Raw genomic sequence first — 143,818 nt, 5'->3', positions numbered from 1 at the left:
TAAAAATGTTCACATAAAAAATAAAAAATAAAAAAATAAAAATAAATAAAAAAATAAAAATAAAAAACTAAAACAAAGTGCACAAGCATGTTGAAATGTTTGTGAATTACTCATGTCTTTAAGAATGGTATTTTATTTCGCTAGTTATCCAATAAATTAATACTTCCATCCCCAATTTCCTTTTTAATAGTAATGCAAGTTGTATAAGAGCATTTAATATGTTATATAATTTTTTTAGTCAAATTATGATCAATCGTAAACAAAACAAAGAAGTAAACAAACGAGCCAACACTTTATTGTGTTATATTCTCCTAGCCCAAACGGTCCACAAGGCACAAGTCACCACAGAAAGTCGTCTCTCTTGTCCTCTTTGTCCTCCCACGCCATATAAAGATCCAATTGAAGAAGGTAAATTATAGATAGGTAAGAGGACAAGTTTGAAACAATATCATTGTAAAGAATCATGAATATGGTCCTTAATATCCCAATGTTAATTCCAAATAGTATGGAGGTAGTCTCATACTAATTATGTAACACAAGTGGGAATTATTCTATTTCTCTGTCTTCCGTTCTGAAGGATCGTCTAAATTGCGCCATTGAAACGCTCATCTAAGGGAATGAATTTGTGTATGGAAAGTATTATTGAGAGCCACAAATAATGTTGATGACAAGTGCATACAACTTATACTGAAAATGAGAGATTTAACTTTGCTGACCAGGAAAGTTTATGGTGGTCAAATTAGCTCAAGGGTCAATAACAAGTCGAGAATTTGGCCTCTCAATGAAGCTGCAGTCACTCAGACTAAAAAATATAGTGATTTGAGTTTTCTTATAAATTAAAAAATAATCGTAGCAATAAAAAATGGCAACTAATAACCTGAATGATTAAACAAGTCCTCACAAAAACCAAGATTGCTGCCTCATCAGATTGTCGTGAAGCATTACTTCTTACAAGCTGAAGAATTTAAAATACATATGCGCACATCAAGTCCAAACTCTGTGCATAGGCAAATAGCTGTACACTGCTTTCTTCAACTCTATTAAGATAACAATAAGAAAAAGTCAAGCACAATATGAACTTTTTAGAGCAAGAGCCTGAACAAGGTTATACCTCATCAGATTGAGACGGTATAAGTAACTATAAACCTTTGGCCTTTCCGCAGCTTCAAGAGTCTTAATTATATATAGCAAGGAAGCAGACCAAACCTAATACATCAATGTATAGCAATTAGTCTCACAGATTTGTATTGTGTTCTGTAACAATAAAAATTTGAGAAAGGCTAACTAATCTGAATCTAAATTTACCATGACTGCTAAACAGAATCAACTATTAAAAAAGAGATGCTCTGACTGCCAAAGATGTCCACGATTGTACATTAAATAATGCTCTCATACTTGATGGAATCAATACAGGATGACATCAATATATTAGTAACATATATTTCTAAGCTTTATCCTGTAAAGTCTGGCATCTTTTGGCATGGTAGTTCACACATATAACTTAGATCTCACATATAACTGATATCATATATCAGATATCAAGAGTAAACTTGACCCTCGAATGGAAAATAAAGTCTTGGACTCAAGCAAGCTCATCCCCAGTCACCAAAAATTTAAATAAAATAACAATAACAGCAAGGCAAACCATACTCTGCCATCCTATAGTCAGGCCTACTAATAAATTACCACCATCAAACTTGGTCTGTATCACTTGAACTACCTGGGGGTCCTGGACTAAAGTGATACTTTAGAGATTCTGTTACCAGTGGAAAATGCATGTGACAAGCACAACATAACTAACCAACTAAATTAAGCCATACCAAGTTTATCTTTATACATTCAGTTGTACCATCATCTTCCCCTCTCATTATTTGAAAAATAGTATAATACTTTGAGGGAGAGACCTTGGATAGGGGGAGCCACATCTATCATCATCTTTCATGCCATTCCACTACCACCAGGCCAAACATCACCACCTTGAGCAACTTCATGCTACAGCCAAAGAAATCAGATCTACCTCTAGAGTACTTCTGCAATTGAGAGGCCATTTAGTTTGTTGTACGCAGATTTGAATAGTGCATCCATCACAATCACCTCCACTTCCATTATCAACATCCCATCATTGTAGCAAACCACCTCCCACTACAATACACATCCATCATCTCAGTTATGTTGGTGATTTACTAAATGAGTCAAAATAATTTTGGGTTGGTTTGGTTTTTCAACTTAAAGATGGAAGAAAGAAAACTTGAGAAGTGCATTTTTGTTTAGTCCCACATTGAAAAGAATAAAGTATTTATTTTTATTAAGTACATTCTATGATGTATGTATGTTGGGAAGATAACACCTTGGGAAGACTCCAATTGAATAGTTAATATAGCATATAAGGACACTGCTTAACCCAAAAGCATAAACTTATGAGTTTTGGCCTAACTATGCTATATTAACTACTCACTTATCATTATTCATGTGGCACTTTACCCACACGTGTATACACTATACACCATCCATGGGAACCACGAGTCAACCACGCACATTCATCCATGGAAACCAACCCGCAAACTACCACCATTAGCAATACTCCTTTATTGAACCTTTTTCCAAAATCACTTGTGTGGGTTTTGCGGGCTTACCCTATCCCTACTCCAACTACAAAAGGGACCCTTAACACCTTCCCACACATCACCATGGGCTCTAATACCACTTGTTAGGGAGATAACATCTTGGGAAAACTTCAATTGAGTAGTTAATATAATATATAGGAACACCACTTAACCCAAAAGCTTAAGCTTATGAGTTTTGGCCCAATTATATTACTCAGTCTTATTATTATTCCATGTGCGATTTCACTCACACATGTATACCCAACAATGTATAGCATAATTGTAATACACTATGTTAACGAGGGAGTAGGAAAAGATGATGCCCCTGCATTGAGCCTTTTGCTCTTCCTTTCTACCATGTCTCCTTCCTTCAAGTCTCTTCATGCCCTAATTTCAAATTTTAAACTTTTGGTGATGATTTAGGTAACAGAGATGAGGTTGATTTGAAGTGTCATATTTATATGGCTTGCTTCTCAATGCCCTCACAAAGAAAGCATTAAGGATGTTAAAACAATTGAACTTGAAACTAAAAGATGAAAAATGGAAAATCGGTATCCCTCTCAATATGTTCTTAGCGTGGAAACTGAGAAAGATTTGTATAAATTTTCTAAAGGGCTAGAGAATGGTGTGAGCATACAATTTTCAAGGTGAAAATTTTGCAGCTCCAATTAGGTAATGAAGAGAGGAAGAACAGAATCTGTTGGTAAATTACTAGATCAACCCTACATTATGAGATTCCAAGTAAAAAATAGTTTTTTTTTTTTTTTTTGAGAAACAAGTAAAAAATTGTTGGCTTTGGATGATTGAATGATATGTTGTCAGTAAGAAATTAAGAAAACTGGAAATACCCATGCAATTCACAGGTTAATTAATATGAAAGTGTAAGATAGAATAAATGTATGTAACTACAATAAAAACAAATTCTATTAAATTCCTCATGTTGATTAAGTCATGAGGAAAAACATAAGTGAGTATAATGTAATATTGCATCACATGGGGTAACCTCAAATTCTCATGAACTGAAAGATCTGTTTTCATTGTATAGAATTATATATATATATATATATTTTAAAGTGTTGTGGTTAACATGATTGGTTAATGTTATGTCATGTGCCTGTCAAATGTAACTGTATTTCCTTTTAGAGTCTAACATAAATTTGTTAGAACTTAGAACCCGTGTGGCCATGTAATTTTATATATTTATTTATTTGGGGAAAGTAAACTTCACCTTTCTGGATCTTTGATACTCCCCTCAAATTTGGATTGGGTTTTACATTAAAATTGAAACATTAAAGATTCTATGTGGGGTACCCATTGCACAAAGCTCCCACTTTTGCGGGGTCTAGGAAAAGTCATGTCAGACAGCCTATTCCTAGACCAAACAAACAACTATACAAACAATAAATTGATTTTACAGAGTAAATGTCAATTCCAATACATGTATCAATTCCCTAACCATCTCTATTCTTGAAGGTTTGATACAAACAAATATACAAATCAAATTGAGCTCACAGAGAGCTCTTATTGTTAACTTAAAATTATATAAACATACCTTGACAGGACCAAATGATTGTTAAAGTTGTGATTTGTAGCTGTATAGAAGAATCATGCAACCGTAGCATTTTAGAATAATGTGTTTCTTTTTTCCTTTTATGGATGATATAGGAAAACTTCACTCAGATTAGTTGCACGTCGCAGAGCATACTGTACAACAATCCTCACTGTTAATCAAACTCCTACAGGCAACTGACCCCACTTGCCAGAACTAGTTACCGGATAATCCAAGGGCTTTTCACCCCTAACGGGCTAAGTACTTTATCCTCATGCCTAGGAAGCTAGAATAATGTGTTTCTCCATTGTGGAAACACCCAAAAAAAACAAACAAACAAACAAACAAACAAAACAAACAAACAAACAAACAAAACAAACAAAACAAACAAAACAAAAACAAACAAACAAAACAAAACAAAATCATAAAACAAAAGAATTCTACAAGTCAGTCAAGTATGGTTTTCCTAGGAAATTGGAACTAGATGACACAAGTATGGTACTATAATTTAATAATTTTTACTGCATTAAATCATTGCCACAGCACAACATTAATTTTAGTTTTTTCACATCATCCTTTTTATTGAGTCTCATTAACTAACATGGTACAGGTGAAAGAATTTACAGGCAAAGCCAAGAAACTCACTATTCCTTTGAGTCCAGTTGTCTTCCAAGTAAGACAAGTCCCACAGTACTAAAAGCAGACAGAACTGCCGAAGAATAGCAGATTGCAAGTAGAGCTCCCCTCAGAGACTGCATCCAAAAGTTTTACATGTAATGCTGTAATGAGTTAGAAGAGGAAAAAAGGTCAGATAACAATCAAAATACATTTTTTGCAATCACCTTAGCCAATAGCAAAGCATTATCATTTGCATACTGCAATGAACTCTCTGGAATGCTTTGAACACCCTGACCTAGTTGCCATGAAAGAATCCTACATTTTCAATTTTCAAGATAATTAAAAGAAATACTTTTCTGTTAGGCCTCTTTGTTAAAAATGACAGTCGATAAGAAACTCACAGTCAAAAACAGGATAGTTACCCAAAAGCAAAGCCAATTGCAGCACCAATGTAGGCTTTATCTGATGTAAATTCAACCTGAAGTTCCCCAAACTGTGGTTGACATGAACATTGCTTATTTAATATTCCACATCAAGTGCATCTGTTTGCAGAATATTCTACAAGTGCAGAGTAATCATCTACCTTAAACATCCTGGTTTCCTTCTTTGATTGTTCTTCAGCTGCTGTAGATACTGAACTTGCAGAAAGGAGCCTTCCAGTTGTAACCATTACTTTTGCAATCTATAATGGTTGAACAGTATCCAACAATACTGCTACTTTAGAGATACGTAACAGCAAGTTATATACATTTACAAGAGAGAGAGAGAGAGAGATCATTCCTTAAAATTTAAAATCATAACTAGTACACTGGGTGAAGTGAGGAGAAAAGGGATCTATGACTTGCAAAGTTAATATATATCAGGAATTGATTGACTTTGCATAAACTGAAAGCACTTGTGAAACATAGAGACAGTCTTTGATGAAGAAGTAGCCTTAAAGGATCAGAGCATGTCTAACTTCCAGCACTTTCAATTGCATAAAAGCCAGTTAGAATCTGTTAACATGTCTACATAGTTGCAGAATTCAGATTGAAGTTTTAGACCAAGGATCTGGAGATGCAAGGACAAAATTTTACATGATAACTATAATAGCAATAACAAAAACTACTTTAATGTGACATAAGATACCTTCTGTAGTTCACCTTGACCATACTGCCCCATGGACTGGAACCTCCTTCCAGCAGACACCAAACGCTTGCCAAGTGCTAAACCAGCTAAAAGATGGAAATAAGCTTTGGAAATAAACTCTTAAGGATGTATCTCTAGGCATTGATTTTACATATAATCTTGCCTGATTTGGCATTGTCTGTCAAAGACTCCTCCAACCCAGGGAGCTTGCTTGCTAAACTATGGGAAGTTGATGTGTCAGCAAGTTCCCACGCTCGAGAGAGATTTAACAATGTATCTCCCAGAACTTGACCACACTGAAATGAAATGCAGAGGTAATTTCTACAGTAATTTCTAAAAAATGTCTTAAATTTAATTGCTGTCTNCGGAGAGCTATAGGCTGTCAGATCCTGGGGACTCAAATTCAGCCCCGTATACAGGTCAAGATACATCACCTCGGCTGTGCTCCCCTCATCAACCATCACCCTTCTCACATCATATCCCCCGATCCTAAGTGTAACCACCAAAGCGTCATCATGTGGTTGTATGGTTCCTTTCTTGTCTTCATCCGAAAAGCCCAACACCAGTGAGGTGTCCAGCCTAGCTCTCTTCGGCATTGAACTGGAGCCCTCATCCAAACAATGAGACACAGACATTACCCTGGAGGGGCAAGACCCGGTTCTTCCTGGGGCGGCAAATATAACGTTTATCATGCCTAAGGGGGGTCTTGAAGAAGCATCTCCCCGAAATGTCGAACCTGCCTGACTTCCTCGGCCACTAGAATGATGCAGAAGCTAGGTCAATTTCCCTTCTTGGACCAACTGATCCAAATGGTCCCACAAATTTTTGCAATCTTCAGTAGTATGTCCATGATCCTGGTGATATTGGCAGTAAAGGTTTTGATTACGTTTCTCAGGATCCCCTGCCATCCTATTGGGCCATCTGAAAAATGGCTCGTGTTTTATCTTTTCCAGAACTGGTTCTCGGAACACGGCGTTAACCACCTGGGAATTAGCAGATCCTGGTTGGCCCCCAAAGTCCTTCCGAGGTCGGTTATTGTTATATTGGTCCGACCTAAAATCCCTCTTCTCCTGAGGGATTACCTTGGACTTTCCTTTACCCTATATCTGATCCTCCTCTACTTTTCTATATTTGTCAATCCAATTCATAAGCTGATGCACGTTGGTAACAGGTTTACCAGTCAGAGATTTCCTCAGACCATGCTTGTTTGGAAGGCCAACCTTAAAAGTATTAATAGCCACATCATTATAGGCTCCATCTACTTCGTTGAACATTTCTTAGTATCTATTAGAATAGGCCTTCAGGGTTTCTCCCTCCCGCATAGACATGGATAATAATGATCCCAAAGGCTGAGAAACCCTCCTACAGGTGATAAAGCAGGCACCAAAAGCTTGGGTGAGCTTCTCAAAGGAGCCAATGGAATTCGCTCTTAGCCCGTTGAACTATCTCATTGCCACTGGACCCAGGCTAGATGGGAAGACCTTACACATCAAGGCCTCATCCTTAGCATGAACAGCCATTCTCTGACTGAAATGGCTAACATGTTCCACTGGATCTGTTCGACCATTATAAATGGTGAACTCGGGCTAATGGAATCGTCGAGGAAGATCTACATCCTTAATACGTCACGTGAAGGGCGACTTGGAAACTTGACTCAAAGCTTTGTTCAGAGCGTCATTCCCTAAACCTTTGCGAGGCGAACTCTTATACTCCCGTCTACGGTGGTATTCCTCATCATAGGAAAAAGATTCACTGGGCAGAATTCTTGACCTTTGCCTATAACTGGTGTCATCTGACTCCTCAAAAGATTGCCTGGAGTTGTGAGACCTACACCTTCGTCGCTCGTGTTACAATTCCTTTTTCAATTTGTTTATCTCACGTTGCATGTCCCCATCATTCTTTACATGGGAAACATGGCTTTTCCCCTGAGAACGACTTCCATCAGTGTGGGTTGTTCGCACACTTCCTTCATGATCCCCTTCTTGTTCAAGGATTACCAACGGATTACCATGCTGAGACCCCCTGGACTCTACCTGGTGTGGATTAACATCTATTTGCTGTGGGTCCACCACCTGCTGTTGCAGTGCTCCCTCTTCCATCACAACCGTTGCACTTGCCTTTCCCTACAAATAGATCAAGTTCTTCCTACAAACGGTGCCAATTCTAGGAACTCAAATTGGATCAGACCCAGAATAGGAATGGGTTTCCAACCCAACAAGCCCAAACAATAAATTTTTAGAGAGTGGGTAGAAGAACTAGTCCCATTCGATAGAAAAGGTCATGATCATTGTGCAGCAAAGGATGCTTCAAACTCATCCTATGATCAAAACTCTCCTTGGCTAGGTCTTAGAGGATATCTTTTTGGGTTCTATCTTTCTTTCTCCTTTTTTCTTTCCCCCCTCCTTAATGTCATCCATTTTCAAGTTATATACCATGTTCCTCACCCCATTCTCACCGTACACGTGTAGGTTCTATTCTGGAAACTCCTTTCTGTCCCATCCAACATCTCCTAGAACCTTTGCTCAGCAGCCATAAGGCTGCTTGGTTACTATTCAGGTATCACCTCCACATTAATGTGGCCAGAGAGTTAGTTGGGAAGCATTTAATGTGGAGGTATCAACTTTAGAAGATATTTGTTATCTCTCCCGGTTCCTCCTTTGTTCTATATTCACTTTCCAGTTCTAATACAACTTTGCGAAGTACCTTGAATAGTGAGATAGTTACATCCACCTTGGACTATTGTAGCTGAGGTGGATCTTATCCTCAGACGCGTTTTAGGCCACTATATATGACTTCCATCCCTTTTTCTTATACTACTCCCACAATATCTTTCTTTAACCATCCTCGGCCAAGCGAATGTCCTCGAACTGGGCCGTTAGGCCACAAGCCCATTTTCTACGATTTCCACATCATCTTTTTGGATAACCGGCCCCACAATTATAATTAAATGGAATTTATTATATTTATTATAAGGGTTCATTTTGAATAACCTAAATTTATTAGATTTGGACAATCCTTCTAAAGAAACTCCAACGTAAGAGTTTTCTTTTTTTTTGAGAGATAGTTTCAACGACAAGAGATGTTATTAGTTAAGCTAACTAGAACCCACATAATTCGCACGTACGTAAAACAACAAACTTTGAATTATGCTTTGATTGACAGGTATCAGTATGGAATGGATGGATTGTAATTAGCTAAAAATTTATAGATCTAAAACAAAAATATACAAGCCCAAAATAATTAGACCCAACAATACAAATTATTAATAGTAAAGCTAAAATAAATTAACCCAAGTCAACCTCTTTTACCAAAAACAAATAACCCAGCCTTTTAACCACACAAAAAACAGTACTAATCTATCTAGAAAGATTTATTCTATCACTAAACTAAGTTCAAATAATTTATCAAGCACCCAGGTCATAACATTCCCTTCCCCTTTAAGATGAATCTTGTCCTCAAGATTCAAAGACGGAGAAATTGACACTTGCACACATTGATTGGAGAATACTCGACCTCAGATTTTAAAGTGAAAAAGCTTGAGATTTGGACCATGGACACTTGCACCAATTCTTTAATCATTTTTGTAAATAGAAAATCCTTGATTTTTACATCCTTGAACTCATCGGGAATGACAAATTCAATGTGTGAAATTTGTGTAGGTTTATTCGAAATCACAAGTAGATCCCTTTGATCTAATTTTTCTACTTCGTTGATCCTTTAATCTTCAAATGCAATTTTTGTGGCAAGTGCTCCCTCCAACATATTACTTTCTTGAATTGTTGGTGGTTCTTTGATCGCCAACACTTGAATTGTTGGTTCTTGAATATTTGATTCTTGAATGGGGTTGGACAAGATTTTTGAATTATTTTTCCATAGAAGCCTCAACTGGTACTTCATAGATTAGTATTTGAAATCAATCTTGAAGGGTGCATATGAACTCCACCCAATTAGTGCATAATCTCGTTGCCTCTAAGGTCTAAAACCAATCATGTGCCTTTCCTTCCATGTAATAAGAGGAAATGGAAACCATATCATGTGATGGGGTGTTGTTAAAATTGAAGAATTCATAGACCTTAAAAAGCCATGAAAAATGGGTCTTTGTCTTTAAATTTTGGTATCTCCATAAATTTCCTTTGAGTTGTAGACATGATGGCTTGATGAGATAGATTATTATTATTATTATTATTATTATTTGGTGCTGCACGTGGAAACTTGTGTAAATGGCTTGATGGATATTGTGAGTTGGGTTTTGGATTATGGTGGGTAAGATTTTTTTTTTTTTTTTTTTTTTTAGAAGAAGCCATTTTTTTTGAGGTTTTGTTCACTTCCCAGCCACTGATATTGCTATTTTTTGGTTGTTGGTTTTTTTTTGGTTTTTCTTTTTCTCCTTTTTTTTTTCTTTTCTTTTAAGTGGATAAATAATTAATGATTATAAATTTTTTTTTGAAAAAAAAAAAAAATCAACCATAAAGACTACATATTGTTGGATATATTTCATCAAGATTAAGCAAAATGGAACAATATATAAATCCAGTTAAAAACAATAACAAAAAAAGATGTTATACACAAAACAATAAATAAATATTGTACATATAAGAAGAAATCTGCAAAATAATTAAAAATTCACAAACCAAATGCGTGAGAATGAATAATACAGATCAAGTCTTTTGTTTAACATAATCTCCTTAAAATAGATTTTACTCCTCGCACAATCTGTAGCACAGAGAAGAAGCACACAAGGTTCGTGCTCTGCAAAATAATCTATGTCTTTTCTCTCTCTGACTCAAATAATAATGCACAAAATATTTTCTCATTGGGAGAGTTTTTCAAAAATTATTTTTCATGAATGAGGGATTATGATTGTACAGTCAACCCATCAACCCGCCAAAACCGACCCAACCCATCCTAACCCACCAAATTGTGTCAGTTTTTAGGGCTTGGTGGTTAGGTTGGGTTACAAAAAAAAATTTTGATAGAGGGTCGGGTTAGGTTCAGGTCATAAAATTTTAAATCCGCCAAATCCAACCCAACCCACCCATATATTTAAAATATTTTATATAACTAATATTTTTTAAAAAATAACCAGGTCTTCCTATCCTATATAAAAGTCAATTAATTCACACAAACCTAGTAAATTACTTTGTTGTTTAGTCATTAGTGTTGTTTGCTTTTAAGGAGTTACATTGATACTAATCTTTGGGTTTTTTTATATATTTATATTTATATTTTTTTCTCAATTTATTAATAATAGTAATAAAAAATTGTCCAACTCATGGGTTCAACCCAACCCATATGAGTTGGGTTGGGTAGGACTTATGTGATGGTTGAATTGGGTTGAATTTTTTTTAACCCACCATGGTGGGTTAGGTCAAAAAATTTCCTTAACCTGACCCAACCCGACTCATGCATACCCTTAATTATGAATATATACGTTAATGAATAAATATACTATTTTAGAAAATAACAGCTTTTATACAAATTTACTGGCTCAAAAAATAAAATTATAAAAAATATTATTTTGAACAAGAGGGTCCAATTCACACATGCCAAAAGCCTAATTCAATGTCTACATCATGAGCATATAAACTCATATTCTCTATTATTACCACAGCAATATCAAGTTCAAGTGGACACATTAGGAGTTAATTTCTTATTAACTCCATAATATTTTTCTAACACATATTTCACCAAATAGGATCCAAATCCATTAATCCGTAAAAGAAATATATATGTGTGTGTGCGCGTGCGTCTGTTTGTGTGTGATCCATTTTTTACTTGACCTAACCTATTTGTTAAGATTTATATATATAGACTTGAATCCTATTTTTCAAGCTTCTAAAAAAATAAAGATTTTAAGATTTATAATATTTTTCTGCAAAATATTTAAAAATGTATATTGTTTTTAACTAATCCATTTACAATGTATATTTTGATCTTAAAATTGTATTAAATTTTCTACATTATTATAAATGGAAATGCTAATGAAATTAGCTATTAAGTTGACATGCAAATTCCTATAAATAGAAAAAAAAAAAAAAAAAAAAAAAAAAAAAAAAAAACGTTGACATGTAAATCAGTGTTAAATATACTAGTAACATTAGGTAGTTTTCAAAATTTTATTTATAGATCTTCTTCCTTAGTATTTGTTTGTTTTCTTTACCTAATATATTTTATTTTATTTTAAAACACTATATAGTAGTTATTTTTATAGGTGTTTTAATTATATTTAATACACATATAATTTTTTATAAATAATGTCTCATGTATAATAGTTATATGTGTCTTTTTTTAGTATATATATATATATATATAATATTATTTGTTAAGGCTTATTAGTATGAGCTTCACTTTAGTGTGAGCCTTTCTCTGCCCTTTTGTGGGACTTATCTCATTTTGCCATTCTTTGTGGTAGAAAGGATATTATTAGATATAAAATGTAAATTGTCCATATTTATTTATTTATTTATTATTGTGAAGCACTTTTTTTTATACAATTAATTTATTCTAGACTTTTTGGTTTTTGTACTTAATAACTCATTTGGATAAAATTTATGATATGATCCTACATTTGATTATAAAATTAAGAAATAAAACTCTTTAAAAATAAATATTTAAGGCATATGGTGCAAAATTGAAACTCTAATTTGGAATTTTAATTTTAATTTCTCTTAACTTCACCTATTATATATATATATATATATATATATTGTAGGGACAAAATTTGCGGCTCAAGCCCAAGATAAATGGGATGATGGCCTAGTGAGCCTAGTACAATAAATTTATAGAGAGTAGGTTAAAAAACTAGGCCCTAATGAATTTAATAACGGCTAGTATGAGTTTAGAAGATGACCAAGCAAAAACAAGACACATAGGATTGTGTAAATTCACTGTTCGAGGAGACGATTCTGAGTATAAATCAATATAACTATTTATAAATATAACTTTAATTGCCATAGTATTTCTTCTCCTTTTTCCTTCGATTTCCCTCTCATGAGAGGTCTCTTACATTATATAGTTCATTTCAGACCATCTTGATCCTACACTTGTTAATCATTTAAGCCTTCACTTGAGTGCATGTCCATCAGACATTCTCTTTGGCTTTCTACGAGTTGTGGTAGCTGAGACTGCACTACTCCAGGGTCTTCTCCACATAAATGTGGCAAGAAAAGTAGTTGCAGTACATTTAATGTCGTGGTAGTAGCTTTTCCTTTAGATATTTCTGAGCTTTTATCACTCCTATACATGCATGAAACTCATTCTTATCGTGGAAACCTCCTGGAAGGTCATTTAGATTGCGGAATACAGATTTGAACAGTATTCATCACATCCGAGGATCAGTTCCCCCTTGGGCTGGCCTCCATCCGTTCCTTACTTCTGTGACTCTAAACTTGAGATCTCTCTCGATTATTTACCCCTCCTTGGACATGCTCACGTCCTCAAATAAGGCCCAAGGCCCAATATACAATTTAAGCATTTATCCGCACATATATGACTTATAAATTTGAATTGTTTTTAGTTATACAAAAAAAAAAAAAAAAGCTCATAAATATAAAATCATTTAAACTCCCTCTTCTTCTTCTAATAATAATAATAATAATAATAATAATAATAATAATAATAATAAGTGAAGTTAAGAGAAACTCAAATTAGAATTTCAAATTTGCGCCATGTGTTGTGTCCTAAATTATTTATTCTTAAAGAATTTTATTTCTTAATTTTAGAATCAAATATGGGACCACATCATAAATATTTATCAAATTGAGTTATTAAGTACAAAAATCAAAGAGTCTATAATAAATGAATCGTAAAAAAACAAGTTCTTCACAATAATTAAAAAAAAAAAATAGACAATTTATATTTTATACCTAATAATATCTTTACAAAATTTTTTAAAGAGTTAACAAAATATAAAAAATGACTATCAATTATATTTAAATTATATATATAGGAATTATATTATGCGTCTTATTGTATATCTTTAAGTGTATCCATGCATATGCATGGAATTACAAGCTAGTTTTATATATAGTGTTAGATACATGATAATGTTTTTTTTTTTTTTTAATGATTTATTTATATTGGACTCCTCGTTTTCTACACTAAATTAATTCATTTGGCACAAAAATTAAAAAATTTCGATTAGATGGGACATGTGCCGTAAAATCAAACTCTAATTGAAATCCAATTTTTACACTGAATTAACTAATTTGGCACAAAATTTTAAAAATTTTGATTAGATGGGACATATGGCGTAAAATTAGACACTAATTGAATTTCAATTTGAAATCTAATTGGATTTTCTCTCAGCTTTACCTATTAATATATATATATATATGACTTATAAACTTGAATTGTTTTTAGTTTTACAAAAAAAAGGCTCATAAATATAAAATCATTCAAAAATTATGTTTTTTATTTTTTATTTATTTTTTTTAATGATTTACTTATATTGGACTCCTCCTTTTTTATACTAAATTAATTCATTTGGCACAAAAATTAAAAAATTTAGATTAGATGGGACACATGTAGCAAAACTAAACTCTAATTGAAATCTAAATTTTACATTGAATTAACTCACTTGACACAAAAATTTAAAAACTTAGATTAGATGGAATATGTGGCACAAAATTAGACTCTAATTGAATTCCAATTTGAAATCTAATTGGATTTTTTCTCAGTTTTACCTAATATATATATATATATATAAATTCCTACATAGAAGCAAATGAAAGAAAGAGAAATTTGCTTGGACATTCAACTTCTCAAAAAAGAGAATCCTTGGTTCAATTTCCATAAAAATATGGTCCTTGACTTACCCTTGAGATTAAAATCAATTATCTCACCCAAAAACTAAATTAAGTCAATGCTTAATTAAACACCAAGTATTAAACTTAAATGTCCCTCATTTAAATTGGACAAAATCATATTTAGGGATTGTAAATCTAAAATTACTAATTTAAGAACTACGAATTGGCTTGATCCCCGTCAAGGGTACGTAGGCAACCTAAATAAATTATTAGGTGCAGCCACAAATAAATAAAAACACATATCCCCCCAAGCACAAAAAGTAAAAAATAAATAAACTTATGTAGAAAGACAATGTGGTTGAAATAAAAAAGTCTTCCCTTGAAATAAGGGATTGTAATTAAGAGATACATTATATTGAATGAGCATTACTCATATCAATAAAACCATACGCCAAAAGGCCTATGGGTGAAATTATGTTTGATGAATTTTATTAAATAACAATTTTTGGTTAAACACAATTTGACAAACATAATTTAAACAATTCTTGATAAACATAATTTGATAATATTTGTTAAACATAATTTAACGATTTTTGTTAATAATGTGTTAACAATTGTCATCAACATAATGTGAGAGAATTAAAAAATTAAAAAAGAAAAAAAGAAAAGGAAAATCTATTACACACTTCGTATACCTTCTTTTAAAATTGTATTTTAGAACATTATTTCAGTTAAATTTGTGATATCATATTTCAAAAACACAAACTTTCAATTATGTGATAGAGTGTATAGTTGAGTTGACAAATTTTTACGAGTTTTCATCTAAACCTACTACTAACATTACTTTTTTACCAACTAATAACCATCTATCACATACTCACAACAATAGGTGTGAAATTTTTTATCAAATTTATTATGTTTATAAACTTTCTTGTTACTATAGTCTAATTATGATACCAGCTCTCTTTGTGAGGCAGAACTCTCTCCCATTTGAGCCCTACCTGCCATCTCAAATTCTCAATTCCCCCCATCCCCCACAAATTACCTACTATATATATATATATATATAAAGTCTATTATTTTTTCCTTCGAATACTTCTACCATCCGATCTGTATGAAGAACAAAGAATGAATGACCGATATTATGACCCAACTAACTAGAAATTGAAATTCACCAGACTGTGAGAGTACGTTAGTCTATTGGGCTGAGATCCAATCAGTTAAAAGCCCACGCCACCACAAACCAAAAATGAACGGCTGTCCATGTTTGATTGGCTGTTTGAAACAACTAACAACTGTGGGTGAAAGAAATCGCAAAAGATTAAAAAGGTTCTGGAGTGTTCCAAAGTAGGACAACGAGAAAATACAGTCCTCGGATCCAACGGCCCAGATTGAACCGAAGCTTCAAGATAATATATCACTTGCCTAGATCGAGCTTAAGGAACACCCAGTAAAAAAAAAAAAAAACCTTATTTGACTCAACACAAGTAGCGGTGTTTCTTATCCAAATCCGAAACCAAAACCCCCCTCACTAAACCCTAGCACCAACTCACACTTTCACTCACTTCCCTGGTTCAATCTCACACTACCTCTGGTATGGGTTTTTTACTTTTTTTTTCCATTTTATGTTTTTCTTCAATTGTTTGTTCATTCTTTTCTGTCTTGGAATACAAAAATGTTGTGTAATGTATAGTGGGAGTTCTTTGCTATTCCAATTTCCATGTTTGAATTATGATAGGATTTGTCACATACATATGATTCAGATTCTAATTTTTTTTTTTATATAAACAATATATTATATGCTAAAACCCCAAAACCCACCTGTTAAAAAAGTCTCTCATTTCCTCTTTCTGTACTAGCAAGGTAACACCATCTAATTCTTCAATTTTTCTCTCTCTCTCTCTCTCTCTCTCTTTTGAATCTTAGTTTTTTTGTTTCTGTAAATTAAACTTAGAAGCATTCTAAAGCCCATGTTATGAAATTGGTTTGGTTGGTCCGAGTAAAGTTCTTGTCTTTCTCTCTGTAATGGATTCAATTTTTGTTTTTTGGGTTTTTTTTTTTCCTGGAGGACTCTGGCTTATTAATCTGATTTTCGATTTTTGCTCTCTGGGTTTTTGTTTTTTTGTTTGTGGCATCCATTGCATGCTAAAACCCCAAAACCCACATGTTAACAAATTCTCTCATTTCTTCTTTCAATACTAACAGTAACAAGGTAATAACTTTTCAACTCTTCAAATCTCCTTTTCTTTTGAATTTTATGCTTTGGCAGTTTTTGTTTCTGTAAATTAAATATAAAAGCAGTCTAAACCCCAAGTTATGAAATTGGTTTGGTTGGGTCTGGGGTCAAGTACAGCTCTTGTTTTTCTCTCTCTAATGGATTCAATTTTTGTTGTTTGGGTTTTTGTTTAGAGGATTCTGAATTATTAATTTGGTTTTTTGCTTTCTGGATCACTGTTTTCTATAAATTTAAATGTATTATGAGCCCCAAGTGTGTGTGGATTTGGTTGTATGAAGTAAAGTTCTTTTCTTTTGCAATGGAGGACTCAAGACTTATTAATCTGATTTTTTTGTTTCTTTTCCAATTTTGATTTCTGGGTTTTTTTTTTTTTTTTTTTTTTTTTTTTTTTTACAAAATAGTCCTAACTAAATGATCTAACCCAACTTGATATTTACAATTTTACCGGTGATTGAGTTAAATTTTAGAGCTACCATAATAGGGATGGCAAATTAAGACCCATCCCACCCAACTCCATCCAGTTAGGGTTTTTCCCACTTCGCAAAGGTATTGTGGCGAGGACGGGGCAATATTTTTTCCCCACACCCTTGGGTGAGGTGGGGATGAGTTTAGACTTTTCAGCCCCACCCCATCCCACCCCACTCTATTAGTGTTAAAGACTTATTTTGTATTACTTAGTATTTGAATGCATGAACATTAAAACTTTTTGTTTTATTATAATATTGTCTTGTTAAACATTTTGGATAATGTTATTCAATCCTTACTAAAAATTAGTTTGATTTAATGTAATAAATTTAATTGTAATGTCAAGTATATTTATATCAATGAAATAGAGTGTGTGTTGTGTGTAGTATAACTTGTCCCACCTCTCTTAAAAGTTACAATGGCTTCTGAGTAGAGTTGTAGTGTGCCTTTGTGTTAGAACCTCTTTCCCTCTTCCTTTTGTGTGTGTGTGTGTGTGTGTTTGTTTCTCAATACATACATACATACATAAATACATATATATATATATATATATATATATTAATGAAATAGGTTTTATGAAAGAAAAAAAAATCGTAATAAGGGTGGGGTAGAGTGTGACAGATTAACACTAAAAGTTGACTTTGTGGGGTGGGCTACATGAAGCCCTAAAGAGTGAGGATGATATAAGACAAAACCATGTGGGATAGGAGTGAAAACTCTATCATTTGGCATTGTCCCATCCTGTTCATCCTATTGCCATTCCTATTCGATGAGTTGGATTGAAGATTTTTCAATCCTAGAAATTAAGATTGGGTTTAGTTGAAAAAAAAAAAACAAAAAACAAAAAAAAAAACAAAGCCCAATCCAATCTATACACGCCCTTACGGCCTTACCTCCCATCATCAACAAGGTCAATTCATAACTAATTTGTAATATTGAACCCAAATCATTAACAAATTTTTTCATATTAAATTGCATGACATCGATGTCAACTGCCAATTCACTTGACCAATATAGGAGAAAACAACGCAGTTAGATTTTTAAGAACTAGAAGGATTTTTTTTTTTTTTTTTTTNCAAGGATCTCAAGCCCCTGAATGATAGAGTATTAATTAAGGTTTGTATCCTTTTAATGTTCATTATTCTTGTGTGTATATTCATCAAGCGAATTTTGTGGAGTACAGCCAAGCATAAATAAATCATCATGTTCATTTAAAGGTGTTCTGATCCTGGGCTTGTAGTTGGTAAGCTGCCTTACATGTACTCTTGAAAAAAAAAAATCCTGGAAATTGGTATAATTAAGTTTTGGTCATTGCACTCTTTGGTTCTGTTCTGATCCTGGGTTATAGTCAGTAAGTTGTCTTTGGCATACTCTGGAAGAAAAATCCTGGAAATAGGTATAATTAGGCTTCGGCAGTTGCACCCATTTGTTCTCTCATATAAATATGTAGCTGTGTGTGACATATCCTGTCTTTAATCTCAGCAAGATATGATAGTTACTTCCCTTTTTTGTGGTTTGTAATGTGGATCACTGAGAACCTGAAGTTAATCTTTTTATTATACCTTGTACATTTGACTTCTGAGTGCAGGTTGCTGAGGCTGAGCAAAAGACAGCTGGAGGTTTGTTGCTGACAGAGGCAGCAAAGGAGAAGCCTTCAATTGGAACGGTGAGAACTCGAGCATCATCAGCTTCTTCGTTATCCCAAGCACTAACTGAATACTTGTATTAGGATGAGCTTTTGGTGTTGTGGGCCTATGAGATTAATACTTGATGTGTATTCTGCATTGGATGTGACAGGTGATTGCAGTTGGACCAGGTCCTCTGGATGAAGAAGGCAACAGGAAACCATTATCCCTCACCCAAGGGAGCACAGTCATGTTCTCCAAGTATGCTGGGAATGACTTCAAGGGCAAAGACGGTTTTGATTATATTGCTTTGAGGGCTTCAGATGTTATGGCCGTTCTTTCTTAGTTGTTTGGTTTTATGTGCTTAATTTGTATTTTGAGAAATTTTTGGCAAAAGTGCCTCTAGACATATGGATTTTGGAATATATTAGCACTTTGGAGTGTTGATTGCAGCTGTGTCAGATTCCAGTATTTTCAGTCCATACTAATACATTGAAACGTCTCAGGTTCATTTAACATATGAATGGATGCATCCTGTATTGGTCATGCAAAGCCCTTCGTGCGAGTCTATCACCATATTTTGTATGCTTTGTGTTACGCTTAATCAAGTCCCCATCTGGTCAACATTTCTTTGCTCTTAACGTTACACAAGTTACCTCTGTTTAGAGGAGTTTGACCCCATTGTGGTCATGATTTTTCTTTTGATGAAGACAAGAAGTCCAACATAATGATTGGTTTATTTCAAACTTGAGGACAATACTACCATAAGAAAAATGCACTGCCTTTGTGGTTTCGAATCTCTTATTCTAGTTCCTGTCTCTTTGCCAATATGGTTTGAAAGGAGTAGCTAACTAAAGCAGCTCCATGCTTTTTTGTCTAACTCAGCAATTTTTCTGCATCCATATCTGAATGCTAGTACACGTCACTAAACTACACGAAATCTCACTAGGAGACCAATACGGTATTAGTATGAAAACTGTAATTGTATCGTGAATTTCTTGACTTACAGCTTAAACTGTCCAAAGTAATCATCATGATGGGAAAAGAGCAAACAGTACTAGTTACAAAAACTTACAAATGGCACCAAAGAGGTGCATATTATATCTGGTCGGAGGTCTTACATGATACAACTACACATTCTATTGATTCTTCACCACCCCCCCACCCCAAAAAAAAAGAAAAAAAAAAGCCCTACACATTCTATTGCATATTTGTCTCTAATCATATCATATACAAACTTCCATGAAAGTAATTTAATGAATTTCAAATTAGTTACGAAACGGTCAACACGAAACTCAAAACCAAATGAAAATTTTGAAATAAATATGGCAAAACGAAAAAAACTCTAGATTTTAAGGACCAAAATGAACTTAGTCTAAAAAATATGCAATATGTATCTTAAATTTGTTAGTTTGATTTATTTTGAATTTTTTAGTTTGATTTATTTTGAATTTTGAGTTTAAGTTTAAACTTGTTAGTTTAATTTATTTTATATTTTGAGACAAAGATTAAATTTTTTTAGTTTAATTTATTTTAGTACTTAGTTTTGATGAAATTGAAATATTAAACGTCATTGTGTAATTTTTTTTTTTATCATTTATTGAATAATGAGCTGTAAATAGTTGAATAAAAACTTATTTTCTAATTAAACCAAACAAAATAGTCCTAACTAAATGATCTAACCCAACTTGATATTTACAATTTTACCGGTGATTGAGTTAAATTTTAGAGCTACCATAATAGGGATGGCAAATTAAGACCCATCCCACCCAACTCCATCCAGTTAGGGTTTTTCCCACTTCGCAAAGGTATTGTGGCGAGGACGGGGCAATATTTTTTCCCCACACCCTTGGGTGAGGTGGGGATGAGTTTAGACTTTTCAGCCCCACCCCATCCCACCCCACTCTATTAGTGTTAAAGACTTATTTTGTATTACTTAGTATTTGAATGCATGAACATTAAAACTTTTTGTTTTATTATAATATTGTCTTGTTAAACATTTTGGATAATGTTATTCAATCCTTACTAAAAATTAGTTTGATTTAATGTAATAAATTTAATTGTAATGTCAAGTATATTTATATCAATGAAATAGAGTGTGTGTTGTGTGTAGTATAACTTGTCCCACCCTCTCTTAAAAGTTACAATGGCTTCTGAGTAGAGTTGTAGTGTGCCTTTGTGTTAGAACCTCTTTCCCTCTTCCTTTTGTGTGTGTGTGTGTGTGTGTTTGTTTCTCAATACATACATACATACATAAATACATATATATATATATATATATATATATTAATGAAATAGGTTTTATGAAAGAAAAAAAAATCGTAATAAGGGTGGGGTAGAGTGTGACAGATTAACACTAAAAGTTGACTTTGTGGGGTGGGCTACATGAAGCCCTAAAGAGTGAGGATGATATAAGACAAAACCATGTGGGATAGGAGTGAAAACTCTATCATTTGGCATTGTCCCATCCTGTTCATCCTATTGCCATTCCTATTCGATGAGTTGGATTGAAGATTTTTCAATCCTAGAAATTAAGATTGGGTTTAGTTGAAAAAAAAAAAACAAAAAACAAAAAAAAAAACAAAGCCCAATCCAATCTATACACGCCCTTACGGCCTTACCTCCCATCATCAACAAGGTCAATTCATAACTAATTTGTAATATTGAACCCAAATCATTAACAAATTTTTTCATATTAAATTGCATGACATCGATGTCAACTGCCAATTCACTTGACCAATATAGGAGAAAACAACGCAGTTAGATTTTTAAGAACTAGAAGGATTTTTTTTTTTTTTTTTTTAATTTGTAATTTTTTTTTATGTGAGAAGAATTTTATAATTATTATTTTCTTTTGGTCAAAAATATAATTTGAACCCCGATACTTTAGGAGGTTGTGTATGACAACTCTTTTTTTTTTTTTTGAGAGATATGTGTGACAACTCAAAGATTAGTAGATTACAGCATCAAAAAATTTGCAAGATCGTTTTTCATCCTGGCAACATATCAACAAGTTTATTATGGTGTTAGGCAAAACTTAATGACAAATATAAAGAAGAATCACTTAAGAATCTCTCTAAAGAAAAGTCCAAGTTATTTAACCCTTAATTAAGGGATGTCCATATATAAATACTCTCTCTCTATATATATATATATATACACGTACATTCATGATTCACCCTAGGAGCTCTCTCTAAACGCTGTCTCAATCCTCTAACCCTTTTCTTCTTCTTCTTTTTTTCTACGCGTTAAGAGAGTCAGCACGGCAACCATGGACATGGTTATACCGAAGAAGACAAAGAAAACCCAAGGCAGGCAAAAGATCGAGGTGAAGCAACTAGAAGGCACAAAAAGACAGGTCACTTTCTCAAAGCGACGTGCAGGGTTGTTCAAGAAAGCCAGCGAGCTTTGTGTGTTGTGTGGTGCTGAAGTTGCTGTAATGGTTATAACTGAGAAAGAGAAAGACAAAGAGAAAGGGAAAGGGAAGACGTACTGTTTTGGCCACCCAGATGTTGACACTGTCGTCAACCGCTATCTCTCAGAAAATAACAACAACAACAACAACAACAACTATAATGATAATAGCGGGTTTGGAGATTCGTTACCAGTGGATGTGAACGAGTTCAACAGGCAATATGCTGAGGCTGAGAAGGTGTTGGAAAAGGAGAAGCGGCATTTGGGAGAGATCGAGAAGAAGGTGAAGGAAAGAGGAGGAGGGTTGTGGTGGGATGAGGCATTGGATGAGAACATGGGGTTAGAGGAGATGCATCAGTATAAGTGGGCTTTGCAAGAGGTGAGGAAGAAAGTGGTGGATAGAGTGAATGAGATGAGGATGAATAAGAGTATGAGTAAGAGTCCTGTAGTGGTGCCATCAGTGGATTTGAGGTTGGGAGATGTTGGATTGGGGAATGGTTTTGTTCATCCCAGCAATTTGCAGGGTGGTAACAATGGTGGTGGTGGGTTTTTTTATAGTTATGGTCTTGGGTTTGGTCCGTTTGGACAGGGACAGTAGGTGTCTGTTTTCCCTTATTTATTTAATTTATTTAAATGGGATGATTTGAAGATTGATGGATGATGTTTTAAGTTTCTTGCATAAAGATTTGTTTTTTAGTTTTTCAGTTTTTTTTCTTTTTAACCTCTAAAGTGAAGTTGAGATGAAACATAAACCCTACAAAAGGAGCAGAATGGCACTAGATCTAATAAGTATCTTGTGTCAGAATTGAGAAATTCTATAGCTGGAATCTTTATATTCCAAATAATTCTACCTCTTTATGCATGGTTTGGGTGAAGATCTCTTCCTTGATGTAACATTGCTTAAATGTACATCAAATTTAATTTGAATACAACCTTATATATAAAATATGAAAACAAGCAAAATGTGTGTTTAGTGTTTACCTTGGCCATCTTGGTTAGTTGTTCCTTTTTTGATTTCTTGCTAAGAGATTAAGGACCCGTTTGGTACATGTAAACAACATGTGTGTAATGTTGTTTAAAAACTGAAAAATGTTGCTTAAACTACCATATTAAATGGCCCCTTAGAGGCTATATGATAGTTAAGCAACATTTTTCAGTTTTTAAACAACATTACACATATTTTTACATACTTTTTTGTCTACACGTATTTTCAAAAAATACAAAAAAACGTTACTAGAATATTGTTAACAAACGCCCCTAATTCTTCTAAAGTAATGCATTTTATTTGTGAGTGATATACAATATATAATAAAGAAGAGGGAGAGACGTTTCTCAAAAAAAAAAAAAAAAAAGGGAGAGACAGAAAATAGAGTTCTTACCAAACGTGTATTTGTGGTGTTGGAAATATTACCTGAAGCTTAGGCATTCTCTGGCGGGCTGTCCTAGTAGGTGTTAAGGTTGTAGTGCCTTTCCTGTTTTTTATTTATTTATTTTTTTTTATCCATGTTCTTTTTAATAGAGGATTAATAGGATTGTGATTGTTTACTTCCTATTGTTTTTATTTGACAAAAAAAAAACAAAAAAAAACAAAAAAAAAACAAAATCTATATTGATACTATTTGAATGGATAGTGTAATTATAAGTTGTACACCAAATCCTAATAGAATTTTAATTTTGTTGAGTGATTGTTGGTGTTAATTTTATTTCCCCCGTTTTTCTGTACGGGGATACACACAGTCAGATCTGCTTCAATTCAGATCATAATCGGTTTATCGTTTTGAGCGTGTGACTGTCCATTTTCATTCGCATGTGGAGATCAGTGCTGCATTAATTCCTTTGACCTGTGTGAGTAATCTTTGTTTTGCAGATTAAGCAGAGGGTCAGAAATTAATACAAATTCAACATCATTTTATTCAAACTTTTGCTGCAGTCTGTGTGCTGTGTCTTCCTCTCATTTTATTTTTCTTTACTTAAAAAAAAAACCAAAAAAATAAAAAATAAAAGTCAGGTCAGATACTTAGTTCATAGTTTTTTTTTTTTTTCCCTGATTAAAAGATAGATATTTACTTTCATCTTATTATATTAAAAAATAAAAAAAGTTTTATCTTAATTTTCGTTGCAAGTTGTCGTTCTCTCAATTTGATTTTACATTTAAAAAAAAAAAATCATCTTAGTCTTCATTATGAGTTTCCTCAATTTGGTTTTACATTTAAAAAAAAAAAAAAAAAGTCATATACTCAGTACTTCCAACTTTTCATCTTAGTTTTTGTTGTGAGTTATTGTTTTCCTCAGTTTGGTCTTACGTTACTACATTTCTAAAAACACAGAAAAAATATATACTTCCTACTCTTTACCATATAGTTTTTGTTTTACCTTTTGAGATTTCATCCTCAGCTTGGTTTTACTTTTACTACTCCCCCACAAAAATAAATTTTTTTTTTTTAAAAAGGACAAAAAAAAAGTGTGTCAGGCAGTCCCAACATTTCACCTTAAAGTCTGATTCACATTAGCGAGTAGAAAAACAACTTGCAACGTTGTGGCGAGAAGGAGTCTTTATTTTTAAGTGAGTGGTGGACAAAGGGAAAAATGAGTCTTGATATAACGGAAGTGTCTTCTACCAAAAGTGATATGAAATACCTTACAGCAAGGTCGAGCCTTGTGGATGTTATAGCCTTTTCAGCCTTGTGGATGTTATAGCCTTTTCAATTGGGCTCTTTATTTCCTTCACTTTTAGGTCCGTTCGGTTGGAGGAATTTTTTTTTTTTTTTTTTTTTGGATTAAAAGATAGATATTTACTTTCATCTTATTATATTAAAAAATAAAAAAAGTTTTATCTTAATTTTCGTTGCAAGTTGTCGTTCTCTCAATTTGATTTTACATTTAAAAAAAAAAAATCATCTTAGTCTTCATTATGGGTTTCCTCAATTTGGTTTTACATTTAAAAAAAAAAAAAAGTCATATACTTAGTACTTCCAACTTTTCATCTTAGTTTTTGTTGTGAGTTATTGTTTTCCTCAGTTTGGTCTTAGAGCATCCACACTAGATGTGGGATATGTGCCAAATGTTAAATATTTGGCACATATCCCACACCAAACCCAATTTTAGCCTATTTAGTAGATGTGGCATATATTATTTTTTTTGCAACATTGAACAGTACCGTGGCAAATTTGCCACGGTACGGAATGCATGTGGCAAAATTTTTTTTCTTTTAATGTGTAGATTGTGTTGATGAGTTGTAATAAATATTATTTTAATGTGTAGTAAGTATTATTTTAATGTATAGAATTGAATTATAAAACATCTGATAAATGGGATGTTGTAAAATGATGTGGTAAAATAATAAAGTAAGCCTTTGGTGTGGTAAAATGACATAATTTTTAGAACATCTGCTACGGATGCTCTTACGTTACTACATTTCTAAAAACAGAGAAAAAATATATACTTCCTACTCTTTACCATATAGTTTTTGTTTTACCTTTTGAGATTTCATCCTCAGCTTGGTTTTACTTTTACTACTCCCCCACAAAAATAATTTTTTTTTTTTAAAAAAGGACAAAAAAAGTGTGTCAGGCAGTACCAACATTTCACCTTAAAGTCTGATTCGCATTAGCGAGTAGAAAAACAACTTGCAACGTTGTGGCGAGAAGGAGTCTTTATTTTTAAGTGAGTGGTGGACAAAGGGAAAAATGAGTCTTGATATAACGGAAGTGTCTTCTACCAAAAGTGATATGAAATACCTTACAGCAAGGTCGAGCCTTGTGGATGTTATAGCCTTTTCAATTGGGCTCTTTATTTCCTTCACTTTTAAAAGCAAAAAAGCGGAGAGAAAAGATCAATATAATCTGCCCTACACCTTTATTCTCATTCACCAAATTGACTGTCCTTGCTCAGTTGCTCAGCCTTCCGAATGGAGGTATACGCAGCGGAGAGCAACCAGTTCTTGCTTCATTGATAATTTGGTATCCTAAACAAAGGTAAGTAGTTTCTATATTTCCTTCTCGGATTTTTTTTTTTTTTTGATTTAATTCATGTGTACTTTGCTTGTAGCATTGTAATTATTAAAGGCGGAAAGACGTAGTATTGAATTGTATAAAATAAAGCACAAGGTTTGTCTTTTATAATAATAACCAAGGTGTATTATATGAGTCCAAATTTTCTGTTGTATTTTGTCTGCTCCATTTTATACTCCACCAATAAAAGTTTGCCACATATCCCTCTAATTAATTAAATTCTAATTTTATGCCTTTATTAATTGTTACCTAAAACAAACAACATAAATAAATTAAAATAAACAAACCACCTAGGAAGACATCCCACAAGTCACAATCGTACCTTCGTTGGCAACGTTTGTGTTGACCAATCACCGCAACCAGCCACACTGCTACCACCACAGATCGCTGACATCATCAACACCAACCAACCACTACCACCAGTTCACAACCATACCACCACAACCTGAAGTTTATCAAAATAAACATAGAGAGAGACCTTGGACAAGTGGGATAAAAAGCTTCAAAGAAACCACCCTTCTTAAGTTTCAAGCATTGATCCTTGCTTGTGAAAAACCGTATCAAATTCAAATCATTCTCAGTGGCATTTTCACAAACACATACACAACAAACAGAGAGAGAGACGAATCAAAAAAAAAAAAAAAAAAAAAAGTCATTAGTAATACATTTTTTTTTTTTTTTTTCCTTTTTTATATATAATATATATATATANTTAGGAGTATTTCGGTAATTTCCTATGTTCTGGGGGTATTTTGGACATTTTTAGGTTTAGAATTTATTTTGGTAATTTTTAGTTTTGGGGGGTATTTTGGTCATTTTTTAATTTTGGAGGTCTTTTGGTCATTTTTTAGATTTAGGGGGTATTTTGCTAATTTTTAGGTTTTGGGGGTATTTCAATCGTTTTATAGGTTTAGGTTGCATTTCGGCAATTTTAGAGGATTTTAAGAGTATTTTGATCATTTTCAAGTTCTAGGGGCAATTTGGTAGTTTTGATTATTGGGTGGGTTGGGGTTTACCCATAATAATTTGGTTAAGTAGGGTTTGGGTTAGTTTAATTAGTTAAATGGGTAATAATGGGTAAATGACTAATATCCAAACCCTACCTGAAAATTTTGGGTAATATCCAAACCCTACCTAATTTCCTTTTACCTATTAAGAGCTGGTTATTAACCAGAATATTTGGATCGGGTAAAGTTGGATATTCATTACCTAATGGTTATGGCCATCCCTAGAAGGAAGGAAGGAGAGCTGACCTGGCAATGGGATAGGTAGATTAACGCACTATTAATAAGCGTCTAAGGTGGATGAAGTAGATTTTGTGGCTTCAAATGGAAAGGTGGACTCGTGAAAAACTACATGCCGCGAATTGTAAATTTTGGATCCAGACAATGTTATCCATTGGAATGGCTACTATAGGCTATAGCCTAAGAACACGCACGGAATCAATTTTGGGCTTAACTTATCGTGCTTAGAGCATTCACATCAAAAATGTGAAAAATGAGAACTGCACCTTTTATGTTTGAACAAGGGCAAAAATGTGGCCTAGTTTTTATGCAGCCTTCAAAAAATTAAAGCTAAAGAGATCTAGGCCTTAAACATGAAATATCATGCTAAGCTTAAAAAATCATAAAAAGAGAAGAGCTTGCCAGCTTAAAAAAAAAAAAAAAAAAGATCTGAGCAATAAAAAGATCGAGGTATGTGAAAAAATAATGTTGTCATTTAAGGTAATACATTTTTTTCTTTTTTCTTTTTTTTTTCCTTTTTATATATATATATATATATATTCGTCTATGAAATTTACACCTAATAAGGTTTCATGCAAAAATGTATGTACTACTAGATGAATTACAAAAAAGGTAAAACTCTAGGATTACAAGAAAGTAAGAAAAATGCCCAACTAGACCATTGGTAACTAATTATTCATGTATGAATTGTTCAAAAATTCTTATTTAACCAAATTTTGGCAAGCATGTGTACTACTTAATGCAGATAACAAAATGGCCTCAAGAAGGTCCAAAACAACATAGCGTAAGGAATCTTTCTAGAAACAAATCATACAAATTCTCCAAGTGAGAATATAAATCATATGATGAGCAAAATGATACAAACTCCCTAAGTGGGAATATAAATCATACAATGAGCAAAATTATATGAATTCCCCAAGAGGGAACATAAATCATACAATGAGCAAAATGATACAAATTCTCCAAGCAGGAATATAAATCATACGACGAGCAAAATGATACAAATTCTCCAAGCGGGAATATAAATCATACAGCGAGCAAAATGATAAAAATTTCCTAAGTGGGAATATAAATTGATGATGTATGGGATCAGTTAGTTGAACACTTCGGCTTCGGTGGACTACAGCGCTAGCGGAGGCCTACAAAGAGAGAAAGCAGTCAAAGGGTGACCGGGGTGAGCCAGCCAAACACCCTCCGATGATGAAGTTAGTTTCTCTTCTAATGGAGTTCCAACTTTACTCAATGTAAAATCTCAGGAAATTCATACCTTTGCATGGTGAAGACCGGGCCTTATATAGGGTACTCTAGGGCGGTTACCAGTTTAATAACTTCCCCCAGAATCTTGGAATTCGGACATAACCTCCTCAACGGCTACAAAAAATTATAACCGCCGTTGGAAGTTACATGCATTGGAGGGATTGGCGGCGATGAACGCGGGTTGATGAACCGCTACGAAGTTCACCAAGTGTTTGCGTAGTCGTCCATGCGCTCTGCGCATGGACGACTCTTTGTTGTGTCGTTGTGTGGTCGTCCATGCACCTTGTGCATGGACGATTCTCTCGATTTGATTCCCTGGAGTGATCAATTGCCTAACATCCCAAGGACGAGATATTTGGACGAATTGAAGATGGCCTGATGTTTGGCTAACTGCAACTCTCTGGACGACCCGTCTGGACGAACCATAGATGTGATTTTTTGTTATACATCAGTTGCCCCCTTGTCCAGGGCGTCGTCCAGGGAAGGATTTGCCCTTCTCATGTTCTCCTTCATCTCATCCATAACCTTCCTCATCTGATCCATTTCCTTCTCCAGATGTGGCACCCTTCGCGAAGTGGTGCCTCTTGATTGGATCTCGGGCTCAGCATTTCCTCCATCTCCTCGACTCTAGGATTGTCTCTCAGCTTGCCCTTCTCGTCGCTGCCTTTCTATCTCCCTAGTCAACTCTTGGTTTTGGCAGGTTAATTCCGCCATCGTGCCCGCCATGGATTGTATGTGTTGGATGGAAGGCGACTGCGTGACAGGCGCTGATTGGTGATTTCGATGGGGATGGCTAGAAGCATCCCTACTCCCTTGATGGCCTGGGCTAGTAGCCTTCGATCTGGTCCGAACCATCCGACTTTTGTCCCAGGAAAAGCAAATCGCAAATCGTTTCACGAAAGTTTCTTCCCCACAGACGACGCCAACTGATGATGTATGGGATCAGTTAGTTGAACACTTCGGCTTCGGTGGACTACAGCGCTAGCGGAGGCCTACAAAGAGAGAAAGCAGTCAAAGGGTGACCGGGGTGAGCCGGCCAAACACCCTCCGATGATGAAGTTAGTTTCTCTTCTAATGGAGTTCTAACTTTACTCAATGTAAAATCTCAGGAAATTCATACCTTTGCATGGTGAAGACCGGGCCTTATATAGGGTACTCTAGGGCGGTTACCAGTTTAATAACTTCCCCCAGAATCTTGGAATTCGGACATAACCTCCTCAACCGCTACAAAAAATTATAACCGTCGTTGGAAGTTACATGCATTGGAGGGATTGGCGGCGATGAACCCGGGTTGATGAACCGCTACGAAGTTCGCCAAGTGTTTGCGCAGTCGTCCATGCGCTTTGCGCATGGACGACTCTTTGTTGTGTCGTTGTGTGGTTGTCCATGCACCTTGTGCATGGACGATTCTCTCGATTTGATTCCCTGGAGTGATCAATTGCCCAACATCCCAAGGACGAGATATTTGGACGAATTGAAGATGGCCTGATGTTTGGCTAACTGCAACTCTCTGGACGACCCGTCTAGACGAACCATAGATGTGATTTTTTGTTATACATCATAAATAATACGATGAGCAAAATGACACAAATACCCAAATGGGAATATAAATCATACAACAAGCATAATGATAAAAATTCTCCCAACAGGAATATAAATCATGTAAAAGCCCATAAAGCCCATTCAAGGAAAAGGCCCAAAATGGCCCATTAAAAGCAATGGCCTAAAACTGATCCATTGGATTGTTAGTCCACTCAAGAAGTAACAGTCCAAAAACCGATCTAAGAGATCGTCGGTCTACTCAAGAAGTAACCTTTCAAAAAATGATCCATGTGATCCTCAATCTACTCAAGAAGTAACCGTCCAAAAAAAATCTGATCCAAGTGATCGTCATCCAAAGAGGCCACTAAACCTCATCCAAAATCAATCCCAGTGATTGTTGTTTAAAGAGGCCACTAAACCTCGTCTGAAATCGATCCAAGTGATTGTTGTTTAAAGAGCCCACTAATCCTCACTAAAAAAATCCACTTAAAGCAATAGGCACTCAAAAATACTCACATTTTCAGTAGAGGGCATCCAGAATGGTCGTTCAAAAAAAAAAAAAAAATAGCTTGCTCACAAGATTAAGTAATGATCCTCCAAATGTCCATAAGATCCTTGAAAAGGCAGACACTATGAAGTCGTTAAAGATAAAGCACCAACCTTGAAGAATAAATTAATGGAAAGACAAAGAAATCTGAATGGGGGGCAAATGATGAGTCTAGAAAAACCATTAAGGTCATCCACCTTAATGGACGACCTTGCATCATCAAAATCCATCAAAGCAAAAGATGTAACTATTCAAGTACATTCAATGCATTAAAAGACTACCATTACTCATTGCCCTTAAACTCCCATCAATACAATGACTGTTATACTCAGGGTAATAATCATCTACAATTATGTCCAAACAACTACCTAAGTCACCTATAAAAAGGACTATCTGTCTCACTTGCTAAGGTATGTCAAAAACTACTACAAAACTACTATTTATATACAAAAAATATATATATATATATATATATATATATATGGGCTAATTCTGAATTTTAATATCAGGTTATTAGGTCCCCAAAAAAAAAAAAAAAAAAAAAAAACTCAGGTTATTGAACACACAAATAATGCCAACTTGCAACTTCAAAAGTAATTAATGGTTCTAGACACAAAGAATCTCTATGTAGATACTAATTTAAAGTTTAAACTAGATTGTGATATGATGATGCACGAAAATCAGTAGGCTAAAATGCTTCGAGCTACGGTGATGGCTTGGTGACTTGAAGAAAAAGAAAGGATTGTCAGGGGTAACTAGTGTGAACCAACTAAGGACCCTTTGACTGTTAAGTCAGTTTTCTCTCTAAAACACAAGGATGAGAAACGGTGAATAATTGAACTTGCCTTGGTTAAATGTGACTTGATCCTTTTATAGAGAGTTAGGAGTGGGTCTATTTGCTCGGATTCACTATCATTATGGGAATGTGTGGAGTTAATAGAGAATGGAGAAAGTGGAACGAATTTCAGGGAATCCTCCCCACGTTATTGAAATGGTGAATCGTGGTTTGATCATATCAAATCCATTAGAAAGTTTTCTTTAAAATTAACCAAGTGTTATTTGGTCGTCCATGCCCTTGCGACATGGATGACTATTCTTTCTTGGACGAGTGTGCTCTCGCTTCACAGGCTTTACCCATGCTTACAGAGCTTCTCTTCTTTTAAAGGCTTGTGGACGTGGTCTGGCTATGGACGACTATTATGGATGATCTTTACTTGATTTAGACCCCGTCATGATATATTAACAATTGTGCGCACCTCACAATAAGAATCTAATCACTTGTGTCTTATGGAAACGACAACTGGGTTTCTTTATTTTATAACCAGATATTGTATCAAGTTTTACCAGATAATTTGAAGACCTAACTCACTTGTTTAGTTGTTTTGCTTACATAATCACATTTTTCTATGTGTTTTTCTTTAGAATTTATCAGTGGTCCTAAATCATGAATCTCCTATGGCTGCAATTGTTCTCGTAGCCACTGCCAGATTAACAATTTTTTTTTTTTTTTGATTGACAGTTTAACAATTTTTAATTATACTAAAAAGGCATGGGAACGGGAGTTTGACTTTATGTAAGCTCTGGTTTGGGTGGTTTTTAAGTAAACATATTTCATTTTTTTTTTAAATTTCTCAAGAGTTTACTTACATTTAAACTATCATAAACTTTTTCAAAATTATAAGAATGATCATAAATAATTTCAGATTACAGAATCTTTAAGGTTTATCAAAGAATATTAAAATGAAATTAAAAAAAGTCACTCGTAATTAACCATAATTCAAAATTATACATAACGGTTGGTTTAGAATTCCAACTCTCAAGTACAACATGTAGCTAGTAATAAGCCTCTACCTCGCAGAGTCATCTTTGGGCGAGTGCTAGCTTTGTCTAAGTCTCCTTTGGTCCTCTTTAGGGACTCTTATTTGGTCTTTTCCATTTCTCTACTATACTCCCTTCAATACTTGGGCTTTTAACACCGGCATCTACTACTATCCAACAATCATTTTTGATGATCAAAAATCTCAATGATATCGCTAGATCGCTTTTGTGTTCGCCCTCTTGCACCCTCCCATAATTACTCTCCTTTATTTCCTTTCGTTAACCCATATACTTATACCCAAAAGCACTGACAGCCACATGCACACCAAGTGTTTGTGTTTTTGACTTTCAATGCATTCTTCAAACTACCAATAGTTCCCAACAAAAACAACACTCTTCATCGTCCCTATCCTCATCTTCCCTATAATTCCCAGCAAAATCAACCATGCGATGAGATCATTGCCCGTAATTGTTGGGGTGCTGGTAGAGCCCCGAAAGCCAGTGCCATTGAGAAGTTGGGTCGGAAAGAAAATCCTGACATTGTATTCCTCTTTGAAACCAAAGCTCATGCTCCAAGAATAAAAAAAATTCAAGAAAATCTTCGTTTTGGTGGAAGCTTTAGTGTTGATGTGATAGGTAAAGCTGGTGGATTGCCTCTTTTCTAGAAGAGAGGCGTTGAATTAGAGGTAGTTTTCAACAACAAGAATGTGATTGTTTGTCTAATCTACTCAGATCCACCAACTGAGGTATGGATGCTTATTTTGGAATTTGATTACTAGCATCACAACCTCCTTTGCTGGGCCTTGGCTACTAGTGGGAGACTGTAAAAGTATAAGTGCTTGTGATGACAAGTTTGGAGGTTATAGCCACAACAGACCTTATAAAGGTTTTCGTGATTTTGTTGCAAATGCAGGGACAATAGAGTTGGGGTTTATAGGCCCACGCTTCACTTGGTCCAATAGAAGGGGAGGCTCATCTATAATTATGGAACGACTTGACCAAGGCTGCTGCAATCAGGAGTGGCAGAAATTATTTCCAAAGGCAAGAATTTTGCACTTGATAGCCCTATCTTCAGATCACAAACCCATTAGGATGGACACAACTATGGAGTTTAACAACCAAAATAGGCCTTACAGATTTGAGGCAATGTCGATCCAAGAACCCTCCTGTGCTGAAGTGGTGACAACCTGGAGGAAACAATTTGAAGGCTTCTATAGCTAAAGATTAATGAGGAAGATTTATCACACAAGCTCGAAACTTAACAGATGGAACAAATACAGTTTTGGCCATGTGAAAATGAGAATAATTGCAATTGAGAAAAAGATTGAGAAGCTACAACATAGCAGGGTAGTAGCCCATCCCAATAGAATTTGGAGAAGGAAGCCAATTTTTTTTTTAGAAATTGAAGAATGGCAAGCCAAGGAGGACATTAAATGGAAACAGAAATCTAGGGAACTCTGGTTGAACGAAGAGGACTGCAACTCAAATTTCTTTCATGCCTCTACTATAATTAGAAGAAGGAAGAACAACATTGCAGAAATCAAGCTTGAGAATGGGAATCACATTTATGAAAAAGAAGACATAGAGAAATATTTTGAAAGACACTTCAAAGAATTATACAGTTCCTCAAATCCTAACCTCCCTAGAGACCTAGAGAACTTCATTTCCCCTTGCATAGATCTAGAAGAGAATGAGGACCTGATGGTATGCCTAGGCTTTTCTTCAAAAAATTCTGTTTAATTGTTGGAGAGCAAGTTATCAAAGTGGTGAGCAATTTCTTAAGAGATAAAAGAATGCTTAGAGAGCTAAATCACATGTATATAACTCTGATTCCCAAAACTCAAGATGCTAGTAAATTTTCTCAATTCAGACCCTTAAACCTTTGCAACTTTTGCTATAAGGTTATCACAAGGATTTTGGTGGCTAGGTTCAGACCAATACTAAGCACACTGATTGAACCAGCCTAAGTTACTTTTGTCCCTAACAGAAAAATCGCCGAGAAAATTCTATTAGCTTAGGAAGTAGTGCGCACCTTTTCTCAAACAAAGAAAAAACAGGGATATTTGGGGCTGAAATTTGATTTTCAAAAGGCCTATGATAGAATTGAGTGGTCTTTCCTTGCATAAGTACTTAATAATTTTGGGTTTTCGCCAGCAATTCATTGATATAGTCTATCAATGTATACTGTTCTCATTAATGGAGGCATTGGCCCAACAGTGACTCCTATAAGGGAGCTTAGACAGGGCAACCTGCCATCCCCCTATCTATTCATATTGGGTAAAGAAGTGTTAGCTAGACTAATCAATAAAGTTGTTTGCAATGGGGCAATCAATGGAGGTAAACTTGGTCGTACAAGCCCAGCAATCACAAAGCTTGTGTATGCAAATGATGTGATTCTAATTTTCAAAGCTAAACAAGCGGGAGTTAGCGCCATGGTAGAGTGTCTCTCAAAATATTGACGTAGAGAAATCAAGATTAAGTTCCTCTCATGGAGTTCATTCCCGATTCCTAACACAGATCTAGAACCAAAGGGGTTTGAAACTATTACCCAAAGGTGAAAAATATCTTGGAGTCCCCCTATTCTTATCCAGAAGCAAAAAGAAAGATTTTGCTTATCTAAAGGAAAGCATTGAGTCAAAAGTTGGTGGAAGAGTAGGAGATTGTCCTGGATTGGATGTGCAATGCTTATAAATGCAGTAGCATAAGCAATCCCAACCTATGCAGTGGCAAAATTTCAGATTCCAAAAGATCTTTGTGAGGAGATAGATGCATTAATACATAATTTCTGGTGGAACCCAAAAACTAACTCCAGCCATTAATTCACCCCAATGGCTTGGGATCCTATGTCATCCAAAGAATCATGGAGGTCTAGGCTTCAGGCACCTCCATGATTTCAATCATGCTTTGTTGTCAAAAGCAGTATGGTGTTTTTTGGTGGAAAAGATAGCCTTTATGTTCAAGCTATTAAAGCCAAATATAGAGTGGGCGAGAATTGGCTTTAGGAATACCCTCCAAAAAAAAAGTCTTTTAGGCTTAGAAGAGTATCAATAATGCCAAGTCAATTAATTTGAATTGAGCCTGTAAAGTAGTTAGCAATGGGGAAAGGATACATACTTGGGAGGACCCATAGGTCCCTGATCTACCAAACTTCAAACCGGTGCCAAAGACAACTGAATGCACATAGCTGTCTAATTGTTTCGCATCTTTTGGAGCCGAACGGATTGAGTTGGGGTGATGAAAAATTAAACACCCTCTTTGATGAACAGTTTACGGAAGCCATTAGATCTTTGCCATTTAGAGCTAGACCTACAGAGGATCGCTGGATCTAGGTTAAATCCCTAAGTGGAAATTTCTCAGTTAAATCAGCTTATTGGCTCCATAGTGGTTCTTCAATCAATGAAAGAGCTGACGGTATCTGGGAAAAGATGTGGAAGTTAAGTATTCATGAAAGGATGAAAATGACCCTCCAGAGAATTGCTACTAATATCCTCCCCACTAGAGACAAATTGCACCGATTTAATTCCCAGGTCAGTTAGTTGTGCCCTATATGTGAATCGGAAGCTGAATCTCCGATGCATATTTTTATTCTCTGTGATTTTGCAAGAGCTCTATGGTTCACTAGTAATTAGGGTATTAGAGTTGATCGATTGGCATTCTCATCCACAACCCAACTCATTGAGTTCCTAATATTCCCTCCAATGATAGAGATCCAATCCCAGCAAGAGAGATCATCTTTCCTCCTATATGGAACTCTTGTGCTAGAGGCTATTTGGAATATTTGAAATTCAGTGGTCTTTGAATGATCAAAGATAAATGTGGATAGAGAACGCCAAAGTCTCATGAGATGCTATCTAGAACATTTAGCTATTTCTGAGCCTAACCAAACTCTCAAGAAACCTCCCAGGAATGCAAAGTGAACAAGGGCAGAGTATAGAACAATTAAGGACAACTATGACGCAGCAATTGGAGAGAACAATTCCTATATAGTCCTAGTAGCAAGAGATTGGAGAGGAGCATTGCTTTTCGCTCTATCGAAGCGATTGGAAACCAATGTTCCAAGCAGAAGCTGAAGTAATCAACTAGGCCACTCAGCTTGCTGTTGACCAGAGTTTTAATTGTGTGACAATAGAAAGTGACTCAAAGAATTTTGTAGATACTCTCATATCACCAGGCAGCTCAAACACATGGAGGATTTATGTTCTTTCTCGTGATACCCTGACTGCCAACATTAATACCAAACTGCTGATTTGGTTGAATTCCTAGAGAAGCTAATGTTACGGCCCACACCTTAGCAACTTGGTCTCTATGTAACAGACTAGCTAACTCCTTTGGTTTAGTTTTTGCTCCTCAATCCTTTTGTAATGTCATTTTGTTGGAGTAAGCTAATACTTTGTAATTGATCTGTGTTGGGTTAAGATATCTTGATCTTGGTTAATTAATTCAATTTACTCAAGTTGATTAATTAAGTTCAATTGCATACAAATTATAGAGACACCAACAAATCACCAAAAATACTAAATGCAACAAAAAATAAATTAATATGGTGATTTGTTGACAAATGGGGGAACCTCGCAAGGAAAAAACCTCACCGGATGATTTTAAGGTCACTACTCCTAAGAATCCATTAATCAACAATCAAGCGGTTACAAGTATAAAAAATCTTACCAACTACCCTGGCTTATCCCAAAATACCAACTTACAGTTGAACCTTTACTCCGATACCCAATTGGACTTAATCTTGTAGTAGCCCTCTTTCCCTTTGATGCACAAACCTCTAATTTGTGACTAACTCTTTACACAGATCCTAGTAAGTGACTAGCTCTAGCAACTTGAACAGATGTTGTTGGCTGTAAAGTTCTCAACTTCATCAACAATGAAGATTTGGAAGCACTCGGTTACAAAACCCTATGGCGTACAAACCCAGTAGCTTCACACAGGGAAAATAGGTCTCTTGGTCTCTATATCCGTATTTGGCGGCTCTTAAAATAAGTCTTATATATGTCTAACGTTATGAGAAAAGAAACCCTAAACAATTGCATAAGCCTAGGCCGAATTTCAGATCTGAAAAACTAAAAATCGTAAATCTCAATAGATCGAGCTACTGTCGAGCTATCTATCGAGCTTCACATTAAGTCTTGATAGTAGGTATCTGTCGAGCTATCTGTCAAGACTTAATAAACAATTTTTCTTCACTTGTTTCTTAGACCAATCTTCATGTCTTTAATACTTGACTTGAATAACATGTTTCTTGAAGTACTAAACCCATCTTAGATCAACTCAATTACAACTAAAGTGCACTTGTCAAAGGATTAGCCAATTACAATAAAATATGACCCTAACAATCTGTTCCTTTCTCAATAAAATTCCTTTGCAGTTGATCCCAAAAAAAAAAAAAAAAACTCTCATGTACAACAAATTTGGGCTGCCTAGGACTATTGATAGAAGGAAGTAAAGTGTACCAAATCATTGTGGAAATGTGAGAATATTGAATCAAGAAGATGGAACATTAATAAAAAATAAAAAAATTACTAGAAACAATAATACTAGCTCATAATAAATAATGAATATTAACATGCACAATAGGAAAGTATTTACTAAGGATGTGGGGAGGTTTCGGTGATCAAATTCTTACATTATTTTTTGGTAAGTAATAGTACTACAAAGCTGTAGCACAGTTAAGTGTAATGGCATCTGAACTAAAGGATGAAGAACAAAATCGAGGAAAACGATGGTGTTGAAAAGAAACGTGTGCATGAAAATTTATTTTAATTGTTAGTAACGATATCTAATAATCTATAGAAATAATGTTATTTCTAAAAAAAAAAAAAATGTTAGTTTGCATCATTTTACCCAGTTCAAGTACATTTAAGTTTTATAAAAATGTTCGCATTAAAAAAAAAAAAAGTTTATAACAACGTGCGCAGGCACGTTGAAGCTGAACCTTAGGAAATGTTTGTGAATTTGCTCATGTTTTTAAGAATGGCATTTTATTTCGCTATATATCCAATTAATTAATACTTCCATACCCCAATTATTTCCTTTTCTTTTTTTTTTTTTTTTTTTTTTTTAAGAAGATTATTTTCCTTTTTAATAGTAATGCAAGTTGTATAAGAGCATTTGCATATGTTATATAACATTTTTGGTCAAATCAATGTTAATATATATAGTGAGTTCTAGTTAGCTTAAGTGATAAAGTCTCTGATGGTTGAATAAGAGGTTTAGAATTCAATCACCGTCTACATCAAAAACCGATTGGCGTCTATGGACGACTAAATTATTAGTTTGAAATTAATCAAACAAGTAAAATAGTTTCATAAATGCGAATTTGTATTGATGAATGTGTGCTATAATTCTCTATGATTACAAAAGAGTGATCCTCTAATTCGATCTTCTTGAAAGATTTGTTGATTGGAATTGTGGTAATGTGATTTTGACTTAAACACCAAATATCCTTCAATTTGGCTGAAGGATGGATCAAAGACCCTTGAAACAAAATTACAATGAATCTCTGGCTACGAACTTGTTAGAAATTCTTTGTTCTTCACGTTCTTTGTGTTCTTCATGTGTTCTTCGTCTTCGAAGGTTTGTGGTGGAAGTTTTTCGGGGCTTTAGAGGCTTGAATCCATAGAACTTCACTGATTTGTGGTTTGTTAAGGTTTCTGGAGGTTTTTGAGCTTGATTCCAGTGAACTTTGAGATCTAGGAATATGATTTGGATGATTTCTCTTTGAATGTTCTTTGTATTTGAAGGTTTGTGGTGGAAGTTCTTCGGGGCTTTGGGGGCTTGAATTCGTAGAGCTTTGCTGAATTATGGTTTGTTGAGGTTTTCAGAGGCTTTTAAGCTTGATTCCAGTGGCCTTTTAGATCTAGGCAGGTAGTCTAGATGATTCTGCTTTGAATATTCCTTGCATTTGAGGTCGAAATTCTTGAAGTTCCTAGAGGTTTCAGGGCTTGATTCCAGCAGAGTTTTAGTACTTCTGAACCTTCTTTGATGTTGCTTGTGCTCTAGATGGCTTGATCTCCCCTTTAAATGCCTTAGTAAGGCTTCTATTTATAGGAGTTTGCAGGTAGGTGAGCGACACGTGGCGGAGTCTGATTGGTGACACATGTCATAGCCTGATTGGTACGCTTATGTCATCGCTGACACATGCTGGATTGCTCATATCATCGCTTACACGTGCCGAATTGCTCATGTCATCACTTACACGTACTAGACTGCTTATGTCATTGCTTACACGCGTTGATGTGTGATTGGTTTTTGCATGCATTTATGCCTCTATGTCAATGACACTTGGCGAATTTCTGTTGGTTTCTAAGTAGTGATAGCAAAACCTAGTAGCAGTATGTGGCACTTTGTAATTGGCTGTATTTTGTGGACTTGGTAGTATGATGTGTCAGCTTGTGATAGGTCGGGAATTTTCCCTCTCTACAGTGTCTTTGTTTGATGATAAAGAACTATTATCAAGAGTGGATGTCATAAGTTGAAACTCTCTCAAATATATATATATATATATATAAGCAGAGCCCTTATTCGAGAGAGCATAAGCTTTTGTTATGTGGCGGACTTTATGAAAAGAATTGAAATATTATTAAGCCATATTAGAGATAATAGCAAATTTAAAAATAGAGACTCTTTATTTCCTTTGATTCAATATTTCAAGACTACTTTTTGTTACATTTTATTTAATATTTCAAAACTATTATTTGTTTCATTTGGTTCAATGTTTCAAGACTTTTCCTCTCTCTCACACACACAAAACTCTTTGCATTTCTATTCACCATTTTCACTTCTACTCCTTTACATTCATATGCCCACAACCCTTAATGTCATCTCATCTCAAATACACTCAAACAAAAAATGATATTATTTCCCTTCAACCTTTAGTTGTAATGGATACAAAATGAAGTGTCTACAATAGTGATTGTATAAATTTACTCTCATAGCCCTATTACATAAAAAAAATTACTCTCTTCATCCCAAAATGTTGGTCCTTTAAAGAAAATTCAACTTTTTAAGGGAACATCATTTAAAATGTTGTTAAGTTCAAGAGAATGTGCAAATTAAAAAGGTGCTAATTTCCAAAACCACCCTCATTAATTTAAGAGAAGTACTACATCTACAATAAATCATAGGTGATAAGTTTTTATTGGTTCTAATTTGAATTCACCAATGAAATACTTTTTGGCCCACCAATATTAATCAATAATAACCAGCCACTTAAGATTTGTTGTCAAAGTATTGTGAAAATATTGTGGATATAGCATTTCTCTTAATTTAAACTATAAAAAAAAAAAAAAAAAACATTGAATTTTTAAATAAAGTATGGGTAAAATATAAATTTTATTTATTAATTTTGGAAAGAAGATCTCATTCTGGTCCTTACATTTTAGGACTATAGTCAATTTAGTCCCTACAGTTTGGTAGCAATCAATTTGATCCTTATTATTTTTATCAAAGAGTCAATTTGATCTCTACCATTAAATCACTAACGGAAAATGCCTATGTGTTAAACAGTGTGTATTATTGACACACTTAGGGCTGATGTGGCTTGTAAAATAATATTAAAAAATTATAATGAACAAAAAAAAAAAATGCCACCTTGCCTAAAAATATATAAAAATTAGAAAAACACAAACACAAAACAAAATTAATTCCTCAATTAAATCAAAAAAAGAAAAAACAATCCACATGAATTTTTTTTTCTTTTCACTTTCTTGCCAACTGATCACAAAAATACATCCAAAACAAAATCATCTCTAATTCATTTTCTCTTCTTTTCTTCCACTTTCCTTTTAACCAAACAATGAAACCCATCTGGATATCAAATTCCCTAAGAACAGCCTTCGACCATCACTAATCAGCCACACCCACTAAAACCTAGTCACACTGTAGCAACAAAACCCAAATGAACCTATGCTAGAAATCTCAAATCAATCCAACCCATTTGTAGCAACAAAACCAGATCAACTTAAAGAAAAATTTTGAGACCCAAAGCAACCAACTATGCAACAGTGAGAGAGGTTGTGTTTCAAGCTCATCAAATCTCAGTTTGTTTATTACGCAAAATTGGGATGACATTGCCATGACTAGCCATGTTTGTGTGTGTGTGTATATATATATATATATATATATATGAGTTTGGTGGCCTATAGAAGGCTTAATGGATTGATGCTATTGCTAAATCTTAGATTTGATTGTTGATATTTTTTTTGCTTAATTATGTGTTCATAACAGACCCACTTATGTGGTTATGCCCCCCAATCCATTCACTGCTCTACTCCAAGAAACTCCGCCCTTTGCAAATTACCCAAAATGGCATGTCTAACAACTTAGAAACAGTAGATCACTGTGAAAAACTTCAAGAACTCTTCTAGACCCCAATCAACCCTCAAACACCAATAAATTTTGATATTGCGAACAAATTGCAGCGGGTGATGCTGCTGTGTTATGAGACCGTGTTAACGGATTTCTTTTGGGATGTAGTGAATATTTTCAACCTAATTAATTTTGTTTTGTATTTTTCTAATTTTAATATTTTTTTAGGTGATGTGGCATTTTTTTATGTTGGTTAAATTTTTTTAATATTATTTTCTAAGCCACGTCAGCTATAAGTGTGCCAACAGTGCACATAGTTTGCCATATAGACATTTTCCAATTAATAACTTAAAAATTAGGGACCAAATTAACTCCAAATTGAAAATAATATGGATCAAATTGACTGCTACTCAAATGTAGGGACCAAAATAGTATTTCCGCATAGTTTATAAGAAAAAAAAAATTAATGTTTGAAAAAAAAAATGAACGTTTAGGCCTCATTTAGGAGAAGTGAATGGAATGGAAAAGAAATGAATGAAAAGAATAATTTTAGAATATTCTTCCCTTCTCTTATTTGGGAGTTTAAGGCTCCGCTTAGGAGTTCATAAGGAAATGGAAAAGAATGTAATGGAATGGAATCAAGTAACCTTGATTGGATGTTTTAAAATAAAGGAATGGAAATGAATAAAATTGAATGGAATGTAAGTAATCTTGTTTGGGAGCAATATGGAGGGAATGAAATGGAATCATTTTATGATAATATTACTATCTGACCCCTATTTTAAAATAAATGGTTGAATATATAGGGATATTTTAGGAGTTTTAATAAAAAAATCATTAAATTCAATTCCATTCCATCTCATTCCTCCCAATTTCGGGAGGAATGAAAATTTGAGGTTTTAAGAGAATAGAGATGAATGAGTGTTTCCTCATACCCATTCCATTCATTCCTACTTAAACTCCCAAACAAGAGAATAAGCTTTCCATTCCCTCCATTAAAACTCCCAAATAAAGGAAGAGTAGAATATTCTAAAATTATTCTTTTCATTCATTTCCATTCCATTTAATTCCCTTCTCCCAAGTGAGGTCTAAGTGAGAGGGAATAGAATGGATAGGAGAGAGCACTCATTCCTCTCTATTCTCTTAAAATCTAAAATTTTCATTCCCCCGAAATTGGGAGGAATGGGAGGGAATGAAATTAGATTTAATGAATTTTTTTACTAAAACTCTCAAAATACCCTTATATATTCAATAATTTATTTTAAAATAGGGTTCTAATAATAATATTGTTATAAAATGATTTCATTACATTCCCTCCATGTTACTCCCAAACAAGATTATTTACATTCTGTTAATTTTCATTCATTTCCATTCCTCAATTTTAAAACATCCAATCAAGGCTACTTAATTCCATTCCATTCCATTTTTTTCTATTCATTTCCTTTACTTAAATATATTCCATTCTTTTCATTTTCTTTCCATTCCCTTATGATCTTTCCATTCCATTCTATTCCATCTTAAGCCACTTTCTCCCTAATTTGGGAAGAAAACAAAACCTTCACAAAATCATCCCCTCCAACCAAACACGCACCTCAACTATTTTCTCACCTTACAAATCAGTAACCAGCAATCGCCCCACTTTTCTCTCCAACTTGTGACCCCACCAAACATAGCCTAAATGTGGGTGTAAATTGAATGAATATGCGTGTGTGTAATTCATGTTGCATTTCAATTGATCATAAACTTTGAGTAGTACATATATTTTTGAAGGGTAAATTGCAAATTATACCTCTAAAGTTTAAGGGTGATTGGATTTTACACCTGAAGTTTCAAAATTTGAATTTTACCCCCTGAAGTTTGGGGTGTTTGGAATTTACACCCTAACGTTTCAAAATTTGAATTTTTACATCTTAAAGTTTGTTAGTGTTTGGATTTTACACTAAAAATTTATGAAATTTTAGGGTGTAAAATCCAAACACCCCCAAACTTTAGGGGATAAAATCCAAGCACTCCTAAAATATAGGAGCTAAAATCAAAATTCTAAAACGTAAGGATATAAAATCCAAACACCTCCCAACGTCAGGGGATAAAATCTAAATTTTGAAACTTTAAAGTGTAAAATCCATTTACCTCCAAACTATGAGGGTGCAATTTGCAATTTATCCATTTTTAAAAATGGAACTTTACATGTGCTGGCTAAATGGTAAACCATATATAAATGCCAATCCTAATCATTAATCAATACCCTATATTTGGATTCAGCCAGCAGAGATACCAACAGGATGACATATGGCAGCAGAAGTAAATCATTTGCACAGCAAAAGCCTTTCTTTTCTTTTCTTTTTTTCGAAAAAAAAAAAAAAAAAGATTCCCAAAGGGACAACGGATGATTTCTATTCCAGCTAATTAGCATAAATGTATGAAATACTAATAAATAATAGATGAAATACTAATTAGCTAAAATGCAGTCGTTTACACATTCTTTGAAGGACAGCAATGACACAATGTCGTTTAGTATAAACAAAGAACTTATGAATTTCATAAATAAGACACTGTTTTGCAATCAATTTAATATTTTTTCCGTCTCAATTTGTTTGTCCTCTATTTTATTGTGGGATGTCACAAAATATTATCTTGTTTCTAAAATTAAAAACTATAAATTTACTAATGTTCCTATTATACACTTATTTTATTTCCAAAACTATTTTTGATAAATTTATTTAAAAATAGTTTGGAAACTTATACATTGTTACAGAGCAAACAAGACAATAAAATTACGTTCTCTTAAAAAGTTGAATTTTTGAAATAGGACAAACAAATTGGGACGGAGAAAATAACTGTTTTATGGAAACGACGTTGTAGCACTTAGACTCCTTATCCCTTAGTTTATTAGTTCTTGGCTAACTAATGTCAAGTGTATATCTCTTATTGGTAGATGTTAATGACAGTTTTTCCTGCTTAATTTGGGAATTAGTTTTAATCTTTTGATACTTTGAGTTAGTTTTTCCTTTCTCCCTAATATAAGGGTTCTATATAAATAGATTAGTGGTTGTATCTATTCTCATTTCTTCTTATCAATAATAATAATAATAATAATAAAAATAATAATAGTCTATTCTCAGTTCTCTCTAATCATTTTTGCAATCAATAGAAGTCTTTTTTGAGTTCTATTTAGAGAGACAGTTCTTTAGTTTTTACAGTTACCTTTGGTAAGTTGGGTTACGTATCGGGTTGAGAAAATGGTTCAAAGACAGTAAGAATGTACAAAACTGAGGTGAGGTCCACCCTTACTGGTTTGGGTATGGCAGGCCCATTTGCAAGAACCAGGTCATGTGCTAAAATTTGGATCATGGTCATAAGTTTCCTTGGGATTAATAGACTCTTGGATTTTGGATAAAAAAGTGGGTTGGCACTTAGCCCCAATTGAGCTTCAATGAGGTCGAGCATTTGGGCCCAAAATAAAGACATGGTTTGAAAGGGCCACTAGGACACTGTGTTCCCATATTGTATTGGGATTGCTTGGGTGTTCGAAGTGGTATCCTCTTGGTTCCTAGTGTGGCTTGCTGAGTTTCTTCTTTCTTGCATCATTCCCATGGGTTTGGGTTGGCCTAACTGGGCTTTGGTGGGTGCTTGGTTCACATCGGACCCTCCATTCTTCTGCTTGGGTTGCGGTGGAAAGCTCAGATTTCAAAGTGCATATTCGACCCGAATTTGGAAGCTGAGACTGAGTCCAAACATTTGGTCATGAATATCAATTCTTACACATCTGCTAGGTCCATCTGACATTGGGTTCTCAAATGTCCTATATGGCCACGTTACTTCTTGCGCACCTTGAAGAATCTCTAGTAGCAGCATGAAAGTCACATGTTGCTTCCATTGTCCGACGCTTCCGATTCACGATTGTTTGAAGTTCGAAGTGGTATCCTCTTGGTTCCTAGTGTGGCTTGCTGAGTTTCTTCTTTCTTGCATCATTCCCATGGGTTTGGGTTGGCCTAACTGGGCTTTGGTGGGTGCTTGGTTCACATCGGACCCTCCATTCTTCTGCTTGGGTTGCGGTGGAAAGCTCAGATTTCAAAGTGCATATTCGACCCGAATTTGGAAGCTGAGACTGAGTCCAAACATTTGGTCATGAATATCAATTCTTACACATCTGCTAGGTCCATCTGACATTGGGTTCTCAAATGTCCTATATGGCCACGTTACTTCTTGCGCACCTTGAAGAATCTCTAGTAGCAGCATGAAAGTCACATGTTGCTTCCATTGTCCGACGCTTCCGATTCACGATTGTTTGACATGGTGGTTAGCTATGGTGGAAGATGGAAGGTGAAGGTGGCGCAAAGCTGTGAAAGTGGGATATGATTTTAAGGTGGGTTTAAAAAATAGAGAAATGGCAGACTGGAAAATGATAGAGAAAGATTCTAAATATAAACTTTGATGATGATATGGCTTAATTTAATTAGTTAGTTATGTTGTGCTACTTGTGCACTTGTGCATGATGGCAATCTAATGAGGCACCAATCTTGGTTTATGATTGGCCAATAATTCTCTAGGACAATCTAATGAGGCATTAATCTTGGTTTTTGTGCGGACTTGTTTCATTGTTCAGGTTATTACTTTTCATTTTTATTACTATTATTATTATTTTTAAATAAATAAATAACTCAATTATTATATTTTTAAGAACAGTGTTTTTTTATTTTTTTTTCATGGAAAAGAACCGTGTTTATTGTTCGCAATGTGTGCAAACACACACTATCCAATATATTTGAAAATATCAGAATTTTAAATGAGTCAAACTTTTTATGTTAACCAAAAATTGTTTTCTTTTTTTACTCATTTTTTATGATGCTACTAAACATTAGAAAACATGAAAAATTATCTTTACACAAGGTTTTTTTTGTTGAAACAAACAAAGCGTAATAGAATATTAACAAAATTTTGTCTTCTTTCACATTTTAATGAGATAGGTTTGATACTTTCGTTGATATGCTTTAAAATGACCCAAATTTACAGCCTTCCCATTTCAGTTCAGCACTTGAAAAGAAACTTCTAGAAAATTTCACTCAAATCTTTTAAGTAAGTTGATGACCTTGAGCAACATACGGTTACCAGAACTCAAATTCCTCATCAACTATCTACCATTATCAAAAACATGTTTATTTTGCAAAAGTTTACAAATTCAGAAGCAATCCATTTTCCCAACTACAATTGGTGTTTAAATCTCTGCCCCAAAACTAACAAGCAGTGTGTACTACTAGTCTACTACCAACAAAACTAAAGAAATACCACAACATCAAGTTTGTAAACAGAACAAAAATTTAAAATTAAAAGTAAAATAGGAAATGACTATTTAATTTATATTAAATAAAGTCATACAACCATAATATGGTTTTTACATGTTGACAAATTTTGTAAAAATTCTTATGGGATATCATAGACATCTCAGCCCCTTTTACATTCAAACTTAACTTGCCGAATTTCTTTTTTCATATTATTATTATTATTATTTTGGAGGGGGTGGGGGGTGAAGCTGTGAAGAACTTACAGTGGGAAGCAGATAGGACAAGAAAGAAATAACCTCCTTATGAAAAATTTCACAAGAAGCTCCCAGTACATTGTTCAAAGTAAGGGCGTAGGGCTTCCCAGACTTTGAAGCAAGAAAAAGAGTAGCAGTAGCAATCAACTGCAGCAGAGCAAGATTAGAATTAATAAACTGATATGCAACCAGATTAATAAATAACATTTCAAAAGCAAGTAGAAAATGACTTCCAGTGGTCTCTGGAAAATTTCACCTCATCCCCTCTAAAAATAAGGAGTTGAGGGTGAGGTGTATTGTCCGTTAAAACTAAATTTCAACCCAAATAAAGAAAGAGTCACCGGATCTAAGAAACCCCCAACACAGCTAAGGACCAAAAAAATAAAAGGACACTCACCAAGAAGTTATAATCTGAGAGAGCTCACTGAAAACCCATCTCTTTATCATATATACTTTTCAAGCCCACAAGTGCCTAAAACGATTGAAAGCAAGCTCTGGTGTCAAGCATCAAGGGAACAACTAGACAGAGACTTGCAGTGAGGAATAATGATGTGTTGTAGTAGTAGAACCGCAGAAGTAGTAATGGCTCTTTAATTTGTAAAAGTTTTAAAAAGTAAAAAATAAAAGTGGATAAAACATCAAATAAAATTAAAGATTATTGAAGAAAAAGATTTTTCTTTTTTCGATGACCTAATTTATCTTGGTGTAGAGTTTAGACCACGGTTTTAAAAACCGTACCAGGGGTAAAATCGGATTTACCTTTAATTCTCAGTTTAACCTGATTTTTGACTAATTTTATTGATATTAACCGGTTATGGGGGTATTTGACTGGATTGGTGGTCGGTTACCTGTTCAACTGGTCAGACCGATCTGTTCAGTCCGATTTTTGAAACCCTAGTTTAAATTGTAGATTCCTTTCTTTTATAATAGAAAATGAATATGAGAATATAAGAAAACCATCTTTTCACCTTATATTATAAGTCTTCTCTATCCCTTTTATTGGCCGCCACTTCTTTGGTCTAACAGATTATCCTAATTCCAATGGAGACTATAGCAAACGTTGGAATTACTAATGGGTCCATTATTGAGAGAACCCAATTTGAGGTTATCTTATCTACTCTTCATTTTTAACCGGTTTTGTTTACCCTATAGTTTTACATTGGTTTCAACCTAATGACAGTTGGGCCAGCCCAACTCAGGCCGATGATCTTTTATTCAGTTCAGGTGTCACTAACTTTGCCGGTTCAAGAGTGCTTCACATGTTTGGTGGCATAGCAGGCTTGTGGGGTGCATTTATTGAAGGCCCACGATTGGCCAATTCGACCAAGCAGGCAAGTCCATGACTTTATGTGGTCATAGCGCGTATCTAGTCATGCTCGGTTCATTCTTGTTATGGTTTGGTTGGTATGAGTTCAACCTAGTTCATTTCTCACGATAGCGAGATCATACAATGATAGTGGTCTTATTACAATGCAATGTCATTGGGAGGATAGTTGTCAACACAACATTAGCCAGTTGCACAGGTGCCCTTACAACCTTGTTTAGCAAACGCTTATTGGTGGGACATTGGAATAATGTGCTAGACATTTGTAATGGTCTGCTAGCAGGATTTGCTGCAATCACCTCAAGGTGTTCAGTGTACTGGAACCTTGGGCAACAATCCTACGTGGCTTTGTGGCTCCTTGGGTTTTGATTAGGTGCAACAAGCTTGCAAATAAGTTAAAATATGATGACCCACTAAGGCAGCACAATTACATGGTGGGTGTGGAGCGTGGGGGGTTTTATTCACAGGATTGTTTGCAACGACGTCGTATATGAATGAGGTGTATCCGGGTCAACCCGGTAGGCCATACAGGTTGTTTATGGGAGGTGGAGGGTAGCTATTAGTAGCACCAATTGTACAAATATTGGTGGTGTCAGCTTGTCAGGGTGGGTCATGATGGGACAACTTTTTTTTTTGCTTAATAAAATGAAGTTGTTAAGAGTGTCAAGGGATGACGAGGTGGCAGGCATGGATATGACAAGGCTTGGTGGTTTTGCTTATGCTTACCATGATGAAGATGATCAATCTATTAAGAGCATTTGTAGCAGTGGTGGTATAAAGCAATAATGCTATATTTTAGCTCCACATTCATTAAAATGGTGCTCCAGCAGTAGAGCTAAAGCAAAAAAATATAGATAATTCGCTACAGTGCACATCTAAAAATAGATGTGCACTGTTGCTCACATCTAAAAAAAAAAATGTTATTTTATTTTGCGTTCACACTGGGATTAGAATATTTTATTTATTTTTTCTTTCTTCTCCTTCCCCATTTCAACCCGATGCTCCTCTCCTCCTTCGCCATTTTTTTTTTTCTTTTTCCTCCTTCCTCCACTTGCCGCCAACCCAAGCGCCTGCCCAGCGCCGATCGCCTCAGACCCAAGCGCTGACCCAAGCCCCTGCCCAGCGGCGATCGCCTCAGACCCAAGCGCCGCCCAGCAGCGATCGCCTCAGACCCAAGCGCTGACCCAGCGCCGATCGCCTCAAACCCACGCCCCCGATCGCCTCTAGCCTCATGGATCAAAGTGGCTTCCCTCACCTCCACTCTACTGCTGGGTCGTGGTTGTGCTCCGGTGTGCGTTGGCTGTGGCTGATGGTAGAGTGGGTTTGTTTTGTGGTGCTGTGAGTTTTTTTTTTTTTTTTCCCTGCTGTGGACTGGTGGTGGTGGTGGTGGTAGTGGTTGTGGGTGTGGCTGATGGTAGAGTGGGTTTGTTTTGTGGTGCTGTGTTGGCGGTGGTTGTGCCGTGTTTTGTGGTGCTATGGGTTTTTTTTTTTTTCCTGCTGTGGTGGTGGTGGTGGTGGTGGTGGGTGTGGCTGTGATTGATGGTAGAGCGATTGTGGTTGGTTGTGTGGTTGTTTTTTTGGGTAAGAGGATATATTATTTTATTGGAGTAGTTATATTATTTTATTGTGATGTATATATTATTTTATTGTGTTAAAAGTTAAAATAGATCCACTGCTGCAGCATGTGTGTAGCTAAAATAGATAAAGTGACTTTTTATGTAGCTAAATAGCTAAAATTTTGCCTTCACTGCTGTGAATGCTCTAAGCATGCATATTTGATGGGGAAGATTGAGACTAACATTGAGACCCCACCAGCTAATCTTAGTTTACCATCAGCGGATGTGTGATCAGGCTTTTTTTGTTTGTAGCAAAATAATTAGAGGAAAAAAAAAAAAGTAAACTAGAATATATATATATATATATGTGTGTGTGTGTGTGTGTGTGTGTGTGGGTGGGTGGGTACCATATGTATGAAATTTAAGAAGTGGGAGAGCATGCTATTGGTTATTGTAAGAACAAGTCTACGTAGTATGTTCTTTTGATGTTTTTTATGGTCCTAAACCTTTTGAATCTTGATAATATAATTTGTAACCAGGCTAAACATTCAGCATTGGTGTAATGCATTAATAAAAGTTTTCCATTCACAAAAAAAGAAAAAAGAAAAAAAAAAGGTGTAGAGTTTTAAATTTAAGTAAATAAGTTGAGTTTGTCTCCTTTAGTTTTCTTTTAATTTTTTATTTGTTTGATGCAGAAATTCCAATTTAATTCATAAACTTCCAACTGTTATGTTTTTACCTCTTAAAATTTGAATTAATATAAAATCGTTATTGTTCTATTCAAATTAATGGATATTGCATCTTGTGGACAATTTTCAATTTGCACAATTTAGTTTTACAGAATTTTCAATTGTTATATTTTGACCTCCAAAAATTTGGATTGAAAAGAAATTATTAATGTGCATTGATATAAAAATGTCAATGATTCATTTTATTCTAAATCTTATGAGGGTCAAATTTAGTAACTAAAAAGTTTGTGATATAAATTGTTACATGGGGTAACTATGAAAGCACTCAAAAGAAATTATGTTAGAGAGATAAACACCTTGGGGAGACTCATTAAGTGGTTAATATAACATATAAAGACACATTTAACCCAAAAGGCCTAAGTTTAACTGGTATGAGCTCAATTGTGTTATATTAATTACTCATTCTTCTCATCATTATTCAATGTGAGATTTCACTCATACATATATACCCAACAAATTATTAATGGGTCTTTGTACAAAACCCTCTCTCTCTCTCTCTCTCTCTCTCTCTCTCTCTCTCTCTCTCTCATTATAGGTTAGTTGAGAAGGTTGTTGTGGCAAAATAATTATTTTTGCTAATAAATGTAATCAATAATTTAACCTATTACTTTTCTTTTTCTTTTTTGTAAAAACATTTGAAATGGAATGAGAAAAGAGAAGAGGAGGGGAATTTGTCTTCCTATTTTTCAAATATAAGATTAGTGATGAGGTCTATCAAGTGAAAATTCAATTCACTTCATTTTGCATTGGTTACAAATACCTCGACAAGAGAACAAAAATAGAACCTAATTTTAAAAATAGGGATTGATAGAGGAGAGTGACAAGTCTCTCCCACTCCATTTTGTACCATCTTATCAAATTTTGACCTTATATATATATATATATATAATTTTTTTTAATTTTTTATGAATTATTTTGCATACTTTCTATAATACGAAAATAATTCTAGCAGGATAACGTTGGTCAGAGTGAGCCACTTGAGTATCGATAAAGCCTCTGATGGGATGGACGACCAGAAAAAAAGGCGAATAGGCAATCAACAGATGGAAGCAAAAGATAGGAAGATTAAAACTATAAAAGAAGAGCTAGAAAAGCCAAAAGGAGGGGGGGAAAAAGAAGGGCCTCCTCGGCCACAGGCCGAGGAGCATTCCCTCATTTGTAAGAAAACACTTAGCCATTTTTAAAAAATAAGTTTGGGCATGGTGATCAACGGCCAGCACCTAAGCCTGTCAGCCCACTCTCTATAAATGTATTGTTTGGGCTTGTTGGACTGAAAACCCAACACTCAATTCAAATTGAGTCCTTACATATATATATATATATATTATTTTAATTTTTTATGAATTATTTTGCATACTTTCTATAATACAAAAATAATTCTTATATATTAACAAATGAGGTGATGCTAGAAAACTTTTATTATTTAGAATAATATGAATGAATTTTGATTGGGAAATAAAATGAGTGTAAGTAAATGAGGGTGATCACACCATAATATGGTGCATGAGCATTTTTGCTAAATAATACATTGAAAAAGACATTTGCCAAAATAGTAATGTTTGAAAGTTCATTGAAAAAATAAAATTTTTGATATCTCATATCTTTTAGAGACAAGTTCAACATTCGTACTAGACATCATGTCCAAGTTAAAATTGTCTTCTAGAAAGACGAGTTCCATTTTTCAAAGGCTATTTTGCCAAATAGCTATCAAACATTACTATTTTGACAAATATATTTTTTTAAAGTATTATTTAGTAAAAATGGTCCATGGTGCATTCTCATGCAAATTGTCAAAATATAAAATATGGATTAAAAATGCAAACCACGTGAAAACCCCAAATATTTTGCCAAAGACGAAAACCCAAGCACCTGGGCGAAACACCCTCTCTGTGGCACCTCTATTGAAACTCCACTAGCGAATAACTGCAGTTCAAGATACACAAATAAGCCCTCTAGACTAAAGCTATCTTAGAACTTGAGCCCTACAAGCTCCAGGTACCAACTGACTACACCAATTCTGTTCTTCACCTAGTCTTTGGAGTCCATGCATTGAGTGGCCAACAATAAGCCACCATGTCCCCTTGGAAATGTGGTTTGCTCCAAAATATTTCCAGCTCCAAGCCAACTCTTAACTCTCAAGTATGGTGATGAAGATGATGGAAACAATCTCCTCTCAAAGATATGTCTATAATGAGAGATAAAGAGAAGGAGAATGGTAGGGATTCAATCAATGAGCAATGCAAATGCTATCTTTGTTTTTCTCATGTACACATACAAATGAAATGAGTTATGTCTCTTTTGGACTTATAAGTTGGTCGAGTGATAAGAATGACTTGTTGGACTTCGTCCTTGAGCAAGTTGCAATAGTGAATTGCTCGCGAGCAAGTCGCGACTAGCTCAGTAAAAAGGTCTCTCCTTTATCTACCACATCCAGTTCACGGGGAAGGCAAGTGTCTCATTGGTGCGACTAGTTCATGGCTTCTTCTTCATTGCAACTTTGACTAGGGCTCAAGGACATGTACCTAATTAGATTATAATCCCATAATACATGAAAAGTAAACATAATTATAAGTAAATTTGGTAAAAAATTAATTAAGCTAAGAAAAAACAAGGGCTTAACAATTTCCCACTTTGGCTATTCCGTGATGAAACATCCCTAATACAGTCTCTAGACTTAAATGTGATGGAAACAAATCATTCACACCTAATCTAAACCTGTGTTACAAACTTGAAATTAAACCTGACTCCTGAAATATTCTCACAAGATGAATAAGATGAATTAGACGTTAGACCTAACAGTTGAGGACAGTTAAAAGTATCGAATACAATGCTATCAAATAAATATGATATGATCTATATGATTGCAACTTGATCAAACAAATGAAAACCATTAACTAAAATGATCATCCAAACATATAAGTAATTAAGCACAAACATAATAAGTTAATAGCATGTCCAATATTATAATAATAATAATAAATATAAAATAAATATTAAAAAAAAAAAAAAAAACTTAAAGCATGAGATTTCTAACATCTATTTTAAGGTATTTTAATTTCTCTTTCTCATTTTTAAATTCATGAGTTTCATTTTAGAGAGTTGAAGTTCAAAACTAGGAATGTTGGAGTTTTTGAGTAAAAAACTTTTTTCTGTCAAACTTTTGCTTTGGTTGATTGAGATTTGATGTAATTGAGTGGTTTTTGGCCCTAAGGCATAATTCTCATGTATTTCTAGCTACTTTTTGAGGTGATCCCTCACTCTTTGAGTGTTGGAAATAGGACTGCATGCCAAGTGTTCGGTGAAATGTCCAAAGAAATTTTCATCATCATTTGAACTCCGATGAATCTCAATTTTGACATTGTGTTATGTATGAGTCTATGACATTACTCATGCATCATGACATCCTTTTTATCATAGAAATTGGTTTGTGCCAATTTTCTCATTTTTTCCATGTCATTGTCTTATATGCTTACTTGTGCTTATTTAAGCGTTGTCTGTATGCACCCATACTTTGCATTTCTAGTAAGTTTGTTTATACATATCATACATTCATTCCCCAATTGGTATTTGTTCTTATTCTTCTTGATCCCTTTGTCATTCATGACAAAAAATGGGAGAAATTTTTGGACTTTAGTGCATATGCATAGGAGAAGATATATTGATTGGGGGGGACTCACATAGATATTGACACTTTGTTGTTTTCTTTTAAGATGTTTATTTATTTATTTATTTTTTTTTTTGATGTTATGGTTTATCTTTTAGTTTTTAGATACCATGTGCTTATACAAATCATTACATCATGCTTTAAGTTTTTTTTTTTTTTTTTAATATTTATTTTATATTTATTATTATTATTATAATATTGGACATGCTATTAACTTATTATGTTTGTGCTTAATTACTTATATGTTTGGATGATCATTTTAGTTAATGGTTTTCATTTGTTTGATCAAGTTGCAATCATATAGATCATATCATATTTATTTGATAGCATTGTATTCGATACTTTTAACTGTCCTCAACTGTTAGGTCTAACGTCTAATTCATCTTATTCATCTTGTGAGAATATTTCAGGAGTCAGGTTTAATTTCAAGTTTGTAACACAGGTTTAGATTAGGTGTGAATGATTTGTTTCCATCACATTTAAGTCTAGAGACTGTATTAGGGATGTTTCATCACGGAATAGCCAAAGTAGGAAATTGTTAAGCCCTTGTTTTTTCTTAGCTTAATTAATTTTTTACCAAATTTACTTATAATTATGTTTANATTTATCAATTCATGTTGAAAATGGTTTTATTTTAAATCAAAAGGCTTTTAATTTGAAAGATTAGTAAAGACATATATACTTTTTTATGCTTTATTATTGTCAATTAATTTTATAAAAAAATGAAAAAAAAATTATTTTGAAAGTAGTTTAAATTGCTTTAGATATTTTTACTAACTTTTGCTATTTTTTACAAATTTATTACCTCCATTTGTATTTTAAATAATTATAAAATCATCATAGTTCAACCCTATTTTAAAAACCTTGAACCCTCCCTTTTCGATTCTTTGAACTATTTGTTTTTTAAAAGCATTGCTTGTTGGTTCATTTCCTTGTACCCGTGTTATCATTTATTCAAGTAGATTGATGCAATATTTAGCTGTTTATTGAAGTTTTATATAATTTACTATTTACTTCAAATCAATTTATTGTTAGAATATTCATTTAGGTTTGAATCCTTTACATTTCCTACAATTTACTTTACTTTGAGATGATTTTCTTTGGATTAATTTACTGTGTATTAGTTTACTTTGAGATAACTTAGGCAAATTAGGTTCACAACTTAGTCATTTAGGAACTTTGACAATTAGGATTTTCTCATTCTCATTATCTCATGTGAACTCATGCATTTCAAAACAAGTCCTATTAAGTTAAACATTTCCAAACCCTATGTCTTAGTTTTCGAAATTAGATATTCACTTCAAGTAACTTGAAAGCATAATCAAGGAACCAAGGTTAATTAAAAATTGATTTTTACTCAAACACACTCACATTGTAAGTAATTTATGGTTACCAAGAGATTAATTTCCTCTGTAGTTTGGTCTACCTTTACAATTGAAATTTATTATTATTATTTTTTCTAATCAAAACTCAGCTCAACTCAATATTTTACAAATCTAAATTATATAAACACAAATCAATTTTCAATTTATAGTACCTTGGATTTGTCAAAGAATTAGAAAAAACACTCAATAAGGACAAGGTCCCTAGTTGGCTTTCAATTTCATGATACAATCCTAGGAGGGAGGCCAAGTTAGATGAGATCTCTATGTCATAAGATAGATCTCAATGCCTTCCTTTGATTGGGGTCCCAATTATTCATCGTAAGAAAAAACGATTCAAGATAAATTTTATTCATGTGATCGATGTGGCTCTTTATCGGAAATGAATTTAATTAAAATATTTGTGGAATTTAAATTTTTAAGAAATCATATTTGGATTAAATTTGTAACTTTTTTATTCAACTTTTTGCAAATATGGCTATTTTGTACATGTCACTTGTTCATTGAGTTGTAACACCCACAAGGGTGCTAATATGCTAGAACTATTGCGAGAGATACTTTCTTGTTTTGGACAATTTTTTTTTTTCCTCCTAAATTGGTTTTGAAGAATTAGTGGCAAAACATGACCATCTGCAATCTCCACATGGGTTCCAATTGCAAGAACACTTTGAGGAGATTCCAATTGAGTAACTATTGACCAACCATACCACTTACATGTGAATATGACTCCAACTATAACAGTGTCACAATTGGTGAAAATTAGTTCATCGTAGGTTAATAGTTTACAAATTCATGGTTACAAATACAGAAGGAGTACTAAATAGTCTAGAATTACAAGAAAGTTATATAGTGTAACAATCACATTGGTTTCAAAAATAAATAATATATTGTAATAATCACATAGGTTTCAAAAATAAATAAATCACATAAAGACAACAATCAGAAATAAAACAATCAATAAAAGGGAAGATCCATCTTCTTTTGAGTTGCTCCCTAGTCATCATTCTCCATCACATTGTGTGTCCCCAACTTCACTAGTAGTTTCTCTCTCATACTAAGTAGTCTAGAATTACAAGAAAGTTATATAGTGTAACAATCACATTGGTTTCGAAAATAAATAATATATTGTAATAATCACATAGGTTTCAAAAATAAATAAATCACATAAAGACAACAATCAGAAATAAAACAATCAATAAAAGGGAAGATCCATCTTCTTTTGAGTTGCTCCCTAGTCATCATTCTCCATCACATTGTGTGTCCCCAACTTCACTAGTAGTTTCTCTCTCCAAGTCATCATTAGCGTCATGTTCACTCTCCCCACCTTCACTAGCATCAGTCTACAATAAAAGTATTTTGAAATTAAAAAAAAAAGATACAAAGTAATCCAAAAACAACATGATATGAAAGAGCACGATGTTAACATATTATGAACAATGTTCCGATCTCATCCACCAAATATGCAGATCAACTAAAACCAAAAGCGACAAGATCCAGCAATCACAAAAACCAATGTCAGCTTTATTCAAATTAGATTTCTCACATTCCACACCATTGTAAGATACTGCATTTCAAATAACAACAATAATTACGACACCAATATGGGAGTTTATCTTTTCTTTTCTTTTCTTTTTTAATTACATAATTTGGAAGCAGTTGCGGCTCCATAATTATTTTCTAGGAGTTAATAAGAAACATAAATGATACAAAATCTAAAACAAAAGAGAACTTGAATATATCACATCGAAAAAAAAAAAGGTTTTACAATTGCCTTTTATGAGGTTTCTTATTTTGAAATCATTGTATAATATTTTTATTATTAATCCTACAAGTTACATCTCTTTCAATGTACATAGCCAGACAATCATTTATCCATTAATCTCCCATTTGATTGATTTAATTCAAATTTGCTAAGATCTAAATGGGTTTTTTTCTAAGGTTTTTAATTAACAAATTTCTACTTTTGTTGTTGAGGTTATTAATTTTTTTTTTCCAAAATTTAGCTCAAATTGGTTTGTTAATGAGTCTTGTTATTTTATTTTTTAAAGGCCAAGATATTGATAACATGATCATATTCAAATTTATTTTAGTTGGACTTAAAAAATATTTAAGATCATGGTGTTCAAAATTTTATTTTAGAGGGTCAAAATTTTTTTTTTTAAATTATATATAATTTTTTTTTTTTTTGCCAATTCAGGGGGTTGAAATCATGAACCCTTGGGCTTCAAGTGGAGCCTCCACTGTTTAAAAGAGAAGAATAGATGAAACTTTTATAGGGCCATAGAGGTAAGCTTGATACCGATTTAAATTGAATACCTGGACTACTATTGTTACTAAGATACTTATAAATTAAAAGGCTCTCTAAAGGCCCAAATAATTGTTTTTTTTTTTTTTTCTTTTGTGTTAAGTAATTTGAAGAAGGCAATATGCATGAATGAAGGCCCAAAAGGCCCACATTTGTGTTTTAATTAATGTGGGTGCAATTGAATGACATCTGCTTGAATAGAAAATTTTGATGCTTTTTAATTAAACCAGTGCCAAACGAAACCTAAATAACAATCGTTAATAACTTTATACATTTTGGATTCAGCTAGCTGAGATATCAACATGATGACATACGGCAGTGGAACTAAATTAATTTGCAGCCACTTACGATTTTAAAAAAATAAAAAAGTGCCAATTCAGGGGGTTGAGATCATGAACCCTTGGGCTTCAAGAGGAGCCTCCACTGTTTAAAAGAGATGAATAGATGAAACTTTTATAGGGCCATAGAGGTAAGCTTGATACCAATTTAAAATGAATACCTGGACTCGTATTGTTACTAAGATACTTATAAATTAAAAGGTTCTCTAAAGGCCCAAATAATTGTTTTTTTTTTCTTTTTTTCTTTTGTGTTAAGTAATTTGAAGAAGGCAATATGCATGAATGAAGGCCCAAAAGGCCCACATTTGTGTTTTAATTAATGTGGGTGCAATTGAATGACATCTGCTTGAATAGAAATTTTGATGCTTTTTAATTAAACCAGTGCCAAATGAAACCTAAATAACAATCGTTAATAACTTTATACATTTTGGATTCAGCTAGCTGAGATATCAACATGATGACATACGGCAGTGGAACTAAATTAATTTGCAGCCACTTACGATTTTAAAAAAATAAAAATAAAAATAATAAGGAACTACGGCATGAAAGCATGGCAACGTACCTTTTCAGCGAACTTTTGGTCGCAAGTCTCCAATTTAGCCTCCCAATACTCTTTTATTCTAGCGTTAAGATCAACATCAACATCTCCATCCACCCCCTTTTTGATGAGTATCAGCTTGCATTGCATCCAAACAGTTCTTAGCTTTGGCGTGCTTAAGACTCCACAATAGAAAATCTTCAATTTAGGACAGCTGCCCATATTTACACTTTCCAATGATGGGAATTTGATGGTGCGATTCCCCAAATGGAAGGCTGTGAGACTCGGCAACTTAATTAAGGACAAATATGTCAAATTATTGAAAGCGATCTCATCTCCTGCTTCTGCTTCACTTCCCTCATTTGCAACTATTTCTGTCATTCTTTTGCATTCCCAAATTGCAATACGTCGGAGTTGTACGAGAGTTCTGGCTGTTGAGGGAGTTAATAAACTAATCAATACATCAGATCCGTATACTCTCAATTCCTTTAAGTAGTGGAAAGATGTGGATGAGAATGGCACAATATTCTTTAATCTGCGAAAATCTGATATTCCTGCTCTTGGAGCCTCTACATTTGGAATTTCACCATTTCCGTACAACGACAGCTCTTTTAGGTTGCAACAGAATTCTTCTGACGGTCTGCCACATGTCTCATTCGTGGCATCGCCCTCATCCAATCCCAATATTTCCAAGTTAGGGAATTTATCCTGGGAAAACGCCAAAGTAATGAACAAATTAAGGAAATAATGAGTTTAATCTCCTCTAAAACAAATTTGGGATTATATTATATTATATTACATCTAAATCCATGGCATGCACTAATTTAAATTGAATAAATTCAAGGGATATGGTTCCTAACAAGCTCACTCGAGCACAGAAAAAGTATCAGCACATTAATTAAAAAATTAAAAAGAATGAAATTAATAGCCTGAGCAACATAGATAAAAGTACTGATTCAAGGAAAATATTTAATACATTGAAGCTTCTGTTAACATGAATGAATTGAGTTCAACTAGGAGGTAGCAACTCATGGATTAAAATGTGATGCAAATTTGATGTCCAATTAGAAATTTTTAATATTAAAGCTAGAGATAAGCAATAAAATATTAAATTACATACTAAACTAATTGAACCAAGTTTTGTTCAATTTAAATTAGGACAAGACAAATACGATCTAGCATATCAAAAATAATAACCAAGAAAAAAAAAATATATATATATATATATATATATATATATTTGAATAGCTAACCAATGCACATTGGTTCAATCATCATATTATTCAGAACTAACCATGAAGAAATGGGAAAAACAAACCACTCACATCCTATTTGACTTAAGCAATTAAATCAATTGTATTTTTGGAGTAAAGACCTAAACATGAATTTGCCAATACAATTACATTTTTTTGTTAAAATTTGTTATTTCTACAAATTTAAAGTCATGAGAGCTCATGATTTAAAATTAACTAATGGCAAAATACTAGGATATTACAAATTTTACAAAATAACTAATGTTTTTTTATTATAAAATAACTAATGTGTTAGTCTTTTAACACAGCTAAAATATAATCAATTAATTTGTTTATTATATATATATATATATATATGTATATATATAATATTTTTTATATTAATCACATTCATTACCACATTAGTTTATAAACCTTTTGTAGTTAAATTGGTTACTACTTTAACATTTTTCATAACTAAACATATTTCTTTCCATTTAGCCAATGACATACCTTATTTAGTGTGCGTTTGGGAAAATCTAAAAATTTCAGCTTATTTGCAATTTCAGCTTATTTTTGCTATTATTCATGNTCCCCCCAAAAACCCCCCCCCCCCCCCCCCCCCTCTTATAGATTAGTGCAAACAACTCCATAAATTAGCCCAAACAACATTACAAAGTTGTCCAAAGAACCACATATTAGCCCTTAAAACCATAGTGCACAAATCATCAACCCAAAAAATTTAACAAAAACTTATTACTAAAATTTATAACTAATGACCAATTGAACTACCATTTTCTCTAAAATGTTAACCATTTCCTTTATTTCATTTTATAAACAAATGAAATTATGCTTAAATAAACACATTCTGTCATGTCATTGTTGCATGAGTCTATCCATCGCACATGGGCTTAAAGGATACTACATAATTTTTCCATTATGGTGGTGGAATGCAAAATTTTGCTTCAATGGTGTCTAGAATAGCAAATTAGAGGCCACCTAGGATAAAATTCTTCTAATTTAAGAGAGGCAAATTTGAAGAAATTAGTGAGATGTTAAACAGCATATACTGATATAAAAAAGGTTAAAATATTTTAAAGGAATCTGGTGACCAATTATTGTTGACTGGCTTTTAGCCTGAATGACATCTTCCCCATTTCATTTATATTTCAGTTCCCATGTTGCAAGTTCAAACCTGCCTCACCCTTTCCCTTCCCAACAAAATAAAAAATTAGAAAGAATGTTCATAAAGAACTAGAAATTTTAAATGGAAGAAGGAAACAGAAAATAATCAAAAAGATAAAATTCTTATTAGAGCTAATATCTAACTGACTTTGAAGAGTCTTTTTACAAACTCATAACTGCATATCCAATTAACCATTTTGTGCATTCAATATTTAACTGTTCAACTAAAAACCAATCCTAATTATTATACTTTCTGGTTTTTTTTTTTTTTTTTTTGGCCAAGAAATTACACTTTCGGTTAACACTAGTTAATTAAATGAAAAAAAAAAAAAAAAAACTTGGGCTTTGAACTTTAACGAAGGAGTATTAATTGATATCTACTTACTATCATTCTTAATGATAAGGGTAAATTACAACTTACCCACTTGTGATTTGGCCGAAATTTAAATTACCTACATGTGATTTGAAATTTAGCATTTTACCGATCTGAGATTGGCACTGTTAGAGTTCCAAAACCCACCTATGGCTTTTCCATTAAAAAAAAAAAAAAAATTTAACGTCAAATATCACATAAAACAGATAAAAAAGTTAGGGTTTGAAGATAACTTCCTGACTCTTCTCTATCTTATCCAAGGAACTCATGGTCAAAACTTTTTTAAATGGTTTATTTTGTTCTCAATCTATGGATTATGAGTTTCCCAAGATGACATTTGGGCCAGTTTCTATAAGCCTATGTGGAATATACACTGAAAATTAATGTTGGTTATTCACATTGCGTGTGCGTTTGGGATGAGTTTAATTTTTTAACTTATTTTCACTTTCAGCTTATTTTGATACTATTCATGAGTTTCACTGCACTATTCAGCTAACTTTTACCTTTATTTACAGTACTTTTAGCAAAAAGTTTTCAGTTTCAGTTAAATAAGTTGTTCCCAAATGGACATTGTATCTGATAATATTATAAATGCAACAGATATTTTTATAAGTTTTTCTATACTTGATGCTTAATGTCTTTACTTACATGGGGACTTTTTAATTGATCATTCTAATTTGGTTTTATGTTAATTTGTGCCTAATATCTATGACCGACGTTGGCTTAGAGATGAACAAGAATGTTAATCTTGAATAAGTGGGTTCGTATAAGTTTAGATTTTAGTGACTGATCAATCCAAGAATGAGAGGGTATAGGCCAGAGTCATAAGCTGCAATATGACTCGTTCATGCTGAGCCACATAAGTTTTCTAAATTGAGTTTTTGACCTTCAGTAAGTGCATGTACTCAAGCAATTGAAACACTTACATCTACTTTCCATCTTTTTAATTGTACAAAGTTTCACATCAAATACCCTTTCTTTTTTATCAGTTTTATGTTATGTTTTAATGTTAAAAGTTGTTCTCTAAGTGAAAAGTAATAGGTGGGTTACAGAACTCTAATAGAGCTAACCTTAGGTAGATAAAGTGTCAAATTTCAAACCATAAGTAGGCAACTTAAATTTCAGCCAAACTATGGGTAGGTAAGTTGTAATTTGCCCTAATAACAAAAAAAGAGTGAGATGATTTGAAACCTTAGTGTCTCTATTAGAGACATTAACAGGTGACAATTGAATTGCAACAAATTTGCAAGACCCTTTCCTACTCATTATCATTCTAATTTTGTTCATATTGACATTTAGACATGAAGAAAAACATGGGAAAGTTAACCATTCTAATTTTTAACTTAATAAAAATAGTAGGCAAATAATTTTGGATGTCAAAATATAATGAAAAAAAAAGGAAACTCGTGTCAAAATATAAATGTTTAAGCTATTATGCATAAGAGTTATAAATAACTGAAAAATTCCACAAAATACGTTGTTGAGGTAAAACTCTTTCGTGAGTAAGCATGAGCCAACCAACTCATATTAATTATGGAATTATTAACTGCCAAGTAAAATTAACAGATCCTCTATGTCAAACAAAAAAAAAAAAAAAAATCAAAATTAGTTTTTTTTTATTTTGTTAATTTGAGAATCCTTATTTTATTCATTGGAGGGCATTTCAATTTTCAAGACCTCCATAATTTTCTATTTTGATTGCAATTCACATATAATGAATTTATTTGAGAGAGAATTCTTAAACAATTAGTATGCATGAATGAAGGCCCACATTTGTGTATGCATGAATGAAGGCCCAAAAGGCCCACATTTGTGTTTTAATTAATGTGGGTGCAATTGAATGACATCTGGTTGAATAGAAAATTTTGATGCTTTTTAATTAAACCAGTGCCAAACGAAACCTAAATAACAATCGTTAATAACTTTATACATTTTGGATTCAGCTAGCTGAGATATCAACATGATGACATACGGCAGTGGAACTAAATTAATTTGCAGCCACTTACGATTTTAAAAAAATAAAAATAAAAATAATAAGGAACTACGGCATGACAACGTACCTTTTCAGCGAACTTTTGGTCGCAAGTCTCCAATTTAGCCTCCCAATACTCTTTTATTCTAGCGTTAAGAAGATCAACATCTCCAGCCCCCTCCTCTTTGGTTATCCGCTTTCCTTCCATCATAAAAAATCTTAGCTTTGGCGTGCTTAAGACTCCACTATAGAAAATCTTCAATTTAGGACAGCTGTGCATTTGTACTTCAACCAATGATGGGAATTTGATGGTGCGATTCCCCAAATGGAAGGCTGTGAGACTCGGCAAGTCTATGAATACCATTTCGCTCAAATTATTGAAAGCGATCTCATCTCCTGCTTCTGCTTCACTTCCCTCATTTGCAACTATTTCTGTCATTCTTTTGCATCCCCAAATTGTAATCTTTTGGAGTTGCACGAGAGTTCTGGCTGTTGAGGGAGTTAATAAACTAATCAATACATCAGATCCGGATACATGCAATTTCTTTAAGTAGTGGAAAGATGTGGATGAGAATGGCACAATATTCTTTAATCTGCGAAAATCTGATATTCCTGCTCTTGGAGCCTCTACATTTGGAATTTCACCATTTCCGTACAACCACAGCTCTTTTAGGTTGCAACAGAATTCTTCTGACGGTCCGCCACATGTCTCATTCATGGCATCATCCAATTCCAATTCTTCCAAGTTAGGGAATTTATCCTGGGAAAACGCCAAAGTAATGAACAAATTAAGGAAATAATGAGTTTAATCTCCTCTAAAACAAGTTTGGGATTATATTATATTATATTGCAACAAATTTGAACAGGGACTAGATGTATCTAAATCATCTACACATCTAAATCCATGGCATGCACTAATTTAAATTGAATAAATTCAAGGGATATGGTTCCTAACAAACTCACTCAAGCACAGAAAAAGTATCAGCACATTAATTAAAAAATTAAAAAGAATGAAATTAATAGCCCGAGCAACATAGATAAAAGTACTGATTCAAGGAAAATATTTAATACATTGAAGCTTCTGTTAACATGAATGAATTGAGTTCAACTAAAGGGATTACATGACAATATTTAATACCTAACTGTCTTTTAACATATTCGTAACTGCATATTTAATTAACTATTTTGTGTAGTCAATATTTAACTGTTCAACTAAAAACCAATTCTAATTATTATACTTTCATTTTTTTTTTTTTTGGCCAAGTTATTACACTTTTGGTTAACATTAGTTAATTGCATGGAAAAAAAATATACTTGAGCTTTGAACTTTAACAAAGCAGTATCAATTGATACCTACTTACCATCATTCTTAATAACAAAAAAAGAGTGGGGTGATTTGAACCCTTATCGTCATTGTTAGAGACATCAACAAGTTACAATTGAATTGCAGCAAATTTGCAAGGCTATTTTCCACTTATTATCATTCTAATCTTATTCATATTGAAATTTAGACATGAAGAAGAACACAGGAAAGTTAACCATTCTAATTTTTAACTTAATAAAAATAGTAGACATAATTTTGGATGTCAACATATAAAGAAAAAAAAAAAGTGTACATGTGGGAATGAGAAGAAGAACAGTCTAAATGTTTTAGTTCATTTGGCAAGCGACAAAAAGTCAGTTTTCTGAAAATTTTGAACCTATTTTGATGGCCCACACATGTAAATAAAAATAAATAAACTTTTTCCATCGTTTTTTATAGTACTTTTCTAAGCAAATAAGAAATCATCAAAATGCATCTAAATTCACTCATAACCAAATTATAAGTCTTGCATTATTAAATAGGAAAATTTCAAATTTTAAAATAAATTTGAAATTTGTATGATTAGTTTTGGGATGATTTTTTTATTTATTTATTTTTATTTATTATCATTATGTCAAGACATTTGCGAATTTCTTCTTGGTCTAAGCAAAATTGAAACCTAGTTTGTAAGTAAAACTTAAGTTTTTTTTTTTTAGAAACAAATTGAACTTAATAGATTTTCAAGAAAAGTGAAAATTGAGTAGATATGGTCCTTAATCCCCATAAAAATTTAAGCATATGAGTAAACAAATTTCAGGGAAAAAAATTACTCTAACCAAAAATGTTTAATCTATTAAGCATAAAAAAAAATTATAAATAAATTAAAATTTCCACAAAATATATTGTCAAAATAAAACTCTCTCGTGAGTAAGCATTAGCTAACCAACTCATATTAAATTTGGTAATTATATTCTGGCAAGTAAAATTTAATAGCTTCTCTATATCAAACATAAATAATAATAATATCCAAATTAGTTTTTTTTTTTAATTATTATAAATAGAGAATGCTTATATATATATATAAAAGGGAGAAATCTTATCTCTTGTTGAATTTCAAAATGTACTTAAAAGAGAGTCAATAGCAGCCTGTTATAGTATCGTCATAGAGTCAAAGCCTTTAATCGGCTTTCGAGAATCAAGCCGTATATTATCTCAAGTTCTATTTTTTCTGGATAAATTCTCCTCATCTAAATTTCATCACTAATTTTTAATTACAGATCGATGTGAAAGAACTTGAACAAATAAACCCCTATAATGCAACACAATACCTCTTCTATGAAAAAAGAATTTATTATTTATTGTAAGATTCAAAATATAGTTCCGTGATATTGGCATTTATATATACAATCCTCTAAACACATATTCACTCGTGTGCTCAAAAGCTCAACTTTTTTTCTTTTTTTTCTTTTTTTCTATTGGAGTAAAGCAGTTTTATATGAGTAAAACGCAGGCGAACGGATTCGAGAGTGGCTGAATGAGTTCATGTTTTTAGGGAGAGTTGAAATTCATTATTTCACCTTGTAACCTTTATTTCTATGAGAACTCACCGTTTATATGCCAGTAATTATTACTCTCCTTCCTTCTTAATATGTACATGACCATTGAGAAAAAGCTTGAAGAAGTGATACTATGTATTGCCACACAGTACCTCTTAAATGAAAAGGAATTATTACTCTTCTTCCTTCTTAATTCTTCTTATAATAGTTTCCTCTTTGTTAATCGTGGTCTTTAGAATATAATTTAATTAAGTTTCATTTATTGACTCAATGTGTACGTGAGAATTGCAGGTTGTCTTTCCAATCTTGAAGAAATTGGAAATAGAAGGCATGGATAGCATGAATATGATCTGGCCCGACCAACTCATTTCAGATTTCTTTGGCAAACTAGAAACACTGACCGTTTCAGGTTGCACAAATCTTACGAATATTGGTCCGCCCAATATGTTGAGAACGCTCCGAAATCTAAAAGAATTGAAGATTGAAAAATGTGGCTCCATAGAAGAGGTATTTGATATCCAAGGACAAATATTGTTGAAGAATCACGTGATATAGCAGCCGCTGAACTTATATCTTGACATTAAGAAATCTGGAAAAGTGAAGCACGTGTGGAGTATGGATTCTCAAGGAATAATCAGCTTTGGAAAATTAACGTACCATGGAAATTGAGGATTGTTCCAGTCTAAAAAGTGTTTTTCCAACATCTGTGGCAAAGGGTCTTATGCAACTTGAGAAGCTAGAGATAAATGATTGTGTATCGGTGGAGGAAATCGTAGCAAAGAAGAAGGAATAGAGATAACCACTTTGTTTTATTCCCACAATTAACCACTCTAGAACTTCATAATTGCCTGAACTCAAAAGTTTTTATCCAGGAAACCACACTTTAGAGTTGCCGTCGTTGACGGAATTGACTATTTACAAATGTGACAAACTGAAAATATTTGGCTCCAATAAGTCAAGTGTCGAAGAAACAATGGGCTGGACCATCATGCTAGTCTTATTCTACAACCTCTCTTTTTCGTCAAAAAGGTAAAACTTCCATGCATGTCATTACATTTTGTTAATATATAATATATATACTCATTGGATTAGATGTGGGTGGAGTGGGTTGAGTTCAGGCCCAGTGGTTGCATTCAATCTTCGCATACTTGTTTAAGAATTCTCGCTCAAATAGATTTGCATATGTGAATTGCGATCAAAACAGAAAATTTTGGGGTCTTGAAAATTGAGATGCCTTCAATTAATAAACTAGTTGTAATAAGCACAGAATGATAAATTTAATGATGCTATTGATNAAGGGACAAATATTGTTGAAGAATCACGTGATATAGCAGCCGCTGAACTTATATCCTTGACATTAAGAAATCTGGAAAAAGTGAAGCACGTGTGGAGTATGGATTCTCAAGGAATAATCAGCTTTGGAAAATACGTACCATGAAAATTAAGGTTGTTCCAGTTTAAAAAGTGTTTTTCCAACATCTGTGGCAAAGGGTCTTATGCAACTTGAGAAGCTAGAGATAAATGATTGTTATCGGTGAGGAAATCGTAGCAAAAGAAGAAGGAATAGAGATAACCACTTTGTTTTTATTCCCACAATAACCACTCTAGAACTTCAAAATTTGCCTGAACTCAAAAGTTTTTATCCAGGAAACCACACTTTAGAGTTGCCGTCGTTGACGGAATTGACTATTTACAAATGTGACAAACTGAAAATATTTGGCTCCAATAAGTCAAGTGTCGAAGAAACAAATGGGCTGGACCATCATGCTAGTCTTATTCTACAACCTCTCTTTTTCGTTGAAAAGGTTAGATCTAATTACAAGTTACAGCTGTCCTACTTTTTTGTCTGTGTTTATTTTATTTGGTTTTAATTATTTTTACTTAAAATTATTATTAATTTTTTAATACAAATATGTATACTGGGATGACTATATATGCTTAGCAGACTAGCCTGCTTAACGTAAGAGCACAAAGATTAGATCTTTTACAACCATCCTCTTAATTTTTAACTAAGAAGAGAATATTTACTTTTTGGTAAATTTTGAAGAAAATCGTCTTATCTTTTGACTAAGATATATTGGAACATCTTTAAATATGGTTTTACTTAAGATTGTTAAATAATTAAATTGTATACATTTATTTTAATTAATTATTAAAAATAAATATGATGTCATTAAAATTTGAATCCCGTTGATCCAATTTAAAAACTTTAAACCCTTCCATTTTTGGGTTTTTTTTTTTTTTTTTTTAAATGGTTTAACAAAAAAGGGAGAAATCTTATCTCTTGTTGAATTTCAAAATGTACTTAAAAGAGAGTCAAACATATGCACTGTTATAGTATCGTCATAGAGTCAAAGCCTTTAATCGGCTTTCGAGAATCAAGCCGTATATTATCTCAAGTTCTATTTTTTCTGGATAAATTCTCCTCATCTAAATTTCATCACTAATTTTTAATTACAGATCGATGTGAAAGAACTTGAACAAATAAACCCCTATAATGCAACACAATACCTCTTCTATGAAAAAAGAATTTATTATTTATTGTAAGATTCAAAATATAGTTCCGTGATATTGGCATTTATATATACAATCCTCTAAACACATATTCACTCGTGTGCTCAAAAGCTCAACTTTTTTTCTTTTTTTTCTTTTTTTCTATTGGAGTAAAGCAGTTTTATATGAGTAAAACGCAGGCGAACGGATTCGAGAGTGGCTGAATGAGTTCATGTTTTTAGGGAGAGTTGAAATTCATTATTTCACCTTGTAACCTTTATTTCTATGAGAACTCACCGTTTATATGCCAGTAATTATTACTCTCCTTCCTTCTTAATATGTACATGACCATTGAGAAAAAGCTTGAAGAAGTGATACTATGTATTGCCACACAGTACCTCTTAAATGAAAAGGAATTATTACTCTTCTTCCTTCTTAATTCTTCCTTATAATAGTTTCCTCTTTGTTAATCGTGGTCTTTAGAATATAATTTAATTAAGTTTCATTTATTGACTCAATGTGTACGTGAGAATTGCAGGTTGTCTTTCCAATCTTGAAGAAATTGGAAATAGAAGGCATGGATAGCATGAATATGATCTGGCCCGACCAACTCATTTCAGATTTCTTTGGCAAACTAGAAACACTGACCGTTTCAGGTTGCACAAATCTTACGAATATTGGTCCGCCCAATATGTTGAGAACGCTCCGAAATCTAAAAGAATTGAAGATTGAAAAATGTGGCTCCATAGAAGAGGTATTTGATATCCAAGGACAAATATTGTTGAAGAATCACGGATATAGCAGCCGCGAACTTATATCTTGACATTAAGAAATCTGAAAAGTGAAGCACGTGTGGAGTATGGATTCTCAAGGAATAATCAGCTTTGGAAAATTAACGTACCATGGAAATTGAGGATTGTTCCAGTCTAAAAAGTGTTTTTCCAACATCTGTGGCAAAGGGTCTTATGCAACTTGAGAGCTAGAGATAAATGATTGTGTATCGGTGGAGGAAATCGTAGCAAAGAAGAAGGAATAAGATAACCACTTTGTTTTTATTCCCACAATTAACCACTCTAGAACTTCATAATTGCCTGAACTCAAAAGTTTTTATCCAGGAACCACACTTTAGAGTTGCCGTCGTTGACGAATTGACTATTTACAAATGTGACAACTGAAAATATTTGGCTCCAATAAGTCAAGTGTCGAAGAAACAAATGGGCTGGACCATCATGCTAGTCTTATTCTACAACCTCTCTTTTTCGTCAAAAAGTAACAACTTCCCATGCATGTCATTACATTTTGTTAATATATAATATATATACTCATTGGATTAGATGTGGGTGGAGTGGGTTGAGTTCAGCCCAGTGGTTGCATTCAATCTTCGCATACTTGTTTAAGAATTTCTCGCTCAAATAGATTTGTCATATGTGAATTGCGATCAAAACAGAAAATTTTGGGTCTTGAAAATTGAGATGCCCTTCAATTAATAAACTAGTTGTAATAAGCACAAGGAATGATAAATTGTAATGATGCTATTGATGTTAGTTTAGGTTATTAAACATATAAAACATAGTTCGACAGGACATTTGGAGGTATAAAATAGTTTTTTCTTGCAATTTTCAAGATATTAGTTAAGCCAATTTCTCATTATTGCTATTACATATATAATTTTGAAAATACTATTGGGTACTACATATACTACAATATCAATTCAAAATTATTTTTCTGAAATTCTTTAGATACAACACAAAATAAAATAATACATTAGTCAAATAGAATCTCCAAATTGAATAGGGATGAGTGCCTGGAATCGCTAGTCAATTACAGTTTGTTACTTCAATATCTTCGCATATAAATTATCTAATAGAAATAGTATAAAAATATGTCCATTGTTATATATATATATATATATAATGGATTGTACATAGTCATGGTATATTACATAAATGACTTATAAATATGAATTGTTTTTGTTATACAAAAAAAATGCTCATAAATATAAAATCATTCAAACTCTCTCTTCCTCTAATTTTATATATAGAGTTAAATATATGATTAGTTTTTATGGTTTATTTATTTTGGAATCCTTGTTTTTTACACTAAATTAACTCATTTGGCACAAAAATTAAAAAAAACTTTGATTGGTTAGCACATTTGATGCAAAATTAAACTCTAATTGAAATTCAATTTTTACACTGAATTAACTTACTTAGACAATCCAATTTGAAATTTAATTGGATTTTCTCTCAACTTTATATATATATTTGTTAAACCGTTTAAAAAAAAAAAAAAAAAACCCAAAAATGGAAGGGTTTAAAGTTTTTAAATTGGATCAACGGGATTCAAATTTTAATGACATCATATTTATTTTTAATAATTAATTAAAATAAATGTATACAATTTAATTATTTAACAATCTTAAGTAAAACCATATTTAAAGATGTTCCAATATATCTTAGTCAAAAGATAAGACGATTTTCTTCAAAATTTACCAAAAAGTAAATATTCTCTTCTTAGTTAAAAATTAAGAGGATGGTTGTAAAAGATCTAATCTTTGTGCTCTTACGTTAAGCAGGCTAGTCTGCTAAGCATATATAGTCATCCCAGTATACATATTTGTATTAAAAAATTAATAATAATTTTAAGTAAAAATAATTAAAACCAAATAAAATAAACACAGACAAAAAAAGTAGGACAGCTGTAACTTGTAATTAGATCTAACCTTTTCAACGAAAAAGAGAGGTTGTAGAATAAGACTAGCATGATGGTCCAGCCCATTTGTTTCTTCGACACTTGACTTATTGGAGCCAAATATTTTCAGTTTGTCACATTTGTAAATAGTCAATTCCGTCAACGACGGCAACTCTAAAGTGTGGTTTCCTGGATAAAAACTTTTGAGTTCAGGCAAATTATGAAGTTCTAGAGTGGTTAATTGTGGGAATAAAAACAAAGTGGTTATCTCTATTCCTTCTTCTTTTGCTACGATTTCCTCCACCGATACACAATCATTTATCTCTAGCTTCTCAAGTTGCATAAGACCCTTTGCCACAGATGTTGGAAAAACACTTTTTAGACTGGAACAATCCTCAATTTCCATGGTACGTAATTTTCCAAAGCTGATTATTCCTTGAGAATCCATACTCCACACGTGCTTCACTTTTTCCAGATTTCTTAATGTCAAGGATATAAGTTCAGCGGCTGCTATATCACGTGATTCTTCAACAATATTTGTCCCTTGGATATCAAATACCTCTTCTATGGAGCCACATTTTTCAATCTTCAATTCTTTTAGATTTCGGAGCGTTCTCAACATATTGGGCGGACCAATATTCGTAAGATTTGTGCAACCTGAAACGGTCAGTGTTTCTAGTTTGCCAAAGAAATCTGAAATGAGTTGGTCGGGCCAGATCATATTCATGCTATCCATGCCTTCTATTTCCAATTTCTTCAAGATTGGAAAGACAACCTGCAATTCTCACGTACACATTGAGTCAATAAATGAAACTTAATTAAATTATATTCTAAAGACCACGATTAACAAAGAGGAAACTATTATAAGGAAGAATTAAGAAGGAAGAAGAGTAATAATTCCTTTTCATTTAAGAGGTACTGTGTGGCAATACATAGTATCACTTCTTCAAGCTTTTTCTCAATGGTCATGTACATATTAAGAAGGAAGGAGAGTAATAATTACTGGCATATAAACGGTGAGTTCTCATAGAAATAAAGGTTACAAGGTGAAATAATGAATTTCAACTCTCCCTAAAAACATGAACTCATTCAGCCACTCTCGAATCCGTTCGCCTGCGTTTTACTCATATAAAACTGCTTTACTCCAATAGAAAAAAAGAAAAAAAAGAAAAAAAAGTTGAGCTTTTGAGCACACGAGTGAATATGTGTTTAGAGGATTGTATATATAAATGCCAATATCACGGAACTATATTTTGAATCTTACAATAAATAATAAATTCTTTTTTCATAGAAGAGGTATTGTGTTGCATTATAGGGGTTTATTTGTTCAAGTTCTTTCACATCGATCTGTAATTAAAAATTAGTGATGAAATTTAGATGAGGAGAATTTATCCATGAAAAAATAGAACTTGAGATAATATACGGCTTGATTCTCGAAAGCCGATTAAAGGCTTTGACTCTATGACGATACTATAACAGTGCATATGTTTGACTCTCTTTTAAGTACGTTTTGAAATTCAACAAAAGATAAGATTTCTCCCTTTTTTGTTAAACCGTTTAAAAAAAAAAAAAAAAAACCCAAAAATGGAAGGGTTTAAAGNAAACCAAAAATGGAAGGGTTTAAAGTTTTTAAATTGGATCAACGGGATTCAAATTTTAATGACATCATATTTATTTTTAATAATTAATTAAAATAAATGTATACAATTTAATTATTTAACAATCTTAAGTAAAACCATATTTAAAGATGTTCCAATATATCTTAGTCAAAAGATAAGACGATTTTCTTCAAAATTTACCAAAAAGTAAATATTCTCTTCTTAGTTAAAAATTAAGAGGATGGTTGTAAAAGATCTAATCTTGTGTCTCTTACGTTAAGCAGGCTAGTCTGCTAAGCATATATAGTCATCCCAGTATACATATTTGTATTAAAAATTAATAATAATTTTAAGTAAAAATAATTAAAACCAAATAAATAAACACAGACAAAAAAGTAGGACAGCTGTAACTTGTAATTAGATCTAACTTTTCAACGAAAAAGAGGGGTTGAGAATAAGACTAGCATGATGGCCAGCCCATTTGTTTCTTCGACACTTGACTTATTGGACCAAATATTTTCAGTTTGTCCATTTTTGATATGGCAAGCTTTCAAGACGGCCACTCTAAGTGTGGTATTTCATAACCGTATTCTCTCTCTATATGCCTAACAAATAGAACTCAAATTCGATAACAGTATATTCAGAAAATTTTAAATTAATATGCACAATTTTTGGAAAAATGTTTCATTCCAAGCTGTAGTAGAAAATCAAAAGACAATTCTAGTATTAGTGTTATACTAAATTTAAACTATTTTTTAGAAAATTTGGCAAGTGTAAAAAGTATATAAAGATGTATCAAAGTCACAATATAATAGATAGATAATCAATTGAAAATACAGAAGACATAAACTAATTATATAAGTATGTTCTACTAAAAAAACATTTTATATGAGTACGTTCCATTTGTGTTTTATCTCGATTAGAGAATTTGGTTAATCTTCTGTAAAACTCTTGTTCATTGACCTTTTCTTGTAATAATACTTATGATCATTTGGTGCAGTTTTCAAAAAGAAAATGTGTCTTGATATCGACAATACATAGTCTAATCTTTTTTATTTATTTTTTAGGTTGTGGAAGACTTATCAACATTTAAAGAGTAAAATTTAAAATTAAATCTTAAACATACCTTCCCGTTGAAAAGTACACAAGAATCGACAACAGAAAGGAAGCCCTTTAACTTGAATAAATTCCTTAATTTCAGAGAATGGAGATTTGCAAACACAATGTTATCGTCACTATTGACCTCAATTTCTTCTTGTCTTTCTATCGCAACTATTGCACTCATTATCTTGCAATCTTCTATATTAATTTCCTGCAGGTGTGAAAAGCATCCAACCATAGATGAGGAGAAGACAAATTCCAACTTACAACAGCTGCTCACTCTTACTACTCTCAAGTTACAAAAAGTCTTCGTTGGAAGTTGCATGTAGCATATCCGTTCCAAATTGTTCACATTCCATAGATTAATTGACTCCAAACTAGGAAAGACAGAATCAAGAACCCCCATAGACTTGATAATATACTGAATTTCGTCATTGTCATTAACTGTGAGATGCTTCAAACTTTGAAAACCTTCCGATTCTAATAAGTAAAGAATATTTTTGACACCCTTCATTTTTTCCAAAACGAGAGTTTCACATTTCCTAAATAATACTTTATACCCATGGTCCGATTGAAATCTTCTATTGAGATTTAAAATTCGTGAAGTTCCCGAAGTTTGATGCCCGAACCGAGCACTGCCTATGCCTATTCTATAGCTTTCCAACCTTTCAAAAACCTTGGCGTCTGGTAGAATCTTTGCATTCTCAATACATATATGTAACTTGGTCAAGTGAGACAAATGGTCCAACTCTGAGACCATTGCATTAATAATTTCTGTGCTTTGTACTTCAACCTCCCATTTAACATCATCTGGCAAATATAATTCTTCTAACCCCGTCAGATTAGATAACACATTGGGTGGAATAAAGTTAAGTTCGGACCATTCTTCCAAATCTAGTAACTGAAGGTGAGTCAGCTGCCCTATCTCTTTCGGCAACCATTCAGTATAGGATAATGAAAGGCTAAGAGCTTTCAAATTCTTCAGTTCTCCAATTATGATTGCATTTTGTACCTCACCCGTTAAACACAATGTTTGGAGGTTTTCAAGGGACGAAAGTGATGAAGGAAGTACTCCAGACCAGCTTTCAGATAACTTCAACACTTTGAGATCCTTTAACCCTTCAAAAAATGAATCTGGAATACGGAAATCAACTTTTTGCCAGAACAACAAAAGTAACTCAAGCTTTGAACATTCAAACTGATTAGGAAGGTCTAAATCACCATTAATGTAAGGCAACGAAATTGCAACTGTATCTTTACGTTTAGACCTTGTTTGCAATTCATTAACAGTTCTTATAGTATACATATGCCTTTCTTCAGCTGCAATATTAATGACGACGTCACGAATTACGTCATGCATTTTGACTGTACCCTTACGATAACCATCCAACAACAAGCTAGAATCTTTGAGTCTTTCAACCAATGTGTGCACCCTACATCTCGCACCCTCTATTGTATCCACGTTATCAAACAAGCCCAAACCCACTCCATATCTCAACAAGTCTTCCACTTTAATATCTTCATCCTCTCCATGTAGACTACAAAGCAACAATAATGACTTTGCTTCATTACTTTTTAAAAACTCATAACTCATCTTTATACTTTTGTACACCATCTCATTCATTCCCTCGATCTCTCTTGGGCTAGACATCTTCAACTGATTGAGGAAATCTTTCCAAATACGAGGATTTTTCTGATTCTTTAATGCATTTGCGACTGTTGTAATGGCGATTGGTAGTCCAGCACATTCTTCGACAATTTGAAGCATAGTTGGTTTAATTTCAGAGGTTTTAGCTAAATCACCAACTATCTTCTCAAACAAGTTTCTCGCTTCATCGTTTGAGAAAACTTTGACTTCGAACTGCTTTTGGGTATCCATATCATTGCATACTACATTATAAAATCTGGACGTCAACAATAACTTGCACCCCTTATTATCATCTCCAAAGGAAAAAATCCCAAGAGCTTCCAAGTCCAGGTACTTCCAAATGTCATCCAAAATTATAAGGACCCTATTCTCTTGTTTCAATCACCTACGTAGTTGATCTCTTCTTACTAGTTCAGTCTCCTTCACAGATTCTAGACCTAATTGCTCCGCAATTTCCCTTTGAATCCTTTTCAAGTCTGGATCATTGGATACAACTAAAAAAAGGTACTTGTCAAACAACTTGCCTTTCTCAGCTTGTTTTAGAACTTCTTTGACTAGCATGGTTTTCCCAACACCCCCCATACCGTGAATTCCAATCCTAGCAATATTAGGATCTTTTAGTGCCTCTAGAACTCCAGTTATTGTTGGCATTCTTGATTCAAAGGCCTCATACCCTTTATTTGATGTCACAGACTCTACCACTTGTGTAGGCTCATGATAGCCAACGCTTTTGATCTTTGATATCTCATCCTTCAAATTCTTGGCTTCCAATGCTGCCTTGTCTGCCCTGTTGCTCACTTGATAACGGGACATCATATTAAGATACCATCCCCTGTTATCATCTTCAAGGATTTTCTCTGCCCCTGCTATTACATCATCAGATTCGGTAAGCCGTCTCTTAACATCATCTTCAATTTTCATTAGATTCCTTCTTGCAGTATCAACTTCATGTTGCAGTCTATCTCTGGCCCCTCGCAGCTCCTCCAGTTGGGTTTTCAGATTATCAATCTTACTTTTGTAGCGAAGCAGATAACCCAACAAACATCCAAGTGCTGCAAGCACACATCCAAGTGCTGCAAACACCCATTCGAAAATTTTCTCCTCGATTTTGTCTCGAAAATTCATTCTCACAGATGGTGGTTGTCTAGGAAGGGGAAGAAATCAATAACAAACTTCTCTTCGATCAGGTTTTCTACGTGGATGGTGGACCGTGATGCATTATGAGAATTCTGAAAAAGGGAAAACATATATTAAAAAAAATAATAATAATAAAACAAAACAAAAACCAATTAAATTATTATTATTTTTTTGAATCTATAAAATTCGTTTTATATTTTAGCAATCTTCTGGAGTTCATGGAATGTGGCATGTTATGGTAAACTATGAAACAATGGATTATTTCCCATAAGAGTGGATCCATCTATTTCATCGATTGGATGGCGCACTTTTTCATTTGATAATTTGTTATTTCCACGTTACCCACTTTTTACATGTGAGTTGTTACTTTTATGGACATACTCATAGTTGTAAAATTAAGCATCTTTTTTTGAATTGGTATAAGATTTTTATCAAAATAGTATATAATGAAGTAAATCATATGAACATTCTGTTAAATTGAAAAACAAAAATTATGCAAACACATTTTGAAAGAAATTTGTAATAGACGTAGGATAATGAAATAATGTCCAATTTTATCGTTAAAAATATAGTAGTGTTAACAAATCTAACTAAATATGTCAAATAAAAATATATGTATAAAATCCACGATTTAGTAAATTATCATGTAATTTTCAACCAACTAGCCACACATAAAGTAGATAATTTAAATTTCATGTTGGAATTGATCACAACCAAATATGAAGAACAAATATAAACAAAAATTATTAAAAAAAAAATTAAAAAAAAAAAGAGATTAACTTCAATCCCAAAGAAGACTCTTTTTTTTCTAAAATTATTAAAAAAAAAAAAAAAAAAGAGATTAACTTCAATCCCAAAGAAGACTCTTTTTTTTTTTTTTTTTCTTTTTCTTTTTCTTTTGGGTTGAAAAATAGAAGAATAACTATGATGGAAACAAAATATGAATGAACAAACGACATATAGATGAAATGAATGAGAAAAGCTTTTGTTTATGTAGGTAACACAAAAGTTGTAAAGTGTTGGCCAATTTTGTGACAACGGATGTAATCAAATATCATGATCAGGTGTATTTCATTCCTTATTAAAGTTTGCCACAAACTACCATGAAGATGCTCAAACAATTGATTTAAGGAGAATGTCGCTCGAGCAAAAGTGGATCTTGTTCAAGCAAAAAAAAAGGATTCTCGCTAAAACAAAAGTGAGTTTCTTTCAAAACAAAAAATAATTCAACCCAAGACTTCGCTTGTCCATGCTCAAGTCTTGCTCAAGCAAGATCGTCAAACTTTGTTTTCTTGTTCCTATGTGAACCAGGATTTTTGCTTTGCCTTTTACCCCACATTTTGCACCTATACAAACCATGCTTTGCACGATTTTCCTTCAAGAAAAAGGCCACCACCCTCTATGCTATTTAGAGAATACCTTGTGCTTAAACTGAAAACCTTTTTCTTTGTTCGTCTCGTGATACAAAAGAAAAATATGCTAGGTTCATATTTATAGAGTTTAGGCAATAATGAATAAAATTTTAAGTCTTGTTAAATCTATGGTGTGTAGTTTCAAGTCCAAGATGAATACCCAAGATCAGTCGACAAAATGGAAGTTTTTAGAATCTCAACACCAAACTCAACACTCATCAATGAATCAGGACAAGCTCAATAGAAGTCGATCGATAGAGAATCTAGAAATTAGTTTTTGCTATGGCATAATTTTAAGTTGCCTAAAAGTGCCTTTTAGGAACCCTAATTTGAGAGCCTATATAAAAGCCTATTATGCATGAATTTTCATAAGATTGTAGAGGTAAATACCCTAGGGCTTCAGAGAGAAAACCCTAGCCTCTACCTCCTTAACCTGTGAGTTCAAAAGTAAATAGAGAATCGTTATCCATGGTATTGTTACCATTACAGTACAAATCAAGGTTGAAGTCATAAAGTCATGCCAATGTTTCTGCAAAGATCAAATTTCCAAGGTGGTCATTAGAGTCAGAAATGGGAAGTTCATGAGAAGGAATTCAGAATAGAAGAGTCCAACTGAATTGGAGCTACGTATGGTCATATGAGTAAGTCACTAATAGAGGTAGCAATTTGGAACACGTGTAGGTTTCAATTGTAAGAAATTCGATTCTATTAGTGAATTTGTTCTTGTGGTTTAGGAACCTCATAGTGGTTCTCTCTTGGACTGTTTTCCTTAAGTTTTTCACTTTGTCACCATACTGTTGTGTTCTTTATTTACCACTTTTCTGCTTTAATTGGAGACTCATTAAATTTGTGGTAATTAAATGTTAATAATTGAATTATATAATTGGTTAAATTGTTTAAGTTGATTAACCTTGTTGTAAAATAAATAATGGGATCTAAATTCTCAAACACTTCCAAGTGAGGTTCACTATAGAAATATTTTCAAGAAGGTTCCTTGGAATGCCAAAGTTTCTGATTCATCTGAATGAAGGAGTTCATGGAGAAATTCGATTATAGATGTTTTGGGGGCTATAGCAGTAAGAATGCAAGCGGGAAATTTGTAGATATTATAGCAGAGAGTCTAGTTGTACAAAGATTTTGTAAGTATAATATTGTATCTAATTTTTCTGTAGTGATTTTTGCTATGGGATTGGGTCCTTGAAGTGAGTTTTCCATTGAAGAAATTCTTCTTTGGTTGTCCACTTCGTTACCATATCTTGTGTCTTGGGTTGTTTTCTTTTAATCTGTTGCTTTTAGATTTGGTACTTGAGTACTATGGTTGGTTTGTTTATTTGTATTGAATACTAGTACTTTAAAACTAGTGTGATTGATCAACAAATCTATAAATTCTATTGTAAAAACATAAGGGTATTAACAAGTTTTTTAATTTCCTGAGTTTAGTTTCCTGAGTTTGATCCTTCATCTCTATTGACATGAATAAATCCCAAATTCTTATGGTTTTCTCTTACTTTGAGGGATATAAATATGCCTACTGTAGGGTTTGTACAAGAGTATTCCTTAATTATTTAAATGATGAGAACATGACATTTGTTGCAATGAAATATAGAGAATTTCTCAAAGTTAGGAAGGTTAAGTAGAAGAACAACCACTAGACCTACTAGACAACCCAAGAGTGAAGCAATTGTAAACTCCCCATTTGGCACTAGCTTAAGGACTGAAAAACTTTCTTCTTTATTCAATCATCTTATTATACCATAGAGACTTTTGTTAGGTCCATATTTATTGAGGCAAATAATGAATAAAATTTTAAGTCTTGTTGTGTCTATGGTGCGTATTTTCAAGTCCAAGATGAAGACCCAATGTCAGTTGAAGAAATGAAAGTTTCTAGAATCTTGACACCAAAGTTGACACTCCCTCAATTGATCGAGACAAGCTCGATAGAAGTCAATTGATTGAGAATCTAGAAATCAATTTTTGTTGTGATGCATTTTATTTTAAGTTGGTTATAAAAGTGCCTTTTTGTAACCCTAATTTGGGAGCCTATATAAGGGATCATTATTTCATAAGATTGTAAAGCAAATACCATAAGGTTTTAGAGAGAAAACCCTAACTTCCACCTATCTAACTTGTGAGTTCGAAAGTAAATAGAGAATAATCATCCGTGGTGTTTTCCAATGGCTTGCAAATTCTTGATTAAGGCTTAAAAAGGGATCAAGTTGTTTCTCGATACTCGTAGGGTGATTAGGCAGAAAGTTGAGTTGTGGTGCAACCAGTGCAGGGACTAGGTATTGGGTTCAGGTTAGGCTTGAGCCTATTGACTCAAACCCGCCCCATGGCCCTTTTTCTTTATGGGTTGTATAAGTGAAAAGAAACCAGGGGACCGATCTTTATATTATCAAATTATTACAGGAATCAAATAAAGCAACAAATCAGAAAAAGGAAATGTAGAAGGTAGTACATACCTCTCTTTATGATAACAATTTATCAGTGAAGTAGGCAGAGGTTGTTTGCCCACTCGGAATGCGGAACAACTGAACAATAACAGTCAATTTGTTGAATGAGAATAAACACGAATGGAAGAGACTTATAATGTTAAATTCATTGTTATGCCTAAAGAAAAAGCAAAGCATGAAGGAAATATGTTAATAGTACTTGAAAAATTTTCAAGAAGGTTTCTTGGAATGCCAAAGGTTCTGATTCATGTAGACTGTAAAGTTGTGATTTCTAACTAGCTTGTATTAACTTTAATTCCGTGTCAAATTTGATTGTAATTTCTTCAATCATTTTTCCTGTATATATGTGGGTTTATTTATAAGGGATGAGTGTGAGAGATTGGTGAAGAATCAAGCTTCAAAATATGAATTAGTGGAATTCGCAACTAGCTCACGAGAAGCAATCCGCGAAAAGGCCATGTGTGAAGCACATGACTAGAAGCAAAAAAGTCACGCCAGGCTGTCAAGTTCATGAGTGTTTCGTGAGAAGGGTCATCCTGCGAAGTAACCGTGAAACTTTTTGTTTGGAAAAAAGTTAAGTTGTTTTACCAAATTTTTTACCCACATTATAAATACCCTCATTACTCACGAATTGTAAGGAGTGCTTTTCAGAAAGAAGACCTTAGCAAATACACTTGAGAGTTAGAGATTGTTATACCCACAATCATCTACACATTTTCTTGTGGTTTTTCTCAATTCCTAACTCTCCATCTCTAGATCCTTGAGAGATTTTTAGCCCAAACACTTACCACACCAAATCTGAGTGTTAAGTGAGGTTTTGTTACTGTTGGGAAGTATTGGAAGGAGCCATTTAGTGGAGGATCCAATCAGGCTAAATTGTAGGATCCGGAAAGTTAGAGAAAACAAAACTCCGTGAAATCCGTTGGTTTTATATTGTGTTTGCATCTCTCTTCCCTACTCTTTAAGCTTTCATTTAATTGTTTATTGTGGTTGGATAAGGCTTAGAGTAGTATTATCGGTTCATTGCGTTTATTTACTCTTATTTCGCACTTAGTTTAAATTACAGTAAAAGCAATCTAACCATAATTTTTAATTGAGGGTCTGAACAAGCTCTTGTGTTTTAGCAGAAATCCAAGCTTTCATGACGAAGAATTAATGGAAAAAATCTTATTAAAGACATTCTGGAGGTTTTGGGGCTATTGCCAATAGAATGCAAGGGGGAAATTTGTAGAAATTATAGCAAAGAATCTAGTTGTTCAAAGATTTTGTGAGTATACTATTGTAACTACTTTGCCTGTATTGATTTTTTTTTCTATGGGATTGGGTGCTCGAAGTGATTCTTCCACTGAAGAAATTCTTCTTTGGTTGCCACTTTGATACCACATCTTGTGTCTATGTTTGTTTGCTTTCAATATGTTGCTTTTAGAATTGGTCTTTGATTACTGAGGTTGGTTTGTTGATTTATCTGTATTGATTACTTTAAAACCAACGTGATTGATTAATAAATCTATAAATTCTGTTGTAAAAATGTAAGGTTCTTAACAACTTTTTTAAGTGGCATTTGAGCATAGGTACACTTTGTAAGGGTTTAGTATCCTAAGTTTGATCCCTCGCCCAAGTTTGCATGTATAAATTCCAGTTTGTTAGTGTTTCCCCTTACATTGAGGTATGCCTGTTGGAAAGTTTGCACAAGAGTTTTATTGTGTTCTTTAAATGATGAGAACATGTCATTCGTTGCCATGAAATATAGAGAATTTCTCAAAGTTAGGAGGGTTAAAAAGTATAACAAACCCCTAGACCTAGTAGACAACCTAAGAGTGAAGCTAGTTGTAGACATCCCATTTGGCGCTAGTTGTAGACATCCCATTTGGCACTAGTTAATAATTTTTAATCCCCGACCCCAATGAGGATCTTAAAATATTTCAACTAACGGTAATTGAAATATTTAAAACAGTTTAGAGGGAAACACAACTTAAAAATGCTCAAAATTGTTTAGGAAATAATGTTGAAAAAGACCTTTTCTTATTCTTTTGCCACTATCTTTTGACTCAAAGAAAATTATTGAATGAGGTTTTTGACATTGGAAATTAGACATCCAGTGTTTCAAAATGGACATAAGTGTTGCCCAATTGGGATTTATAATGAGTAAAATATGCCCATTTGAATTTGGGGCAACAATACTATTAGAAATTAGGGTTCTATGCAAAGTTGAGTGGACAAGCTCAGGGCTGCATATGCAGCTTCATCTCAGCAGCCATAGAGTTTCATGTTTAGGCCCTAAACGCTTCAATCTTGTTGAGGGCACTGTCCAAATGTTTAGGAAGCTCTAGAACCCTTTATAAGGTCCCAAAAACCCTAGTTTTCACGTACAAATACCAAAGTTTTAAATACCATTCTGTTCCGGCTAGAATGACCGGCAATTTCGTTCTAGTTGGTAATTTAGTGCAAATGACCCCCTTGTTTTGTTCCGTCCCAAATTTTGGCCCATACCGGCTTGATCTGGCATTCTGGACTAAATTTCATCATACCAGAAAAAATATGGATTTTAGAACAAAATTAAGAGTAGGTTTTCACTGAGTAGTTTCTTTTGGATTTGGTGGCGGGGAAGTCAAAAAGGAGAAAGCTATGAAAAATAATAAATAAATAAATAAAGATGAAGAAGTTGAGCCTAGAATATTTGATGGAGTCACTGTAAAAATTGAAAAATATGAGGAGTTATAGATCTGATAAGGATAAGAAGTCTGAGAATTTGAATGAACAAGGGAGATAAAAAAGAGAAAAATAGGAGATGATATTTACCAATTACGTGGGAAGGATAGATAGGAAGTTTTTAGGAAGGTCCATCCTTTACAAATACCATCACATGTTTTCTTATTTACAAAACTTCCATTACATTACTTCATCAGTATAATGTTTTTAAACAAATCATTAAATAATCATTTTAAAAATTTTAGCTTAAAAACAATAAACACCAAGTAAACCTTATATCGGGTCAAAAACTTCTTCTATTTCATTCCAGTAGTCAACTCGAAATAACCTCCAAAACATAGTTCAAAACCTTAATAAATACCCACATTACGCCTCAATTCCAAACCACTTTAAGGGAGAATGTCTTTTTGCCTCTATGATTTTAAAACTCTCTTGTTCTTCTCTAATCTCTCTCTCACCAGCACAGTTTTTTTTATCTTCCAAAACCTCTCTCTAAGAGGGTATTGAGGTAGAAACTTGTTTTTAACTTCATTTTTCAAAACCTTTATAAAAAATCTTTTGTTCTTGAGTTGTGATACCAAAGTTCAATTGCATTCTTCAATTCCTCTTGCAATCTTAAACCAAATTTGTGTTGCAATGCACTCAGAGTCTGGTTAAAGGTTTCAAACTAGATTGATAAGCAAGATGATTTTCTATTTCGTGGTTCTTTTACTTTGCTAGGAAGATCAACACAGTTCTAAATTTTATTTTAGATTGAGTGTTCTTATTTGATTTGGTTGATGTGACGATCTTTGTTTGCTGATGTTAAATTGACCATGATCTAGTTTTGTTTATTTTTAAGTGTTTTATTCATATTTTTTCTACAGTTCTACTTTTAAATTTTAAGGTTAGATAAATTTGGAAATGTAAAATTCTAGTTTCTATGTAAGGATGCGTAGGCATCATTGAGACTGCATAAGTAGGACTTCAATCCTATGCACGCATGATCAAGTATGCATATGCAACTCAAACCCAAATTAGGCAGAACGACATGTTTTGTTTGAATTAATTTAATCATAATCCTAAATGCCTCATCCATCATAGTTCACAAAAGAAATTATTCACTAAATAAACCAAGCTCTAATACCACTTGTTGGGGCTTTTTTATTTATTTTTTATTAATTTATGAATTAACAATATCAATAGTTATTTTTAATCAATCCCTAAAAAATATTATGACCAGAACTACTAAGCCAATACATAAATCACATCTAAGAATTGAAACGTTCATGGGAGAAATTCCGAATAAATTCATTACTATAAAATCAATTACAATATTTTCTCAAGTTTATTCCAACTTGAGATCCTAATGAACTACAATAATATGCAATCTCTAGGAATTAACATGAACTAACTTAAGATCTTTACCCACTTTGAATAAAACTATTGGGTCATATTTTGTGTAATTGGCTAATCTTTTGACAAAATGCACTTTACTTGTATTTTGGTAGATCTAAGATGGGTTTAGTACTTCAAGAAACATGTTGTTCAAGTCAAGTATTAAAGACATAAAGATTGGTTCAAGAAAGAAGTGAAGAAAAGTTGTTCATTAAGTCTCGACAGATAGCTCGAGAGAAGTCTGCTATTAAGACTTAATGTGAAACTCGATAGATAGCTCGATAGTAGCTTAATCTATCGAGAATTACGATTTCAGAATTTCTAGACCCGAAATTCAATCTAGCCTTGCATATTTGTTTAGGATTTCTTTTCTCATAACCTTAGATATATATAAGGTTTATTTTAAAAGCTATCATACACGGATATAGAGACTAAGAGACTTATTTTTTCTGTGAGAAGCTACTGTGTTTGTATGCCATAGGGTTTTGCATCCGAGTGCTTCTAAATCTTTATTGTTGATAAGTGAAGAACTTTGCAGCCAACAACATCTGTTCAAATTGCTAGAGTTAGTCACATACTTGGGATTCGTGCAAAGGATTAGTCACAAATTGAAGGTTTGTGTACCAAGGAAAATAAGGCTACTACAAGATCAAGTCCAATTAGGTATTGGAGCGAAGATTCAACTTTAGGTTGGTATTTTGGGATAGGCCAAGGGTAGTTGGTAGGATTCCTTATACTTGTAACCGCTTGATTGTTAATTAGTGGATTCTTAGGAGTAGTGGCCTTAAAATCACCCGGTGAGATTTTTGCCTTGTGAGGTTTTTCCCATTTGTCAACAAATCACCGTGTCTAATTTATTTTCCATTGTACTTAGTTTATTGGGTGATTTGTTGGTGCCTCCACAATATCATCTTGACACCTTCTCGATACAAGCTCTTCTATTGAGATTTCTGGGTTTCTGCTCGATACCTCTCGATAAATAGCCCGATTCATCAAGCCTATTTCCTTGGAGTCTTTGTCTGCTCGATAGCACCTTGATACCTTCCTTGATCTGTCTAGACTTTCTGCCTTTGATACCTCTTGATCTATTGAGCTTTTGTTCTCGATAAAAGCTCGATACATCCTCAATCTATCGTGTTGCGTTTTCTATATATAGTTTGAGGTCCAACCCGGTTTTGTCATTTCTCAACTATTTTGATCTCTCTCTCTCTCTCTCTCTCTCTCTCTCTCTCTCTCTCTCATGACCTAAACTTCTCTCTCTCTCTCTAAAATCACTCATCCCATCTGGTTTTTGACCTAATCCAAGCCTCCTTCACTTGGTAAGTGTTCTCAATCTCTTCTTTTCCCTTTTCTTCATGTAGTCATGCATTTTTTTTACCTAAGTTTCAATTTTTGAGGAACTTTTGGAGTTTTTGTCAAAATTTTTAGGTTGGTTTTTGTTAAATTGATATCCTATGATCATGCATTGCATTCTATGCTCATTTTAACAATGTGTTCATGCATTCTAGGATTGTGAGCTTGTTTAAACAATATAAGTGTTGTTAGGTTGGATTGGGTTTCTACCTATGATGCTTTTTATCTATGCACGACACATGTTCATGCATTGCACATTCTTATTCCTTCTTTCTTGCACTTGAACATTTTTGTTGTGTTTTTATTCTTCTCTCTGTCTCTCTCGTTTAGTCTCTTTGTCATGGCATCCAAAAAGTTCGTCCCTTCCAAAAACCAGATTCGTTATGGTTCTTCTTCTTCTTCTTTTCTTCCTGACTCTATTCGGTTCCGTGATGAGAAGGCACAAGCTGACTTCTCGGAGAAATTTTCTGACCAGGCAATTCATTCAGAACGCCAAGTCATTCTATTTGACTTTCCAGACACTCCTCTACCTGGTGCTATTAGCTCTCAGGGATGGGTTTCTCTTTGTGAGAAACCCTCGAGGTGTCTTGACATGTTCATAAAGTTGTTTTACTCTAATATGTACGCCATCGATATCTTTGTGCCTCGGTTTACTACGGTATTTTATGGTACACATATCGTAGTTACCCCAGACTTTGTTTCCAAGGTACTACATGTCCCTAGGGTGGATCGTTCGTATTACCCTAGTCATCCTTGTCTTACTTCCATCTCTAGAGACGAGTTGGCCTCACTCTTCTGTGAGAAGGCCATGTTGTGGGGAGGTACACTTAACTTCTCCACAATTGAGTTCAATAAGGGACCACTATTCTTTAATATGGTAATGACCTTTGTTCTCACTCCATAGTCACACTATAGCACTATCACCGGGCCTTGTGCTCATTTTCTTCTTTCTTTTATGGAAGGTCTTTTTATAGACTTTCCTTCACACATGATAGAGTCTATCATAGACTGCTATCGTGACACAGCTACACATGATAAGCTCATCTTTCCTTCGGCTATCACGCATATCCTCACCCACATGCACATCACCATCCTTCCCTCTCCTCATTTCTATGTCATGGGTGCCAATAGCAAGGAGTCTATTCAGCGGAGTGTAGCGCAGCTTGCTACAAAGTGGCCGCAAGTGAAGCCTTCCGATGTAGCCCCAGTTGACCATGCAGCCCCCTTAATCTCGACGCTCTTCCTCATCTACCCCTTCTTCCTTATCTTGGGCCACTGTCTCCTTTACTGATATCATGGAGTAGCTTCAGCACATGCATGCTGATTTTGGTAGTCATCTGGACCATCTATTCGATGAGATGTGTCAGATGAACACCAGAATCGGTCGCATCGCTCGCCACTAGTCTTGGCTTGGTAGTTTTGCACCCTCACTTTCATCGAGGCTTGTTGAGGAGTCTTCTCATTCAGATGGTGGAGATGATGATGTTGATGCTTCTAGCTTAGAGTATGATGATGAGATGATGACGTCTCAGTGATACACCCTTTGTCACTCATGACAAAAATGGGGAGTAGTTTTATAGATGAGAGTAGTCTAGGTGTAGGAGGAGAGCTAGCATAGGATATAGGATATACTAGATAAGAGGAGAGTTTTTTGTTTTGGAGTTTATTTTTGGGGAATGTAGTGAGGTTTTGATGTATTCTTTTCTCATTACATGTACCATGGTCTTATGACCACTTTTTACATACATTGTATTTTTTGACATATATATATATATATATATATATATGAGATGATGTATGTTTTTCTTCACCTTTGTCTCACATGTGTTGTTTCTTTTCTATCTTTATACACATGTTTCTTCTTGTATACAACTTATCTATGTTTCACACTTAAAGCCTTGATGAATCTTATTTAAGTGTTTCAATTAAGACAGGTTGCAAGTCTACCATGCCATGATCTATCTTCTTGCAAAGTTTTTCAAGGGTTCGTGTTAGAGTTAGACTTATGTACTTTTGTATATTGTGGGATAATTGTGTTAGACTTCTCTTATAATTGGTTTTTTTGGTTTTGTCATGGATTGCCAAAGGTGGAGATTGTTAGGGTCATATATATTTTGTGTAATTGGCTAATCTTTTGACAAAATACACTTTACTTGTATTTGGGTAGATCTAAGATGGATTTAGTACTTCAAAAAATATGTTGTTCAAGTCAAGTATTAAAGACATTAAGATTGGTCTAAGAAACAAGTGAAGAAAAGTTGTTTATTAAGTCTTGACAGATAGCTCGATAGAAGCCTGCTATCGAGACTTAATGTGAAGCTCGATAGATAGCTCGACAGCAGCTCAATCTATCGAGAATTATAATTTCAAAATTTCCAGATCTGAAATTCGGCCCAACCTTATATATTTGTTTGGGGTTTCTTTTCTCACAACTTTAAACATATATAAGATTTATTTTAAAGGCAATCACATACGGATGAAGTGAAGAACTTCATAGGGTTTTGTAATTGAATGCTTCCAGATCTTCATTATTGATGAAGTGAAGAACTTTGTAGCCAACAACATCTATTCAAGTTGCTGGAGTTAGTCACGTACTTAGGATCCATGCAAAGGGTTAGTCACAAATTTGAAGTTTGTACATCAAGGGAAAGAAGACTACTACAAGATCAAGTCCAATTAGATATTGGAACAAAGGTTCAACTATAGGTTGGTATTTCGAGATAGACCAAGGGTAGTTGGTAAGATTCTTTATACTTGTAACTGTTTGATTGTTGATTAGTAGATTCTTGGGAGTGGTGACCTTAAAATCACCCGGGTGTGGTTTTCGCCTTGTGAGGTTTTCCCCATTTGTCAACAAATCACCATGTCTAATTTATTTTCCGCTACACTTAGTTTATTTGGTGATTTGTTAGTGCCTCCACGATTTGCATGTAATTTGACATAATTAATCAACTTGGATAAATTGAATTAATTAACTGGGGTCAAGCTATCTTAACCCAACAAAAACAACTCTCAATAATATTAGAACCCAAAACCTCTCCCTCCATGAAACGCTAAATTTATCTCCCCTTCAATATGTCTCATGAATAAAATAAAATTCTTCTGGTTTTCTTTACTCACACACATTTGCAAGAGATTGGTTGTATTTTTTCTGAAAATTTACCAGAAAACATTTAAGGTGTTTAGCTTGTATCAGGAAAAAAAATCCTCTCTACACCAAATTCACCATAATTGAATGAACAAAACCAACAAAACTTCACAACAAAAACCCATGATAAATCGAAAATCGCTTTAATGAAAAAAAAAAAAAAAAAAAAAAAAAAAAAACCAAAATCACAATGGATGTGGTGGTTGCAACAGTATTGGGTGGGGTGAGAGAGAGGAGAGAGAGAGGAGGTGAGAGGGAGAGAGGGATTGAGAAGTACGGTGGTGGTGGTGGTCATCGTTGTCGTTGTCATGAAACATAAATCTGTGGTGGTAGTGGGTGGTTACAAAATAGAGGCAATGATCGGTAGTGGTGGTGGTCAGTGGTCACAAAAGACCGATTGATGGTGGTGGTAGGTGCTTGCGAAATGGAAAGCATAGATTGTGGGTACTGGTGGTTGTGTAATATAGATGGGTATGGGATAAGATGGGTGGCAGCAACAAGGACAAGGCGCGAAGTCTAGGTGGTCGATTGGGTTTGGTGCTGGGTGATTGCTTGGTCAGTGCAAGGCTGGTTGGTTGCTATCTGCTCTTTACGCTCGATCGTGTGGAGAGTGTGAAAAGCTATAAAATCTTACGACTTGAAAATAGAAGCGGAAATTACAGTCAAAGGGAAATGATCATTGAACCCATTGTAGAAATTGTTTAGTTACTTTTCTATTAAACTGGATCCTCTGAGTGGTCTTTTCATGGTAGATATTGGTCTTTGGTTTTCTAATAAGCAACTGAATTTCATGTCTTACTTTTATTCCTTTACTATATTGCTTTTAGATTTGCTACATGATTACTATGGATAAATTGTTTGTCAGCATGGATTACTTTATAACTGGTGTGATTGATAAATAAATCCATAAATTCCACTCCCCAACCAATCTCGTATCCATGATAACCCCGACTCAATGGAATGAACTGAATAATTTCCACTTTTATGTGGGCAAACAATTATCATGTACCTCTTAGGTAATAAATTAGATCCTTCAAATCTGCTAGCCTAACTTTGGAAGAGTGTTTTGAGTGGTAAACACTTTAAACGCGGATGGCTGTGTGATCTATTTGTCATGCCTACTCTGCATCTGGATTCCAATCCCAAAAATTCTTTAGCTTCCCTCAAGCACCTCCAAATAAAGAAGCCTTTTGAGGTACACTAGCTTACAATAAAGAACTCAAAGGTAGACATGGCAAAACGGGCGGGTCGGGTCGGGTTCGGGTCGGGTCAATCGGGTTGCGGGTCAAACGGGTCACGGGTCAAAAACGGGTCACTTTAAGCGGGTCAAAATCGGGTTCGGGTCAATCGTGTTGCAGATCGGGTCGGGTCGGGTTGACCCGTATTTTTCACATGAATTTTTTTTATTTAATTTTTATATAGAAAACAACATGTATCAGTCATTTGGAAAGTTATGCAACAAATTACTTAATGTAAAATGCATTATTTTGAATTCACCACTTATATCAAGAATGAACTCAATTAAACTTATTAATACTTATTCAACAATTTTAAAATTATACAAATCCTGACATTACTATCTAAAACAAAATAACACAAAGATAAGTAAAACAAATACACAAGTTTTATTTCTACACAATATCAACATTCCAAATATAAAACAAAATTACAAATGACTTATTGGATAACTCATTTGATAAAGAATAAAAATATATAAGAAATTTACAATCTTGAAAATTAATTTTATAATCTATTATCAGTTGTGGTTGACACTCTATTTCAATTTGAGATATACTTTAAAATTTGATTGCTTATTTATTTATACATGGTCTCTTTTATGAATATCATATTATTGTTAAGAAAAGTTATGCAACAAATTACTTAATGTAAAATGCATTATTTTGAATTCACCACTTATATCAAGAATGAACTCAATTAAACTTATTAATACTTATTCAACAATTTTAAAATTATACAAATCCTGACATTACTATCTAAAACAAAATAACACAAAGATAAGTAAAACAAATACACAAGTTTTATTTCTACACAATATCAACATTCCAAATATAAAACAAAATTACAAATGACTTATTGGATAACTCATTTGATAAAGAATAAAAATATATAAGAAATTTACAATCTTGAAAATTAATTTTATAATCTATTATCAGTTGTGGTTGACACTCTATTTCAATTTGAGATATACTTTAAAATTTGATTGCTTATTTATTTATACATGGTCTCTTTTATGAATATCATATTATTGTTAAGTAACACACACTCTAGGATATATCATAATTTATTTTGAAAAGCCGTTTATTTTGGACATAAATTATTAAAAAATAGGTCTAAGTATTCATAATTTATGCTAATTTGATACTTTAGCTTCACTATTTTTACACTTGTGAATATTTCTTACATGTCTACAATTTTAAATCTATGTTTTTAACTCTACTGTAATCAGATTATCTTGGCATGTACTTTGTTATTTGATATCTAAAAATATTCACTCATTACAGAATGTTCAACCATTAATCTTTCAATTAATTTGCATATAGTTATGTAAATGTATCAATTGTTTCCTTAAAGTTCACAATAAACAATTAAACTAATATTGTCTTAGTTTTACTATTTTTTTTTACCAAAAAAAAAAGTTTTAAAAAAATGATTCGGGTTCGGGTCGGGTCGCGGGTCGGGTCGGGTTGACCCGCAAAAAACACAGGTCGAGTCACGGGTCAACCCGTTTTTGCTTCGGGTCAAAAAAAATCGGGTTCGGGTCGGGTATTTTTCGGGTCGGGTCGGGTCGGGTCAGAAAATTCTGACCCGTATTGCCATGTCTACTCAAAGGGTAGTATCAGAATTTAAGAACTCGAAAAGCCAAAGATTGAGAATTATGAATCAACCACCAACATTCTTTTGCTATAGTAAAGCTTGGTTAAATAACTAAAAATCCCTAAAATCCAGTTCTCCATTCCACCTTGGCTTGATTACTTACTAGTTCTACCAAATCTGATGGTATTTTCGCTCCTCTCGACTGTCCCCACCAAAAAAGCAACTGACCATGGACGTTAATTCCTTACAGAGACCGCAGAAATACGAAAGTAATTAACGGTGTATGGCCATCCCTACCAAATCAGGTTCGGGTTAGGCTTGAGCCTACTGACTCAAACGCGCCCTATGGCTATCCCTATATGATATGACCAATATCTGATTTTAAGAAAAGTGAGAGCCAAAGAACAAGGAGACAGTCTAGATTTTTTTTTTTTTAATTTTATTTTATTATTATAAGCCTTTTCGTTATGGGTTGTATAAGAGCATTTGCAGCAGTGTAGGTAAAAAGCTATAATGCTATATTTTACCTACACTTTCATTAAAATGGTGCTGCAGCAGTGGAGCAAAAGCTAAAATTTTTAGCTGATTTGCTACAGTGCACATCTATTTATAGATGTGCACTGTAGCACACATCTAAAAAAAAAAATTAATTTTTTATTCAATCCTCTATTAAAATAATCTCACCGTCTCTTTCATCAAACTCTCATCTCTCTCATCAGCTCTCATCTCTCTCATCTCTCTCTTCAAGCTCTCATCTCCCAGTCCACGCCGTCGCCGTCGCCGTCGCCGTCCCAGCCCACGCCGTCCCACGCCGTTGCCCTCCCAGCCCACGCCTCAGCCCACGCCGTCCCACGCCATCCTGTCCCAGGCCATCGCCGTCCACGCCGTTGCCGTCCCACGCTATCCCGTCCACGCCGATCAGCACTTTTTGTTTTTTTTTTTTTTTCCCTAGTGTGGGCTGTGGTGTGGTAGGTGGTTGGTTGATTTTTTTTTTTTTTTTTGGGTGGTGGTGGTGGTGGTTGTTGTGGTTGTGGTTGTGTGTGTGGGGCTGTGATGTGTGGACTTGGTTAATATTTTTTTCTTTTGTTGTGGGCTGTGGTGGTGGTGGTGGTGGTGGTGGGTGTGGTGGTTGTGGTTGTGGTTGTGTGTGTGGGCTGTGATTTTTTCTTTGTTGTGGGCTGTGGTGGTGGTGGTGGTGGTGGTGGTGGCGGCGGCGGTGGTTGTGGTTGTGTGTGGCTGTGATGTATGAGTGTAGTGAATATATTATTTTATTATAGTGAGATATTATTTTATTGTAGTAGATATATTATTTTATTGTTTTGAAAGCTAAAATAGATTCACTGCTGCAGCATGTGTATAGGTATAATAGATAAAGTAACTTTTGGTGGAGCTGAAAGCTAAATTTTTAGCTCCACTGCTGTGGATGCTCTAAGTGAAAAGAAACCAGAGGACCAATCTTTATATTATCAAATTATTACAAGAATCAAATAAATCAACAAATGAGAAAAAGGAAATGTAGAAGGTAGTACGTACCTCTCTTTATGATAACAATTTATCAATGAAGCAGGCAGAGGTTGTTTTCCCACTCGAAATACGGAGCAACTGAACAATAACAGTCAATTTGTTGAATGAGAATAAACACGAATGGAAGAGACTTATAATGTTAAATTCATTGTTATAACTAAAGAAAAAGCAAAGCATGAGGGAAATATGTTAATAGTACTTGAAAAAAAAAAAAAAGATTACACAAAAATAAAATTGTGAATTTTTTTTGTACAAACAAATTAGGCGACTTGTGTATACTCATTGAAGTTTATATAGATGATAAATTGTATATTTAAAATTTATTTGTTAGGGTAAAAATTATAATGTATTGAAAACCCATTTCCAAAATGGATCCAAATATGTTTTTGTTGCAAAAATTTTTTTTTTTTTTTTTTTGGCTGTTGTTGTTGTTGTTGTTGCTGCAAGTCTTTAGTGTTTTAGAAGTTATAATTGAAGACTAAGTACGAAGACTAGTGAAGGAATGCATCTTGACTACTCACGACTTTCATAATTTCTGCACCAACCACGATGCCTCTCATCCGATTGATATTCACTGATTATGTTTTAGTTGTTTTGTTATTTTGTTTTAAGTTGGCTCTAAAAGTGGATATTTGTAATACTAAGAGAGACTAGAGAGCCTATATGAAGACCCACTAAGCATGACTTTTTATAAGATTGTAGAGGATGGATTTGAGAGCCTATATTTGTAATCCTACTTTAGATGGAGGGATTTTTGTATTCTTTATAACTCAACTTTGGGTTGATGAGATTTAGTTTTGTGTTTTAAGTTATTATTTTTTTTTTGTTATCTTTGATTGTTAAAAGTTATCCTATTGTATTATAAAAATAATATATGAGTATAATTTTATTCTATTACATAACATGACTTGATTAATTTGATGTTTATTGCTATATTTTTTTTTCTTTTTTTCTTCTCATTTTATTATATTCAATATTTAAATTTAGTCACATCCTCTGTATCATTAAACTATTTATATTTTCTCTCTTTTTTATTTTTTAAAACTAAACATATAATATTTTACTTAAATTTGAATAAATAAATTTTCTTTCATATGATGTCCTTACAAAATGTTGCAATGCATCAAAGGAAAAATGAAATTCAAAACACATGCCAATTTAGAAATACTAAATAATAATAATAATGTAAAGTTATAATTTACAACTATACTTTATGTTGGCTTTATTCCATGACAAGAAGTATTGTAAGTGCATTAATTTATTTCCTTGTATTTTGTGGGATTTTATTGCATTGGATTTAGTATTAAGTGAAGAATCGAGCATGAAATAAAAATCAGTGCAGTTTTGCGACTAGCTCATAAGAAGTTCGCGAGAAAGGTTCCCGGGAAAAGGGCACGTGGGAAACACATGCTGGAAGCTAAAGAGTCAAGTGTCAGGCTGCATTTCGAGAGTACTTCGCAAGATAAGCTATCTCGCGAGGTACCCGCAAAACTCTCTGTGTGAAGGATTTTAAGTGTAACTTTTTTACCCTTCACTTATACTATATATACCCTCATTACCCACAAAAGTAAGAGAGGCAGTTCATAGAGAGAAAACCCTAGGTAGGTTTTTACAACACAACACACCCATTTTTTTGAGAGAGAGCTACTCATCCTTAATGAGAAATTATTGTAGTTTCTTCTCTTTCCCTCTCCCATTGTCATACCTTGAAAGGAGATTTGTACCTAAACACAACTCCCACCTCTTCAGAGTGTAGTGAGTATTTTGGAGCTTGTGAAACTTTGAGGTTTTGCCAAAAGAAGCCGATGAGGCTTGGTAAATGTAATTTGGCGTGGCGGATGTAATCTGGCATATTACGGGATCTAGAAAACTAGTGAAGACAAGACTCCGAGAAGTCTGTTGATAGCAGGAGCTTAGAGGGTTCAAGTACATTAGGTAGACTAGACTTGAAGGGTGTTTTGTTATTCGTGTACTCTAACTTATTCGTTAGTGGATCGATTTCCACTTAGAGGGTCGTGGAAAGATTTTTCACCGAGTTTTTCAGTTTCCTCTTCAATAATACGTTTTGGTGTTATCTTATATTTGCATCTCTCTTCCCTTACTCTTATGCTTTACTTTTATTGTTTATTATTTATATGTATGCACTAGAGTAGATCCGGTGATTGAGCTTCATTTACTCTTGTTTCGCACTTAGATAAGTTAGAGTAAAAGCAATTAAATCTTATTTTAAAATTGGGGGGTCTAAACAAGCTCTTGGGTTTTAGCACAAATCCAAGCTTTCAAATAATAATAATAATACTAATGAGAGTATCAAACCGAACATAACATAAATAAATAATAGTTATGTATATACTAACTTAAGGGCTACAAAATTAATTGAAATAAATAAACATTATAATTCATTAAAATTATCATCAAATTTGGGAAAACAATAGGCTTCAAAAAGAGAAGCAATAATATATATATATATATAGAGAGAGAGAGAGAGAGAGAGAGAGAGAGATTTATGATAAAGAAAAAAATAGTACAAAGTAATTCAGAGTAGATAAAAAAATTAAAAAAGTTAACTACTAACCATTAATTTAGAAACAAAATGGTTGTCAAGAGTAGTAAAAAATAACATAGAGATGACAATACAATCATAAAAAATTTAAAATGTTACATTCACTTAATTAAATCAATAATCAACAATTAATTACAATCATACAAAATTTAAACTTAAGACAAATCTAACTTTAACTAGGGAGACAATATTTCCTATCATAACTAAAAAAGTGATGTTCTCTGTAGTAATAGAAATGACAAAAGAAATAGGCAATTTTAAAAATCTAAATTTTTGACATTTCATTTAACCTTATTTATAAAATAATATATATATATATATATATATCTCCTTAAATGTTTATATTCTTCAAACACTATAACTTTTAAAATTCTAATGAATTGTTTTGCCTCTCATTTGATGTCTCTATTATGCAAATTATCAACTAGTAAATACATCTTAATTGTAAGAAATGTTATAAATGAGATAATGATAGAACTAATTAGCAACTATCAGTTAGCTCAACTGGTAAAGTCTTTGATGGTTGAATAAAAAATTTGGGTTCAATCCCCACTTACACCAAAAACTGATTGGTGTCTCAGTCTGATAATAAAGAGCTATTATCAGGAGCGGACGCCATAGGTTAAAACTCTCTCAAAAAAAAAATTAGCAACTATCATTATGGAATGATAGTCTATGTTTTCACACATCTAAAAAAGTAAAATCTATAGAGTTTATTAAAGATATATGTAAAGATCCTCAAAAAAAGTATATGTAAAGGTTTTTTTTATAATAAAAAGAAGTATATGTAAGATTTTTATTATCTTAAAATACAATAAAAACTAATTTTTCAAACTACAACAATTACTACTCCATAAATCCAACACAACACTACTTTTAATATCCTAAACAACTTATAAATTTCAACCCAAAATCATCATTCAAAGAAAAATTGAGAGAAAAGATTTATAGAAGAACAAGAGAGAGAAAGCTGTAATAGTAGAATATGTCTAAGAGTTTTTAGCTTTTTAATCCTATCCCTTGTACCTTGGGAAAATTGTTCCCATATCAATAAAAGCCTTGTTTGATCCTTGTTATCTTTCAATTTTTTGTTTAGCTTTTCCATTGTGGAATTTTTGTCATTTCTTTTATAAATTAATTGTGTAAGTCATTTTGTTGTCACTATGGTTGTTTCTTGACCCCCACACTCCTTATAATCCAAATCAATATCTAAATTAATAACTTAATTAATAATTATCAAAATAGAATGTTTTCTATTTCACTTGAATTGTGGATGTGTGCAATTTGCACTACAAAAGTACAAATACCGCATAATTCACATCAAAATTTGAAATCTCACAACTAATATGATAATTTTTAAACAATAAATTTTATGGTAAAGGGATGTTAAAAATTAATTTCAAATTAATGCTGAGTTTTATAGTTTAATAATTGTTTAATTCTTCCATCCAAAATAACACACACACACACACACACATTGATAATTCAATAGTCGAGAAAAATAAGATTTGAATTCTAGACATCTTTGTTGAAAATGCCAAGAGATATTCATTGCGATACAAAGCTCTTGGTGGCAAAAGAACCTATACTTTCAACAACTTAAATTTTGAGTTTTGTTAGTGTATAGATTAGGCTAGATTAGCCCATTGGGCTTAGCCCAGTATATTACTTGTCTGCACACATACCTAGCCTATATAATGCTCTCTTTTGTACATTGTTTTACACACATCAATATACAGACTATTCAATCTTTCTCTCACTTTATATTGTTAACATGGTATCAGAGCCTTTCCTCTGATTTCTTGGTTCCTATGGACATCTCTTGCGTTCTTCCGCTGCCCTCGCCTGCATCCAGAAGTCACTGTCAGAAGCGAGTCACCACCGTAACGCCCATAGCCCTAGTACACTCGTATTTCATCAGTTTGTTGATCAAATCGCCAAAGTCAAGGCGCACATTGACAGATCTGACAATCCCGAGCAAAACCCAACCAAGAACGGCCAGAAATCACATCTTACGCGCTCCCACATGTCGGCTGAAGTTTTTGCCTCACAATCACGTGCCACCATGCGCCGTTTTCCTTTCACATGCGCCTCACGCGCCGGTACATCTTCGTCACGCGCCTCCACGCGCCTGCTCCGTATCGCATCTTGCCACGTCAGCCTTAGAGTGACGTCACACAGCCATGTCAGCATACGTCAGAATCTAGCCGTTGATCGTTGACCAGACCTTTGACTTTGACCAAAGTCAAAAATTTTCAACAGGACCGATTTTGGGCTTCGTTTCTTTATTTGAGGTCTCTAAATCCCACTTTTTGGTTATTTTCTTCATTATGGCTTAACAAAATGAACTAGATATCATTCGTCCTATCACCGTTATGTTAGATGGTCCTACTAGCTATCATGCGTGGTCTCAGAGTATGACTGTTTTTCTCAAGGGTCGTAAACAGTGGAGATATGTGACTGGTTCAATTCCTAAGCCAGTACCAAACCCTAAGTCCAAAGCCACAGCTGCTGAAGATGCCTCCAAGACTACTGATAATTATGAAGAACGCGTAGAGGAATGGGAGAGTATTCAGAGTAAGATCTTGTCTTGGTTTATCAATACATCTATTCCCTCCATTCATAATCTTCTTCCTTGTCTTGAAACTGTTGAGGCTGCTTGGAAATTTTTGGCCGATCGCTATAATTGTACTAATGATTCATGCCTGGAGTTTCACATTGAATCAAAACTTTGTCAAATGCGCCAAGAGCCAGGTCAGTCTATTTCTGATTTTTATTCTTAGACTTCTACTATGTGAGAACAACTTTTTGCTGCAGATCCTCCACTAGTGTGTTCTAAGGACATTGAGCTCTTTGTCAAATATCGGGATCGCCATAAATTTATGCACTTCATGATGGGTTTACGTGAGGATTTTGAGCCTACTAGGGCTTTTTTGCTTAGCCTGTCTCCTACTCCTTCTCTTGATACTGCAGTCAAGGAGCTCATATCTGAGGAGAACCGTCGGCCTACTCATCATATGTCATCATCTGATCATGTATTGGCTACACCATCTCCACAGCCTCCCATTGCTACATTCACTTCTCCTCTATGAATAAACTCTGGGCGTCCCACCTCTTAGTTTTCCAAAGTTACTCACTGCAAGTTTTGCCCTGCTAAAGGCCATGACATCTCAGTTTGTCACAAACTGCAGAAATTTGTGTAAGAGCAGAATAAAGCTTCTTTTCCTCAGGCAGCTGCTATATGTCCTTTAGATCCATCGGTTCCTACAGATCTATCTTTGGCTTCCTCACTTACTACGGCTGATATTGAGGCAGTTGTTCAACAGGTTTTATCCCGCACTTCCACTGCCCTTTCTGTCACCTCAAGTAAACAACCTTGGTTTTTTGATACTGCATGTTGTAACCATATGACTCCTGATGAATCCCAATTTTTTGATAAGGCACCCTTAGAACATCCAATCACCATTTATGCTGCTGATGGAACTTCTATGCCTGTTAATCATAAAAGAACAATTTCTTTTCCTTGTTTATCCCTTAATGACACTTTTCATATTCCAAAGTTATCCCTCAATTTGCTTTCTGTTGGTCAACTTTGTGAATTAGGCATAGATCTTCTATTTACTAATCATGGTGTGGATGTGCAAGATCCCCGGACGGATCAAGTGTTTGGGACAGGCTGTAAGGTTGGTCGCATGTTTGAGGTTCATGACTTGAAGATTCCTTCACAAGTTGTTTCTGCAGTTGCTACCACTGCCACCTCCTCACCTGATCTATGACATGCTCGTCTTGGTCATCCATCCTTATCTCTTCTTCAATTATTAGCTTCTCAAGGTCATTTAGGTTCAGTTCAGTTTCAAAAATTTGATCGTACTTCCTGTCATTTTGGCAAACAAACCAAATTGCCCTTTAATAATAGTGACTCATTTTCTTTTGCACCTTTTGATCTTATACATTCTGATATTTNTTTTTTTTTTTTTTTTTTTTTGCTTTCAGAGAGATGAACTTAACACCCCAAAATTGAGTTTCGAAAACAAAAGCAGTTCCAAATAACAAAATGGAGAAAGAAAGAATAGTAACCTTCTGGTTCTGGGAATGGCTCAGTGGGTTTGGGGTGCTTGAGTGCACTCTTGAGAACTGGAATCAGAGGTGGAACTAGCGAAGAAAAAGAAGAAGAAGAAGAAGAATTAGTGGACTTGAAGACGAGTGGACTTGAAGACGAACTTGAACGAAGATCATTGACCTACACATACCTTAAAGGAGGATTTTGACTGAGGGTCTTCAAGCCGCCAATGAGAGGAGCGTGAGAATGACTAAGCGTCTCCATTAGAGTGAAAGTAACTGATTTGGGTGTCTGAGAGGGAGTTTGGGTTTGAAAGCTTGAAAGTGAGGAGTGTCTGAGAGTGAGAGTATGAAAGCGAGAGTAACGAGTCAAGCCAGATTTTAGGTTTTAAGTCGCCAAAAACGTGTTTCTGAAACTCGGTTTTAGAAGGGAGTTTAATAAAAACGTTGATTAGAAATCGAGTTTTAGAAACTTGAGTTTGTAAAGCGAGTTTATAAACTCAATATCCATGTGGAAAACTTTGTCCACGTCATTATATGAAAAACCCCAAAATCGAGTATTAAAAACTTGAGTTTTAGACTGATCTCGAGTTTTAGAAACACGAGATGTTAGTTTCCCACATTCTTTCAAAACCGAGCAACTAATGAAATTGTTAGCATAGTAAGGTTATTTGGAAAAAAAAAAATCAGTTAACTCTATTGGGGTTCGCATTTCACATTTGCTATTTGTAGATGATACTATTTTGTTCTGTGATGCTTCTAGAGAGCAGTTGTTGTCCATTAGACTAGCTTTGTCTTTCTTCCAAGCTGTTACTAGTTTGAAGGTAAATGTGGGGAATAGTCAGATTGTCCAGATAGGGGAGGTTGGTAATATAGGTGCTTTGGCTGACATTCTTCGTTGTAGGGTGGGTAGCCTGCCTATGAATATTTGGGAATGCAAAACTGCATCCATTTGGAATCCTATTTCAAAGAAGATGGAGAAGAAGTTGTCTGGTTGGAAGCGTCTATATTTGTCTAAGGGTGGTAGACTTACACTCTTGAAGAGTACCCTCTCTAGTCTTCCTACATACGACCTATCCTTATTTACCATCCATGTAGTTATGGCTGACAGATTGGAGCGTATTCAGAGGAATTTCTTATGGGGGTCTTCGGAGGAGTGTTTTAAACATTCTTTGGTGGCTTGGGAGAAGGTGTTTTCGCCTCTAAAGACGGGTGGTTTAGGGGTTAGGAAGTTAGTTCACTTCAACCAAGCCCTTTTAGGGAAATGGTTATGGAGGTTTGGCCAAGAAGGAACTCATCTTTGGCAGAGGGTTATTCCCACCAAATATGGAGAGGGTCAAAGGGGGTGGAATACTAAAGAATGCAAAAGGGCCCACGGGTGTGGTCTTTGGCGTGGTATTAATGACGGTTGGGAGAGGTTCTCCAAACATTTGGCTTTTGTGGTGGGCGATGGCTCCCGCATTATTTTTTGGCATGATAAGTGGGTTGGGGATACCTCACTTAAAGTGCTCTATCCTCAGTTATATATATGTTCACATGACAAGGAAGCCTGCATTTCTGATTTGTTGGGTCATCAGGAGGATCGGAGTAATAGTTTCTGGAACTTGAGATTTTATAGGAATTTTCATGAGAGGGAATTAGAAGCTGCTTTCCATTTCCTAAATATCATCCAGTCTCAAATTCCAAGAGACATTGGGTGTGATAGTCCCCATTGGTGTCTTAAAGGGAATGGTAAGTTCGATATTCGGTCTTTTTATAATAAGATCAGGGGTTCATCTCTCTCTAGCTTCCCTTGGAAGGGAATTTGGAAAGTCAAGGTTCCTAAAAGGGTGGCTTTCTTCTTGTGGACTGCAGCCCATGGTCGGATACTTACCTTGGATAATTTGATGCTCCGAGGCTCCCTTTGGTGAATAGGTGCTGTATGTGCTGCTGTTCTACGGAATTTGTGGACCATCTTCTCATTCACTGTCCTGTAGCTTATTCTTTGTGGGTGCAAATGTTACAAGTTTTTGGGATTTAAAGGGTCATGCCAGGTTCAGTGGAGAGTTTGGTGTTTTGTTGGAGTAATTGGTTGGGGAAATTTTCTTCGGACATATGGAATATGGTTCCTAACTGTTTGATGTCGGTTGTTTGGATGGAAAGAAATAGGCACCCTTTTGAAGCTATAGAAAAATCGCTTGATCAGTTACAAGCTCTCAGCTAAAGTACTCTTTTTGTTTGGGTTAGGTGCTAGGATTCCTCAAACTGTTCTTCTACTCTGGGGTTTCTTACTTCCCTTAAAAATGCACCTTAAGTTGCTTTTCTTATTTCTGTTGTTTATGTTTGCTGCTGTTTGTGTTCACCATCATGAACACCTTGTATTTGTTGTTTTCATTTTTTCTTCAAGATTAATATAATTCTTATTACTTATCCAAAAAAAAAAAAAAAATCTTTAGGAAAGGTCGAAATGAATTCCCAAGCAAGCATTCTAGCTCCTTTTTAGTAGTACCTCTTTAGTCATATTCTATAATTGAATTCATACCACCAACATTAGATTGATATGGACAAATTAGGGAATAGAGTCACACTTATGCTTAATTGTTATATTCTTGTTTGACCTTATAGAAGGTATAATGCCCCCCTGGCTAGTTATGATTAGGCACAAACTGGGGTTATTTGGTCAATTGCTTTATCTATGCCACCATAGTTTGACCTGCTTGAATAGATCATATGCATTGCATTTGTGTTTACGCTTCACTTTCTATAAATTAGTTGTTAATATAAAATATAAATGTTGGCCATTATATTTAGGTGCTTGGACTTGGCTGTCCATGGGCACATTTTCGCCTTGTTTTAAATATATATAATAGCTATTATATTTCCTTTCATTATATCTGGCCAATTTCCAACTCCTCCATCCAAACTAGCCATTTTCACCTTGTGCATAGACAAACATGAGAGAGCTGTGTTCACATTTTCGTACTACGCTTACGTGGAACAAGTGAAATGCATGGTCTCCGCTGGACAAAATAGTGATTGTAGAGATCTATTCCTTCAACTTCAAGTTGAGATAGATAGCAATATTTTAGCTCGTTGTATAAAGATAAACCTTCCTAGAAGTAGGTTGACTTTTAATTGATTAAACTTTGAGAAAAATTCTGTTGACTTCTAGGCATCCCACCTTAAGAGTTAAGTCTCCCTAGGTTTTAATAGATGTGGGTAAAGTGATATAATGGACATGATAATGTTGTTTTATAGGAAGCTTGAGAAAGAAGAAATGGTAGTGGGAATCTATATATTATTAAAAGTTAAAGCGTAGCGTTTAATACTGCTGCTCTCACGTTGCGCCACATCAGCTGCCATGCCATTTTTTTTTAATATATAATATAATTTGTCCTACAATTTTAAAATGGTTTTTATAATTTTCAGCCTTATAAATGCAGCTCACTACTTATATATTTACTTCCACTATCATCCTATAATAAATCTTCCACTATCACCCTATAATAAATCTGTATAATTAATCCAGCCCACTTCTTATTTATTTAGTTCCACTATCAAGTCCAATCTAAAGCCTTTTCAGTTCAACTTTAAAGTTTTGTGTGAGTCTTTTCAGCTTAAAGGAAGGAAAAAAGAAAAAAACAAAAACAAACAAACAAACAAACAACCAAACGTTGAAGCCTTTCAAGCTTTAGGATTTTTTTTTTCCAAATTTTCTATAATTGTTTTTAACATTTATTTTTTTAATATTACACTTCTCCAACCTTTCTCTCTCTCTCACCATTTCATCTCCCCACTACTTCTTCAATCTTTCTCCCTCCCTTACCTTTTCATCTCCCCACTACCTTCTACATTAATATCATTCTTCCTCTTTCCCTTTATCTTCCTTTATTTTTGTCTCTTCTTATTCACACCCTCTTACTATAAATTTGTTACTATCTCTTCTATTCTATGCATAGTTTTCCCTCACAAAAAAAAAAAAAAAAAAATTTCCCTCTCTCTCCCTCTCTCTAAATTTTTTGGTGGATTTTTTTTATTTTTCTTGCATCTATACTTTAGGTTAATAATTTTTTATATTCTTTAAAACTCTATTTTGGGTTAGTGCGATTTAGTTTTTTTTTTTTTATTCTCTTTTATTGTTAAATGGTATCCTATTGCGATCTAAAGTGTAAGGTTGAATTTAATAAACTATCTTGTTGGCTTGATTCCGTGCCAAATTTACTTGTATTTTAGCATTTAGTAACCCTGTATTTAGGTGGAAAACTTGTAAGGGTAGTGAGTGAGTGAGTGTGAAGAAATGCTCAAATTTGTGTAAAGAAACAGAGACTCGCAACTGGATCTCGAGGGTGGCTTACGGCTTGCAAGTCGCCAGAAGATTGCACACGTGCCAAGCATGCCAGAAGCTGAAGAGTCGCGCCAGCTGTTGTACTACAGGACAAAAGTCCCAGGCTGGCCAGGCCATTAGCCCACAGCTTGAACTCGCAACTCAACCAAGTCGCAAGGCCAAATCGCCAATCTCTACCCACTGTCAAATATTGCCTTCATCAGTCTTGGAAGGGCTAAATTTCTATGTGACCTCATTACCAGTGCCCCGATTGGCATCTGTGCTCACATATTCCAGATCGTTCAGTAACACGAACAATTCTTCCATTTTGCAGTCTAGTCATGAAGATTGTCCTTTGTGAAGGTGTTAGTTCTTCATCAGATGAGAAAATCCTGCCTCATCCTCGACCAATATCAATATACACTCTTCAAGCAAACAAGAGTAACTCCTTCAAGAAACCTAAGAGTGAGCCATCCACACATGCATCTCCATCTGCTTATACTACTGTTACTCCTGCACAATAAACTGGGACTCCATCTATTCCCCCTGGATTTCAAACAGCCAAGCAGAGCCACTTAATTGCAAATGTGTTTAATCGGATATTCAATTTAGAACGGCTACTTCACTCATTTCACAGTCAAACTCAGATGTGCCTCACAACTATCGAGACTCAACTGGATGCCATACAGCAAAAGCTTGAAGATAGCCTTTAGTTATTCCTGACAAAAAGGGGGAGAACAGCACATAGAAAGGGGGAGATAGGCAGCATAGCAGCATACTGAAAGGGGGAGTTATTATAGTTGTTATATACTCTTGTGTTATTGATTATCTGTCTGATAGTTTTTATCTTGTGTTGATGTTTTGAATACTGTTGGAAAACTTGTGGTTCTCTGGTATAGTTTTTTATTTCGGATGTTATTCAGTATATAATATGATGTTTATTCAGCATATTTTACTATGTGTTTGTACCTGCTACCTTTGTAGGTTTTTAAGATTCTTAGTTTATGTTTTGTACCCATGTTACTTTTGTAAGCTTTTAGGGTTTACTTTTATGCATACTTGTAGGCTTTTGTGGTTTGTACCATGCTTATGCAGCCTGTATGCTTTGGTGCTTTGTACTTCAAGCTAAATGCTATGCATTTGCCTTAAGTAATCTCACTCTTGTGCCCTTGTAGGATTTTTTCCTAGATGCATATACTTCTAGTATTGTGCATTGGTTAAGTGTTGGTCATTCAAGTGATTTGCTTTGTGCTTATCAGCCTGAATGTCCTGTTGTTCATTCCAAATGAGAATGAACATTGTAATCACTTGCTTACAGTGATTACTTGTTTGGTCAAGCCATGGTTTATTACTTTATTCCATCTTGCTTGATCACATTGTACTTGTTCCATTTGCATTACATGTTTTCTGCATACAATGATATTATTGTGTTATTATGTTTCAGGAGATGTTTTGGTTTTATGGTTCAAGAGCTACACAAATTCTAGAGTTAGGTGTGAGTGAGTTTTCCAACTGTTTCCAACTCACGCGTTAAGTCTAGAGTTTGTTTTAGGATTTTGTCACGGAATAGCCAAAGGGGGAGATTATAAGGTTGAATTTAATCAACCATCTTGTTGGCTTGATTCCGTGCCAAATTTGCTTGTATTTTAACATTTAGTAACCATGTATTTAGGTGGGAAACTTGTAAGGGTAGTGAGTGAGTGAGTGTGAAGAAATGCTCAAGTTTGTGCAAAAAAACAGAGACTCGCGTCTGGATCTCGTGGGTGGCTTGCGTCTTGCAAGTCGCCAGAAGATTGTACACGTGCCAAGCATGCCAGAAGCTGAAGAGTCACGCCAGTTGTTGCACTACAGGACAAAAGTCCCAGGCTGGCCAGGCCGTTAGCTCGTGGCTTGAACTCGCAACTCAACCAAGTTGCGAGGCCAAGTCGCCAACTTATCCTGTTTGGCAAAAACTGACGTTTCACATTCCCTTCCCATCCTAGTATAAATACTCCTCATTCCCACGAAATGTACAGAGCTTCCAGAGAGAATTTTGAGAGATAAACCTTAGAGAAAACAAGATTGCCTCATCCATAATCTTCACCCAAGAGACTCTTCAAATTCCTCTACTCTCTTCCTCTCCATTGATACATCCTTGAGAGGTTCTTGATCAGATCCTTTTTTCACCACACCCACGTCTTTAAGAAGGTTCTTTTTATGTTAAGGGAAGCAATTTGGAAGGGACCAATGAATATTGGTTGTTGCTATGGTTTATAGTGGAATCTGGTAAGTTAGAAAAGAAAAAAGGTTCGACGCAATCTCGTTGGAGCAAGAAGTTTAGAGGGCTTAGGTACCTGGGTAGATTAGGGTTAGAGGGTCTATTACTGTTCATGTATCCCAACTACATTTTCTAGTGGATTATTTACCACTTGAAGGGCGGCAGAGAGGTTTTACGCCGAGGGCTTCGGTTTTCTCTTCGAAAACACATCGCTTGTTGTCCTTGTGTTTACATCTCTCTTCCTTTATCTTTGCCTTTTATTTTCTGTTGTGGATGTGATTATAATTGGCTTAGATTGTTTTATCAATTCTGTGTTTGGCTAATGTTCATGTTCCGCACATTAATTGTTTGATAATAAGCTTGAATTAATTTTTTGTAATTGAGGGTCAAAACGTTCATAGTCTTTTCAACGCTATTTGAACTTTCATAAAGAATTAAATATAGCATATAAAAATATAATATTATTCTATTACATAGCATAATTTGGATAATTTGCTATTTATTCTGTTACATAGCATGATTTTTTATAGTGCTCAATTTAGATGTTAAACTATGAGACTTTACTAATTTTTTTTTATTTTCTAATCCTTTGTGGTGGGCAAAGTACTCTATAATGCCATTTATTTAAAGAAAAGTAAAGGTTAGCCAAACAAAAATAATCAGATAGGTGAAAAATTTTAACTTTTGCAATTTTATTTTAATTATTATTATTTTATAACAATGCATGTATAGAAATCTAATTCTTATATTTTGCTAATAATTTTTTATTTGATAATATGTTTTGGGTGGCCGAAATTATAATTTCTACAAAAAAAATAACCTTAATAGATTATCAAAAACAAAATTTTATCCTAATATTGGTTCAATTAATCATTGTTAAGTTTTATTAATTTTTTTAAGTTTAAGTTTTTTTGGTGTTTTAGATTGTTTCTATATTACATTTATGATTCTTCCTATAATAAATAAAAATATAATTACGAAATACATTACTCATTATTAGATTAGTTTAAATTGTCAAAAAAAATAATAATAATAAAACTACCATAAAAATAATTATTACGCGCTTCGTGCGAGTACGCGGCTAGTTTAATTATAAAAAAAAGAAATGGAAAATGTAGTGGGAATGTCCAAGAGAAATGAGCCGTCTTTGGCATTTGACCTCTATGCTGGGTCAAAGTAAAGGATGTCAATGGGTATTCAAGAACTTTGCTACCTGATGATTCTATACCTAATTGACAAGCCGTTGGGCCTAGTGATTGGGTTTGTGTCTGCAAAATAATAGCAGAGCTGAATTAATAGGGCCTATGTTATTTTCTTCTTCTCTTTTCTTTTCTTTTTTTTTTTTTTTTTTAAATTTTCGAGAACCCATTGTAATTTAAATCTATTTTTGTCCAACTTGCTATATGATTATTGAAGAGACTATTTATATATATTTTTAGTCCTGTGACTTTTTTGATAAGCCATTTAACTTGTTTAAATAATGTATATAAATTGTCTTATACATCACATAGTAAATTAGAAGAAATTCCTCCAAATTGGTTTAAAGCTAAAACTTTATTGGTATATTACTTGTCCTTTGTTTTATTTACCTCCAATCTTTTGTGGCATACAGCACATGTTATACTGCCAACGGAGGCTTGGCTGAGTGGGTAAGGTTTAGATGCTTCGTGCAACACACCTAGATTCGAATTCCGCTACCCGCAGGAGTCCGTTGGTGGGCATCCTTGGTGGGGTAACTCCCCACACAGGTGGTACAGGAGGGCCTCCAAAATCAGGCTACCCCTCCCAAGGCCTGTTCCTAGTAAATTTCACAATTAAGAGATTCAAGACCCTTCATTTTGTCAAAGTTCATAGGTTCCATGATTTCTGTACCAGACTAAGTATATGGTTATTGACAAATCTGTTTGTGAACAATTTATTTAGCTTTTTTGTTGAAAGTGTGCTAAAATTTATTTGTACTTAAAAAAATGAAAAAATATTTAAAAAAAAATACATAAAAGCTGAAAAACAGAAATCTAGCTTATAATATGTTCCAAATACACACCATCTAGGATTAATAAGATGCACAATTCAACAACGCAATTGAGAAAAATAAGTAGCTGATTATCACCTAAAAATATTAAAGAAATGTTTTTTTTTTTTTTTAAGAGAAAAAGATTATAGAAATATCAAATATTTTATAGATGAAAGAAAGAAAGAAGGAAGAAACATGAACCACCAAAATTTGATGCTTGGTGGGGTTGGTTGGTATAATAGGCATAATCATGCAAAATAGTCGGCTCATATTTTCCTGTTCATAGTTGAACTCGTTAAGAGTTAAAAAAATATTGCAAAATGCATGACATTCGGCAGAATGTGACAACTTTGGAGGCTAGATATGCATGTGGGTGGGTTGGTAAGTTGGTTCCAATTTTTTAATTTGTTAGTCCTAATTCCAACTTTGGAGGCTAGATATGCACGAAACCTCACTTCCCATTGGATGGAACGGAGCATGCTTTCCTCTGTTAAACATGACCACCGTGGATGATCATTTTTCTTTGAAACAAAATTTGATAAACTGTAGAAGTAGAACCCAAAGCCAAGCCAATTTACGAATAATAGTTCTCAGGCTCCCATTCCACCAACCAATTCCAATTGAAGCTGCAGTTGAAAATGAAACACGTCCATAATTTTTTCGAAAATTCATTTAGTAATTAAACACGTATTCAAAAAACAAGCGTTTTCTACTCTGCATAAGCCTTTTGCAAAATATAAAGGCTAATCCTAAACCAAAAACTAAACCCAGAAATCTTGAACAGAAACAAAAAATTAAACCCATAAATTTTGAATATAAACCCACAGCCATTGTAACCAAAAATTAAAACCAAATTAAACATACTACAAATTTTTTTTCTCAATCTTTTTTATCCCCTTGACAATTTTATTTGGATTGATAGGGTTAAGAATGTTCTTGAACCAAAACTTCGCCATTTTTTAAAATATGCTTTTAGCCCTTGATTTTTATGTTTTTGTTATGTTTTTTTGTGTTTTAAATGGTGAAAGTACAGATGCGGGTTATAGAAACATAACAGAGTGAACTTCAAGTAGACAAAGTGCCAACTTTTAAATCGTAATTGTGTTTTTTGTGTTTATTGCTACCCTATTATCAATTAAGCCTCAATTCATCGGTTTCCCATCCATATGGACCTTAAAATATGATGAGTCATGTTATATCGTGGGCAAGACTAGGCTTGCCCCTTTGTCGTCAACTTGGATTGCTTTTTCTGCCTGAAGTGCCATAAATTCTCGAGGAAGCAACAAAATTGTTTTGCACTCAAGTGCACTTTAAGTCGTTGATGATTATGATCCCCTGGTTCTCTTCTTCTTTGTTCATTTGATGACTAATAGATCCTATCGTTTCCTTTAGTTGCATAGTTTGTAGTTTAATTTACTCTGTCTAGAAAAACAAAGGTTTTTTTTTTTTTTTTCTTTTTTTTAATAATAGGAATAATAGTTCGTTTTAATTTGAATTTTGACCAGTTGGGTCAACTCAGACCAAACCCATTTGTCAAATTTATATCCCATTCTTTTACCTAACAAAATTAGACTTGTTGTCATTTAATCTGTCTAGAAAAATAAAGGTTTTTTTTTTTTTTTAAATAAATATTTATAATAGGAATAATAGTTGGTTTTAATTTGAATTTTGATCCATGTGATCCAATTGGGTCAACTCAGACCAAACTCATTTGTCAAATTTATGTTATAAAACTTAACGTTTTTGTTACGACATATGTATTTCACATGTTAGGAACATTTGTCACTATTTTGTGTAATTAACTAATCCTTTGATAAAATACACTTTGTTTGTAATTGGGTAGATTTATGATGTGTTTAATACTTCAAAGAACAAGAGTTCAAGTCTAGTATTGAAGCTATGCAAATCTGTTCAAGAAACAAGTAAAGAAGTACTGATTTATTAAAACTTGACAGTTGCTCGATAGATACTCGACAGATAGCTATTTATCGAGGTTTAATGAGGCTCGACAGATACTATCTATCGAGGTATCTATCGAGAATTACGAAATCAGAATTTTTAAATATGATTTTCGGCCCATGCTTATATATTTGTGTAGAGTTTCTTTTCTCATAACCCTAGACATATATAAGGCTTATTTTAGAGGTCATCACATAAGAGAATATAAAGAGAATATATGTAAAAGGTGACCGATGCCTTATTCTTTTTTAAAGAAGCTACTGCGTCTTTGCGCCGTAGGGTTTTGTAACCAGGTGCTTCTTGATTTTCATTGTTGATGAAGTGAAAAACTTTGCAGCTAACATCTTATTCAAGTTGGTGTGTTAGTCACGTACTGGCACTACAAAAAATATGAGTTAAAACAGTGGTCTTTTTTGTAGCACTTACAAAAAATGCTACTATAATGGGTTTATTGTAGCAGATTTTCAAATGCTGCAATAAGTCTCTTTGTAGCAGTGGTTTTTTTGTAACCGCTATAATATCCTTTTTTTTCTACAGCAGTTTCCCAACTGCTACAATATACTTTATTTTTTGTGCTTCTATAGGTGATTTCTAAATACAAAACTACAATTTTATTTTTTATTTTTTTGCAATGGTTTCCCAACTGCTGCAATATACTTTATTTTTTGTGCTTCTATAGGTGTTTTCTAAATACAAAACTACAAAGTTTAGTCTTTTTTTATTTTTATATTTTTTATACTCCTATGTAGAAAACTAATACCCTAATGAGATCATCATACACCTAAAATACTCAGAATGACACAAATACGCCTAGAATTATAAAATGACCAAAATATCTCTAGAATGTCCATAACTAGAGAACTATTTTTAAAATTTTCAAAATGAACAATATACCCCTAGACCTCCAAATTTACAAAATACATTAGGAATGATTACAATGGACAAAAAAAAAAAAATTATTTGTGATAGCTATCCTTACCTAATTTTTTTTTTTTTTTTTTTTTTTTTGTTTAGTACGTGGTATATTTATTTATTAAAGTCTTTTGAGGAGGAAACAAAATTTATAATTTTATAATTGTGATTTGTGAATGTGTAATTGATTGAGTCAATGCTAAAAAACCGGGCAATATATATTGGAGTGGCAATAGCCCAACTGTAGAAATTGCTTTCAGTATTCATATGCATGGTTAAGCAATCAATTCATGTGAACTACAAAGTCTACAATAATTCAATGGCTGCCCTGCCTCCAAGAGAGAAGGAATCCTTCCAAATATTGTTGTGCAGAATCGTTTGAGGTTTAGCTTTGAAATAGATCAAGTAGCTAATTAATACTTCCTTAATCAACTAGGCTGCTCAATTAGGGGAAATTATTAGGTAGTCCTAACCAATAAAATTAAGCCACCTCACTAAAATGAGGTTGCATCACCATACTGGCCATATTAGCCGAGTAAAGCTGTCTCCTTCTAACATCTGTTAGCTTTGTTAGAAGTTAGAACAAATTCAAAATTTTTCAAAAATTTAGGCGTGAATAGGCGGGTCATTGAAAAATCTGGGAATATAAAAACTTTTCAAATCTCATTTTTATTTTTACTTTTCTGTCTTTTGAATAAGGTTGGGTTATATGCATTCCCTAAATCCACCGCCTCCGATGGGGACCTGTTTTAATAATCAGTAGGGATGGTATCTCCTCCTCCTTGCCTGAAGTTTCAGCCACAAATTGACCTAAACCCACTCCTTCTTATCTCGGCCTCCATTCTCAAGAATTTAAGGGACTTAGTTTGTGTGTTTATTTGTTTAATTTTTTCCAGTCTGTCACCTTGTTTCTAAGTATGATAGTAATCTATGAACGATTCAAGAGACGAAATGTATAGAAGATGATGAAAGAAAGGCATAAGTTGGGAAAATTTTATGACTAGAAAGGTCAATTGGAGTTTTTTTTTTTTGGCCGTGGAATGGAGATATGGGTATTTGATTTATGCTGTAGTAGTTCAAGTTTTTTACTATCTCTATTGGTCTTCTCTATTCTCAGATTTATTTTCCCTTGATTTGTGTAATTAAATGTTTCATGAATTTGATGTTGCTTCACTGAATCCTTGTAAAATTTTATATGGAAGGTCAAATTAATAGGCTTGGTCCATATGATTACTCTCCTGAAATATTGTCTGCAAGGCGTTTGTGAAAATGCTTATTAGATTGGCATTGTCTATTGTCTTATGCTCTCACTTTTGGTGGATGGTAATACAGTGGTGTCATTTGTGGTGGTATTGTTTTAGCTATATGGTGTTCATGGAGCTATGCGAAGGGGGGAAAGAGGAAAATGTCTATATAGAACTTCGGTCTGAATAAGGTCTATGTGAGGGCATGACTTTTTTTTTCCTATTTACATGTGTTAATGTGTTTGATAATTATGCATATAAAGTATTTGAGAAAATGCAACTTAGTGATAACTATGAATATTTGAATTGTTCTCCCTTCCATGTAGCAAAAAATTAAATCATACATCCAATGTTTACTAGATTACTGAATAATAATATTATATTGGCTTTGCTACTTAAGAATAGCTTTAGATTAGTCCTCTTCCATACTGAAGAATGATAAATTGTAAATTTTTTTGCTTGCTACTATATAAACTAGTTAATATTATTGTTGGTTTCCGTTAACAAGTTTTTGTTAATCAACACTACAAATCTTATTTAAACATTCCAATGGTCGTTATTACTTGAGATTTGGGCTTTGAATATAAAATCTTGTATTCATTTGGATCTATGGAATTAGAAAGCTTTTTTGGGCAAGCTATTTATGGTTAATACAAATTGTCTTACTGTGTGGGTTGAAGTATTGTGTTCTCCAATGAAAAGCCAGGCACTGGAGAATTTTTCAGCAACCATTAGAATTCATTTTTCACCAAGCAAGCTTCATGTACCAAATGTTGCTCCTTTGTTATCAAAAAAAGGCTTTGAAGTATTCAATGATTGATTGAAGTCGATGTATTTTGAAGTTGGCAAGGCTAATTTTCAGTTTTAGGCTTTTAGCAACAATTCAAATTTGATATATTCTAGTTTGTAGAACAACTTGGATAATTTTTTTGCACTATTAAACACTAAAAGTCAAAGCCCTTAAATCATCATATCAAAAACCAAAAAAAAAAAACCTTAAATCATTTCAATCAATATGTACTCATGTATGATAGATTTTCCGATTTATGCTTTGTCTTAAAGAAACTAGAAACCAAAGGAATATGCATTCTTTACATGACTATTAGTTCATAAAGTATTATAAAGAATTGAGTAATTACTTCAAGTTGAACAATTTTGATGTCTTGCGTTATATCAAAATTTGATCCAAGAGAAAAGTAGACAAAAGATGAACAGAATTTTATTAAAATATACACTTTGATCACAAGGCCATACCGCCATAATAACAAGAGTCTTACTAAAATATAAAGTTTGATTACAAGGCCATAATAACATTATAGTTCCACATTTGATGTATCTGTTGCTTCTTGACTAAACATATCTGTGAACTCCAATGGCTCTTAGCTAGATCACTTTGACTTGCCTCACTCTTTGTTATGCAAGTTTTTTTGGTATCAAAGCTCACTCTACAATCCATTGAAGCTTCCAGTTGCCACAAAATCAAATGCCAAGCAACATGAGAGAGATTAACAATCTCACATCAGATACAATAATATCAAAACACAAGACTAGACAAGTGCCTTAACCCCAAAACAAAAAGAAATAGGACACTCTCCTAAGTAGCTACAATAGAAACAAAGCAACAACATGCCCTCCAAGTTATTTATGTCATCTGTATATGATGGAATGCTACAAAGAGAGAAGAATTAAGACAAGTAAATAAAGATAAAGGACAACAACAATTTTGGAAACTAGGACTATTTTAAAAAATAAAATAAAATTGACAAACAATGAACTTATAGAGCATCAGCAGTGGGGCTTTTATATGCCAAATGCTAAGAACATTTGGCATTTAAGCCCCAAAACTGCTCCACAATGGAAATGCCATATCGCATATGCCAAAAAAAATTTGAGATTTTGGTACAGTACCATCTCAAATGTAAGATGGTACTGTAGCTAAATGGTATAAAAAAAATAATTTTTTAATGCTTCCTCTCATTATTTTAATTTAACCGGCCATTTCTCTTTCTTCTCTCATTTTTTCTCTTTCATTTCTCTCTCTTGCTTCTCTCTCTTTCTTTCTGCTCTCTCTTCTTCTTCTTGCTCTCCGATTCTTCTCAGCATCTTCACTCTCTCCGGCAACTCTCTAGATCGGCGTTGGGTTTCTAAATCGGCAATGGGGTTCTAAATCGGTGGTGGGTTTCTAGATCGGTGGTGGGTCTCCGCTTCCTTCGAGCTTCGACGAAGCTTCCCAACGGCAAATCTGCTTCCTTTGAGCTTCGGCGGTGGGGGGGTCTGGTTTTTTCCCAGCGACGAATCCGCTTACAATTCTCTGGTTTTTTTTTTTTTTTTTTTTTTTTTTTTTTGCAGTTTTTTTTGTGTTGACGATAGTTTATGGGTTGCCGGTGGTGGTGGTGGTGGTGTGCAACGGTGGTGTTGATTGTGGATCTTGGACAGAAGGAAAGAGAGAGAAGGAATAAATAATGAATAAATAATATGTTGTATTGGATAATGGTAATGGTGAGATATATTATTTTATTATGTAAAAATATTATTTTAATGAGTAGGATTGAGATATAAAAGTTGGGATGTTGGAGAATTGTAAAATTGTATTGTATAATTGATAAAATGACTTTTTGAGGTGGTAAAATAAAATAGGATATAAAATTCGGTTGTGGATGCTTTTAGAACACAAGCACAAAATGCATCTCAAGAAATCATATATAACACTTACAGACATAAACCACAAGTACAAAACGCATACAAGATCAAAATTCAATAATTACCCTACTAAAAAACGACAAAAGAAGAAAAAAAGGGGGGGGGAGGGGGGGGTGGAATTCCCTCACCTCCCAAAATGTAGTATTGAAACAATACTCATTTTTTATTGAAACAAGCTAGATAACCAACAGCAAAACAAGAACAGAATAAAGTCAACAACAACCCAAAATTTAGGTCCAACCACTTGATGCGAGACCACCAACAAAGCTGAAGAACTAAAACAGAACTACAACATTAAAAGGAGAACCAAACTAACAAAGCACAAGTCAATAACAAATACAAACAACATTCTACGAGAGAGAGCCAGCAAACCAAACACTAAACAACTTCAAAAATGTACTATTACGTAAATACAAGATGCTTGGACTCATGATTCGGTAAAAGAACTAAAATATTCAAATATATTTGCAGATCAACAAGGCCAAAAAAAAAGAAAGCAATTTTTAGAACAGAAACGAGAAACCAAAAGAAAGTAACTGGGCCAAAGAATTAGACTTAGCCATCAAAGCGTCAATACTTAAAAACAAGGTGAAAGACTGGAAAAATAAAAAATAAATAAATAAACACACAAACTAAATCCCTTAAATTCCTGAGAATGGAGGCTGAGATGAGAAGGAGTGGGTTTACGACGATTTGCAGCTGAAACTTCAGGCACGGAGGAGAAGACACCATCTCCACTGAGTATTAAAACAGGTCCCCATCGAAGATAGTAGATTTAGGGAAAGCATATAACCCCAACCTTATTCAAAAGACAGAAAAATAAAAATAAAAACGAGATTTGAAAAAATTTTCAATGACCCGCCCATTCATGTCTAAATTTTTGAAAAATTTTGAATTTGTTATAACAGAGCTAAGACGTTACAAGGAGATAGTTTTCTTGGGATGACATGGCAGATATGATGATGTAACCTCATTTTAGTGAGGTGGCTTAATTTTATTGGCTGGGACTACCAAATAATTTCCCCTCAATTAAAGTTGTCCTATTGAATGAAAATGTTCCTGACATATGGAGCTGGTATGCATACCATCAACATGTACCCAAACGCATTTAACCGCTCTCTCACACATGCGAGAGGGTGGTTACATGATATCCATTTTTACTATTACAGAGTCAATGATTTCATATTGTAATATAGTGAAGAATATGACTATGAGACCTTGTTTAAACTACGTGGTGGGGTGAAGGGCATTGTAAACTTCTTCTTTTTCCACAAAGAAATGAGAAGGAGAGAAGTAGATCAAGGGCACTAGGAAGTCACGTGCTCTTGATCATATATATATATATATATATATATTAAAATTTTAGATAACATGATAATAGATCAAATATATATATATATATATAGTAAATTTTAGCAAAAAAGGGTATGATGCATGAAACAACCAGTGAATTTGTCTCTCCTTCTAATGCCAGCAACTCAATGAAACTCTTAACATTAAAGAGAAGGTGGCATAGATATCAGCATGCAACCCAAGATAGCACCCAATCAGCTACAATATACCAAAATATCATCGGAGTATCTAAACATCAATAACCAGAGAATAATTAAAGAAATGAAAGAATGTACCTTCACCCGGTAACAACGCTCCATCAGTCTTTTAATTTGATCTGCTTTCATCTTTAAGTCCTTTAGTTCCTAAAAAGAATAGCAATGGGTATGTTGTATCATCATGCTTTTCACTCTCTTTTAAAATCAATGATGTAACCATGGTTAGTTTATCTTTTGACCTTATATTCCTCTCATTTTGTATCCTTTTTGCATTGCAAGTCATACATTTGGGTAGCTGGGTTAGTGGGTACGTCTATGACCCAGCCAGGTTTTCAGAGACTAGGCAAACAAAATAAAAGGAACACTCAAATCATCAATAATGATGAAGCTGAGAAATTCACCAGTGAGTCACACGATGCCTTCGCGCTCGAACGTAAACCTACACAATACAAAGAAGAAAACTTATCAAGGGGCGCCGGTGTGGTGCTGGCCAAATACCTTCCGAAGGTTAAGTCAGAAAGTATTCTCACAACTCTAGTGTGCTAGAGAGGGTAAATAATGCGTACCTTTATTGGTGAGAGTATTGGGGCTTTTATAGTAGTCGAAAGTTTTTCCTCTTAGACTTGGCATCCAAGTCTTTTCCTTATAGAAATCCTCTTTTTTAGAGTCCGAAACGTGGTGGACAGATCTTCTCCTTATAGGGAAGATCTTTATTAATATATGAGATTTCTAGAGTCCAAGTAGCACAAGAACTCTGTTTAGGGCCTTACGAGAATGGGCCAAAGTATTCCCACTAAGGGGTCCAACAGGCCCATGGCCGACCAGCCCATCCTTCTTCGCTCCGTCCGTATCAGGTCCGTCCACTTAAGGACTCGTATAAATAACGGGCTCGTCTATTCTTATGTTCGCGGACTATAGTCAGTCCGTACATTCGCAATAGGCATCCTAGCGCGTATTTTCTCCCTTTCAGTTGCCCTCTCACCCGATGGGTCCGTCACGGATAAGAGAACAGACCCATGGGGTAACGGTTTTAAAATCTCGATCATGTTTTCATGACACCTAGATCTGTGAACTTACCTCCGTACATTGTTAAATCAGGAGTTAACACATTTATGAGCCGTGCCAAGTGTCATCCTGTCAATGGTCATTGTTTTGGAACGAGGTGTCGCTTCGTCTTCCGTGCATACCCTTTATAAATACCGACCCCTCCGCCCCTCATTTTTCCACTTGTTGCTGGAAAAAATTGTCAGAGCGAGTCTGTCACATCTATCAGAGAATAGTCCATTCACTCCCATACCCGTCGCCTGCAACATCTTGCTTACTCCGAACTTCTGGTAAGTAGTTTCCTATCCGTCCACTTTTATTTTAGCTCTTCTTTATCTCTTTTTTAAACTTTATGTGCCTGTTGTTCTTTCCAAACCCGTCATAGTCTTAGGTTTTGTCATTACCTGTAGGCCATGTCTAGTGCGTTGAGTAACCAGTCGGTCGTCCGTAACTGGGCGAACTACAAAGAGGTATACCCATCAGGTCCCAAAGACCACGACACCCCGAGCGAGGAGAGTAGTCTGTCATCATCCTCCTCGTCCTCAACAAATGAGGGCCTGGAGATGATCGAAATACAAGAGGGTTCAACTGATGACGAAGAGCCAATAGTTAGATCCGTCGTGGAAGCTGATGGACTTAGGGAGTTCATCATGCTTCCAAAGTGGACGGTACACGCCTTCACGTCCACTATCAAGGAAGCCCATTTTAATACCCTTAGGACCCGTTACCAAATCCCAGACCACATCCCACTCCGTCTACCCTACATGTCAGAAAAATGTTATTACGAAGGAGTTGACGGAGTAGGTGTGTACGAACAAGTGCTTAAGGCCAGCCTGAGATTCCCGTTAAATTCGTTACACAGCAAACTTTTAAAATACCTAGGTATATTCGTCAGCTAGGTGTCTCCTAATGCCTGGAGGGTTTTCATCGTGATGGAGGTTCTGTACGGAGCCATGTCGGACAGTGGGAGAAGGCTTACGATAAAAGAGTTCCTCCACTGCTACCATCCGGATGAGATAGACAAGTCAAGGGGCATGTATAGCTTTGTCCCTAGGAGCCCCGTCCTGAAAGTTATTTTTGAAACCCCAGACTCAAATAGAGACTGGAAGAGCCGCTACTTTTTCATCGAAGGAGATAATTGGATGTGTCATCCAGGGGAGACGGACTTCATGCCCGTCGACACAGTTTGGGGCATTTTAAACCCATCCGGTATGGCCTGTCGTAAATGACTCCGTGCAGTTTAATAATTTTTATAATGTTTTTAACGTCCATCCTCTTTGATGCAGTTCGACGGCGTCCCCAGATTACCCATGAGGAATTCAGTTTCCTTGAAAAAAATTTTGCAAAGACAAAGCCCAAGGAGCAGACCTGGGCCAAGCTCGTCAACCTCAACACCATCCACTTGTATTGTGACGAGCCCAAACCAACCTCAATGGCACTAAAGTACGAGAAGCAGACCCGTCTACGTGAGTCCGTCAACCCTTATTACCTGTTTTTACCATCATTATTATTATTATTTCTTAATCCGTCTACCTTTTTTAGAGATGGAGGATGCAAAGAGGCGAGCAGCTATAAGACTTCAAGCTACAAAGAACAAAGAAGCTGGAACGGACCCCATGGGGACGGGCTCCAGCAAGCAGAGTCTGAAGAGAAAAATGCCCATGAAGGGTGACCGTCCGCCAAAACAGCCCAAGATCCCCTTGGAACCGGTCGTCGGCTTAATGGCTGGGGGGAATAAGTCGGTCACCCCGATTAAACACGGTGCGGGCAAGGGTCTGATGACGGGTCCGTCTGGCAGCCAAAAGAAGCCACCCATCTTGCTTCGTGAGGACTCCAAGTATGCCCTCGAGTGGCTGTCGTCAATTATTACTACCGACGACTACGAGGATTTGGGGAATCACTCAACGGAAGCGATAGGGGAGACGGGCCTCTTCAACATTGCTCAGGTAATTACTCCGTCGTCTTTTGGTCCACCCGTTCACCATTTGCTGCCCTTAAATATTTTACTTATGCATTTTTGTTGTCCCTCAAGCTATGATCATGATGAAAGGCATAATGGGACGGTGTCTCAATCATGAGACGACCATTGGCCGAATTCGTGAGAAAGCCAAGGTGATGGAGAAGGAGCTGCTCAATCTCAAGGCTTGGAAGGTCGTCTAGGAGAAGAAGCTAAAGATGGCGGAGACGGCCCGGGACGAATGTATCCAGCTGACGGACCGTCTGAAGAAAGCCCTGGTGGAGAAAGACGATGAGGTCCGTCAGGCGAAGGAGGATGCGATATGCAAGTATCGCGACTCCGACGCCCTCATTTCGGAACTGAGTCTTGTTTATAACGACAGGTTTGACGATGCCCTCCGTCAGGTGAAGGCATTATACCCGAATATAGACTTATCCACCGTTATCGTCACTGCCCTCGAGCCTTCAACCGTTCAACCCGTTCAGTCTGAAGATACTGATGTTCTTTTTTACGAGAACGTCCCTGTCCGTGAAGCTCCTATAGATCAAACCGTTGCGGACAGCCAGGCTAAGGACATTAGGGACCGTACAGCTGAAGAGAGAGAGATAGCAGATTTGTAATAACTTAGTTTTACTAATTAACCTCCCTTTTTCTTTTCTTTTTTCTTTTTTTTCTTTTTTGTATCAAGTGTAGAACAATTTTTAATACCCGTCATGTTTATGGGGTTTATATAAACATTGACCGTTCAGTATGTTTACATTCTGCAAGGTCCGTTGACCTTTGTTTTATCTTCGTGAAATGCATGTATTTTATTTTAAAGTACATTTCATGTTAAAATGAACTCCGTTCTGCTTATACGATTCCTCCGTTCATTAACCGTTTAACCAGGGGTCGTCATCCCTTAAGATGATTTGTCTGTTCGTGGGATCATTCGTTTTAGAATGGTCCGTTTAGTACGTAGGCTTAGCCCAAATTCTAAGTTCTATCACCCTTTGGGGATGATCCGTCCGTCTCGTGGTCTTTATTTTTAGCCCGTCCATTATATGGATCTTAAAAGAGTTACAATCTTTTTTGGGATGGTTCGTCCAGCTTGTGAACGTTATTTTAGGCCCGTCCATTATGTGGACTTAGTAGTTACCATCTTTTTAGGATGATCCGTCCAGCTTGCGGACGTTATTTTGGGTCCGTCCATTATCTGGACTTATTACTTACCATCCTCGCAGGACGATTCGCCCAGCTTATGGACGTTATTACTGGTCCGTCCATTATCTGGACTTAGCAGTTACCATCCTTTTAGGATGATCCGTCCAGCTTGTGGACGTTATTACTGGTCCGTCCATTATCTGGACTTATGGTTTTCATTCTCTTGGGATGATCCGTCCATCATGTGGACAATATTTTTAACAGTCCGTCATAGGACATAAGATTTTCATCTTCTTAGGATGACCCGTCCATCATATGGAAAATATTCTTAACCGTCTGTCATAGGACTTAAGATTTTCATCCTCTTGGGATGATCCGTCCATCATGTGGACCATATTTCTATCCGTCCAATTATTGAATTAACTAAAGCAGGAAAAATTCAGTAAAGTCTGAAAGAAATCTTTATAGGAAAAAAGGTGCTTGCCCCCTTGGGCTTAAAAAAGCACTGGTAGAGAGATTTGTTCAAAGTAAAGAAAAATAATGGAAATAGCTATTCGAAGTAAAGCTACTAAAAACTTTAGAAATAAATTGGAAAGTTGGGGGGGGGGGGGGGTTGATGCCCTTTATGTCATCTCTATTGGTAGTATCTCCGTAGGTGCTCTGTGTTCCACGAGTGTTGCAATTTCCGTCCGTCCATGGTTTCGAGGTGGTAGGTCCTCTTCCTCTGCCAAGACGAAATCTTGTAAGGTCCTTCCCAGTTGGAGCCAAGTTTTCCTTGTGAAGGATCTTTAGCCGCTCCCATTACCTTCTGTAGCACAAGGTCCCCGATCTGAAAGTCTCTGTGTCTGACTTTGGAGTTGTAGTATTTTGCTATGAGGTTTTGGTATCGGGCCAACCTTTGTTCTGCTGTAGCCCGAACTTCGTTGACTAGGTCTAGTTGTAGTCGCAAAGCCCCTTCATTCTTATAGTCATTGTAGCTCTCCACTCGATAACTTGTAAGCCCTATCTCTGTTGGAATGACAGCTTCGCTCCCATATGTTGGCCTGAACGGTGTTTCTCTCGTGGGTGTTCTTGCCGTTGTACGATATGCCCACAAGATACTTGGTAACTCATCCGGCCAGATGCCTTTTACCCACTCGAGTCGGGTCTTAATGATTTTGAGCAGGGACCGGTTTGTGACTTCAACTTGCCCATTGGCCTGCGGATGTGCGGGTGATGAGTAGTGATTTCTGATGCCTAATTCCGAGCAGAAATCTTGGAATGCCTTGTTGTCAAACTGTTTTCCATTATCGGAGATGAGTACCCTTGGCATCCCGAATCTGCATACGATATTTCTCCATACGAAATTCCTGATGTTTCTCTCCGTGATAGTCGCCAGAGCTTCCGCCTCCACCCACTTAGTGAAATAGTTGATCCCTACCACCAGAAATTTCAGCTGTCGTGCAGCCGTCGGGAGAGGGCCCATGATGTCTAGCCCCCATTGGGCGAACGGCCAAGGGGCCATCATGGGTGTCAGTTCTTCGATTGGTTGCCTAATTAGGTTACCGAACCTTTGACATTTGTCGCAAGTCTTGACGTAGGTTTGTGCGTCCTTTTGCATTGTAGGCTAATAGTATCCTGCCCGGATCAGTTTGTGTACTAAAGACCGCGCCCCCGAATGGTTTCCGCAGATACCCTCATGGACCTCTCTCATTACGTAGTTTGCTTCTTCGTGGCCCAAACACCTTAGGTATGGTCATGAGAATCCCCTCTTGTATAAGACGTCACTGATTATTATGAATCGCGAAGCTCAGACTTTCAGTTTTCTTGCTGCGTCTTTGTCGTCTGGGAGCGTGCCTTCCTTCAGGTAGGCCATTAGCGGCGTAGTCCAATTGTATTCAGGATTTACTTCCTGCACTTCTGCCCTACTGTTAATGATTGAGGAATTCTGGATAAACGACAATACCTGATCAGGGGCCATCATGACCTCTGCAGAGGCGGCTTTTGCGAGCCAGTTAGCACATTCGTTCTCCTCCCTTGGGATTTGGACAAATGTGACTTGGAGGGTGTCGATCCGTCTCCTGACCTCTTCCAAGTATTTCTTCATCTTTTCCCCCCTACACTCATAGGCGCCGCTAATCTGACTGACTATTACCTGCGAATCGCAATGTACAACCATGGCCTCAGCGCCTGTTGCTTTCGCCAGGTCTAATCCTGCCACCAATGCCTCATACTCGGCCTCATTATTGGTTGTTGGGAAGTCCAGCCAAATCATACACTTGATTTTCTCTCCTTCAGAGGTTTGAATTACTACCCCGGCGCCTCTAGCTTACTTGTTTGATGATCCATCCATGTGGATGTTCCATTGTCTGAGGGCTTGTGGCTTATTCTGCTCTGTTTGCGTGTATTCGGCGATGAAGTCCGCCACTGCTTGGCCCTTTATTGCGATTCGCGGTCGGTAATGTATGTCAAATTCTTTCAGCTCTATCACCCACAGGGCCATTCTTCCGGCTGCTTCAGGGCTCCTCATTGCTCTTTTTAGGGGTTGATTTGTCAGGACGATGATGCTGTGGGCTTGAAAGTACGGTTTGAGTTTTCGGGCTACGGTTACCAGTGCGAAGGCGAGCTTTTCCATGTAGGGGTACCTCTCTTCAGCCCCCCGAAACCCCCTGCTTATGAAATATACAGGTCGCTGAGTTCCTTCCTCTTCTCTTACTAGGACTGCGCTTACTGCCACCTGCGAAGCTGCTAGGTATAAGTAGAGGTCTTCTCCTGGCTTGGACGGGCTGAGTAAGGGTGGCGAGGCAAGGTATTTCTTCAGATCTTCAAATGCCTTCTGGCACTCATCCATCCACTCGAATGATTTCCTTAGGACACGGAAGAACGGTAGACACCTGTCCGTTGCTTTTGAGACGAACCTGTTCAAAGCAGCAATTTTGCCGTTCAAGCTCTGCACATCCTTTACTGTCCTTGGCGGTTCCAGCTTCATGATGGCCCGTATCTTCTCTGGGTTGACCTCTATTCCTCTTTGGGACACCATAAAACCTAAGAATTTTCCCACAGTTGCTCCGAATACGCACTTGGCCGGATTCAGTTTCATGTTGTATGATTATAAGGTATCGAATGTCTCCTGAAGGTCGCTCAGGTGATCTTTTCGTGTGGGCTCTTGACCAGCATGTCGTCGACGTAGACCTGTACGTTCCTCCCTATCTGGTGCGCGAACATTTTGTCCATTAACCTTTGGTACGTTGCTCCAGCATTCTTGAGTTCAAATGGCATCACCTTATAGCAAAAGAGTCCTTGGTTGGTGACGAAGGACGTTTTCTCCTGATCAGATTCCTCCATCTTGATCTGATTATAGCCTGAGAAGGCATCCGTAAAACTTAGGAGCTGGTGTCTGGCCGTGGAGTCGACCAGCGCGTCTATCCGCGGGAGGGAGTAGCTGTCCTTTGGGCACGCTTTGTTAAGGTCTGTGAAGTCGACACACATTCGCCACTTCCCGCTAGCCTTCTTGACTATGACCACGTTCGCCAACCACTCCGGGTAATATACTGCCCTAATGAAACCCGCCTCGAGTAGTTTTCTAACCTTTTGCGCTATTGCTCTGTCCTGTTTGTGAGCGAACACTCGCTTTTTTTGTCGGACGGGTGGGGTTAAGGGGCTCACATTCAGCTTGTGCACTATAACAGAGGGATTGATCCCGGGCATGTCTTCGTGGTTCCATGCGAAAACATCTTGGTTCCTCCTAAGGAATGCTATGAGAGCCTGGCGCACCGGCTGGCAAGCCAATGTTCCTATTCTGGTCGTCCGCTCTGGTTTTGATTCGTCGAGTGTTATCTCCTCCAACTCTTCGACCGGTTCTGCGACCGTCCGCTACTCTTCAACGCACATTGTTTGATGATGATCTTCCATTTCTAGCATGGCAATGTAGCATTCTCGGGCGGTCGCCTGATTCCCTCACAATTCCCCAATCCCATAGTCCGTTGGGAACTTGATCATCAGGTGGTATGTTAATGTTGCTGCTTTCCACGAGTTAAGTGTGGGCCGTCCGAGAATACCATTATAAGTGAGTTCTTGCGAGTAATCGCCCACTGTTACCGGGAGTGTGATGGAGCCTATTGGGAATACCCTTGTCCCTCCAAAACCGACAAGTGGAGCACTCGTCGGTATCAATCGCGCTCTGTCTATCCCCATTTGCTAGAATGCTTGATAGTATAGAATGTCTGCTGAGCTGCCATTGTCGATTAGTACTCGGTNTTTTTTATTTTTTTTTTTTTTTTTTTTTTTTTTTTTTTTTTTTTTTTTGTGTATCAAGTGTAGAACAATTTTTAATGCCCGTCATGTTTATGGGGTTTGTATGAACATAGCCCGTTCAGTATGTTTACATTCTGCAAGGTCCGTTGACCTTTGTTTTATCTTTGTGAAATGCATGTGTTTTATTTTAAAGTACATTTCATGTTAAAATGAACTCCGTTCTGCTTATGCGATTCTTCCGTCCTCCATTTTTTTTTTTTTTTGAAGATAATCCGTCTAGCCTTGCGGAATTGACTTATCTGTCCATTATCTGTTTAACCAAGGGTCGTTATCCCTTAAGATGATTTGTCCGTTAGTGGGATTTTTAGAATTACCATTCGTTTTAGAATGGTCCGTTTAGTACGTGGGCTTAGCCCGAATTTTAAGTGCCATCACCCTTTGGGGATGATCCATTCATCTTGTGGTTGTTATTTTTGGCCTGTCCATTATGTGGATTTTAAAAGAGTTACAATCTTTTTTGGGATGATCCGTCCAACTTGTGGACGTTATTTTGGGCCCGTCCATTATGTGGACTTAGTAGTTACCATCTTTTTAGGATGATTCGTCCAACTTGCGGACGTTATTTTGGGTCCGTCCATTATCTAGACTTAGTACTTACCATCCTTGTAGGACGATCCGTCCAGCTTGTGGACGTTATTACTGGTCCGTCCATTATTTAGACTTAGTAGTTACCATCCTTTTAGGATGATCTGTCCAGCTTGTGGACGTTATTACTGGTCTGTCCATTATCTGGACATAAGATTTTCATCCTTTTGGGATGGTCCGTCCATCTTGTGGACTATATTTTTAACCGTCCGTCATAGGACTTAAGATTTTCATCCTCTTGGGATGATCCGTCCATCATGTGGACAATATTTTTAACGGTTCATCATAGGACTTAAGATTTTCATCCTCTTGGGATGATCTGTCCATCATGTGGACCATATTTTTAACTGTCCGATATTGAATTAACTAGATTAAGCAGGAAAAATTCAGTAGAGCCTGAAAGAAATCTATATAGGAAAAAAGGTGCCTGCCCCCTTGGGCTTAAAAAAGCACTGGTAGAGAGATTTGTTCAAAGTAAAGCAAAATAATGGAAATAGTTGTTCGAAGTAAAACTACTGAAAACTTTAAAAATAAACTGGAAAGTTTGGGGGGGGGGGGTGTTGATGCCCTTTATGTCGTCTCTATTGGTAGTATCTCCGTAGGTGCTCTGTGTTCCACGGGTGTTGCAATTTCCGTTCGTCCATGGTTTCGAGGTGGTAGGTCCCCTTCCTCTGCCAAGACGAGATCTTGTAAGGTCCTTCCCAGTTTGGGCCAAGTTTTCCTTGTGAAGGATATTTAGCCGCTCCCATTACCTTCCGTAGCACAAGGTCCCCGATCTAAAAGTCTCTGTGTCTGACTTTAAAGTTGTAGTATTTTGTGATGAGGTTCTGGTATCGGGCCAACCTTTGTTCTGCTGTAGCCCGAACTTCGTCGACTAGGTCTAGCTGTAGCCGCAAAGCCCCTTCGTTCTTGTCATCATTGTAGCTCTCCACTCGATAACTTGTAAGCCCTATCTCTGCTGGAATGACAGCCTCGCTCCCGTAAGCTAGCCTGAATGGTGTTTTTCTCGTGGGCGTTCTTGCCGTTGTACGATATGCCTATAAGATACTTGGTAACTCATCGGGCCAGATACCTTTTGCCCCATCGAGCCGGGTCTTGATGATTTTAAGCAGGGATCGGTTCGTGACTTCAACTTGCTCATTGGCCTGCGGATGTACGGGTGATGAGTAGTGATTTTTGATGCCTAACTCCGAGCAGAAATCTTGAAATGCCTTGTTGTCAAACTGTTTTCCGTTATCGGAGACGAGTACCTTTGGTATCCCGAATCTGCATACGATATTTCTCCATACAAAACTCCTGATGTTTCTCTTCGTGATAGTTGTCAGAGCTTCCGCCTCCACCCACTTAGTGAAATAGTCGATCCCTACCACCAGAAATTTTAGTTGTCGTGCAGCCGTCGGGAGAGGGCCCATGATGTCTAGCCCCCACTGGGTGAACGGCCAAGGGGCCGTCATGGGTGTCAGCTCTTCGGTTGGTTGCCTAATTAGGTTACTGAACCTTTGACATTTGTTGCAAGTCTTGACGTAGGCTTGTACGTCCTTCTGCATTGTAGGCCAATAGTATCCTGCCCGAATCAGTTTGTGTACTAAAGACCGTGCTCCCGAATGGTTTCCGCAAATACCCTCATAGACCTCTCTCATTATGTAGTCTGCTTCCTCGTGGCCCAAACACCTTAGGTATGGCCGTGAGAATCCCCTTTTGTATAAGACGTCATTGATTATTATGAATCGCGAAGCTCAGACTTTCAGTTTTCTTGCTGCGTCTCTGTTGTCTGAGAGCATACCTTCCTTCAGGTAGGCCGTTAGCGGCGTAGTCCAATTGTATTCAGGATTTACTTCCTGCATTTCTGCCCTACTGTTAATGATTGAGGAATTCTGGATAAACGATAATACCTGATCGGGGGCCATCATGACCTCTGCGAAGGCGGCTTTTGCGAGCCGGTCAGCACATTCGTTCTCCTCCCTTGGGATTTGGACGAATGTGACCTAGAGGGTGTCGATCCGTCTCCTGACCTCTTCCAAGTATTTCTTCATCTTTTCCCCCTTACACTCATAGGCGCCGCTAATCTGGCTGACTATTACCTACGAATCGCAATGTACAATCATGGCCTCGACGCCTGCTGCTTTCGCCAGGTTTAATCCTGCCACTAATGCTTCATACTCGGCCTCATTATTGGTTGTTGGGAAGTCCAACTGAATCATACACTTGATTTTCTCTCCGTCAGGGGTTTGAATAACTACCCCGGCGCCTCCAGCTTGCTTGTTTGATGATCCATCCGTGTGGATGTTCCGTTGTCTGAGGGCTTGTGGCTCCTTCTGCTCTGTTTGCGTGTATTCGACGATGAAGTCCGCCACTGCTTGGCCCTTTATTGTGGTTCGCGGTCGGTAATGTATGTCAAATTCGCTCAGCTCTATCGCCCATAGGGCCATTCGTCTGGCAGCTTCAGGGCTGCTCATTGCCCTTTTTAGGGGTTGATTCGTTAGGACGATGATGCTGTGGGCTTGATAGTACGGTTTGAGTTTTCGGGCTGCAGTTACCAGTGCGAAGGCGAGCTTTTCCATGTAGGGGTACCTCTCTTCAGCCCCCCGGAACCCCCTGCTTATGAAATAGATAGGTCGTTGAGTTCCTTCCTCTTCTCTTACTAGGGCCGCGCTTATTGCCATCTACGAAACTGCTAGGTATAAGTAGAGGTCTTCTCCTGGCTTGGACGGGCTGAGCAAGGGTGGCGAGGCGAGGTATTTCTTCAGATCTTCAAATGCCTTCTGGCACTCATCCGTCCACTCGAACGATTTCCTTAGGACGCGGAAGAATGGTAGACACTTGTCCGTTGCTTTGGAGATGAACCTGTTCAAAGCAGCAATTTTTCCGTTTAAGCTCTGCACGTCCTTTACTGTCCTTGGCGGTTCCAGCTTCATGATGGCCCGTATCTTCTCTAGGTTGACCTCTATTCCTCTTTGGGACACTATAAAACCCAAGAATTTTCCCACCGTTACTCCGAATACACACTTGCCCGGATTCAGTTTCATGTTGTATGATCGTAGGGTATCAAATGTCTCCTGGAGGTCGCTCAGGCGATCTTTTTTGTGTGGGCTCTTGACCAGCATGTCGTCGATGTAGACCTGTACGTTCCTCCCTATCTGGTGCGCGAACATTTTGTCCATTAACCTTTGGTATGTTGCCCCAGCGTTCTTGAGTCCGAATGGCATCACCTTATAGCAAAAAAGTCCTTGGCTGGTGACGAAGGATGTTTTCTCCTGATCAGATTCCTCAATCTTGATCTGATTATAGCTTGAGAAGGCATCCATAAAACTTAGGAGTTGGTGTCTGGCCGTAGGGTCGACCAGCGCATCTATCCGCGGGAGGGGGTAGTTGTCCTTTGGGCACGCTTTGTTAAGGTCCGTGAAGTCGACATACATTCGCCACTTCCCGCTAGCCTTCTTGACCATGACCACGTAAGCCAACCACTCCGGGTAATATACTTCCCTAATGAAACCCGCCTCGAGTAGTTTTTTAACCTCTTGCGCTATTGCTCTGTCCCGTTCATAAGTGAACACTCGCTTTTTCTGCCGGACGGGTGGGGTTGAGGGGTTCACATTAAGCTTGTGTACTATGACAGAGGGATCGATCTCGGGCATGTCTTCGTGGTTCCATGCGAAAACGTCTTGGTTCCTCCTGAGGAATGTTGTGAGGGCCTGGCGCACCGGCTGGCAGGCCAATGTTCCTATTCTGGTCGTCCGCTTTGGTTTTGATTCGTTGAGCGTTATCTCCTCTAGCTCTTCGACCGGTTCTGCGACCGTCCGCTGCTCTTCTACACACATTGTCTAATGATAGTCTTCCATTTCTAGCATGACAATGTAGCATTCTCGGGTGGTTACCTGATTCCCTTGCAATTCCCCAATCCCATAGTCCATTGGGAACTTGATCATCAGGTGGTATGTTGATGTTGCTGCTTTCCACGAGTTAAGTGTGGGTCGTCCGAGAATACCATTGTAAGCGGATGAGTAGTCCACCACGAGGAACATTACATTCCTAGTGAGTTTTTGCGGGTAATCGCCCACTGTTACCGGGAGTGTGATGGAGCCTATTGGGAATACCCTTGTCCCTCTAAAACCGACAAGTGGAGCACTCGTTGGTATCAATCGTGCTCTGTCTATCCCCATTTGCTGGAATGCTTGATAGTATAGAATGTCTGCTGAGTTGCCGTTGTCGATTAGTACTCGGTGGACGTTGTAGTCCCCCACACGTATGCTGACAACCAGCGCGTTGTCATGTGGATGATTGAGTCTCCTTGCGTCTTCTTCAGTGAATCCAATGATAGGGCTTTCCACCCGTGCGGTATTAGGCATAGAGCCTGTTAGATGGACGTCCAGGACCGATCTAAGGTACCTTTTTCGAGCTTTTTTGGAAGAACCAGTAGCCGCGGTCCCTCCCACGATCATCCTTATGTCTCCGATGGGGGGTCTAGGATGCTCGTTATCCCGTCGAGGGGCCGGCTCTTGGCGATTGAGATCCGCTCTCTCTTTGTTGACAAATTTCTGCAACTTCCCTTGTCTAATGAGGGCTTCGATCTGCTGCTTCAGGTTGTAGCAATCGGCTGTGTCGTGGCCGTGATCTTAGTGGAAACGACAATATTTGTCTTGCAGCCGTTTGCTTGGGTCGCTCTTTAGTTTCCCGGGGAACGTCAGCGTTTCCTCGTCTTTGATTTGCATCAAAACTTGGTCAATCGGGGCGTTTAGAGGGGTGAAACTTGTGAACCTTCCTCTCGGGGGCTTAGGGCGCCTTTCGTCCCTTCTGTCTCCTGTCCTTGGTCTTTTCTGCCCTTGATCCTAACGCACGTCCGCCTGCCGTTCCCTTTTTCTGGGCTTTTCCTCCCTTGCTAGTAGCGCGTCTTCTGCGTTCATGTACTTGGTGGCCCTGTAGAGTACCTCTGACATGGTTTTGGGGTCGTTTTTGTATAGGGAAAACAAAAACTTGCCCTTCCGCAACCCGTTCGTGAAAGCCGCCACCAGTATTTTGTCATCGGCTTCATTAATCGAGAGTGCTTCCTTATTGAAGCGGGTTATGTAGGATCTTAATGTCTCGTCCTCTCTCTGTCTGATGCTTATTAAGCATGCTGTGGATTTCTTGTACCTGTGTCCCTCTATAAAGTGCGAGGTGAACTGAGCGCTCAATTCTTTGAAAGTGCTGATGGAGTTCGGCGTCAGCCGACTGAACCAAATTCTTGCGGGACCCTTCAGTGTGGTTGGGAAGGCCCTACACATGATTTCGTCCGGTACCCCTTGTAGATGCATCAAGATCTTGAACGTCTCCAGGTGGTCTAGGGGATCCTTGACCCCATCATAACTTTCTATCTGTGGCATCCGGAACTTGTGTGGTAGGGGAAAGGAATTGACGGGGCCGGTGAATGGAGAGTTAGTCCGGTTCACTAGGTCGTCCAGGTCGTTGGACACTCGTCCCTTTAGGGCGTTCATCATGACCTCCATTTGTTCTTTCATCGCCTGCATCTCCGTGAACATAGGCGGATGAGTCGCATCCATGAGGGATGAGAGACTCGTGTTTTGTCGTTCTGGCCTGCTTGGGGCGTTGCTCCCTTCAAGCCCTTCTCGGTCTCTTTGCATGGCCATGGTACCTTCTTGATCCTCCCTCTGGTTGTTGGGTGCTGTGTTTCTTTGACGCAACTGTTCTTCTAGGTCATGATTTTGATTGGTGAGGCGCTCCACGGCCGCAGTGAGAGTCCGAACCTGTCTTTCGAGTGCGGTTGTGGGTAGTTCCTCTCCTTGGATGTCATTGGTTGTTGCCATCGAGCGAGTGAGCACCATGCAACCCTTCTGTCTCAGGGATGAAGCAACGTCTGACTACTTTCTTCTCACGTTTCCCACAGACGGCGCCAACTGATGAAGTTGAGAAATTCACTAGTGAGTCACACGATGCCTTCGCGTTCGAACGTAAACCTACACAATACAAAGAAGAAAACCTATCAAAGGGCACCGGTGTGGTGTCGGCCAAATACCCTCCGAAAGTTAAGTCAGAAAGTATTCTCACAACTCTAGAGTGCTAGAGAGAGTAAATAATGCGTACATCTATTGGTGAGAGTATTGAGACTTTTATAGTAGTCGAAAGTTTTTCCTCTTAGACTTGGCATCCAAGTCTTTTCCTTGTAGAAGTCTTCTTTTTTAGAGTCCGAAATGTGGTGGACAGATCTTCTCCTTATAGGGAAGATCTTCACCAATACATGAGAACTCTAGAGTCCAAGTTGCGCAATGACTCTTCTTAGGGTTTTACGAGAATGGGCCAAAGTGTTCCCACTAAGGGGCCCAACAGGCTCATGGCCAACCATCCCACCTTTATTCTCTCCATCCACATCAGGTCCGTCCACTTAAGACCTTGTGTAAATAACAGGCTCGTCTATTCTTTAGTTCGCAAACCATAGTTAGCCCATACACTCACCCTAGGCATCCTAGCGCGTATTTTCTCCCTTTCATTTTCCAACATTTTTTCTCTAGAGAAAAAGCAAAAGAAACCGCACAGAGCAAAAATGATCCCACTTGTTTTTTTTTAGAGGGAGGAAGGGTAAAAACTGATCTCGATTTCTTTGATGAGAAGGCCATGTTTGTCAAGGGAGAGCTCATCACACAGAGCAAAAGTATCTTCATGGACATAGTCCTTGAGCCCCTCCAACAGAGTCTGTGGTGGTGGCATTGCCCGCGAAGGTGGTGGTGATGGTGGATGCCATTGTGAATTTATTTATTTATTTTTTAAACGGTGCCACTGTTATTAGGATGTGACTCAATTAATTTAAACATATATATGACATTCTATAATTTGGTAGAATAGATATTATTGGTTTGATCCTTTGGTTTATTGAATAAGTTCTCTTGTCCAAGCGTGCAAAGATGATATCTCGAGCTCAGCTCAGCCTAAATAGAATTTATGAACCTTAGGCCAACTAAACTCAATTACTGAACCTTCCTCATACTTTTACTGCAATGGCAAATCTTAATGTAATTTGTTGGCTCGCTAGTGTTGTAAATGGGCTTTGCAGAATGTCTTGCTGCCTTTTTTTTCTTTTTCTTTTTTTGTGAAATTTCTATTTAGCCAAAACAAATGATATTTTAAAAAACCAAAGAAAATATAGTTGAGATAGAAGAAAGACAAGTATGGTATATGAATTAGCTGTGAAAACCTCTAGTCATAAAAAATTATTGCGTACTACACCACATCACATATCACTAAAAAAAGCTTAGCTAGTCACCGCCATTGTTTTAGCTGTTTTACTTTTTAAATTATTTTTTGAAGTAATATTTTAGGGTAGTTGTTCTTTTGTGCAAGTAATGTTTGGGTAGTTGAATTCCTATATATTGTTATTTTTTGGTCTGATGCCTAGTTGGAATTTAATAATTGATTTTATGCTCCTAAGTTTCTTGTTTCAGGACAAAACAAGGGGTTAAGGTTTGAGATGCTTTGGGACATGAGCATATACCTTAGCTTTATTCATTGTTTCATATTTCTGTTTGCCATGTTTAATCATCAAGTTAGATTTTTTCAGCTTTGGTTATGCTTTCAACTAAGCACAGTGCATAGAAAGAATGCTGAAAACCAGTATGTGGCAATCTTATGATTGACTTTGACGACAAACATAGAGAGTTGATCTCAATCTTTCTATTATTTTTCCATCAAATTTTGAATTAAAAGATAACAAATTGATTCAAAGGATAGAGTCACCTGTGATGAAATAAGAGATATGTTGTGAGTTGTGATGAAATAAGATAACAAATTGATTCAAAGGATAGAGTCACCTGTGATGACATTTGGGTAGTTGAATTCCTTTATATTGTTATTTTTTGGATCAAATTTTGAATCAAAAGATAACAAATTGTTTTTTTTTGGCTTTTGTATGTTGTGAGTTGTGATATTAAACCTTGGCTCCCACTCCCTCTGTGTGTGTTAGTCTGTGTTAGTCTGTATGTGTCACACCTATTTATCAAACCACAATTACCACAATTTCAGCAAAAGGTTTTAGATAGTTGTTCTCAAATGGAAGTCCGTTTGTGAATTGTTTATTTTTGATAGATTATTTGTATAATATGAGACAAAAGCCTAAAAGTTAGCATTTATATATTACTAAAAGCTGAAACGTAACATTTATTGTTAATATGCTCCTGTTGAGCCACATCAGCAGCCACATCATTCATTTATTTTTTATATTTTTTTTTCTCTATTTAAACTTTTCTTCTCCCTATTTTCCAAAAAAAAAAAAAAAAACTCTTCTTTTCCCTATTAGTTCACATACCTACTATGCAGTACCTTGGTTCTGTCTAACGTTTCATTTCTCTGTAAGTATCTAGTTCCCCATAGGTTTGAGTCGAAGACCATGCAAACCTTGCTTCTCTAGTACCCAGCATAGAGGAGCGGTTAGTTTCCCCATAGGCCTGAGTCCGAGGACTATGCAGTGCCTTGGTTCTGTCTAACGCTTTCATTTCTCTGTAAGATCTAGTTTTTCCCATAGGTTTGAGTTCGAAGACATGCAATACCTTAGTTTTGTCTAGTACCCAACATAGAGGAGCGGATAGTTTCCCCATAGGCCTGAGTCTGAGACCATGCTGTGCCTTGGTTCTGTCTAACGCTTTCATTTCTCTGTAAGTATCTTAGTTCCCTATAGGTTTGAGTCTGAAGACCATGCAATACCTGGTTCTGTCTAGTAACCCAGGTATGAGGAGCGGTTAGTTTCCCCATAGGCCGAGTCGAGGACCATGCAGGCCTTGGTTCTGTCTAACGCTTTCATTTCTCTGTAAGTATCTAGTTTCCCCATAGGTTTGAGTCCGAGAAACTATGCAATACCTTTTCTGTCTAGCACCTAGGTATAGAGGAGCGGTTAGTTTCCCCATAGGCCTGATTTCAAGGACCATACAGTGCCTTGGTTCTGTCTAACGCTTTCATTTCTCTGTAAGTATCTAGTTTCCCCATAGGTTTGAGTCCGAAAGACCATGCAATACCTTGGTTCTGTCTAGTACCCAGTTATAGAGGAGGTTAGTTTCCCTATAGGCCTGAGTCCGAGGACCATGCAGTGCCTTGGTTCTGTCTAACGCTTTCATCTCTGTAAGTATCTAGTTTCCCCATAGGTTTGAGTCCGAGGACCATGCAATACCTTTGGTTCTGTCTAGTACCCAAGAATAGAGGAGTAGTAGTTTCCCTATAGGCCTGAGTCTGAGACGATGCAGTGCCTTGTTCTGTCTAACGCTTTCAGTTTTTGTAAGTATCTAGTTTCCCCATAGGTTTGAGTCCGAAGACCATGCAATACCTTGGTTCTGTCTAGTACCCAGGCAAGAGGAGCGGTAGTTTCCCCATAGCGCCTGAGTCCGAGGACCATGCAGTGCCTGTTCTGTGTCTAACGCTTTCATTTCTCTGTAAGTATCTAGTTTTTCCATAGGTTTGAGTCCGAAGACCATGCAATACTTGGTTCTGTCTAGTACCCAGGTGTAAGGAGCAGTTAGTTTCTCCCATAGGCCTGAGTCCGAGGACTATGCAGTACCTTGTTCTGTCTAACGCTTTCATTTCTTTTTAAGTATCTAGTTTCCCCATAGGTTTGAGTCCGAAGACATGCAATACCTTGGCTCTGTCTAGTAGCCAGGTATAGAGGAGCGATTAGTTTCCTCATAGGTCTGAGTCCGAGGACCATGCAGTGCTTTGGTTCTGTCTAACACTTTCATTTCTCTGTAAGTATCTAGTTTCCCCATAGGTTTTGAGTCCAAGGACCATGCAATACCTTGGTCTCTGTCTAGTACCCAAGCTGAAGGAGCGGTTAGTTTCCCCATAGGCCTGAGGTCTGAGGACCATCCGCAGTGCCTTAGTTCTGTTAAACGCTTTTCATTTCTTCTGTTAAGTATTTAGTTTCCCTAAGGTTTGAGTCTGAAGACCATGCAATACCTTGTTCTGTCTAGTACCCAGTATAGAGGAGCGGTTAGTTTCCCCATAGGCTTTGAGTCGAGGAACCATGCAGTGCCTTGTTCTGTCTAACGCTTTCATTTCTCTGTAGTGTCTAGTTTCCCCATAGGTTGAGTCCGAGGACTATGCAATACCTTGGTTCTGTCTAACACCCAGTATAGAGGAGCCGGTTAGTTTCCCTATAGGCCTGAGTCCAAGGACCATACAGTGCCTTGGTTCTGTCTAACGCTTTCATTTCTCTGTAAGTATCTAGTGTCCCCATAGGTTTGAGTCCGAAGACCATGCAATACCTTGTTCTGTCTAGTACCAGGTATAGAGAGCGGTTAGTTTCCCATATAGGCCTGAGTCCGAGAACCCATGCAGTGCCTTGATTCTGTCTAACGCTTTCATTTCTCTGTAAGTATCTAGTTTCTCCATAGTGTTGAGTCCGAGTACCATGCAATACCTTGGTTCTGTCTAGTACCTAGGTATAGAGGAGCATTAGTTTCCCATAGGCCTGAGTCGATGTCCATGCAGTGCCTTGGTTCTGTCTAATGCTTTCATTTCTCTGTAAATATCTAGTTCCCCATAGGTTTGAGTCCGAGGACCATGCAATACCTTGGTTCTGTCTAGTACCCAGGAATAGAGGAGTAGTTAGTTTCCTATAGGCCTGAGTCTGAGGACCATGCAGTGCCTTGGTTCTGTCTAATGCTTTCATTTCTTTATAAGCATCTAGTTTCCCCATAGTTTGAGTCCGAAGACCATGTAATACCTTGGTTCTGTCTAGTACCCAGCATAGAGGAGCAGTTAGTTTCCCCATAGGCCTGAGTCTGAGGACCATGCAGTGCCTTGGTTCTGTCTAACGTTTTCATTTCTCTGTAAGTATCTAGTTTTTCCATAGGTTTGAGTCCGAAGACCATGCAATACCTATTTTTCTAGTACCCAGGTATAGAGGAGCAGTTAGTTTCCCCATAGCTGAGTCGAGGACCATGCCGTGCCTTAGTTCTGTCTAACGCTTTCATTTCTCTTTATGTATCTAGTTTCCCCATTGGTTTTGAGTCAGAAGACCATGCAATACCTTGTTCTGTCTAGTACCCCAGGCATAGAGGAGCGGTTAGTTTCCCCATAGGATTGAGTCCGAGGACCTTAGTTTCCCATAGGCCTAAGTCCGAGGACCATGTAGTGCCTTGGTTCTGTCTAACGCTTTCATTTCTCTGTAATTATCTAGTTTCCATAGGTTTGAGTCGAGGACCATGCAATATCTTGGTTCTGTTTAGTACCCAGGTATAGAGGAGCGGTTAGTTTCCCATAGGCCTGAGTCTGAGGACCATGCAGTGCCTTGGTTCTGTCTAACGCTTTCATTTCTCTGAAGGGGGGTTTGTCTCGGACTGCTTCATTGGAGACGATTCCTTCTTGGGTCGGATTATGATCTTACACGTGGCATTGATCTCGCCTCCAGCTCGAGCCCCATCTTTTTCATTTACAAAGCGTCCTTGGCCGTTCGTGTTCCGCGCTTAACGTTTCGATGCACGAGACGCGCCTTCATTAATGTCCTTGTGAATTAACATGAATCCAACGGTCTACGGTCCCCTTGGAATTTGGTGCTTCATTATTAGCCCTGCTGGTAACTCAATTTTCAAATTCTTCATGGATTAATTCTCACCAACCTTCATCCTCTATATAAGGCTTTCAGGGAGATGGTTCTCCATACTCCATGAACTTCCAACGTAAACAGAAAACACACCTTTTCAGCTCCCCAAGCTCCTTTAATAACCCCGCCGGAATTTTGACCGGAGTTGGTAGATATGGGGCGGCTTGGACGGGTGTGAGGACATCCGTGCCAAGAGCTGCTGTGACCGCAGCCCCACTGGGCTTCCGGCGCTGCAAAGTCTGGGTGTAACACTGACAGTGCCATACGCGGTGGCCAGAAGGGACGTCGCTGAAGTACCTAACGTCTCCTCCGGAGCGCACCCCGACGGAGGAGAGGCGCGACCCATGTCATGGCTGGTGCCGAGTGTTGCTGTCTCCAACGGCCAACGCTCGTGAGAGTGGAGAGAATCAAGGGAACATCACGGGGGAAGGCGTCCCGGTGCCTCTGCATCTGCTCCTCGCTTTGTTCAAGCTCTGCCGCACCGAGAAAGGAGTTGTTGGTGGCCTTGAAACAAGCCAGCCCCCCCCCTTCCCTGCTTTTATTGTTAAGTTCTCCTAATCTCTTGATACCAATAAAAGCACGGGTGACACTTCCCTCTAGCTAGTTTAGGACGGGTCCCTGGCCTCTGATTGTAGAACTAGCTGGTAGGAATAGTTTTAAACACGCCTGCCTGAGCCTCTGATTGTATTTTGTACTTTTCTTTATGAAATAATATCAAGCTTCCTTTTTTTGCTATTGAATCTCCTGTCTCGAACTTTTATCTCTTTGCAATGTTTGTTTGGTAGTTCTCTTCTTTTCTTTTTCTTTTTTTTTTTTTTTTTNTTCCCTATTAGTTCACATACCTACTATTACACCTTCTTCCTTTCCCTTTCATTTTTGCCTCTTTATTTTCCAACTACTTTACCGTTATACTTCCTATTTTTTATATTTTGACTATTCTTCTACTCATTTTATTTTATATAAATTTGATATCGTTTTTCCATTTAATCCATATTTTTCCCACACAAAACTGTGAATACTTTCCCTCTCTCCCTCTACTTTCTTTTGGTGAATTTTTGTTCTTTCTTATAACTCTAATTAAGGCTGATAGTTTTTTTTTTTTTTTTAATATGTGTTTTGGTATTGTGTTTATTATTATTATTATTATTATTATATCACATCAGAAAGTCTTCTTTTTCCCTTTTATAGCTTTGGTTGAATTTTAGTTTGGGTTAATACTTAGTTTTTTTGGAAATAGGAATTTGAATATGTCTACCAATTATTTGAGTAATAAATTATTATAAAGTCTATTATTTATTCCTTTAGTTTCATTTTAAATTTGGCTAAGATAACATTATAATTTTGTAATGAGTTTCGATTATTATGATAATTTCCTTATTCCTTAAGAGATGATAATTTTGAAACTTATGAAATTTAGTTGTATATTAAGCAAATATAATACACTATAATAGAAGTTAGAAGAACATGATCCACCTTAAAAAAATATTAATCAAACAAAAAAAAAAAAATGATATATTTTTAGAGATAAAAGATATTAAAAAATACTTGTAGAATTTTTATTTTATTTTATAAAAAAATAGACAATAATTGAAATAATAGTTACTTTATATATATTATATCTCATTACATAATATTTATACTAGTCCGCGACTAGTATTTCTTAAAAACTAAAAGTTTGATTAAATAAAACTAAGACAAAAAGTAATATGAGAACCACAAAGAGTACTTAAAATGAAAAAAGCTAGTTTATAATCTTTCTGCAAACACACTTAGCAAATTCATGCTTTTATTTTTAAATTCAAAATTACATTGGTAATATTTTAACAAATGGTGGAGGGGATTGATTCTTCTCATGGGAAGAACTAAATTTCAAATTCTTACCCTCATTTATTGTACGAAAAAAAAATTTTACTTGCTGCATGCAAAGAAGATTCAGCCTAGCTAGGCTTAAACAAGAAGAGCCCATAATTTTCAAGTGCTTAGTATGAAATCTGCATGCTTCTGCATCATTTCCCAAGCTGTGTTAACGTGTCGTTCCTCAACTAGAGTTGCACCAACGGCGAATCGTATCACGTATACTCCCTCGACCACAGCATGAGTCATGAAGACACGGCCCGACATGTTGATAACCTCCAACAATTTGCGGTTTGCCTTTCGCATCCTCTTCCTACTTCATGTCAAGCTTTTCATTTTTGTGTACTGTATCACTTAGTGCTGATGGCAAAATCCTGAAACAAACCGCCTCAAATCTAGGGACCTCAACAAACCTTTTATCCTTAGCTACAAGCCCCAAAAAGGTCCATTTTCACAGTTTCTCAGCAAGCTCCTAAGGTTATCCACCATCATAGCTCTCTAGCACAACCATAATTTCAAGGAACGAAATCTTCGGCTTAAGGTTATCTGCCAGTCTTTATAGTCCACCACTTGCTTTGAATCCGTGGCTTTATTCCTCAAGTACTCCATTTTTTTTTGCATCACCACCAATCCTCCGTAGAACGATTACTTAGAACGATCGCCTGTTGCGCCGACCAGCGCACTAATCCTTCCCACAGACGGCGCCAATTGTAGGGTCTGTTTTTGTTGCCCAAGCCCAAAAGATATGGGTCAAAGGCCCAACGAACCCAGAACAATGAATTTGTAGAGAGTGGATCGAAGGTTTAGGCGCTGGCCGGCGTTCACGAAGCATGAACTCTTTTATTTCTTTGAAAAATACTTAGAACAATCTACGAATGGGGGATGCTCCTCGGACCACGGCCGAGGAGGCTTTCCTCTGCCTCTCTCCCCCAAAAAACCCCCTTCTTACATTTTACTCCCCTTTCTTATATATCCCTCTTTTCCTCCTCCTGTTGGTCATCTATTGGCCTTCCACTTGACCGTCTATCTCATCAAAGGTCATATCCGTGCTCAAGTGGTTCACCCTGATCGATGTTGCCCTGTCAAGGGGTTACATCCTCATTAATGCGGCCAGAAGGGTTAGGTGAGCGTATTCAATGCCGAGGTGACAGTTCGCCCAGGGCTTGCCCCTTTTTCTTACTGAGGTCTCGGACGACCGAGGATAGGGTCATCCTCGGACCCATCATGCATTCTCGGCGTGGGCCATTTGGGCCTGGGTTGAAGTAGGCCGAGGCTACCCGATTTTCTGGCCCCACACTGGGAATTGCAATCTCTCTTGAGACGTCAACAATATCGGATGATTTCTCAAATGAATGATTTTGCACCTTTAGAAAGTAAAAGGTAAAAATAATCAGAAAAGAAATTGACTTAGGCATTGAATACATAATTTTATGCACATAAGAAAAACTATTTGTTTCAGCATAAAATATTTCCCTTCAAAAAAAGTTTTCAACTAAAATTTTATGAGGAAAATATGTTATTCTCAAGTGGAAGAAGAGTTTTAGTTGATTTTGTTTGGTTGAAAAATTTTACAACACGAAGATAAAAGATCACTATTTAAAAAAAAAATTATTACCATTTTCTAAGATTTTATTGGTGTTTTCAATTAATCCTAAAAATGTTTTTGTTGACTATGATTTTCAGTGTACCAAATATTGAAAAATAAGAAAAATATTTTCAAGAAAATACTTTATAGAAAGCTAAACGGGTTTAAATGTGGATGAGTACTTACATTGGCATTGTTTTCATATGAGAGTAGAAATCGGTCAACTCCTTATTGTTAGGATCAATTCCCAATAATTCTTTCAATAGATTTTGTAATTGGTCGCTTAGCTTACCAACTCCAAGTTCATTTGAGATTCTCATGAATTTGGCACGACCATTAATAATAGCAATGTCTCGGATCTTTAGTTTTCCCAGATATCTTTGATTCGCCAATTGAATAACACCAGCAATAATGTCCCTTCAAATATGAAATTAATAAAAAAAATAAAAAAAAGTGATCAATAAATCATTATATCACAGGATAGTTTTACAAAGATCGTCAAAATAAATTATAAGCTAGCTATTTCGTACCTTACAATAGTCTTGTACTTATCATCCAATAGATCATCACAAGACCAAATCCCGGTATTTTTCTTTTTAAATTGGTCTAACGTGGAATCTATTTTCTGCACCACTAGCCAAACGTTGGTTTCACTTATAACCATTTTAGGATTAACAAATTCAGCAGTGCTAAATGTTTGGAGATGACTTTTGCTCATCTGAGCTTCTTTAATAGTATCATATCGAATAAATGATACAGAATCACCACTCCAGAAGCCATGGCAAACATCTCCATCGGACTTGAAAATTTCGTACTCAAGTTTTACCGTACCTCTTTCCTGCAGTAAATAGAGAAGAATACCCAAATTTTAATTTAAAATAGAAAGCAAAGCAACAATTTAGGGAGGTGTAGTGAGCACGAGATAAGTTAATCAATTATCAATATGCATTTAAAGAATAATCTATTATGAATTTTTTTTTTAGATGTGCATTTTGATTTGATGGGATTAGTAATTAATAGAGTTCACCATGATTCCCAATCATATGAAAGTTGGCCGAATTTGAGTTAGGTATTCCAAAAATGTTTATCAAGAGGAAGAACAAACTTCCATTATTTCAGAATTTTGATGTATAGTAAGAATAAAAGTAAGACCACACATGCATATAAGAAGTGTAGTCCAAGAATATTTATAAAAAAAATCAAGATTGTGAAAACTTGCACTATATAATATATGAAAAAGAACTTGATTTAGTGGCTGTGATAATTTCACACCAATTGTGTAGATATTGTCTACTTTGGAGCTCCATGCCCCTCATGAATTTGTTGTCCCTCTCTGGTAGTAATCAAGCGAATTTAATTTCTATTACTCTCAATTCTAGTTGTTCTTCGAGAGAACTAGGCCTCCATTGATTCTTCGAGGAACCAACCTCCAATAGCAATTCAAGAAAAATGGCTATTCAATGTATTATTCATCAATTAATCCTTATTACAATCTGAATTGATCCTTATATACTACTAACTAACTAACAAAGTACAACACAACTTAGCCTAACTAATTAACTAAGTACAACACTTAAAAAATGCACCAACAATTAATGAAACTACTTGTAACTA

The 143,818-nt window shown here is 35.5% G+C and overlaps 5 protein-coding genes and 2 pseudogenes across 5 annotated transcripts; 3 read left to right on the top strand and 4 right to left on the bottom strand.

Moving 5' to 3' along the window:
* Nucleotides 1-856: 856 nt before the first annotated feature.
* Nucleotides 857-6,533, bottom strand: LOC111987144 (uncharacterized). Its single transcript, XM_065779193.1, has 8 exons — nt 6,062-6,533; nt 5,899-5,984; nt 5,354-5,452; nt 5,193-5,263; nt 4,995-5,085; nt 4,798-4,904; nt 1,905-2,142; nt 857-1,206 (listed from the first exon to the last, which is right to left on the bottom strand). The coding sequence occupies exons 1-7, from the start codon at nt 6,531-6,533 to the stop codon at nt 2,109-2,111; spliced, it is 960 nt and encodes a 319-aa protein (XP_065635265.1). The 3' UTR covers nt 857-1,206; nt 1,905-2,108.
* A 126-nt stretch (nt 6,534-6,659) lies between these two features.
* Nucleotides 6,660-19,423, top strand: LOC111997423 (20 kDa chaperonin, chloroplastic). Its single transcript, XM_065779192.1, has 5 exons — nt 6,660-6,675; nt 6,794-6,925; nt 18,398-18,462; nt 18,935-19,012; nt 19,144-19,423. The coding sequence occupies exons 1-5, from the start codon at nt 6,660-6,662 to the stop codon at nt 19,315-19,317; spliced, it is 465 nt and encodes a 154-aa protein (XP_065635264.1). The 3' UTR covers nt 19,318-19,423.
* Nucleotides 19,424-22,242: 2,819 nt separating this feature from the next.
* Nucleotides 22,243-22,983, top strand: LOC112028595 (agamous-like MADS-box protein AGL61). The gene has a single exon (XM_065779191.1). It carries the CDS (start codon nt 22,243-22,245, stop codon nt 22,981-22,983), a length of 741 nt encoding a protein of 246 aa, XP_065635263.1.
* Nucleotides 22,984-48,468: 25,485 nt separating this feature from the next.
* LOC111997426 (ammonium transporter 1 member 2-like) lies at nt 48,469-49,764 on the top strand (annotated as a pseudogene).
* A 7,670-nt stretch (nt 49,765-57,434) lies between these two features.
* LOC112037987 (uncharacterized) lies at nt 57,435-65,639 on the bottom strand. Its single transcript, XM_065779190.1, has 4 exons — nt 65,634-65,639; nt 64,361-65,032; nt 59,535-60,218; nt 57,435-57,669 (listed from the first exon to the last, which is right to left on the bottom strand). The coding sequence occupies exons 1-4, from the start codon at nt 65,637-65,639 to the stop codon at nt 57,568-57,570; spliced, it is 1,464 nt and encodes a 487-aa protein (XP_065635262.1). The 3' UTR covers nt 57,435-57,567.
* A 6,509-nt stretch (nt 65,640-72,148) lies between these two features.
* LOC112038013 (disease resistance protein At4g27190-like) lies at nt 72,149-94,772 on the bottom strand (annotated as a pseudogene).
* Nucleotides 94,773-131,014: 36,242 nt separating this feature from the next.
* On the bottom strand, nt 131,015-131,632 carry LOC136069996 (uncharacterized). The gene has a single exon (XM_065779189.1). It carries the CDS (start codon nt 131,630-131,632, stop codon nt 131,015-131,017), a length of 618 nt encoding a protein of 205 aa, XP_065635261.1.
* Between the last annotated feature and the right edge of the window lie 12,186 nt (nt 131,633-143,818).

Source organism: Quercus suber, unplaced genomic scaffold, assembly GCF_002906115.3.
Source record: "Quercus suber isolate HL8 unplaced genomic scaffold, Cork oak 2.0 scaffold_201, whole genome shotgun sequence".
In the NCBI taxonomy this organism is placed as follows: Eukaryota; Viridiplantae; Streptophyta; class Magnoliopsida; order Fagales; family Fagaceae; genus Quercus; species Quercus suber.
This window is presented reverse-complemented; position numbering and strand designations above follow the sequence as displayed.

Coding starts and splice junctions, on each gene's coding strand:
- LOC112028595 (XM_065779191.1), top strand. CDS start 22,243: ATGGACATGGTTATACCGAAGAAGACAAAGAAAACCCAAGGCAGGCAA.
- LOC112037987 (XM_065779190.1), bottom strand. Junction 60,219..64,360: donor ACCAAAAGTTCGCTGAAAAG/GTACGTTGTCAT, acceptor GCGTTTTCCCAG/GATAAATTCCCTAACTTGGA. Junction 57,670..59,534: donor ACCAAAAGTTCGCTGAAAAG/GTACGTTGCCAT, acceptor CTTTTATTGTAG/ACTGATGCTAGTGAAGGTGG.
- LOC136069996 (XM_065779189.1), bottom strand. CDS start 131,632: ATGATCGTGGGAGGGACCGCGGCTACTGGTTCTTCCAAAAAAGCTCGA.